Genomic DNA, 144,179 nt, shown 5'->3' with positions numbered 1-144,179 from the left:
ACATAGAAAAAAGTCTTAAACTGAAAGAAATATGGTATATACAATATTTGTTCTTATAATTGACTTCAACAACACTATGAATTGTGGGTAGAAGATATTCCTGAATCTGCTGGTGTGAGGGCCAATGCTCCTGTGCCATTAGCCAGAAGGGAGGAGCGATACAAACAACTAGGCAAGATGGTTGTGTTTAATTATACTTTTTGTCTTTCTAAGGAAGCAAGTGTTGCATAAGTACTGAAGAGAAAGCAGCTTGGTGCTGGGGATATTCTGTGCCACCTTCACCACCCTCTGCAGTGCTTTATGATCTTGTGCCGAGCAGGTGCCATACCAAGATGTAAGGGTGGACACCACAGTACACCTATAGAAGTTTGTGAGAGTTTGACAGGCCATGTCACAAATGAATTTCTGTTAAAAGATTTAATAACTGGTTATAGCATAATAATTAAAATGAAAATACAGATTGGCCCTTGCAATTTGTGGCTTTACAATTCATAGATTCGCCTATTCACAGGTTTGTCATCAATGGTTAAATGGAAATTACTTTGTGATGTATTGTGGAAAACCGCAGACGACACTGTAGCAGCTCTACTTCAATGAACTGCAAATTCCAGCAACCCCGGAAGTATTGCATCATTGAGCAGCTTTGCAGGTTGCCGTGAGGGCTGCTGGTTGAAGCCATAATTTTAAAAGCGAGCCATAAGAAGATTGCAATTGATGGTGTCCTTTGGTGTCAATGCTTCACAGCACAAATGAATTACAGCTTTTTCTGGATTTATGTTCTTGCCCTGTACCCGCTTGTTCATGTGATTTTGTCTGGGGTAGCATCTTTTTCTGAAGAGCACTCCTAACTTCTACAAATCTTCACTTGCATTGGCATCACAATAGGACAAATCTTTACATAACTTTCAGGAGGCTGTTCACAAGGGATTTAATTTCATAACTAAACCACCATCATCTGCATCTATGAAAATGGACTGTGTTGTGAGTGTAATTCATTTATTGTTTTGTGCTTAGTGTTTTGTTGTTATCTGTAATATTTATCATTTTTGTCATTTACTACTGTAAATATACACATTTTGCATGGCTATAATACTGAAATTCTACTGGGAACTTCAGGTTTACTGAACATAATTGTTGTTTTTTCAGTGGAAGTGACCCTAAAAGTTCCCTTTCCAATAAAATTATTTAAAGCTATAGAAAATTAAAAGGTCTAAAGATCTTGTTGTTTATGGTATCCTGCCATTTTACATTCACTGCTGAGAATGGATTTTGTGTTCTATGCGATTGTTACAATATGTTTCAAATGAAATAGGGTAGGGAAATATAAATATTTTCTGTTAGTGGTTTTCAAATTTCTTGACTGTTTATGAGCAATGGAAGAAATAAATGGTAATTCCATTGATGCGTGGATCAGTGATGTCTACTGAATTATTTTTTTATCCTTTGCTTAACAGAAGGTTTTCTATTTTGTGTGCCCCCCTTGAAGGTTTAGTTAGTTATGATCATCCATCCATTATCCAACCTGCTATATCCTAACACAGGGTCACGGGGGTCTGCTGGAGCCAATCCCAGCCAACACAGGGCGTAAGGCAGGAAACAAACCCCGGGCAGAGTGCCAGCCCACCGCAGTAGTTATGATCATCTTCATTTTATTTTTTTTTCTCTAAAATTAATTCCCAGCTTTCAAATATTCCTTAGTTCTTCTTGTCCTGTTAATATTGTACCTGATTTTTCAAATTTGATTGCCTTTGGTCCTTTCATGCATTTTTGCATTGATGCATCCCGTGTGTTAGCTGTTGCCTGGATCCTACTTTGAGATTACACCGCTGTTGTCCTACACTGGATAACACTTTCACTGTAAGTACCAATGGCGAAAATATTCGAAAAGCTCAGGCAATGGTGTTAGGTGGTATGTACAGACAGAAGGACTTATCTAAGGATGGTTACCTGTGTTATGGAATCAGCTTGGCTTGTTTACTCTGATGTCCTTGCCAAATTCAAACCTTTTTCAAAGCATTGCCACTTGGGTACAAAACTGTAAAGTTCAACACTCTAGAAATTCTCGCTTCATTACTTATTTTGTACATATATGCTACAAAGATAAGATATTTTCTGTACTATCCAAATTGCTCTTCCTCCCTCTGCTTTAGTGTGGCTGCCATCAGTGTCATTTTTGGGATGCAGTGGACTCAAACAGACTGAGGAGAGAGATGTCATCAGACAGTGCAGAGCCATCTTGAGAGCCATGCAGATGTGTGTGTGGGTTTGTTTTTGTGTGTGTATTGGAGAGAAACAGATGATCAAGCACTTAAAGAGCTCCACTTGCAAGGCCCACTCCATTGCTTAAATCTATTGGCTTTGGTATAATGTCGCTAATGAGTCTTGGAAAACTTCCTGGGTTGAACTGGCTTACATAGTTGGGAAAAGAGAGTGTAGATAGTGTTGCTGGCAGATGCGGAGTGTGAATGTGCAGGCAGTAGATGTGGCAGGGAGGAGTCACGGAAGACACAGACAGACGGACAGACAATGCATTTCAAAACATATTAGGCCAGGGTTTCTTAAACCTTTTTTTGTGACTGAATCTTTCATGTCTTAGTGTGTTCGAGACCAAGGCCATTAAAATTGTCAGATAGGCTGGAATTGCTGCCGACAGTCAAAAAAGGGGACTCCCCCTTAAAGAGTCGCCAACAGCAGTCGTGAGAGGGGTCCTCTTGAAGAACTGTTGTGGACAGCAGCAATCTAACATAAGACACTTTGCAAGCTGTATGTGATGCTTACACATTAAATACAACAGTGAGTTACTAGACTATGCAACCCAATGGTGGCAACCCTCAAACCAAAGTTTAAGAAACTGTGAATTAGGGTAACAGCACAAGAGATGATAAAATGTCATCTGAAGAAAGGCATAAAAATTGACATGTTCTATCAACATATTCTTTTTTCATACAATACAACCACCAAAGGACAGTACTAAAAGATATTGCAACATTAAAATGAACACCAAAGGCAAATATTCACAAATTTACAGTTTTTCTGCAAAGGGCTAAATCATATTCTACATTAATAATCGACTTACTTAAAAATGACGAGATGTGCAAGTTCACAGACTCTTTAAATTGTTGCTGCACTCCAGCAGAGTTGAGGGGTCTGCCTAACCAACCCAGAAACAAGCCTGGGGGTTCAGATACAAAGAAGATTTCACATACTCTAAAAAGAAATATTTTTCTACATAAGAAATTGCATTTATTATATCATTAAAAACTGAAACAATTGATTATGGTAGCTAAATAGAGTTTGCTATAAACATTTTAACAATATGTTAAATCTTTGAGCAAGTATACTATTTATTGTTTTTTTTTTTTTACACAATGGCGCCATCATTTCAGAGATGTGGGGAAAAGTCCCACCTGACCTCGATGCAGAGACACCACTGGCTGTCTTTATGTTCAAGTATACTTGTGCTATCTTATACTCAAAATTGTTACTATACCATTTAGAAACTCAATCAAATACTGTACTTAGATAACGCAGTCTTGCACCATACTGTTTGCTTACTTTGATTGTTAATAAAAATATTTCATTTATGTTAGGTAGAATGCCCAGAGGGGACTGGGCGGTCTCATGGTCTGGAATCCCTGCAGATTTTATTTTTTTCTCCAGCCGTCTGGAGTTTTTTTTGTTTTTTCTGTCCCCCCTGGCCATTGAACCTTACTCTTATTCGATGTTAATTAATGTTGATTTATTTTGTTTTATAATTGTGTCTTTCATTTTTCTATTCTTTAATATGTAAAGCACTTTGAGCTACTGTTTGTATGTAAATGTGCTATATAAATAAATGTTGTTGTTGTTGTTATTCAATTTTTTGTTTCAATTCCTGAGCAATTGTTAATATTGGCAACATGTGTTAGCCCTTCACATTCTCAGGCTCAGACCTACAAGTAAACCCTATTGTTACACAACAGCCTCGCTTATGATTTAAGATTGATTTTCATTGACTAAAATGAACTGTGTGGCCCATGGCAAGGGCTTAGAATTGACGTCATACATTTTCAAACACATCCTCTTCTCAACAGAAATTTTGAGGCTGAAAAATAAAATGGCCAAAGCCTGAGATGTCTTCTTAAATAAAATTTTTAAAAGTCATAAACCTCAGTAAACTAATAAAATAATTACACTTTGTTAAGTCAAAACTATACTGTGTCTCCATATTTAAATGCAGGTAGCCTGGTGATGTTAGATGTTGCAACTTTTGGTCATCACGTGGTTAGCAATGGGATGCCGTTGCCTACTGTAACATGGCCACAGCCTTCCAAAAATTTACAAAATAGCGAGCCCCTTACTCAAAAACAATAAACAAAATTGTGTCTCAATGACATTATGAAAACCTGTTGTTCAAGCTCCATGTTGTTTAAGAAAGCAAGTCCTGTTACTAGTCAGTCATGCGGTTTGGAAGCTTTGTTCGGCCAGTACTGTCATGGCTCACGTTTGTATGTTGTTTATCTAATCGTTTATTGTTAGGACAGCGTTTCTCAGCCTTTAAGTATTTGCGACTCGAGTTTTCATAACAGTTTTAATCGCGCCCCCCTAACATTTTTTTGAAATGTAGATGCATATTTTATTATACCTACTTAACTTTTATCAACATTTATCTAGCTCTATATTTATTGTTCTAGTATCAGAATGTAGTTTAAGTTAATTTGTTTTGGTTTCAACAGATGTTTTTTTCATATTTTTGATTCTTGTTTTCTTTTTTTCACATCTTCGCACCTCCCTTTTTGTTACTTCGTGCCCCCCTAGGGCACATAATTTTTCAAAATATCATCTTGCTACTTCTGTTTGTGGCTTTGTTTTGTCTTTGTATTTATGTAATACTATAATTTTTATTGAAACAATTGCAAGGCCAGATTAAGAGTCCCCCAGGCCCCCAGCAGAGAGGTGGTCATAATTGAAACACTGCAGCACGCAGACACTCTCCTGTTTCAGTCGAGACTGAGGTGGTGAAGAGGGGACACCTGATCATTTCAATTTAAAGGCCGGGTTAGGTGAAGTGGGGGGGGGGTTTCCATTTGGTAATTTTTCCACGTTTTGGGAGTATTGTGAGTGGTGAAAAGGGTCCTTGCCGTCTTGGGCCCCTGGGTGCGCACCCAGAATGCCATGATGGTAGAGCCACCCATGTATAGTTGTGATTCCCCATGCAATGATACCCAAGCACGGCCTACACGTTGGGCATGTTGTAGTTCATAGTTGACTGGACCAGTGAGTGAGAGACTGAGACACAGACACAAATTCTTTAGTACAAACATATTTTATATCTTTATCTGTGCCAGCAAATCCCAGTCCTGTTCATACAATTATCAAAACACAATTGCAAGCAATGACACAATTAAAAAATGTAAAAATCAGTAAGCCAGTGACAATTTATAATGTTTACAGTGACTCCAAAAATATGTGCATTGAAGAAAAGAAACACAAAAAATCTTCCTCTTCTTTAAATTGATTAGAGTTCAGGAAGGTTTTTCCACCAAGTAAATGAAAAAGAAAAAAATAAGTAAAAATCAAAAGTGAAGACAGATACAAACATTGGCACAGCACCAAATGCCAGACACCTCCACAGGCTCCAGCAACTCCAAGTTTATAACATCTATTTACAAATAAAGCACAAACTCTTTACTGCTAACTAATCTGATTGTAGAAGACTCTTTGTCCAAAAGCAATCCAAAGACAACCTCTTGTAGCTGGGCTCCTGTTTTATAGTAGAATGGGCTTTACCGACTGCTTTTGGCCAGTTGCTGAAAACACTGAGATGTTCCCCTTGCAATGTGCTCTAAGCTGGCAGTTGCTGTCTATATTTCCCTTTTCTACTCACATGCAAATGTAAACCAGCATACGTATGAGCAGATTCTCTCTCACGTGCAGGTTAAGTACCTCTACAACTAATACAGGATCTTTTTTTCCTATGCAATATCTGTAAATTCTGGGAACTGACCTAAATTCCTTTTCTTTACCATGGCAATAACGTTAAAACATCAGTCCTTTGAATTTCTAGGCAAGCGCCCCAGCTCTTAGGCCTGCCAGCTACACAAGAGTCGCAAGCTGACGCTCATCCCCGCACTGCTACAGTAAAGTCTCTTAATGATGCTGCTTCTTTTGTCTTCCTGTATGTGTAATGCTATTTGTAATAGAAAATGGGCCATAAACAGTTAATAGACTTTAAATTAAATTTAACTGTGGTGTGGCCTGTCACTATTGCGTTTATCAATGTTGCTGTTATGTTTTGTGTTAAATATATAACTTACTGTTTTTTGTTGCCTGCCCTGCATCCTGCTTGTAAAGCATAAGGTGGCATGGCCACTTAATTGGGTATTTTGGGTATTGGACCCAGTGCAATTTAAGCCAAAGCTGAAGTGTCATGATTAGGGCTAGAATTTGGGGTTCTACAGCCTTTTCTTTTTTTCTTTTTTTTTTAAATACTTTATTAATTTTATTGCAATCGCTGCTGGATTATGTGAATTTCCCCTTGGGATTAATAAAGTATCTATCTATCTATCTATCTATCCATCCATACAGAGCAATCACGTTTTTACAAAAAGAACAATTAAGTTAAAAACAGATCGATCCCCACCCCTTTTCTTGATAAGGAAGCCATTTTTACATACCATTATCAGGGTTACATGCCAAATCTCTAGGGGTGTAGTCTCTGGGGTTGTGACCATGAATTAATCAGCAAATGCGATAAAGGGCCAGCCTTTTATCTGACCTGCAGATGAATCCATCTAAATCTTCTGAATTCTCTTTGTGATTATTTTTCATGTCTTGCCTAGTTTTTGACTTTTTGCCTAATTATTGACTGTGATTTTTTTTGCCCCTTGTCTGGGTTTCGATTACTTAATTCTATTTTTATTTTAATTTGTTTTGCCTTTTGCATGCATCTTCCAGTTTGCTCAAGAAACTAGTTACCTGTTTTCCTGATGAGTTAGGACATGAAATGAGTCAACAGCATCAGCATTAGATTCTTGGTTTTGTTACATTTTCTTTGATTTTCTAACGCTTTCACTGGATTATTTAGTTCTGACACTGGCACTTGATAAAGTTACTGTTTTGTGGTTTGAGGAACTTTAGGATTTGTTTGCTTTAACAAAACCAATTTTGCTCTTATTTAAAAAGCCCTGATTCTGTTTGTTCTTTTTTACACTCTTCTTTAATAAATCTTTAAATATTAAAAGAACTTTGTATTGTCCTTTGACTAAAGGTATTTTACAGTCTTCTTCTCTTAATTTTTGTGGATGTTCACCCTGGAACTCTAATTCATGGACAATAGTCTAAACCCGAGGTTTCCTGGGAAAAGTGTAATAGCGACCAGAACATCGATCTTCTGGTCTCCATGGAATACCGCAGAGAGGAAGAGTTTCGGTGAGTGATTTTACTTCTCGTTTTAGTGATACATGTAAGTTCTGGGAATTATGTCTGGAACCCATTGATAAACTGGAAAAGATGGGACAGACAGGTCAAGATAAAGACTTCCCGGACTACACTTCACAAAATGCCCCTGGAAAACTGACTGAGCATGTGCCAGAACAGTGCAGGGCTTTTGACTCGCAGTTACAGGACAGAAAGGAATGAGGATTTGTCCGACAGCCAGCAGAACACTCCAAATGATCGTTTGACCTGAGCATGTTAAACAAACTGCTTCAGCTGATATGGACACTGATGTCAGTTTTAACACATTTGGAAACAGTGTTAGAGGGGATTGACAGAACAACAAGAACCCCATTGAAAGCAGTCAACAGGTACTTACATCACTGGGGAATAGGATTGCTTCCCACTGTCAGTTTTGCAACACAGATGAGTGATCTCGGCGTAGTAAATCATAAAGAAGCACAGTGCAAAGTAGTCCTGGACAAAAGTAAAGGGAACCCAGTAGCATTTGTTTCAACAGATCTAGCTGGAGATGCACCTGCGTCTGTACCTTGGGTAGACACAGTTGCATAGATTACTGCAGTCCCGGACTTAATGGGAGCAGAAGCAAGTCGCTGCAGTTCAGAAAATTGATAAATGTATGATGGTTGATCTCCTGTTACTTGGACCATCAGTCAGAAAAATAACACTTCAGACTAAGATACCTAAGTCGGGTAAGAAAAAAAGGAGTTTAGAGTAAAAAGGGCCAGTATATTAATGATAGTGTCCAAATTACTCAGACTCCTGAAAAATGTGTAGATGTAGCCCCTAAACAAGAGGAGCAAGGCGTACAGAAAGTCAGGAGTCCGTCTTCTACTCATAGGTTATCCCAGACTGTTCCAGCACTACAAAATGAAGAGAGGAATCATGCTAAATCAAGTCAAGTCAAGTCAAGTCAAGTTGGGAGCATGCACTGGTACAGTGTGTTGCCGCACCCACTACACAACAAAACAGCTCAGGATCGCGGGTGGCAACCCCCCAGGCAGACATGCGGTCCAGTCCCACCCTCCGAAAATGACCCTCTGCCGCAGCCAGGTGTTACGTGGGTGACCCCTTGTCACTAGGTCATTAAAGGCCTGAATCTTGGTTTTTTCCAGGACACTCGTAAGCCCAGACACTCAGACTCCTCAATCAGTCTCTCAAGCGCCCCGATCAGAGCCTCCATTGACTCTGCGAAGATCGCAACATCGTCAGCAAAGTCAAGATCCGTGAATCTTTCTTCACCAACAGATGCCCCACAGCCTCTGGACCCCACAACCTTGCCCAGTCCATACAAGCATTGAACAGAGTATGAGCAACAACACACCCCTGATGAACGCCAGAATCAACTGGGAAAAACGCAGAGGTTCTGCCTCCACTCTTCACAGCACTCACAGTACCGGTGTAAAGGCCAGCCATGATATCCAGCAACCTCAAGGGATCCCGCAAACCTTCAGGATGCCCCACAGGGCCGCTCAATCAACTGAGTTGAACGACTTACGAAAATCAAAAAAAGGCTGCAAAGAAACTCTGCCAATATTCGCATTTGCGCTCCATGAGAACCCTCAGTGCTAGGATGCGGTTGATGGTAGACTTCTTAGGCGTAAAGCCAGACTGTTCTGGTTGCTGGTAGGTGAGCAAGTGATTACGGATCCTATTGAGGAAGACCCTAGCAAGGACTTTACCTGGCACCGACAGCAGTGTTATCCCCCTGTAGTTGCTGCAATCCAGGCGATCACCCTTCCCTTTCCAGATAGGGATGACAAGTCCCATTTTCCAGTCAGTTGGGATGATGCCAGTCTCCCAGATGGAAGCAAAGATTGCTTGCAATGCCAGGAGGACAGCCTTACCACCTGCCTGGAGAAGTTCACCCTGAATACCACAGATTCCTGCAGCCTTTCCTCCCCTCAGCTGGTTTACCACCTGTGCATTCTCAATGAGATTGGGTGGTTCCCAGCTAATTGGAGGATCATCCTCAAGGACCCAGAGATATCCAATGTCCTAGTTGGAGGATTAGCTTTGAACAACTGCTCAAAATAGAGAGCCCAGTAGGTCACAACTGCAGTGTCATCCGGAAGGACTGTTCCATCACCTACCCTGACTGCAACTCTCCGAGGAACAGATTTGGATATGCGTAATGCTTTGATTTCTCTGTAAGCAGGACGTGGGTCGCTAGACCACAGATGGTGTGTCACTTGCTCACAGATTCCTCTAACAAATGCCTCTTTATCTGTCCTCAGAACCCTCGCAGCCATCCTTCTCAGTTCCCGGTAGAGACCAGAGTTGCCATTGAGCCATGCGCTGTGACTCCTCTCGATGATATCCAGAGTGCCCTGCGAGATAAAACACCTCCTTCTGGGAACACCGGTAACACCAACACATGCTAAATCATGCTAAATGTCATGTTCAAATAACATTCAAGAGAAAGAACCCATAGGGCCACGTGGTCCTGTTGTTCCTGCCCTGATGGGCCCGCAGAATACAACAGGAGAGTCAAAATCCACAAAACAGAGGGTCGAGCCTGTTTTTTTCCGAACATGTAGGACAAGATATTCGAAGCTTCGAATGTCATGAGATGGGTGATAGTTGAAGGCACCGTTCATATAAGACGAGAGGAGCAGCAAAAGATTGCTACAGGCAGGATAGAGCAGCCTTGTTGTGTCCCATGGATGCCACCTGGGATGCTTCAGAGATATGTCATCCCTACTCTCAGGAACTTCAGATTGACCTAGAAGTACTTTCATCGAGCTATTGCCGAGCACCAGAAGAACTGCCGGGTCCAAGATAAAAGGCAAGGCTTGACTAGGCATTGTCATCCAGTCACCAGGTAATCTCTTGTGAGCATGTCTCCCAGATATGGTTCAAAAAATAGGTAATTTTCCTGACTAGTATCTCAGTTTTTCTAATGTAAGCTTTATGGTAAATTTTTGTAGTCTACTCTTTGTCTGACAGTTTTCCTTATAACAGTTATCTGAAAGAAACTGAGTTCTAAAGATTAATGTGGCAAACAAGACCCACCACCCTTAAACTACAGTGACCAGACGTCCCGGTTTACCTGGGACAGTCCCTATTTTTGGATCACCCACCCCGGCATCCCCAAAAGATCAGGAAATGTCCCGGCCTGTGGCGTTTTCCGACAAAATTCGTACTTTTCCCTAGAGGCCTAGACCCCATTCAGTCTATCTGATTCCAAATCATACTTTCTACCCATCATGACGTCAGATGGTTAGTCAAACTTCTTCTGAGTCTGACGCCTGCTGGTGGCCATTGTTTGCAGTATGGAAATGCACGGAAGGCGAGAAGGCAGAAGCGGACGCATCGTCGGATGGTATCGGCTGTGCCTTGTGATACGACACGTTTTGGCTATGCTACGTTCTGAGCCAGGAATTATCTTATTATTCCTGCTCTGAGCCTAATATAAGAGCTGATGCCTGATTCAGTCATTCACTCGTCAATACGGCGTTCAGGGTGAGCCGTTTTCACTGAAGTTAAAGCTTAAACTTAAAAGAGTTAAACTTGCCAATTTATTTTGTACGACAAAATTGAAAGTGCTGACAAAGTTTATTTTTTTTAACTTTAATTTTAGCACTTTATTCTTTAAGTAAGTACTGCTGTACACACTTTACTGTATAGTCTCAAGTCTGCAGACTGTACTCTGTAGATTTCATCGTAGTTGTGAATCTGATAATATTAATTTCTATATTAATAATGAATGAATATTTGACACAAGTCACAACAACATTTGCGGATGCTTGCCTGTTGCTTACACTTACAGCTGTATTTTACTTTGTTTTCCTTTAGTTTAGAGTGCAGAGTGACATTGCTTCTTCCCTTGCCTCTTTGGAATTTGGTTTGCTGTTTCTTCTTTTGAAGTCGGGACGTGCACTAGCAGTAGCACATGTACATGGGATGCAATATTGTGAATGAAGCACGTTTATCCTGCAAGTGTAACTGACCTAATAATGTACACTAATGAGTTTATTTGCTCTTCAGGAAAGCGTGTCTTTCAGTCAATTTTCACGAACTGTTTTTGGCAAGATCTAGCTAGTAATTTCACAAAAAAATCGCATACAATGGTGTAGAACCCTACTTTGAAAATGGGTGTATGTTTGTGGTTCAATAATATGAGTGTTTCAAATGGAAGAAACTTGTACAGAATAAGATGCAGGAAACATGAAAATAGGCATTTCCATTATTAAAGTCTATCTGGCTTCTGGGGGGCTAATCCCCTAAGCCCCCGGCCCCCCGCCTGGTGTCCCAGGTTTCCCCCATAAAAATCTGGTCACTGTACTTAAACCTTTAAGAATATCAAGGACATTGTCCTAATGGAAATAAGTTGAAAACTGCATCTTGAGGATGCTGAAACCCCCATGCAACATTATTTGGATTAATTAGCTCCCTGGGAATCGACAATATATCTAAATTAACACAGTACATTGTATGTGCCATCATTTTTGTTATGTATTTGTCATATTTTTTATGTTCTTACATTATACTATAGTTGCTAGCAGCTAACAGCTATAAACATTCTTATTTGTCACAGAGTTTGATTTCAAGGAATCATATGCATCTGTAAAATGTTGCGTAATCAAGGTATGGCTTTGCTTGCTGCTTCTAAATGTTATTCAATGGCAAGTGGAGACAGCAGAACAATAATAACAACTCTTCTATCCTTTTGTCTTACAATCAAGTTACCAAAGTGAACATGTTGTGAAAGCAATGCAGTGACATCACCACCCCTCAACGGTGACAAACAATAGAAGCTTCCTAGGTTGGAAGGAATGTTCTTTTATTTTAGTAGGCAGCATTGCTTGTTTTTCCAGTTCTTGGGTGGGATGGTTAGCAGAAATTTCTAAGCTTGAGTCCTGGAGGGGAACAGACATGCAGTGAGTGTAGCACAAACCTATCACTATGGGCATAAAATTAGAAAATCTCAGACAACACAATCTCAGCCTTAAGGAAAGAAAAATATTCTGAGGAGTAATTTATGTATTTGCAATTTTCCAAGGTAGTATGAAAATTATTCTAGCGGAACCCCTGAAACCACACTCCGTGGCTGTTGAGAGGTTCAAACAAAATCAAAAACAGAGATTTTTTTCTCCACCTTCAAACTTTAAAGGGATCACATTTAGAGGTTTTTAAGGGATGCTGGGACTACCTAGTGAGTTGAGTGATTCAGTAATTGTGTTCATAGAAACTTATATTGGGACATGAGTTTGTCAGCCTCTGACAGCATCAGAAAAATGTGAACCTAACCTTTCGAAGGCACTTCCACACTTATGCCTACTTTAAAAGTCTCAAGTGTACAGGTTAGGTCAGGTCAGGTTGGGGAGCATGCACTGGTAAAGAGCATTGCCACACTCACGACACAACGGAATAGCTTAGGATCCTGTTTGGCAACCCCCCAGGCAGACACGCAGTCCACTCCCACCTGCTGCAGCCAGGTGTTATGTGGGCATCCCCTTGGCCTGGTCCAGCTGCTCGGAGGATGCACCCAAGTCTGCAAGCTCCTCACACAAACTGTCTGCAAACTCATTTGAAACAGCCTGATCTTGGAGTCTGGCCAGGTCTGCCCCATTCTCCTAGTAGGTGTTAGCCTACTGGACCTAAGCTGGATCTTCAGAGTAGCAACAAGTCTGTGCTCAGCATTCACAAACTGGGCACTTCTGTAGACCCTGTAGCTCTGTAGGAGCCTCCAGCATCTGCCCACGAGGATGTGATCAATCTCCTTTGCCGCACCACCATTATTGGAGTACCAAGTCCAACGATGTGGCTCAGGGCACTGGAGCCAGAATCCAGCAATCCACAGCTCCTGACCTTTTGCAGAATTAAGGAACATAAAGCCACTTTCACCATGGTCGCCAGACTCATGGGGATCAACATAATCCTCATTGCCAGCCCTGTCAGTGCCAGAGGTCACATTGAAGTCAGTGTCAGACCAGAGGAGTGTCACCTCTTGGGTACCCATCAACCACTAAGCAAAGTTGCAAATAAAATGTCTCCCTCACCAAGACATCACACACTACGGTCCAAAAAACTCACCGTAATCTTTATAATCATCATTTGATTTCTTAAATGTATTTGTTTGAAAAGGTACTGAAAATCTTTGCCACCACAGCTGTGCACTTTATTCTTCTATCCCCACCAGTTTAGTTTATTTTAATATGTTGCTGCTAAAGACAAATGTAAGGGTTATTAACCTACCAGAGTCTAAGGCTTGGAGGACTGCTTAAAAGAGAGAGTTTTCTTTGTCCTTAACAATGACAGCACTACAGCAAAGTCTATGGACCTTGCTCTCAGTTTAATTTTTATAAACGAATATCATTTTTTACTCTCCTGTAATTTAAGAACAGTACGGTAACTACCACTACTAGTCCTGAACAGGGTTGCAGTGGTCTGCTGGAGCCTATCCCAGCTAGCATAGGGTGCAAAACGCAAACAAACCCTGGACCGGGTGCCAGTCCATCACAGTGTAGACACACACATACACATACAACCCAACCACACACCAGTTTACTTAACCTGCATGTCTCTGGACTGTGGGAGGAAACTGGAGCACCGGGAGGGAACCCATGCAGACACCGGCGGGGAGAACATGCAAACTCCATGTAGGGATGACCTGAGATGCAAACCCTGGTCTCCTTACTGTGAAGCAGTAGCATTACCAGTACCATTGTGGCGCTCCACTTCCTTGGTATTAAACAATATTCAGAGTTTTGATAAGAGAAACACTGTGCTGTCACATTTATCCTTTTTATAAAAGATTTTCATGCACATAATTGTTCATTTTTAGTTAGCAGGTTGTTAACAGTGACGGCTTCAAATTCTCACTCATAATAATTTCTTGTGCACTCACTCAGGAATCTTTGTCTGGTACTATTTTGTTTTGTCCATTGATATTAACGTTACTTGAAATGCTAACACTTTTATACAAACGGCAAAATAAAAAAGACCTAAAAAATTCAATCAGTTCATACTGAACTACAAGAAGACCAAAGTGATGTGCTTCTCTAAATCACTCTTAGAAATGGTGTGGATTGTAATTACTAGTGTAATAATTTAATAAAAATTGAAAAAAAATAAAAACTTGCTTTATGCCTAGAAAATAAAATTAACATCAAGAGCTATAGTATACTGATTGTCTTGCTTTCAAAATTAAATTGCATTTTGTTCTCTAAATAAATAATGTTTTGCTTTACTGCATGAAAAACATTTGTTGTTGCTACTTTTTGCCCACCCTTGACTGTAATAACACCTTTACAAAGAATGACTCTTCTACTGTGAAATGTGCGTTCTGTTTGTTTTATCTGTTCACTGCATCTTATTTCTAAGGGTAAATCATAATTTCCTCCTAGACGATTCAGCAGGCTTGTCCTATTGATGAATATATTAGCATTTTTTTATTTTTCTGCTTTAATTGATACACTCTCAGATTTTTTGAAATACAGTGATCATTTTTGTTTACTGATCACCATCTTTCATTCATGTTCATAAAAATTCATTTTAGCCAGTCTGCTAATTGGACAAGATAGATAGATAGATAGATAGATAGATAGATAGATAGATAGATAGATAGATAGATAGATAGGAAAGGCACTATATGATAGATAGATAGATAGATAGATAGATAGATAGATAGATAGATAGATAGATAGGAAAGGCACTATAGATAGATAGATAGATAGATAGATAGATAGATAGATAGATAGATAGATAGATAGATAGATAGATAGATAGATAGATAGATAGATAGATAGATAGATAGATAGATATTTTATTAATCCCAAGGGGAAATTCACATAATCCAGCAGCAGTATACTGATACAAAGAAACAATATTAAATTAAATAGTAATAAAAATGAAAAAAATTAAAATAAAATTAATGTTAGCATTTACTCCCGGGTGGAATTGAAGAGTCGCATAGTGTGGGGAGGAACGATCTCAGTCTGTCAGTGGAGCAGGACAGTGACAAAAGTCTGTCACTGAAGCTACTCCTCTGTCTGGAGATGACACTGTTCAGTGGATGCAGTGGATTATTCATGATTGACAGGAGTTTGCTTAATGCCCGTCGCTCTGCCACAGATGTTAAACTGTCCAACTTTACTCCTATAATAGAGCCTGCCTTCTTAACAAGTTTGTCCAGACGTGAGGCGTCTTTCATCTTTATGCTGCCACCCCAGCACACCACCGCGTAGAAGAGGGCACTCGCCACAACTGTCTGGTAGAACATCTGCAGCATCTTACTGCAGATGTTGAAGGACACCAACCTTCTAAGAAAGTATAGTCGGCTCTGTCCTTTCTTAGACAGAGCATCAGTATTGGCAGTCCAGTCTAATTTATCATCCAGCTGCACTCCCAGATATTTAAAGGTCTGCACCCTCTGCACACAGTCACCTCTGATGATCACAGGGTCCAGACAAAAACGTCTATACAAACCATGGCTAAATTTTAGCATCTCATTGCTTTAAATTATTTATGAAACCATTAAACATTTAAGCATACATTGTACTTTATACTGATTATTTGACTACTGTACTCCTAATGGTTCACTTTTTAAATGTTTAATTTCTTTATATTTGTTATTATCTATCCACCCATCCATTTTTTGAAACTGTTTTTCTACTGCATGGAGCTGGAGGTTATCCTGGCAACATCAAAAATCAGATCTGGGTGGAAGGCCTGCCCATCTCTTAACACACACACACACACGCACACACACGCACACACACACACACACACGCACACACAAACACACACACACACGCACACACACACTCTCTCTCTCTTTCTCAAACATTTTCAGTCCGGACATCACTGCTCATCTCTGGGATATGAGAAGGAATCCAGAGTGTCTGGATAAACTGTGCTGACATGGTATTGATGCCAAACTGCGCTAGAAATCGAAACAGCTCTACACAGCAGTGTAACCCCCAAGTAAACTATTTAAATTTGACTTTAGTTTTACTCATTTTTTCTCTTATTTTTGTGTGGGTTGTCTTAGCTAGGGATTCCATATAAATAAGAATGTATTATTTAAGACACATTTTGTTTTCATGAATAAATAAAAATAAATAAAACGGATGACAGAAATTGAACAGCCACCTCTTAACATTCAAATTCTTTACATTATTTTTTTCTTTAATTGTTTATACCTACAGTATTTGTTGATTCAAATTAATTATTAGTTGTGAGTTGTGATCTATGAGGACAGAAAGAGTAAGTTTACTATTTTCAGACTGAGAGGTGACAAGACTGAAGTGACACAAATCATGAAGGGAAGTTGCACAGTGGGTCCCAGCTGTTAGCTTAAATGAGTTATTTAACAAGATCACACAGATATGGTTAGAAATGTGCTAAAGTAAACTTTGCACAAATATTAGAAAGTGTTTGTTCACACAAAGAACCACAGGCACATGACATAATTTACCAAGTGGTGCAGTGCAGAGTAGAACATATGAGACCTTTCATTCTCAGCTTGATGTTATCTTGGACCACTTAGTTGAAAAGGATGGACAAGCTTGTTGGACTGAATGGCCTGTTCTCATCACAATCGTTCTAATGATTTTAATGCACCTTTGTCACCATTAGTCAAATGGGAGGTAAGTTATCTTTGATTTACTATTCATATCATATTATTATTTTTATATGATATAATCCAAAGAGATCCCAAGGGGAAAAAGTCTAAGATGTTTAGTGATGTAACATCAGCATGTCAGAAGGGGACCTTGTTTTTCGATTTCCTGGATAATCCAGTTACTGATTGTGTCAGGGTTGTCTGCAGGATGTAGGTATTGCTGTCTGGCAAAGGAGTCACCGCTTCGAAGTCTGGCTGGTTGAGTATACAAACAATACAAAGATGTGATAATAGACCTGCTCCTCCCTTGGAGGATGTGTGCATTTACCTGACTTGGATATTACATGTCTGACGCTATTGCCTTCTAATCAGCATATCTGTGCATATTCATGATTGGTAACAATACATTTTGTTAACTTGTGTTTTCATTAATTGTTAAACCCAGGAAATGTAGATGTGCCATTGTTTAATCTGATTGTCCAGAATTGATAATGGCGGGGACTGAAAGAGATTTAAGCTTCTGGGCAGCAGAAGGCAAGGGGGGGCAGTCCACTGAGAACACTGCCAAGACACTCGGACAGAGCACAGGGGCTCGTAGGTAGACGAGGGTACCTGGCTGGCACGACGTGAGGCACAAAGACGGCAACACTTACTTCCAGGGAGGAAGAGACAGCTCCACAAGGAGACGCCAATTGTGGGTCCAGCGAGAGAGGGAAGCCGCATGAAAGGACCGAGCAAAGCTGGCAGATGAGAAGTAAGGCGTGCCTAGATCACAGCAACACAAGGAGCCCAGAATGGAGAAAAAGAACGACAAAGAGACGCTGACAGGGATTCCACGATTTTGATAAAACTTCTGTTGGGAAACGAGTGTCAAGTGAACAGAGTGCATCCGTGGACAGTTGAACGATTTAAGTGTTGGGGTAACTCAGAGAACAAACTGGACTCTGCACCACTAAAGGTTGTATCCTCCCATTTTTGTTTTTTTCATGGACTTTTAGAGTGTGGACTGTGTGCTTTCCTTTCTAAAAAAGTAATTTTCTTACTGATACTGTTAGATTTTGTTTATGTTCATTTATCTTTTTAATGTACTTATTATTGTCTGGTGTAATAGAAGTTACTGTTGCTTTTCCTGAAATTACTGTTGTGTCTTTCATTGTGTGTTTACTCACCGCCCAATTTAAAGAAACCTGTGTGCTATTATTGGTAAATTTCAGGAGTTCCCAGTCTCTTGATAAAACTGGGTGGCGTAGTCAGATATTTGGATGGTGTCTAAGTTCGATTACCTGTAAGGTGACCAGACACCTGTCACATCAGCATATAGTAAGTGAATGCCCTCCTTTGACAGGTAAAGGGAATTAGACCTCTTTAGAGTTGAACAACCAAGGCCACGTGAGAATCAAATCCAGGTTTTAAAAATTCTGTAGGACATTGCTACTGTTATAGCATACCTCTTTATATTATGACGCAAAGCATATATTCAAAGATACCTTTTGAAATTAGGGAAACTGTATCCAAGATAGAAGCCAGAAACCATTTCTTGGTGCAAAGCATCTGCAGGAATCTTGGCCAAACTACTGAGTAATCCAGTTGAAGCGGAAGCTTGGACACATTGGATACTAGCCAACCAAACAAGCATGCAGGACTCAATAGTCTCCTCTCATTTCTCAGACTTCCTACGTTCCTATGACTACTTGCTCTCAATGGCAGGGAGGAGACCATTGACTTTAAATCCATCTTACTGCAGAGTGTTACATACAGTCTGCCCTTGTCTTTGGCAAAGAGATGTACCCCATTACCATAAGTCGTCCAAATGGTTAAGACTTGAGTAACAGAATGAGATTGACAGGTCCTGGAAAAGCACACCGGTGACCCACTTTGTCAGGGAGGCAATGTGTTTTAAAGTGCAGTAACACCGATTTAGCAGAATAAAAGATATTACAGTAAAGGAAACTTTGCACGTACTTTATTTGTTTTACATTTTAATCAAGGAAACAATTTTGGTGCATTAGAGATTCCTAGGAGAAAGTCAACCTGAAATGTAATCTCCTTTTCTTTATTGTAAAATGTCTAAGTGGTGTGTTTAAGACTTCTGGAAATTACCTTTTTTGGAAAAATAGTCTCCCTCTCACTGATTGGAAGTGAGCCTTTGGAGAGGTACATTGTGCTGGAATTTCCAAATATTCTCTTTCAATAAAAAGTAATATGGATCCTTGGCTTTCTCCTGGAGTTAACAACACCAATTGCAGCTCCTGACTGGATTTGGCTTGGAACAGGAAGTTGAAATGCCTTTCTCATATGCAAAGAAAATGTAAAACGTGTCTTGCACATACATATGGAATAATATTTACCGTTGCTAGGTCTATTCCAGCGGACATGTCTTCCGATGTGTTTAAGCAACACATTCCAGACATCTGAATCCACACACCTCCCCTCATTGCTAATTTGATTTATTTGTATGAAGTAAAGTCTAATATGCATCTGTTCCAAAAGAAATAATCATAAGATGCATATGCTGTATGTGGATCAGTAAGGCCATTGAATAGGTTGAGGCACACTGGTTCCACATGTGCCTACATTTTGCTTCTGCTGATATGTACTTGTGTTTTATAAAATTTCAATCTGGGGGTTCCACTTGCAGGGCAGTATAGCGATGAGGTGCTGACATTTATGCATACCATCTACAGAGCTTATTAAATGACTAGTGAGTTTGGCAGTTGACCCCAGAGTATGTCATATCATATTTAAAAGATTATTCACTACAGCTCAACATGAAATGCCAAACCTGAGGTGAAAATAAAAAGTGTTTACAGACATGGATGTCACTTGGGTACTGTCCTTGTATTTCCTTAGGACAACTCAAAGCCCTCATGGCTCTGGTTTGTATCATGTAAACTTTTATCTTTATACGAAGCACGTTTCTCCATTTAGTTTCTTCTTCACCTGCTCCAATGATGGCTTTCAAAGAGCAAAAACATCTGGCCAATAGAAACTGAGTTGCCTGAAGTATACTTACTGTGACAGAAACAAGAACAGCTTGTAAAAATTCTTGGATGAGATATTGGGAAAATTATTAGTTAACCAAATGTCCATATAGACTTATTTTATTACAAATTACTGTATTCTTAGGCAAAGCTCTGCATGCAGTATCTGGATCATTTAAAAACATGAATGACTCTGGATTTCCCTAAAATATCTAATGCATCGTTTTCCTTATCCAGAACTTTAGAATAGTAGTTTTTCTAAGGACTAATCTGCTTATCCTGGAGAAAGGCAGTTTGTTATATGAAGAGAGAACAGAATAGGATGCATAACCAAGAAACAAGCCAGTTTTAGTAGTCAAAAATACATCGTATTGTCGTCCAAACCAAAATCATAACCCCAAAAATTGTTGTCAAAATGAACTATTACAGAGTTCCTTTAACTAGAATTTCCTATGAAGCAACAAACCTGATAAAACATAGTTTTGGTTCCATTTCGATACAATCTTGGATGATCTAGAAATCACAGTTGACGTCACAAGGTGTGCATCTTGAGCAGCTATCTGCCCAATGACTCGGAAAAGATTTGAAAAGTAATGAATGTCTTAAAAAAAGTGCTGAAATAAATTAAATGTGTAAGAACATGAACTAAACAAATGCAAAATAAGCATAAAATAATTTTATGATGAATCTAAACTATAACGTTTTGGGCAGTTATGCAGCGTGACAAGACTTTAAGAAATATTTTACTTGTACTTGTCAAATTTACATATATTGGGCTCCAATTGTTTATTTTTTTATTTTTATTGTTCTGGTGGTGATATCATCACACCACCATGTTGTCTTGATTCATGCATGGATGCAGTCATATTATTTACCACTGCTATTTCTTTTACTGGTCAAGTGGGAGAAAATCGTTCAGAGGTAACAGAAGTATTTTGGTTTCCAGTGCACACAGAAATATATAAGCATATGTTTTAAGAAATGTCATGGAAAGGAGCTACTGAAATACTTAAGTACACAAACGACAAGTACAGTATGTACCAGAGACAGGTTGATGTCATATACAGAATGTAGTCAGAAATCAGTAGATGTCCTGTAAACAACGATTGCACAGTTGTCACATAAACAGAAATTTCAAGAATAACAGCTAAACCTAAAGATATAAAAAGAACAAGAGTATAGTAAAAATCTGATGTGTACACCAGCAAACCAACCAAAGTAAAAGGTATGCATTGATTTACACTGTACTGTATTTTAATTCATTTGTTTATAAAATGGACCTCTACCCTTTGTTTATTGATCATTCTGTAACAGACTGCTGTGATGGATGCTCCCTCTTCAGCATGGTGCCTCATGAGTAAAAAATGATGCAGATGGACAACTTTACTCTTGCCTCAAAAGTGTTTTTTATCAAACTTGCCCTGGTAGAGGATATGTTTTTTGATTTCTATCACACATGTGATCACAAAGTTACTGTATGTGACACGATTGCTGTACCCATTACTCACGGTTCAGGATTTGTATTCTTTTCACTTAAAAAGACTTTTTATATTGACAAAACACGTTGGCATCAGGACTATTGACTTTGAGTTTAGGTTAACAGTTCTTGTTTTGGCAGTTTACTTCTTTCTTTTTCTAGCTTTCAAACCCCTGCCTGTTTAATGATTATGATTTTGCGGTTTCCTTTATTACTACCGCTCCCTGGTCTTGTATTCCATCCTATCTTCGGGCACTCACTCTCTTGGTTTCTAAGAAAATAACCTAAGGCATTTATTACTCACTTACTGCTATGCAACAGGATCTTAACAAAGGCTTTGTTTGTGTTACATAAAATAAGTGACTAATGGATGACCTAGCAATATCTTTGTTAAAGTCTTGTTATGTAGCAGTCAGAAACCAATAGGTATGCAATAGGTAGAATTTATGCTCAAGTTTTACCATCATTTCTAATGTGAAATTTCATTTTAGGCGCTTTATAAAAAGCACGACTTCTACAACGTTCCCTTAAAATTCATTCACACACTTCTAAACTGGCTTATTCCAGTAATGTTCAAAATGTCACCAGCTTCTTGGAAGCTTTTAATTTTATTGTCAGCCTAACCTACACTGCACTATTAAAATCACTTCCTCGTCAAACTGGTAAAATGTCTATGTACTGCCTCAAAAATTCATTGAATTACTAGGCAATAATTACCATTTCATTGTTATACATTTGAACATCGGAAAATCCTGATGAGCACATGCCATTCAGCCTAACAAAGCTCATCACTCCTATTTGCATAAATCCTTTTCAAACATTCATTTTAAAGCTGGTTCATAATGAGACAAAGTTAAGCAACAATATGGATCCTGTTGTCAAAGTACCTTTTCTCTAGCATTCAACAACTGAACCCTTAAACAAAATTTGTACAATACACCTCCAGAACATCCATACGCAGAGCGTTCTGAGGCCTCTTATTTGACAAAACTTAAAGGCATAAAGATACTCTTAATTCCTAATAACCACACAACCTAAGATATTGTCTTCACGCAAAGAATGTGTCCTCTTCCAAAACCACCTCAACCTACATGAGTGAATTTGGTGTGTTACTGGTGACCAAATGGTTAAGATATCAGGGGGCAAACCATTAAGACTCCAGCTCAATATGTGCCCTTGAGTAAGTCACATGACCAGTTAGTAGGAAGCATTTACAATGCATGTAAATAATGGTAATACAGTTCTGTATTTTAAAGTGCCTGAAGAAGGTGTTCACAATAGAAAGGTCCTAAACAAATTAAAACAACCTGACTGATGTTGTGATCGTTTATTTAATTATATTCCCTCATCCATTTTTTAGCCTTCCTTATACTACTTTTCAGTTCTCAGAACTGGGCACAGGTCAGAAAAAATGTGGGACGGGGTGCCAGTTTACCACTGGGTGCAATTATACACAGACCTACATATATATACATCTACAACATTTGTATTTGAATGTATATATATTGTAATAAATAAAGAGTCTTCAAAATAGAAAAAGGTTTGGGGTTTTATCCCCGTATATTGTCGTCCAGACAAAATGAAGTGAATGATCCAAATATGACCTTTTCAGTACACAAATGAATGAAATGCTATAACAAAATGGCGTTTATATAGAGGATGGGATGATGGGAGGAAGTGGTTGGCAGGAAGGGACGCTTGGAGGCGGACCACGGAACCAACGTCACCAGGAGCAGACTGAAGTAATCGAGTTGGAACCGAAGTGACGTCATCAGATGGAAACCGGAAGTGATGTCATCGCGCCATTTTGGATTTGTGAGTTTGACTGTTTTACTTGTCTTCCGGTTTTCTGTAGATAGAAAGAGAGTCAGGTAAGCACCACGTGATAAACCCTTGTCTCGCGAGATTTCACTCACCTTTAGGCTCTTTGACTGCCTCCAACTCGCACGCGTGTGACATGACCCCCCCCTCAGCCCAGACCCATCCGGTCGGGCGACCTGCACCGAGAGGTCGTGAACCCGGGAGAGAGCATCTGCGTTGGCCTGCAAGGAACCTCTACGATAAGTAACGCTAAAACGGTATGGTTGAAGATCCAAAAACCACCTAGTGACGCGAGGATTGACTCCGATGAAGGGACATCCACTGTAAAGCGGCATGGTCCGTCACCAGAGTAAACTCTCGCCCCAATAGGTAGTACCTCAATGATGTGATAGCCCACTTAATCGCCAAGGCCTCTCGCTCCACCGCAGCATACTTTGTCTCACGGTCCAGCAGTTTCCGCTCAGATACATAACGGGTGTTCAGCACCGTCGATACATTGACTCAACACGGCACCCAGTCCTGTGGCGATGCATCGGTCTGGAGAACAAAAGGAAGAGAAAAGTCAGGAGATTTTAAAACAGGTGCTGACGTAAGGGCCAATTTTAAGTCACTAAATGCTTTATCTACTATATCATCCCATACCACTTTTATAGGTGCCCGCTTTGTCAAATTAGATAAGGGCGAAGCAATTTCTGAGAAATGTGGCACAAAGCGGCGATAGTAACCAGCTAATCCCAAAATGCTTGTACTTGCCGCTTATTAATCGGACGGGCCAATTTATGATGGCATCAATTTTAAGACATTGTGGCTTCACGACACCTCCCCCCACCAGATAGCCCAAATATTTGGCTTCTCTCAATCCAAAGAAACATTTCTTTGGATTAATACGAAGCCCGCTGCTGCTAGTGTGGAAAGTACCATTTTCACCTGCCATACATGATCCTTCCATGTGCTGGAATAGATGACGACGTCATCTAGGTAGGCGGCACAATAGGAATTGTGGGGCCGTAGCAGTGTGTCTACCAGACGTTGGAAAGTAGCTGGCCCTGCAAACCAAATGGAAGGACTCTGTACTGCCAATGTCCACTGGGAGTGCTAAATGCGGTTTTTCTTTGCAGAATCCGCTAAGGGAATTTGCCAATACCCTTTGTCATGTCAAGGGTAGTTAGGAATTGAGCCTCCTAGCCGATCAAGCAGGTCATCCACTCGTGGCATTGGATAAGCATCAAACTTAGAGACCTGATTGAGTCGCCGGAAGTCATTACAAAACCTCCAAGACCCATCGGGCTTAGAAACTAAGACAATTGGACTAGACCAAGGGCTATAGCTTTCTCGATAACCCCTAAATCCAGCATTCGCCTAATTTCCAACTCTACTTCCGCTTTTGCCTCGGGAGTCTGTAAGGTCTCTCCCTGACAATCACTCCAGGGTCCGTAATAATATCATGCAATCAATGCAGTACGTCCAGGTAATTCATCTACCACCTTAGGTACAGACAAGATAGCCTTTTCGAGATCTTGTCTTTGTTCTGATGTTAAGTTGCAACCAAAATTAAGTTTGGCACAGGACATAAAAGTGAACTAGGCTGTCCGGAGGAGGGGTCGGGTTCCCTGTCCTTCCACGGTTTCAGCAAGTTAATATGATATATTCTTTCACTCGGTCGACGATTTGGTTGTTTAACTAAATAGTCGACAAGACCTTTTCTTTCTTTAATTTCATAAGGTCCTTGCCAATGGGCTAACAATTTATAATGGGATGTTGGGACTAATACCATAACACGATCACCGGGACAAATTCGAATGGTGGTGTTTCTATTATAATAACGTGACTGCGCTGCTTGCGCTTTTCTAAATTCTCTTTTAGGATAGGCCTAATTTTCTCTAGTCTATCGCGTAATTGCGCGATATATTCAAGAATATTTGAGGTAGGGAGTACCTCCTCCTCCCAACCCTCTTTTAGCATGTCCAAAATCCCCCTGGGTTGTCTTCCGTATAATAATTCAAAAGGAGAAAACCCTGTTGAGGTTTGTGGCACCTCCGGTAGGCAAACAAAACGAGAGGAAGCAACTGATCCCAGTTTCTCCGTCCTCGTTAACTACCTTGCAACATCTGTTTTAACGCCTGGTTAAAACGTTCAACCAATCCATCAGTTTGAGGATGATAAACCGATGTTTTTAGATGTTTTATCTTGAGTAATTTGGCCACTTCCTGAACGTTTCTGAAGTGAAAGGAGTCCCTTGATCTGTTAAGACTTCTTTGGGGATCCCAACACGCGAATATCCCTACTAATTCCCGTGCGATATTTTTGTATTAGCTGAGCGCAGGAACAGCTCTGGAAAGCGAGTGGCATAATCTACTAAAACTAAAATATATTTAAATCCTTTTAACGAGGGTTGTAATGGACCAACGAGATCGATACCTACTGCTCAAACGGGACATCAATGAGGGAAGGGGAATAAGAGGAGCTTTAGTCCTTCTAGGTATCTGGCAATTGACACTCCGGACATGAAGCAAAATCGCCTGACCTCCTCATTAATTCCCGCCAAAAAATCTGAGTTTTATTCTCTCTAAAGTCTTATCGAGCCGAGATGGGCTCCTAGAAGGTGGGCATGTGCTAATTCACATACTTTTCGCCGAAACGCACGTGGAATTAACAACAAAGCCCGCACTTCACCCTCGTGTTCTGCCACTCGATATAATAATTCATTTTAATTACAAAGAACGGCATCGGTGGCATGGGATCTAGGTTTGTATAACCGTCAGTAGATACTATTGCATTTCTAGCATTTTTTAATGAATCATCATTCCATTGTTCTCTTTTGAATGATGACGGGGTAATCTAAATTGTGCCGTTAAATTTTGAATAGGATCTTGTTCTAATTCAATGGGAGGAGCTATTGCCTCTACGTCTTCTCGCCGACTGTAGCAGCTCCCGCAGAGGACGATGGGACATCAAAACTTTCGCACTGGGTACCCGTATGGATCCGTGCTACTGAGGGACACGGCGTGGAGGCAGTCGGAGCAGTATTCTCCATTACTAAGCCCAAATTCTTATTAGATGCAGTTACGTTTTTACCGCTGTTAATTTTATTCCAATCTCTTCCTAATATGACTGGAAAAGGGGGATCGGGCAATACTGCCATAGCCATAGATATTATTTTATATTCTACGGATATGACACACCTGGCGGTTTTGTAATATTTAATATCCCCATGTATACACTTTAGACTAGATTTCTCCTTAGTCCACTGTTGCGGTAATACGTAACGGTAGCAACAATGGAAATGTTACTCCCGGAATCAAACATTGCCCTTACCTTTCTGCCATTTATAATAACTGCACCTGTATATGGAAGAGACAGAGGGTTATTCACTGTGGCACAGTACCTTTCTCCCCTTACTATCGAGCAATCCATCGGCTCGTAGGCACAGCTCGGGACAGATGTCCGATCTCCCGCACTTGAAACAGCGAGGGGCCGGCTGGTCTGTCCCTTCTACAACGGCAGGTTCGGGAGTTTGTCGGGGGCTCAGGGACTGCCCCACGTATCTGTTGGGTTCGGCGAAGTCCGTTCCGACCGCCCGATTTACCGCCCAATGACGCTCCGCTATCTGAATCAGGGTGTCCATATCCTCGTACGTTTGTTTTCTTATTTGGTGGGCGATGTGGTCAGGGAGGGCATGGACGAAGGTCTCACATGCAAGGAGCTCCGCTATTTTATGGGAGGAGTTAATGTCGGGCCGTAGCCAGCGACACACCTTTCCCCAAGCTTCAAAGCCCTGCGTTCTTATCGGCCTTTCGGGATCAAACTGCCACTCCCTCCACTCTCGCCTGTTGTTCGGATGAAACGCCGTAGCGCTTAAACACCTCAGTCTTCAGAGCGTCATAGTTGGCTGCCTGTTCCTCGGTTAAGTCGTAATAAGCCCTCTGCGCCGTTCCTTCAAATAGGGAGCCAGTAGGTACGCCCTCCGACCTCGCCAAGCATTCGCTTGCGTTCTTTCAAAGATCAAAAATAGGACTCTATGTCATCACTTTCAGTTAAAGGTGTTAACTGGATTGGCTGTGACCGAGCCACCTCCGTCCGTGCACCAGCACAGGAACGAGCCTCGGCTTCTGCCAACTGGGTTCGGGTCTCCCCCATCTGGATCTTCAGGGTTTGGAGATCTCCCATGATCGTATTCAGAACAGTATTCAGGTCTTGTTCCTCGCTCATGATGAACAATTGTATCCAGCCGACTACGCCAACTGTAATAAATAAAGAGTCTTCAAAATAGAAAAAGGTTTGGGGTTTTATCCCCGTATATTGTCGTCCAGACAAAAATGAAGTGAATGATCCAAATATGACCTTTTCAGTACACAAATGAATGAAATGCTATAACAAAATGGCGTTTATATAGAGGATGGGATGATGGGAGGAAGTGGTTGGCAGGAAGTGACGTTTGGAGGCGGACCACGGAACCAACGTCACCAGGAGCAGACTGAAGTAATCGAGTTGGAACCGGAAGTGGCGTCATCAGATGGAAACCGGAAGTGATGTCATCGCGGCCATTTTGGATTTGTGAGTTTGCGACTGTTTTACTTGTCTTCCGGTTTTCTGTAGATAGAAAGAGAGTCAGGTAAGCACCACGTGATAAACCCTTGTCTCGCGAGATTTCACTCACCTTTAGGCTCTTTGACTGCCTCCAACTCGCACGTGTGTGACAATATATATATATATATATAGTATATATATATATATATATATATATATATATATATATATATATATATATGTGTGTATGTACATATAAATATATAGGATATATGTACTCAGGTGGGTTGGCACCCTGCCTGGGATTTGTTTCCTGCCTTGCGCCCTGTGTTGGCTGGAATTGGCTTGAGCAGACCCCCATGACTCTGTAGTTAGGATATAGCGGGTTGGATAATGGATGGATGGATGAATATATGTTATCACGCACGTGCGAGTAGGGGGCTGCGGACGGACCTAAGTGAGATCATAAAATCATATGCCAGGAGGGAGTGGCGGGTACTAACCTTTCTCTCTTTGTTTCCTACAGAAAGAAAGACGCACCACCGCCATGAATCCACGGTCATCAGTTCCTGCACTACGTTACTTCCGCCCTTCCTCTGTCTTCTCCCTATGACGTCATCGATCCCACCATCCATCTCGGCTCCTACCCAGCATACACCTCTACTGCCGGTCCCTCCTTCATAAATTTCCCTCCGTCGCCATCTTTGGACTGTCAATGTGATAGTGTGAATACGTATTGACTAAAACTTGCAATTTTTGTGCATATTTTTGATTCTTTACAGTATACGGGGCCGGAAACCCCAAACCTTTGTGATTTCTGTCTATTTCTTTTACAATGTATATATAGTGGATTCAGAAAATGTTCAGACCCCTTAAGCTAAAATCAAGCAACACTCACTACCCCAGAATTACAAAGTAAGAACAGGACTTTAGAAATTTTTGCAAATTTATCAAAAATAAAAAAACTGACATCTCAAATTAACACAAGTAAGGTTTAAGGTTTAAGGTTTCTTCATTTAGTCATGTTTACACAACAAAACCTGAAATTTTCCTTCTCAGTTGCATCTAATAACAGACAGAATGAAATAAAACAGACAAATAGAAACAAGAAAGGTTAAGGTAAAGCAGTTAGATAATACATATTTACATCAAAAAACAAAAAAAAAGGTTACAGGATATATATCAAAACCTTAATCATTATCTTCGATATTTCTTATTGAAAAGTCGTATGGCACTAGGAAGAAAGGAGTTCCTGGAGTGATTTGTGTGGGTTTTCAAAGTGACTATCCTTCCTGATTTACTGAACTTTAGTTCTACATGTAATGGATGTTTGTCATCAGTTGACACGATTTCCAGTTTCTTTAACATTGTCCTCTGACACACACTAGTCAGATCATCTCCATCAGCCCCAATAACTTTAGCTGCATACGTCATAATCTGCTGGAGCTTCTTTGAGTTTTGGTCTGTCAGACTATTAAACCAGGCAATGAAACTGAAAGTGATCACAGACTGGATCAGACTGCGGTAAAAGGACAACATGAGGTCCTTATCTACTTTAAATAGTTTGAGTTTATGGAGGATAAATAAGCGCTGGTTGTATTTAGAGAATAATTTTTTTGTATTTGTATTCCAGTTAAGGTTTAAGATTTACATTCAGTCACTATTTCTATCTCCTCTCACAGAACTACAATAGGTGAATATAAGGATTTCTGTCTCTTAAAATCAAATACCATTTCTTTGGTCTTTTTTACATTCAGAGTGAGAGAGTTTTTATTGCACCAGTTTACCATATACAATACAATACAATACAATACAATTTATTTTTTTATAGCCCAAAATCACACAAGGAGTGCCACAATGGGCTTTAACAGGCCCTGCCTCTTGACAGCCCCCCAGCCTTGACTCTCTAAGAAGACAAGAAAAAAGTACCAAAAAAACCCTTGTAGGGAGAAAATGGAAGAAACCTCGGGAAAGGCAGTTCAAAGAGAGACCCCTTTCCAGGTAGGTTGGGCATGCAGTGGGTGTCAAGAAGAAGGGGGTCAATACAATACACTAGAATACACAGAACAGAACAAATTCTCAATACAGTATAAAAATTTTAGAAGTATGTAGCAGAATTTAACAGTGGATGACATCACATAATATGATTTGGATTTGTTTAGAGTCCTGGAGACCTCATCCATCAGACTGCCTCTTCCATTTGGCCATTCCATAGCTGAAACAGTGCTGAGCCAGCCAATCCGATGAAAGGACTGCTCTTTCCCATGATTCCAGCGATCCTCCATCAGGGATGACTTTACCTTAGGCAGGCACAACAACTTGGCAGGTGGGCTATGGCACCAAGTGCCACATTTGAGAAGAGAAACAGAATAGGTGAGGGTTAGTATCCAATTATAACTACCATGTTACTTATGTTTTAGTGATAATGACTGACAACAGAGATGCAGTCTGTACAGTTGATCAGCAGCTCTAGTCAGGATATGCTAAACTGAAGTAGTGAGTCTTCAGCCAGGATTTAAAAGCTGAGACTGAAGGGGCATCTCTTATAGTAGCAGGCAGACCATTCCACAATTTAGGGGCCCTGTAACTAAAAGCTCGACCTCCCACTGTTATTTTATTAATCCTTGGAATCATAAGCAGACCGGCATCTTGAGATCTTAATGTGCGCTCAGGTTTGTAAGTCATGATAAATTCAGACAAGTAACCTGGGGCCTCATGTATAACGCCGTGCGTAGAACTCGCACTATAACATGGCGTAAGCACAAAAGCCGAAATGTGCTTACGCACAGAAAAATCCAGATGCAGGAATCTGTGCGTACTCCAACTTCCACTTTCTTCCGTTACATAAATCCCGATCAGCGTGAAAACTAACACTCGTGCACGCGCATTTTGCAACGCCCCAAATCCTCCCAGAATTATGCCTATTTGAATATGCAAATCAATATAAATCGCCCTTAAGCGCAGCCTTCTCTGAAAAGACAATGGGAAAAGCACGGGGAAAATATAAGAATTTCAGCGAATACCAAGTGGAGGCAAAGGAAAAACATACTATTTGTTCAAATAAACCGTGGCATAATCAACAAAAGGAAGTTGATCAAGTGACATAGCGTGTTGGAGAAACATGAAAGCTCACATCCACAAAATCGCACAGTGCCGGAAATAAAAAAGAAGTCACATATCAAAGTTGCCGTGAAAAGAAGAGTTGTAGCCCACTGTCTGAGTGTCATATGAAAGCTTATTAGGGTACAGAGAAAAAAGGCACACGGTGGGGAAAAAGCACGAAATGTCCACTTTAATCTCGAATTTTCCACTTTAATCACGTAGTTTATTTTGTCATTTAGTAGAACATTATAAACTTCATCTTAAAATCGTTTAATTAACCAGTTTCTCAAAATTACATCGTAATTAAAGTAGCACGTTAAATGCTTTGTTTTGTATTTGATCTTCTACTCGTATGTGCTCTATGTGTGTGAATCACTACTTGCTTCTTAAACCATCTCTCTTCCTCCAACTGGACACAGAGTCCATTACATTTGTGATATTACAGCTCTCTGAATAACTAAAATACTGAGATGTATACGTGATGTAATTTTCATGATGATAGGAGCTAAAGCACATTATTAAACATGTGTTTCATGAGCCTCGTGCTCATGACAAGCATTTACCTTTTGTCGAAATTTGTCGCTGCGTTTTTAGCTGTGTTGTTATTTTCTCTTTCTGTTTTATATTCAATATATATTGGCGTGGCCGCCCCAAGACTCCTTGCTTTTCTTTCCCCAAGTAACCGATCGCCACACAATCAGCTCTGTAATAGACGTTAAGCCATCTGTAAGCTTAGCGCCGATTCTTCAAAACGTTTAAAGAACATTGAAATATCTTTGTAGTACATGTTTAATTATTCTATCCTTCACGACACTCCCAGTGAAGAATATAGATTATTTAAATGAAGTTAAAGTTTTATGTGTATAATTTAACAAACATATTTTGCTGCATTTCACCTTAAAAATGATATCGTCATCATATGTAAATACGCTTTATAAAGTGGCTCAGGTTGTGAGATATTATAACTGTAGTGCAAGTTTACAGTGGGGTGATTGTACTTATAAGTACAAACAGTTTTACAAGGTGCAATTGATTGAGTGCATTTAAAGTTCTTGGGATTAAACTGTTTCTGAACCGCGAGGTCTGTACAGGAAAGGCTTTAAAACATTTTGCAGTGGCTGAGACAGCGTGTCCTTAAAGCTGTAGCTGCTGTGATTCACACTCAGATACAGTGATATAAATACTCCAAGTCGTGCAGTGAGAGCAATATGGAGAAAGATGATCCGCTGTGGCAACTCCTAACGGGAGGAGCTGAAAGAAGAAGAAGAAGAAGAAGAAATGAGAGTAACAACGCTAAAGCAGTTATGGTATTTGGAATACTATGGCTGTTCCCTGGACCATTATATTGTTACGAGTTAATTACAATCAGATGCATTACACTAATAAACAATATGCGGTTAGTTTCGGTGTATTTATAAAGCCGCGTCATGAAAATAATGAGTAATCACACAAGAACAGTACCATTGCTTTGACGCTGGGTGCCGCCAGTTTGCAAAACCGAGCGGAGAACTTGCGTACGACAAGGCATGAGGTACCGTGGAAAAGTGCGTGGCTTTACGCCAAGTGTAGGTTTTATACATCGCGATTTGAACGTGGAAAAGTTCTTACGCAACATTTCTGTGCGTACGCACCGTTTATACATGAGGCCCCTGGACTTTGCCCATTTAATTCTTTATATGTTAAAAGGAGGATTTTGAAATCTACCCTAAACTTAACCAGGAGTCAGTGTAAGGATTTAAGAACTGGAGTTATGTGTTCGTATTTTCTTGCAGCAGCATTTTGGATTAACTGGAGGCTGCATAAACAACAGTTTGAACAGCCGGTGAACACCGCATTGCAGTAGTCAATCCTACTAGAAATAGATGCATGAATTAATTTCTCAGAATCCTGTTTATTTAGAAAGCGTCTTAATTTCCTAACATTTTTAAGATGGAAGAAACATGATTTGGACAACTTTGTAATATGCGCTTTAAATGACATGCTAGAGTCAAAGAGAACTCAGAGATTGTGGGCTGATTCAGTAAAATTAATGGCGATTCCAACTGAGTTAAATGATGACAGAATATTGTTGTGATCAGCGTCATTTCCTCCAACAATTAACATCTCTGTTTTATCTGTATTTAAAGACAAGTAGTTCTCATCCATCCACTCCTTTAATTCAGTAACACATCTAATTAAAGAAAACATCGGAGAAACTTCATTTGATTTAAATGAAAGGTATAACTGGGTGTCATCTGCATACGAGTGAAAATGAACATTATGTTTCCAAATGATAGATCCCAGTGGAAGCATGTAAAGTGAAAACAGTAAAGGTCCCAGTACTGAGCCCTGCGGGACACCATATTGAACTTCTGTGTATAATGATGGAGTACTGTCAGCACATTTCTGTACATATTGGAATCGATTTGATAAATAAAAACTAAACCAAGCGAGCACGGTGCCTGTAAGCCCAACATAATTTTCAAGCCTGTGCAGTAAAATAGAATGGGTCAATGGTGTCAAACGCTGCACTTAAGTCTAACAACATAATTATGGTGGAGTTTCCTTCATCAGAGGATATCTGAATGTCGTTTACAACCCGCGTTAGTGCCGTTTCTGTACTATGACCAGTGCAGAAACCAGACTGGAATTTCTCAAATAAATTGTAATGCGTAAGGTGTGACTGAAGCTAACTGGCGACTACTTTTTCTAGTATTTTAGAGAGAAAGTGTACATTTGAAATAGGCCTATAATTATTTATTATGTGTGGGTCTAGGTCTGACTTTTTAAGTAATGGTTTAATGACTGACACTTTTAGTGCATCAGGTATTGTGCCATGCAATAATGAATTACTGATAATGTTTAGAATAGGCGCTGCAATAACATCCATGGCACTTTTTACTAGTTTAGTTGGCAATGGATCTAGGGAGCAAGTAGTGGGCTTCATTTTAGAAATTAAAGTTAAGACTTCCTGCTCAGTTACAGGATTAAATGATTAAAGTGCTGAATGCAATGTGAGGCAGGGTCTGCTAAGCTAGTATTTGGTTTGTACTGTGATGCAGAGATCTGAGGTCTTATATTTTTAATTTTCTCATTGAAGAAGTTCATAAAGACTGTACTGCTAATATCTGTTGGTATTTTGCACTGTTGATCTGAATTCCCATTTGTTAATTTAGCCACAGTTCTAAACAGTACCTGAGGATTTTTATTATTATTGCTATCTATTATTGTAGAATAGTATTCGGAGCGAGCTTTAAAGTTCACTTATAGTCCACTTGATTTAGATAGTGGTTTTCATCCTCCCCAGATATATGTCCTATGAGCATGGTGTCATCTGCATACTTGATAATAGAGCAGTGGTCATTGTTCTGTCTCAAGTCACTTACAGAGTAAACAGAAATGGTGATAAGACACATCCCTTCAGATGTCCTGTGTTTGAATGAATGACTATTGAAAAAGTGTCCTGAACTTTAACTGTCTGTGAACAGTTTAAAAGAAAGTTCTGAATCCATACTGTCATTTTACTCAGTACTTAGTTAAAGTAACTTTGGAAACAATTACAGTCTGGAGTCTTCTTGGATATGAACTGGCAAGCTTCTCATTTTTGGATTTGGCTATTTTCTGCTATTCTTCCCTGCAGATCTTCTCAAGCTCTGTCAGGTTGGATGGAGACCATTAGTAAACAGCTACAGTATTTTCAGATCTCACTAGAGATATTCACCCATCCATCCATCCATTTTCCAACCTGCTGAATCCAAACACAGGGTCACGGGGGTCTGCTGGAGCCAATCCCAGCCATCACAGGGCACTAGGCAGGAACCAATCCTGAGCAGGGCGCCAACCCACCGGAGAACACACACCAAGCACACACTGGGGACAATTTAGAATCGTCAATGCACCTAACCTGCATGTCTTTGGACTGTGGGAGGAAACCGCAGCACCCAGAAGAAACCCACACAGACACGGGGGGAACAAAGCGAACCCATGTCTCCTTACTGCGAGGCAGCAGCGCTACCACTGTGTCACCGTGCCACCCCTTAGAGATATTCAATTGGGTTAAAGTCCGGACTCTGGCAGGGCAGCTTTAAGGACATTCCAAGAGTTTACCTTAAGCTACTACAGTTTGTCTCTGCTTACTGTCATTGTCCTGTTGGAAGGTTAAAAGTCGGCTCACTCTGGGTTTCCAGAGTGCTTTAAGGATATTTCTGTAACTCCTCTCTGTTTAGAACTCACTCAGCTTTGTCTATTCACTGCCAATAGAAAACAACTCAACTTCAAGATGCTGAAACCATTATACTTCATCATTGGAATGGTACTGCACAGGTGATAAGCAGTGCCTGGTTTCCTCCAGACATGACACCAATCTTGGTTTCATCAGGCCAGAAAATTTTTTCTCACAGTCTAAGAATCCTTTAGGTGTCTTTTTGCTAATTCCAAGCAACCTTCCATGTGTCGTTCACTGTGGAGAGGATTCAGTTTGCCCTCTCTGTCATAAAGGCCAGATCAGTGCAGTTGTTATAGTGATGGTTATCCTTCTGGAAATTTCTCCCATCTCCACACTTGTTCTGTGGAGCTCAGCCAGAGTGACCATTGGGTCCTTGGTCACCTTTCTTACTATGGTCCTTTTTCCATGATTACTACTGTAAGAATTATAAATGCAACTGTGCTTTTGGAAGCCTTCAGTCCCACAGGGATTCTTTTGGGGCTTTTCCCAGATCTGTGCCTTGACAATTCTTGACACAATTCTGTATTCTGTAATTATTTTGTCCTCATGGCTTGGTTTTTGCTCTGATACAAACTGTTAACTGAGCAACCTTATATAGAGAGATGTATGCCTTTCCCAGGCATGTCCAAACAATTGAATTGACCACAGGAGGGCCCCAAACAAGGTAGAGAAACATCTCAATGATGATCAATAGAATGGGATATGCCTGATATATACCCTGGTATATATTGTAAAAGGAATTGACTTGACACACTTAAAAAGGTTTGGGGCAGCCACCCGTATATTATTCCTGGTTGCAAAAGATTCTTGTTGAATACAGAGATATTCTCTATACCGAGTTCAAATCAGAACTGACAATGGTTTGTCAAGATGGCGGTTTTAAGGGATAAGACAGGAAGTGATGTAAGGGAACCGGAATTGATGTTCTTCATTAGTCAGAGTAGGTGCCGGAAGTGATAATCTTCTAGGCGCCGGAAACAGAAATGATATTCTTCCGGGTGCCCGAACCGGAAGTGACATCTGTTTTAAATCAGACAGGTTTTCCCGCGGCTGGTCTGTTGAGATAACAGGAGAAGGTTTAGTGCACCCCGCCACCCCCTGGCCTGGCGTGGAATTACCTTTGCTTGATCCATACAACATCTTTCTAGTTGCACATGTGTGACAATATACAGTATATAAATATATATATATATATATATATATATATATATATATATATATATATATATATATATATATATATATATATAGTTAGGGATGCCAGGGGCAACGACCCGGCCATGATGCCCTGAAGGACCGAAAGAGGGTCTTACGCCCGCCCTGGATCACGTGGGGGCCGCCACCCTGGTTGTTTTGGGGGCCACGGGTAGAGGGCTTGGAAGCCCAACCCTGTAGGGGCCCATGGTCACCGCCAGGGGGCGCCCAATGCCTTTGGAGACCTGGACCTCAGCACTTCCGCCACACCAGGAAGTGCTGGGGGAAGAGAAGAAGGGACACCCGGAGAGCTTCCGGGGATGCAGCCGGCACTTCTGCCACACAGGGGTGTGTCGGTGGGTGATTGCCGGAATTCACCTGGAGCACATCCGGGTGCTAATAAAAGGGGCCGCCTCCCTTCATTCGAGGCTGGAGTCGGGTGGAAGAAGGACAAAGTCAGAGACGAGAGAGAGTAGGAGGCGGCCCTTGGGGGACTTGAAGGGGTTTGTGTGCACTGAGCTTTATTGTAAATAGTGTAAATAAACGGGTGGTGGTGAATTTACAACATGTATGCCTGTCTGTGCCAGGGTTACGTTCACAATATATATATATATATATTGTGGACTTGAACCCGGACACAGACAGGAGGACATCTTAATTTCACCCAACACACTTTTATTTACAGTTATATTTACAATGATGACATCAGTGCACTTCCCAGTGCCTCCAGCACCGTTCCCCCAAATGTCCAGGCCTCACAGTCTTTGTGCCTCTCTCTTGGCTGCCTCCCGTCCTCTCTCTCAGCTCCGTCCTCTTCCACCATCGACTGAAGGGAGGCGGCCCCTTAAATAGGAACCCGGATGGGCTCCAGCTGCTTCCCAGCATTCCTCCATAGCCACGCCCCAGTGTGGCGGAAGTGCTGGCTGCACACCCGGAAGCCGTCCGGGTGTCCCCTGTCATCTTTCCCCCAGTACTTCCTGGTGTGGCGGAAGTGCTGGGCTCCAGGGATATTCAGGCACCGGGGTGGTGCCTGGCGGTGGCCACGGGTCCCTACAGGGCTGGGCTTCTAAGCCCTGTACCCGTGGCCCCCAACATAACCAGGGCGGATCCCCCCTCGCAGTCTGAAGGAGGCACAAGCCCTCCTCTGGTCCTCCTGGGCGTCCCGGCCGGATACTACAATATATATATATATATATATATATATATATATATATATATATATATATATACCCTTACTGCATATACCTAAAGGGTTTACTTCAACAGTTTAAGTGTTTTTCACTTAACACTGGAGCTTTTGCTGCATACCAGCTATCATGAGACTCATTAACAAATTAAAACAGTCCTTGGTGCCCTTCATGAGACTCTACTCAATAAAAAAATAATGCAAACAGAAACATTACTATGAATTTCAAATACAGACATGAATAATAATACTACTAATAATGTAACCCTGGTTTTCCATAAATTCTGAATCTATTCTGCTCGCGCTTCTATTAACATTTTTTTTAAATTCGTGTTAGAGGGATTTGACTATAATACCTTTGGTGGTTGTTTTGGAAAATTCCCACTACCAAAACAAAACTAAATGGAAATGTTTTTGTCACAGCTTAGAGGAATATGTCACAATAGGTGTGTGTTGCATACCTTTGAAATAAAGGCTATGATGGCCCTGAAGGGGTTTAAACATGAAGAAACCACTGCATCCTAGACACTCTACAATGTTAATATGACATTTGCAACAAGCATAACAGATACAGGGTAATAATCTTTAGGTCCTGAGTCTGTAGTTAATGCTATTCAAGAGATAATGGGCCCTGCTATTCATATAAGAGATATTCATATTGTTTGATTTTTTATGTGACCTTTCACAATAAATACACATTAGATGGAATCTATGCAAATTATGCAAATTACACCAGGTCAGACTCTGTGTTAGTGATTGTAATTGAACCAGCAACCACCTTCTTAAGATTCAGATCAAATGATACCATATAAAAAGATTATGTTATTGAACTAAATATCTTTCTGCTATAGTTGAAAGCTATGTATTTTTAAACAATCAGAATGGTTTCATTCACGGTATTCATCCTGATCCTTTGATTTTCCTGAATCATTAAAGTTTTTGACATTGAATGTTATCAACAATTTTTCAAACTTTTTCTGACTAAAAAGTGAGAGTGACAGAAAAAAAACAACAGCCATTTTTCATACTATTCTCACATTGTATAAGCATGATCATCCAACCCCCACTGCAACCGGGACAAAAAAACTCCTCTTTTTCAAAACTTAATCAATATATCTCTCTATTGTAATAAAGAAATCCTGGGATGAGACAAGACTTTTTAATAGACAAAGAGTAGATGACAAAGTAGAACGTCGTAAAGAATTAAAAAATGTTGGCGCAATACACATGCAGAGCAGGTTAGAGATAATGAAAGTACTCAAATTTGAAAGTCTCTAAAAAATGATAATAAAGATTGCATTAGCGCAAACAAACAGAATTTATTACTCAGTGAAATAACAGAACAGCGTAAAGAGATTGAATATATTGTTTGGATTTAAACTTTAAGTCGGAGACTTGTAGATTGTCTAATTTGTGTTGCCATCAGGGAGAAGTAGTGTTTCTTCCCAATGAAGAGGTGTATCTGTGAGAATTAAAAGATTTGTTGTTTGGTGAACGTGAAATCCACATACACGAGCGGCAGAGACGCCAAGTGGGTGGTGCATAGCGCAGGCTTGGGTTGGCGAGCAAAGCTGCCCAATATAAATCACAAACTTAGATCTTATTATCCATCCATCCATTTTCTAACCCGCTGAATCCGAATACAGGGTCACGGGGGTCTGCTGGAGCCAATCCCAGCCAACAAGGCAGGAACCAATCCTGGGCAGGGTGCCAACCCACCACAGGACACACACAAACACACACAGGTCAATTTAGAATCACCAATCCTACTAACCTGCATGTCTTTGGACTGTGGGAGGAAACCCACGCAGATACGGGGAGAACATGCAAACTCCATGCAGGGAGGGCCAGGGAAGTGAACCTAGGTCTCCTAACTGCAGAGGCAGCAGCACTACCACTGCCCCACCGTGCCGCCCTAGATTCTTATTATCACTGTGAATATCTCACAACACAGACTGTAGTATAGTATCAAGTCCTGATTAAAACAGATCATTGAAAAGACTTTAATGATGGATGGAAGGGGCTATACAACCAGGCAATCCAAAAAAGCAGAACCATCTTTAATTGAAAAATAAAGAATCCAGGCCCAAGTCTAAAACTAAATGACTGAATACACCAGTGGGCAAAATACTCCATGGTAATTGATTATCCAGTTAGTGTTTCAGCGTTAGCTGAAAACTGAAATCCTATTTTGTAAATGTGGAATGTATAGGAAATTAGCTATGGAGAATGCTCTCAATTAGGATATGCATATCTCAGTTAGATAAATTTCATTAATCTGCAAACAAAACATTTTCTTAGTGACTTTGCTCACCTTATGCTCATGCATACTCTCAATAACATTTACACCTCACTGTCAGTCCACAAAAAAACAAAGTTTTTCGTAATCACCATTGCTGTGCTTCATTTGTAAATGCAAGCTGTAAATTAATGTTCACCATTGAGGACACTTCTTCTTCCAATCAATTGTATGCCCAGTGTAGGCGAGCAGCTACATCATACCCATTTTAGTGTGGATGGAGAAATATTCGCAAACAATGTGAAAATGTTAGCATGGAGATTGTTTTTGCTTAAAATACCATTTTTACATGACAAGGTAGCCTTAGATATTGCGTTTAATTTAAAACTAATATTTCATTATCTGTGGTGGGTTGGCGCCCTGACCAGGGTTTGTTTCCTGCCTTGCGCCCTGTGCTGGCTGGGATTGGCTCCGGCGGACCCCCATGACCCTGTAGTTAGGACATAGCGAGTTGGATAATGGATGGATGGTTATTTCATTATGCAGATTAAGGCACTCCGAATTTTAAACTGTGAGCCAGTTCTCCACCCAGCTTTAGTCACGTAAGACCATGGAAGGCACCAATATAAAATGATGCATAAAATGGTTGCACCCTATTTAAAAAACACTAAACATAAATTCAGAACAATAACAGAAATAATGTTTAAAAAAACAACAAAAATGATGCAAAAAATGTACAGGATGTTATTTAAGTAGCTCCTGACACAGTGTGAACCTCTTGCTGGACATAGATATTTATACATCAGTCATTATTAGGTAAAACAAGTGTTTTACAAATGTAATTTCATTAAAATTTAATTCTGTTATTATGGAACCAACGTTGTTTTAATAAGCTTGAATATTCTTCTATACAATTAAAGGATGCATCCAACCCCAGTAGCATTAATTACAGTGGAACCTCGGTTTGCGAGCATAATTCGTTCCGGAAACGTCCGCAATCCAAAGCACTCGTATATCAAAGCGAATTTCCCCATAAGAAATAATGGAAACTCAAGATGATTCGTTCCACAACCCAAAACTATTCATATAAAAATGATTAATACAAAATATAAAGTAAAAATACATAAAACAAATTAACCTGCACTTTACCTTTAAAAAGAATCATGGCTGGTGTGAGTGAGTTTCTAAACTCATGTGGGATTTCACCCAACGGGACGCACGCGGAAGAGCGTCCCAAAGCAATCGCAGTCTCCCAACTCTGTAGCAGTTCGCCGTATAAGCACATTTAAAAAGATCACAGACATGCTATAAGCGCCTGCCGTCAATGGGCGATACAAGAAACATTATAAACATCCTGCTGCAATAAATAACAGCGCTGTTGCTGTTTCAAGCTGAAGGCGGCTGGTGTTGTTAAAGTAATGAGACTCAGCTTCGTGTTTTGGGGCGCAAGATGGGGACTCGCACTTCACAGCGCGCACACACACACACACACACAGTCACAATGCTGTAGTAAACAGTATACGCTCGTACAGATGATGACTATATGAGTGAGGCAAACAGACTCAGACGGAGAATAGGAGACAATTGCCCTCAAGAGAAGAGAGAGAGAGAGACTGCACTGTGAGCGAGCGAGCGAGATAAGGAGAAAAAAACGGGCTTTGCGAGCAAGAGAGATAAGGAGAGAGAGAGAAGAACCATCGGCTCAGTTGTGATCACATGACACTCAGCAGACAAAGTGTATCCATACTGCTCGTATTGCAAGACATCGCTCGTTTATCAAGTCAAAATTTATTAATACATTTTGCTCGTCTTGCAAAATACTCGTAAACCGAGGTTCCACTGTATAGGGCAAATCAGAGCATCAAATTAATTTAATACATGAATCTTTGGATGGAAGGAAAACTGGAGAACCCGCAAAACAACCGACACGCAATTAAAATAGGCAAACTCCATAGAGATCCCAGATGTGCAAAGTATTCACATTAAGGATACTGGATCTATGAAGCAACAGCCTCAACCACTGCATCAATATGCCATCCAGTCCAGAACTTTCCCAGGCGTTCCATATGTACCATTGCTTGCTCTCATTTAAAAATATTTCATTTGTCTTGTGCTGCTTTTACAAAATACCTTTACTGGGATTTGTTTTGTTAAGTAAGTTGGGGTGCTATAACATGTTATGTATGCAATTCCTTTAGAGGATGAGATCCTAATAAGAACAAAACTGGCAAATCTGCATTGCCAATGCCCAACCCTGACAAAAACACTAGCAGGACCTATTTTTGCCTGACAGTGTTGGCTGCCTCTGTGATTAAAAAGGCAATGGTGGACCCCGCTAGCATGTCTGTAGTCACACCAGGTGCTGCTGGCCATCACATTATAATCAGTGCACACTGAATGCCATTATTAGATGTTTCCTTGGAATCTTTCATCTTCGATTCCCCTCCTCCACATGTTTGGCTTTTCAGCCCTCAGGCCTCTTCTTCCAAGCTCCAGAAAGAGCAGCCAACTATGAAACCAAGTGTGTCTGCCACTTAAGTACATGTTACAGTTAAGAAGTTTTCCCACTATGAAATGCGTCTCAAGCCAGTCATAAAGTATGGAAGATTATACAGGCGTCATTGAACAAATATTTACTCTGCATTAGGACTCAAGCTGCAGCAGTACAGTAGATGAAGAAAGGCACACAGACCAGCTAACGTAGTAAAATAACAAATGTTCCAGGGGTGACGGATCTAAACCTTGGAGAAATGTGATGTCATTTATAACAGGGCACAGTGTGAGGCTGTCACAAGAGGTACAAAGATGTCACTCTACCCACTGTTAACAACAATATGAACCTTCAGTGCTGGGGGAAGTTCAGCAAACATTTTTGGCTCAGAATGCCGTTATGGAAAGCAAGCTGCCAGGTTTCCCACATTAATTGGGTGAGACCTGTTACCTACAGGTGGACTCTTTCAGGCTCTTCATGGGCTCACCTACAAATGATGGACAAGAAAAGATTGATTTTTGCCAAGAGAGGGAAGAGGTTATTATTATACTTTGTAGAGTTTGTGGTAAATTTGTAATTTCAACAATTAGACCTTTGGTGACCGAAAAAAGTGATTCACGGTCAAACCGGCAACTCAGTAAAAGATATCATTTATTGATGTTTGTTTTTGTTTAGTTATCTGAAAACTCAGATATCGATGCATGTAACATGCTGTTCTTTATAGGAGCAGTCCGATTATATTAATTGCATAACCTCCGAGACCAGGCTCGGTAGCAACCATTTTTGCATCCTGATGACAGCATTACAAAAATGGTAGTATAAATACCAGGAGAAGTAAAACAGCAATGAACACAAACTCCAAATTATAAATTAACACCAGATTATTTGCCACAACAAAACAATAATGGGGCTTCAAGATTGAGAAGGAGCTAAAGATAACCACATAAAAAACTGTTTACACACAAAATCATGATAGTTTGGGCAGTGGATCTGATAACATGAACTGCTGGGTGGAGATGTAACCTGGTGTTTCAAGACTGAATGGTGAGTAGAAGGAATTTCTAGTGGAACCAGAAGCCCATTGAACAAGTTGTGGTTTAACTGGTTCTTCCAGTCTTCCAGAGCTTTTAAGTCTCGAGTTAGGTGGACAAGTATTGGCAAGAGTTCAGCTACTGGAAAGTAGAAATGATAGAGTTTCTGAAAGATATATGAGAGGTGTAAAGGTTGGTTTGTTTTGTCTATGTTGTGGGTTGTGTTTTAGGCATCTCAAAGGTTGGCAAATATTCACCTTTTTTGGAAGGCCAATGGTGTATAGGTACTTGTTTTCTTCCTGTCCTTTGTAATTTGTGTCTGATCCTGAGTTTAACATATCCTTTTAAAAAATGTAAATTTTATAAAGTAAGACAAAGTTCCAGTGAACCAGTTTTGCTTAAAATGAATAGGGTTCTCGCTATCTTCAAATCAGGAACTTTGTTAAACAGAACCTTCCAGATTTTCTTCATCTTGCACCCTCAACCATGCTGGAAAAATTATTGCTCAATTTCAAGGAGTTAGACTCCATCTCTACAATATATAAAATCATTTTACAATCCCTTCCTTTCAAAGATCCAAGAGGACACTGGGAAAAAGATCTCTCAATTAATATATCAGAAAAGGAGTGGAAAGCAGCAATGCAGAGAATTCACTCGAGCTCCATATGCGCAAGGCATACAATTCTACAAATCAAAATTATATATCGAGCACATTTGTCTCAACTAAAACTCTCCAAAATGTTTCCAGGGCATGATCCGACCTGCAAATGTTGCAACCAAGCCCCAGCCTCACTGGGTCACATGTTCTGGGCCTGCTCCAAATTCACATTATTCTGGACAAACATTTTTAATTACCTGTCAGACAGCCTTGGACTCACAATCCCTCCTAACCCATTAACAGCTGTGTTTGGGGTTCTTCCAGAGGGGCTTAAAGTGGAGAAGGACAAACAAATTGTGATTGCATTCACTACACTCTTGGCATGCAGACTCATTCTGATAAACTGGAAGAACCCAAACTCTCCTCTTTTAAGTCAGTGGGAAACCGATGTGTTATACTATTTGAAATTGGAAAAAATCAAATACTCAGTTAGAGGATCTGTACAGACTTTTTTCAAAACATGGCAGGATCTAATCAGTATTATTTTAAAATAAGTTCATAAAGCACAGAGAATTTTTTTTAAATTAGGTATGTTTACAAGCCTTAAACTTAACGTCATTTGGCTTGCTCTCTCTCTCAGGGGTGGGGATCGATCTGTTCTTAACTCAATTTTTCTTTTTGTAAAATCTTGATTGCTTTGTATGGATTGTAATAAAATTAATAAAAATAAAAAAAAAAAAAAATGAATAGGGCTCTGCCATTTCAGTACTGCAGCAAGAATGTCATAGTTGTGTATGACTAGATGATCCATTCAGTGATTATAAGTGATACAAATGTACACACAAGCACACTCCGAAAAATGGATGAACACACACACACAAACAGACATCTTACTAGTGTTTAGGAAAGTCTAAAACATGTAGGTTCATTGCAAACTCAAGGCCATTATATTGATGCCATTATGATGCTGTCAACCAGTAAAAAAGTAAAAATAACTAAATGGCTTAGACATAAAAGAAAAAGCATGAATGGGCATTTAGAAATGCGGGAAATCATAACCCATCTGAAGAAACAGTGGTTCTAATATGAGGGCTCTATATTGTGTTACTGGTGACATGGCTGGTATTGCAATTCAGGGTCATAACTTGTTCAAAAGGTTAAAGACTGCCGTGTTGTGCCATCTCCCAGTTCAGCTCACTACATGGCGAGAATTAAGTAAGCCTAGCATTGACAGGAGAGAATTTATGAGGGTTAATATAACAGATCACTTTCAATATTTTGTAAAACAAGATTCTTACTAAACAATATGGACATCTGTGTCAAATACACAATTCAAAAGCTAACTTAAATAATACCTAAAGCTGACTAGAACTCCGGGTATAAAAGGATTCCTTGGCATATACTGGACATCATATATGCAATAGGTTTTTCCTTTCCATCCTACTCTATAATTATTTTGTAAAATGTTTGATTATATATACAGTATAAATAATTTTTATAGAAATTATTTACTTAGATTAATTGTTTAGTTTTTTTTTTTTTTTGAGGTAATTCTGTTTCTCTTCTTACCCCATGCCAGTCATTTTGCTGTTGCATGAAGGCTGGAAGACTACTGTTCTCCTGTGCTTAAGTACAGAGGCTTACATATCTATTAGAACCGCTTACTTCTCTCACTACACTCCCCTGTCTTACTGCACAGACCAAGACACAAATCATTTTAGGTTCAGGCCCTCATGAGTCGTCTTCAACAGGCAAAAGCTCTCTGTAGTGGCCTCCTGCATTTCAGAGCCCTTTGTAGCCCTTAAAAAGTCAGGTCTCCTTGATAGCATCCATGTTATCCACTCTCTAAGAAGAATAGATAGATAGATAGATAGATAGATAGATAGATAGATAGATAGATAGATAGATAGATAGATAGATAGATAGATAGATAGATAATTTAAAGGAACATTATCAACATTTCCGAGTAATGGACTATGTGCTATCGTCAATGGACAGTAATGTACATATCCTTCTATATAAAAGCGGTCGGGATTGTCCTTCTGTCCCGTGAGTGCTACGCAGGCGTGGAGTTTCACACACGCCCCGTCCATTTTGCAATGCACGATGGGATTTGTAGTTTTGTTTTTCCAAGTAAAAGATGATTTTCTACTCCAGACTGTGCGATATCTTCTTCTTCTTTCTTACTATATAAAAGCGGTCGGGATTGTCCTTCCATCCCGTGAGTGGATTGCGCTTATCACTGACTTACTACTTGCAGCTTGCGGTACGAAGCGACATGATGTGAGCAGAGTTCTGGAGCTCCCACCGTTCCCTTGCCTTTGTGCGCGATGCGCTGGAAAAATAGACAAAATTATGTCTCTGGAAATAATTAATGTTGATGGAGTACAAATGCCTCACCGCGTAGTAAATATCAGGGGGGTTCAAAAGGGCGACCCCAATATAGAAAAAAAGTTTAAATTTCATCACAAAAATAACAGAAACTACGAGTATTAAAGTAATACCGCTCAAATGCAATATAACCAAATTAATGAGTTTGTATAAAATATCAAATTGATCTACATATTGAATTGCCTTAAGAAGTGGTCAACTTAAAAGTCGGTCGCCTTAAAAGGCGGGTCAGCCTAGTATCTATAAATTGTTGATCTTGAAGATGGCACTTTCAGAGCTACCATGCCAATTTCCTTTTCTATCCAGCACTTTTCTCTGAGGCTAGGAACAGATGACAACACTTAAAATGCTACAGTACCATCACAAACACTCTCTACTCTTATGAGCCAGGGAAACACCAGTGTAATGAGCATTGGTGAACCGGATGTGGGTGTTTAACTTTTATTATTACCAGGATGCTTTTAACATCTTAGAAAATTACCTTGTTGATGGAAAATGAAAGGAGTAACAGATTCCTCGAATGCTTTCTTTTTCTCCACCTCTCCACCTACACATTCTAATACGCTGAGTGCATTGCTACTTGGCAGTCTTTCCTACTGTCACTCCTCAGAATTAGTGAAGCCACATCAATTACAGTTCAATTTAAATGCAGAACTGACATACAGTATACTAAAAAACAACTAGACGCCATCTATATGTTAATAACCTGCAAACCTTAGTTCCAATTTGGTGTCTGATTCCACCACCTTAGCAAAAGTAGTAATGACTTGTCTGGTATGGAGGCAGACTTCATAGATTAGCAGTGTTTGAAACAAAGTGAATGGTCAATATGGCATTTGGGGAAATAATTCTTTAGAAACAATTTTTGAAAAGTATATGTATAGGATTTGGGAAACTATAATACAGGGGTGCAGAACTCAGATCCTAGAGGGCTGTAGTATCTGCAGGTTTTTCTTCTAGCCAGTTTCTTTTTTGGTAACCGATTACTGCTGTTATTTTTATTGAATGTTCTTTTTAACATTCATATACCTTCTTTGTTTCTTTTTTACTTAACCAGCAACCAAATAATAATGGCATTTAAATTAAGCTAACAGATGAGTAGCTTATACTTAAGCTCATTTCCACCATTTTCACTCCAACCAATTTCTAAATTACAATCTATTTATTGTTCTTAATGAGACATGTAAATTCATTCAATAGCTTGCCAGTGTTCTGATTCTGCCATATCTGCTTTTTCCAGAATTGTTGATTTTCTTTTCTTGGTAGCAGCATCCAAATGTTTGTACATATTTTATTGAAACAGTTACTAAACGAGGACACAAATGTGCAAATAGGATCAAATTAGTTGATCATCTATTGACTTGCTATAGCATGTGACAGCAGATCCCAGATTTTGGTTGCTGAGTTAACCACGATTGCTCAACATTATGTCTATAGGGTTAGCATGATAATGCATGGCCACACAGTATTGCCATCACTATGTTAATTAACTTTACTGAACATCTCAACTACTGAGTGACCTGCCAGGTCCCCAGCCTGAATCCATCTGAACACATATGGGATGTTCTTGAAAGTGTTATGATGTTGTTACATTTTTCCTAATCCACAGGAATTCCTCTTTTGGAATGTTCTAAAAGCTGCTTAATTTGTTGTCAGTTTAATTTTTTTCTACTTTCTTTATAGACTTGTTGTTTAATTATTGTTATTTCAAAATGCTACTTTGTACCACTGTGTTATAGCCTTATAAGCATTGTCGGGCAACCGGTGCGCCACGCCATGGAATTTTCTAGGGGCGCCGCTGTGGACGAAAACTCAGACCCGACAGCAGGTGCGGTTATAAAGCAGCTTTATTTTTCAGAGTCACGGTGAGAAGAGTTCCAGAAAAGCAGACAATCAAATATACATGACCGCGTCAGGGCTCTTCTGAACCCCGTCTGTTGGGTGGGGTCCAGTTTTATACCCCTAGAATGCGTAATTTAATATCATTATAAAATGTAACAGTCAACACTTTATTATCCTTGAGCCCCTTCAATGTCCCTTATGCAACTTGATTTCTTGGCCCCTTTTGTTATGGCGTTCAGATGTAAGCTAAGGGAAAACGTGATAAGGCAGACTCATGTGTGGAATGCTCAAACCTTGAGTCCTTTGCACAAATATTTTTATGTTTGCTAAAACAAAGCATTCTATTACATGGTTTTGTAAAGCTTACTTCTCAGACATGAATTAGTACAAGGGAACGAAGAGAACATTCGTCTTCCACACCGCGAAAACTTTTGTAAAATATTTAAAATTGCTAGTGTTTTTGAACTTTTGGTTGATTAAAAAGATAATGTTTAAAAAATATATTTTATGTTGGAAAAACTGATAACAGAACACTTATAGAAATGAAGTCTAAGAAACGCGAGAGACTTCAAATGATGGACAAGGAAATGCGTGTCTGTCTTTCGAAAATTGATCCTCGTATCAATCTCATATGTGCTGAAAAACAATCTGAACGTTCACATTAATTAAATTTAAGATTTATCCTTTGATTCCTTTATTAATAAAATGTCTTTCAAACTTGTAAAATTAACTGTTTTTATTGGCGATTGTCCATAGATTGTGTCGTCACGACTTTATTTATGGGCAAGTCCCTCAGGTGCGCCGCGAAAGAACATTTTTGGTCTTAGTGCGCCGCAACTCGAAAAAGGTTGCCTTTCACTGCCCTATAGCAAAGGATATGTCCATTGCTAGGTTATGCCCCCAGATGTCACATCACTTGATGTCATAGACACAACACTGTTTATACATGCCTTACATTTTATCAGTTGTTCTTGTTTGTGAATACATTCTGGAAGTCTTGAACGTATCTTTGGTGGTAATTTCTGGCATACATTCTAAACACCTGTTTTCCTGGCTTTCATTTTTGATTTGCTATTTTGGGTCTGACAAAGACAGACAGGTTTTTCTGGTTTTAACCCATGCTCAGTATTTGATCTTACACTTAATTTCCTGGTCCATCCTCTCTATCATTCGTCAGCACCTCACCTTGTGGTGAAAGAACAAAAAGATGTATGGAGTCTACTCCTCACCCAGACAAGATATAGCTGATCTGATCAGAAACATCAGACAGGTGTGGAATAACATCCAACAGGGAATTATTCAGAAACCTCATTGCTTGAATGGCATGCAGTTTTCAAAAGTGACATTTGACCTATGGTGATCCTACTGACCTTTCTATAATAAGATTTTGAAAGCCGTTCCCAAAGCCTTGTGAAGTCAATCTTTTGCTTCTCACATCAGAGTCATCATTTTTTCCCTGATTTTGTGCTGTCATGCTGTTACAGTTTCCATTTTAGCTAGTATATTATGGCAGCAAGGGGACTATTGTGACCACATTATTACAACCAACATAACTGAATGATCAACAAATTAATGTTATTCAAAGCAGACAGATTTATATCAAAAGATTCTGTGTGTATAATTGTTAAGTGGGTGTGTGAAAAACGAAATGGAAAAAGATCTTTGATGAAAGAGGTTGATAGCAACTGTGCCGAGCAGAAGAGGTAAATCATTATGCACAATTCTTTTTCCTAATCATGGATAAGATTTTGCAAAAAAAGGGACAAGTCAGGCTTATTTCTGTCAGCAGAAAACAGAAAGGCTCAATGGGTTAAGGAGCAGAAACACTGGACATTTTAGAACTCAAAAAGAACAACCTAAAATCCTAATGAGAGGAGCACAATGTGACAAAAATCCCAGGAGTCCATGGATTTACTCTACGAGGTGTCAACAACAGTAGCATGTTTTGGTGTTGTCATGGTGTTTTTTATTTTACATCATTAAATATTGATCAACAAGCTAAGCAGACCAGACCTCTTGACCCCTAGCAATGAGCTCCAGCATCTCCTTTGGACTTTCCAATTGCTTCCTGGTCTCTAAAAATGGCTCTTTCAGGGTCCTATTCTGCTCCTTGTTGTGGGGGTTTATAGGATACATTTTTATAATAAGTGCAATACCTCTAATATATCATTTCTTCAACTGATTATACCTACAATCTAATTCGTTTTATCGCTACTCAAAGCACATGACCATATGTGATTATGAGAAGACTGATAGGCTTTGTAATCTTTCACTTGAGAATTTATCTGCTGCTTCACCATCACCTCTACACCAAAGACTGGAAACATCACCAAATATGACGAGCTATCGCACATTCTCATACACGCAGATGAAATGTCTAGAATATAGTGAAAAATGTATTGATTCAGGTGTAAGCAATGGTGTAGAACATGTTTTCCTGGCACAGTCTGTTTTCTTGATACAAGTAGAGTACTGCTTAAATGCAATGAAATATGTAAATGTAATGCCAAAAAGGTATATCAGGGTGCACATTTGCAAAATGGATTTTTCAGCATGATTAGGCTTCCTGCCACCAGGCTAGAATATCCTTTAAAAGGTCTGGAAACATTAAAGTGTTTTTGGCTTAATGCCATGTCCTCACTAATCACAAGGTCTCCAGCCAACTGTTTATTTGTGCTACACAATGGAATAAACTATTTATTATTGTTTTACCATTTCTTTGACAGAGGCATTTATCTAGAGTGACATATCCTATCAAACCCTGTAATACAATACAGAATAAGCTATCCTAAGTAGGGATCCATAAACAGCAAGGATGACAGAAAGAAAGAAAGAAAGAAAGAAAGAAAGAAAGAAAGAAAGAAAGAAAGAAAGAAAGAAAGAAAGAAATTGTCATAAAAAGAGAACAAGAACACCAACAAGAAAAACAATACTGTTATGAAGATGGTTGCAGAAACCACTAAGGCTCTGACAATATATGATGCCAGATGAAATTCTAGAGCAGTTTCGACAGTGTAGATGCATTTGATTTAACTGATAAGTTGATATTTCTGAAATTAAAGTTGTTTTCTCATAATAATGAGCTTGCCCCATATATTATGTTCTTAAGTGAAGTATTTGTAAATTATAAAAAAAATCTCCCCAGAAGATTTCAATGGTGGCCTATAGGGCACCTGACAAAAACAAATAGATAGATAGATAGATAGATAGATAGATAGATAGATAGATAGATAGATAGATAGATAGATAGATAGATAGACGTGAAAGGCACTATATGATAGATAGATAGATAGATAGATAGATAGATAGATAGATAGATAGATAGATAGATAGATAGATAGATACTTTATTAATCCCAAGGGGAAATTCACATACTCCAGCAGCAGTATACTGATACAAAAAAAAATTAAATTAAAGAGTAATAAAAATGCATGTAAAAACAGACATTAACTTTGAATAATGTTAGCGTTTACCTCCCTGGGTGGAATTGAAGAGTCGCATAGTATGGGGTCTCCTCAGTCTGTCAGTGGAGCAGGACAGTGACAACAGTCTGTCGCTGAAGCTGCTCCTCTGCCTGGAGATGACACTGTTCAGTTGATGCTGTGTATTCTTCATGATTGACAGAAGTTTGCTCAGCGCCCGTCACTCTGCCACAGATGTTAAACTGTCCAGCTTCATTCCTACAATACAGCCTGCCTTCCTCACCAGTTTGTCCAGACGTGAGGCGTCTTTCATCTTTATGCTGCCTCCCCAGCACACCACCACGTAGAAGAGGGCATTCGCCACAACTGTCTGGTAGAACATCTGCAGCATCTTATTGCACATGTTGAAGGATGCCAACCTTCTAACGAAGTATAGTCGGCTCTGGCCTTTCTTACACAGAGCATCAGTATTGGCAGTCCAGTCCAATTGCCTTACAATTTACCAAATATGTCTAACTGTGAAGGAAAAAAATATTCCTTAGAGGTGATTGCAAACATATTGAAAAAGTGCACAAAAAATAATGTCCACTCCATTCAAAAGAAGTCTACTTGTCTTCATCACTTCATTTCCTTTTGCATTTAGAAAAATAATCTTTAGTTTTATACCATTAATATGTCTGACAATGACAATAAATATATTGTAGCCTTGTTGCTGAAAAGTATTTGTATGAGCCATAATAGATAGATAAGGAGCTGCAAAAAAGTGATGATAAGAGAAGAAAGACAGATATACAATTAAATGACAGAGAGAGGAAAACTGAAGCTATGAGAAGGTTCAGCACAACTGGCAAATGGTGGTGCACATGTGGGAATGTAGAAGGATGTCTACAGAGGATGAATGCCTTTGCTGTAGTGCATGGGAGCTACTGACAATGATAAACACAGGCATAGCTGGACACCACCCAAATTTACCACACATGGTTGTGTTATTAAAAGTGTCTATTTTTCAACTTAAACTGGAAAAAGCAGTGATATCAGAAGAACTAAATGGAGCGGTTTCATTACAGCCAGCGTGTTTACTAATCTTGCGTTGCAGTGGTACATTACTTAGTGGTGATGTCTGAAGGAAGTTACTGAATGGACTTTGCACATTCTCCGTTGTTTCCATCATGGTTTTCACAGGTTTTCTGGTTTGACTTTCAAGCCTCAAAGACATGCATGTTGCTACATGACCACTTTATTTTTGAATTTGAATTTAAACCTCTGGGTATGCACATTTTCCAAATATTTTAGCTGAAAGAAGATGCTGTGTTTAACATCTACTCAGATGTGCTTTTTTCGTGGTATTTTTATTTCAGTGTCTCTGACTTTCAACTGTAACTTTCGTTACGCTGGCTGTTGATAACATGAAAACTCCACTAATGCCAGTGAGCCTGTATTATTTTCTCAGAAAAACTGACACCAAGAAAAAGTGATCAAAATGAATTAGTTACAACTTTGTTTTGTTGTCATAAACATGCTTAAGTAATGTAAAAGCCCCAGACTTCAAATTTGGGTTTTTAGGGCTTTAAAAGGTTTAAGGTTTCATGTTTCCTTGGGTGCCTCATAGACTGCATTTTTTAAAGTAGCTGTGGGAGATGCTGAATTTTAATAAGTAACACTTTACTTAAGTCCTAGTGTGTGGATATAAACACAGGGAACTCCAGTTTCTGTATTACATCCTGCCTGAAGAAGGGGCCTGAGTGGCCTCGAAAGCTTGCATATTGTAATCTTTTTAGTTAGCCAATAAAAGGTGTCATTTTCATAATGGCTAACACGGTACAACACCCTAGTACTACTTTACTTAAGAAAATTTTCCAGGGAAATTAAAAAATGCCATGATTGTGAAAATGTAACTTTGATATCAAAGCCTTTGTAAGTATGCACCTGCACATGTAGTTGGGATTAAGGAGGGAACGTGAGCTGCATACACTAGTTTTGGTGTCCTGATCCTTTTTGTTTACAGATAACCTTTGTCTTGAACACAGCCCTAAAAACAAAATGTTCTTGGCTTTCAAAATGAGCTGATCTGGATGGCCAGGAATTGTTGTGGCCAGTACGTTCCCACTCTTTTTTTTGTGTTTTTCATTTAGTTAATGGAGTTCTATTAAATGATTGCACAGGTGCAAGATTCAGTTACCTCCAAATCTTACTTTCCTGTGATTAAAGTTTTATTAGCTTAATGTTCAATAGACTGGTAAGGGAAAAATAGTGTGCAAATACAAGAAACTTGAAAAATAACACATACGCAGCAGAAACGTTATTTGTCACATGCCATAATTATACATTCAATCAGTTCCCTGTTTATTTTAATGACATGAAACATGGCCCCATTTTGGGGTCCATTGAGGAACTGACATAAACACGAAAGCAGTTTTGTACTTCATATGGTGGATAAGAAATTCAAAATAAATGCAGGTATGTTTTTCAGTTTGGGGTGAGGTTTTCTGGGTGTTCATGACTGTATAAAAATTTGTTGTAGACTACTAGTTGAATAATTCCAGTGTAGCTTTCAAAGCTACTGGAATAGTTGACAAAAACAAAGCATATAACATAATTTATCTAGACTTGCAAAAAGCATTTGATAAAGGAACACAATCTCTGCCCTGCCCTTTCTTATATAGTTCCTCTATGTTACTTGACAGCTTGTAAATGATGTGGACGGTTCACAGACAAAAGCGCGACGGACAAATGAGCGCCGACAAAGTCGCTAACTGGTTTTCGACAAATGTGCGCCGACAAAATCGTGAGAGAGGCCAAGAGAGTGGGACGTGTACGTGCGCATTATCTACACATTATGTGCTAGGTTATAACTGTATTCAAAGATGCTAATTGCATTGAGTTTCGTTCCTCCGGAAGATGTTGGGTCCGCTTTCGATGAACTGAGCGAGAGTAGGCCCGACAATCTCCAGAATGTTTATGATTACTGGGACGACAATTACGTTGGTTGATTGAGACGCAATCGGCGAGCCAACCTGTTGTTTCCTATCACCATGTGGAACATGCGAGAACGTGTTGCTGATCTGCGTGCCGTGTCTCATAATATTGACTTCTAAAATATACATTATTATATATGCTTTAAACTAGTAATTCATATCTAATGAAACTTTCGCGATTTTGTCAGCGATTTTGCCTGCGTTTTAATCGGCGCTATTTTGTCGGCGCCCATATGTCTATCACGCAAATGTTGGGTCACAGATGTGGACACCCAAGTATCCGTAGCAGAGCACCACCCTCAAACCTACTCCCTAAATAAAGACTGAGGGTAAAGTTCTCAGAGTTCTCTGTCTGAGTCTTATACTCTGCTTCATCGCCTTTGTCAATACACCCCATTAGTCCAGGATCATCACAGAATGTATGCAAGTGACCCGGTGGTCCGGTGTTAAATTTACAGTCTGAGGTGTACAGAGTGAACAGAAAAGGTCACAGAACTGCTCTTTGTGGTGCTCACATCCATATTAGAAGTACAGTCCTTGAACTTCTCACACAGCAGTCAGTAAGTGTCATCATCAAAGGGCATACACAACCACAGGGTGATTACACAATTTACAAGATTTAAGGGAAAGATTTGAAAAAAACATCACGGTGGTTGCATAGGCTGCTTAAGATTTATTTGAATGTCACAAAGATGACAGAGATGGGTAAGCCAGGTTAGTAGCTAATAGAAACTGAATATCCAGAGTATAATGATAAGTTTAGAGGAGAGAAAGAGACAATTTCTGTTTCTCTGAAACATACCATATAAGGGACAAGTATTTCAGCAAATATAAGCTATTATCTGTTTTTTTTTTTAGGAAAAGCTGGTGTAGACATGGAATTGGTGCCATAACAATGAGGAAGTTAAAATGAAATTATATTTATGCAGCTTGCAATAAGAAAAGCGAAGATCAGCTTTAAAAAATATATTTAAATCTCATAAAAATTTAAATCAGCAGGAAAAAACACAAATTAAGAAGTAAATATAATTGATAGATTGTGCAACCAAGGTAAAGTGAGAGGAGAAACCAAACGTCACAGTTCAAGAATTTAATAGAAATAAAATGGATACGGGTCAGTTAATTTTGTAATTTAGCCACTAATTAAAGCTCAGACTTACTGGCCCAATTATGTGATGCTTGGAAGAGTCATCTAATTTTGACTGATATTTCAGTGTTTTTTCATATTTAATATTACTCTGTTAATATTTTTCCAGAATTGTGCATTCATCAGTGTGTTGTCTGGGAACCCAGAGTACTACTCCTAGCAACCTGAGGAGAAAAAGGAACTCATAGGATTAAACGCTAAAAAACTATTCTTAATAATAATATTACTCAAGGGGTCATAAGACAGCTCTGGTGTTTCAGTCCTTCTAAACTTTTTACTGAGTAACTAGCTGATTATCAAATTACATTAAATAATTATTGATTACTTGCTCCCTGAAAGCACAGCATGCATCAATAGAATGGTTGAATTTGTGTAAGAGTTCTTAATAATACAATTAGCACATAGCTTCTTAAAATGGTTCTCAGGAACTTATTTTATACTAAACTATTTTCTACTGTAACCAGAGGCAAATTCTATAATTATACTGTTTTTTGAATCAAGTGACATTTTTCTGATCACACTAAGAGGAATCAGAAGAATTCAATTTATCACTGACAGGACTTTCAAGTCATCAAAGAGCTGAATCGTGAGAAGACTGACACTGAGTTTCAGGTTATGAGAGGAGGAAACCAGAATATTTGGAAAGTGCTTAAACATCATAAAGGCAGTGACCAAGCAGAATCTTGAACTTGATTTCTTGTAGCTCTATAACAGAAGCACTTCTCTATGTACCAGTATGCCAAAAATACTGAATTCAATTCAGTTGTTTTTATTTTATAAAGGTCTATGTGTATAGTTTCAACTGACAAGCTCAAATTTATAGTTAATAAAAAGCAAACAAAACATTGTGTGAAATGGGCATTGCATTGGAGCCATTTCTGAAACCAGAAATAATACCAAGTAAGCCAAAGTTTCAGAAAAACAAGTTTTTCTTCTCACAGATGAATATCAAGGAGGGCCAAACACTGGGATAATGAAAAGTATTCAAATAAACAACATAGAAACACAACCCTGATTATATATAAACCAGTATGGGTACTTGACTAGTATATAGATGGCTAGAGCACTTGTCTATAAAATGTACCACAGTGTATGGCTCCATTTACCTCCTGTTTCCATAACTGATATCTAGCCACACTATTTCTCCCACTTGTCCTGCTTCACTTCATAGCTTTTACTCAGGAAAAAAATGATAATAATGAGCTTTTATGACAGAGCCATTAATCACTTTTAGAAACAACGTATGATTAATTTTTGGGGATACGACGCCCATCCACAACCCCTGGGTCTCTCTCTCTGTGGCTCCATCCATGTGCCATCCATCTAGAGCTCTATTCTGTTGTCCTGAGTCCAAGGTTCTGCTTGAAGGGCTATGCAGCCCTCAAGTAACCTGACCAGGACTGAATATGTTAGGGGGCTAAACCTTCTGTGATGAGCTTACCTGCTGAATTCTACCAGACTGGGGGACTCCAACACTTCTTACCATTCTCCAATCATTATCACTCGCAAAAATTCTTGCCTACATGTTCCTCAGTGGTGATGAAAATTACAGTACAGTGTGGAGCCGACCCGGACACAGACAGGCGGACATGTTGTTAAATACCACCACACATTTATTTACACAATTGTTTACAATTAAATGGTCACTCAGACCCAGTTCAGTTAGTGCACAAACCCCAAACACAGTCCTGGCCACGCAATGCCTTCTTCTCGGTCCGCCTCCACCCTCCACCCTCCACCCTCCACTCTCCACTCTCCACTCTCCACTCTCCACTCTTACTTCTTCCTCTTCCACCCGACTCTAGCTCTGAATGAAGGGAGACGGCCTCTTTTATAGTCTCCCGGATGAGCTCCAGGTGGATCCCGGCATTCCCTTGTTGGCCACGCCCCAGCATGGCGGAAGTGCCGTCTGTTCTCCCGGCAGCTCTCAGGGTGTCCTTCCTAATCTTCCCCCCAGCACTTCCTGGTGTGGTGGAAGTGCTGAGGGAACAGGTCCTCAAGGCATTGGGGTGCCTCCTGGCGGTGACCACGGGCCCCTGCAGGGTGGGGCTTCCATGCCCTTAACCCGTGGGCCCCCAAAGCAACCAGGAAGGCAGCCCGCACATGATCCAGGGTGGGCGCAGACCCACATCAGGTCCCTCAGGGCGTCCCGGCCGGGTCGTTGCCCCTGGCATCCCTGACAACAGCTACAGTAGCACAGACACATAGGCTGCCATTGCCAGCATACTTTTAATAAAGCACCTTAAGGCCCCTTCCCTGTCATTGATTGTGGTAAACTGCATGCATTCCAAGGCCCAAATGGATCTCAGCTCTCTTCTCAATTTAACATAAGCTGCCGATATGTATTAACATACAGTATGGTGTATATATGTATGCATATATTTTCAAAATCTCCAATAATTCAGCTGCACATAAATAGGTATGTATGTTTTTTATATTCTTAAGTATTCTAACAGGCATAATACACTCACCTAAAGGATTATTAGGAACACCATACTAATACGGTGTTTGACCCCCTTTCGCCTTCAGAACTGCCTTAATTCTACGTGGCATTGATTCAGCAAGGTGCTGAAAGCATTCTTTAGAAATGTTGGCTCATATTGATAGGATAGAATCTTGCAGTTGATGGAGATTTGTGGGATGCACATCCAGGGCACGAAGCTCCCGTTCCACCACATCCCAAAGATGCCCTATTGGGTTGAGATCTGGTGACTGTGGGGGCCATTTTAGTACAGTGAACTCATTGTCATGTTCAAGAAACCAAGTTGAAATGAATCAAGCTTTGTGACATGGTGCATTATCCTGCTGGAAGTAGCCATCAGAGGATGGGTACATGGTGGTCATGAAGGGATGGACATGGTCAGAAACAATGCTCAGGTAGCCCGTGGCATTTAAACGATGCCCAATTGGCACTAAGGGGCCTAAAGTGTGCCAAGAAAACATCCCCCACACCATTACACCACCACCACCAGCCTGCACAGTGGTAACAATCCATGTCCTCATTCTGTTTACGCCAAATTCTGACTCTACCATTTGAATGTCTCAACAGAAATCGAGACTCATCAGACCAGGCAACATTTTTCCAGTCTTCAACTGTTCAATTTTGGTGAGCTCGTGCAAATTGTAGCCTCTTTTTCCTATTTGTAGTGGAGATGAGTGGTACCCGGTGGGGTCTTCTGCTGTTGTAGCCCATCCGCCTCAAGGTTGTGCGTGTTGTGGCTTCACAAATGCTTTGCTGCATACCTCGGTTGTAACGAGTGGTTATTTCAGTCAAAGTTGCTCTTCTATCAGCTTGAATCAGTCGGCCTATTCTCCTCTGACCTCTAGCATCAACAAGGCATTTTCGCCCACAGGACTGCTGCATACTGGATGTTTTTCCCTTTTCACACCATTCTTTGTAAACCCTAGAAATGGTTGTGCGTGAAAATCCCAGTAACTGAGCAGATTGTGAAATACTCAGACCGGCCCGTCTGGCACCAACAACCATGCCACACTCAAAATTGCTTAAATCACCTTTCTTTCCCATTCTGACATTCAGTTTGGAGTTCAGGAGATTGTCTTGACCAGGACCACACCCCTAAATGCATTGATGCAACTGCCATGTGATTGGTTGATTAGATAATTGCATTAATGAGAAATTGAACAGGTGTTCCTAATAATCCTCTAGGTGAGTGTATATGTATACTTTAAATAAATAGTGGTATAAAGTCTGTTAAGATAAGCCCTTAGACCATGGATTTTACTTTTCTAATAAAATACAAAAGGTATTTAGTGCATCCAAAGCATATATAGTACACCAGAGCCACTTTACTATCTAATTTTACTATTCGTTTTAATTGTATCCCATAACTTTTCTGTAACAGTCTGTATAGTTTTACAGTGGTAGTATCGCTGCCTGTCTGTATCAAGTTCCCACACTCTTAAGATTTGTCCTTTGGGGTTCTTCATATGATTCGTTTCCTTTCTCAGCCTAACGTCACACACTGCTAGTTTCTCTAAACTGACCCAATGCGAATGTGTGTGTGTGTGTGATTTTGGGGATGCACACTAAGTGAGCCATGTGACAGACAGACATGCTGTCTAAAGATTGTTCTGATGTTATAGCTGTGTTACAGGAATAAACTCCACTTCAATAACTCAACCAAACAACTGTGAGAAGTCAATAGAGAAAAAATGTATGTTATTAAATCGGAGAACCAGTTGAAGTGATGCGCTCATAGACACTCAGTGAGCCACATGTGAGGACTAAACTGGTAATCATTAAGTTTTAATTTAGTATACAGTTGCTTAATTAACAACATATGCAACACACCAGACTATAATGGCAAAAAAGCATGGCAATTCTCCTTCCCAGAAAAGCTATGAGGAATGCTGCCAACCACCCCTCTTCTGCTTCACAACTTCAGGACAGACCACAGTGTCCTTCTACATATTGTATTCTGAGAAAGGACACTGCTTATGCCACTTGACTGAAACATATCAGGACCTGCCACTCTTTGTGATACAAGAAAACTCATTCAATTTGGGTTGTGCAGGAGACGATAAATCAGCAATCAGGCTAGCACTTTTTTTAATGAGAGGTGCCAGGTGTCCCAAGGTGGTTGGGTGCTCATGAGGATGATTTTGATTGTTCATCCTTGAGTTTGTATCAAGATGGAATGGTGAAGCAGGAGTTTCTTTAGATTGTGTCTTTGATTTTTAAAATAATTAGTTAACATGCTTTGCTTGGCCATAATCATATCCAGGTGTAGACCTGTTCAGCTAACTAATATTTTCTGGACTGACAAGAAAAGATTGTCAGAGAGATGGAAAGAATTTTGCTAGTAATCATAGCTATGTGAGTAGCCTAAACAATCATATTAGTGTATTTCAAATTACATTCAAAGAATACACATTTCTGGATTGCATAATATATGTATATGAGTTATTTTTCATTTGCATTAATCAAAACTCAATTTTATGTATTTTGTTCTCCTCTTTTAAGTTCCACCTTTATACTTAGCTAATCCATAGAGCAGACTACCTCTGTGGTACAACTTATGACAATGATGAAGAGATCGAGCCAACACTTATTTCAGTGACAAAGAAGATCTTTGTGAATGCTTTAATATGTGTATTAGTATTCATGAGGATTATGTTGAAAAATAAAACTAATTTGGTTTTACTAGTGTTTCTTTTATTAGGTAAGTCTAAAAACATTGTTATCAATCTTATATAAATAGTAAATAGTTACGTGCAAAAGTAAGTACACTTTATTATGTTTTTTCTTTTTTAACATATGTGGACATATCAAGATTTGATCTTCATTTAAACAGTATCTATAGATACAGATGACATAATATTACAAACATCATGCCGCATTTACATTTTGTAGTCCATTGTATAATTTAAATAAACAAATTCAAATTTTGAATGTGAAAAAAGTGCGTACACTATACATATATCCACCCATTATCTAACCCGCAATATCCTAACTACAGGGTCATGGGGGTCTGCTGGAGCCAATCCCAGCCAACACAGGGCGCAAAGCAGGAAACAAACCCCGGGCAGGGTGTCAGACCACCGCAGGGCACAAACACACACACACCAAGCACACATCCATCCATCCATCCTCTTCCACTTATCCAAGATTGGGTCGCGGGGGCAGCAGCTTGAGAAGAGATGCCCAGACTTCCCTCTCCCCGGCCTCTTCTTACAGCTCTTCCAGGGAATCTCGAGGCTTTCCCAGGCCAACCGGGAAACAGAGTCCCTCCAGCGTGTCCTGGGTCTTCCCCGGGGCCTCCTCCCGGTTAGATGTGTCCGGGACACCTCACCAGGGAGTTGTCCAGGAGGCATCCTGATCAGATGCCCGAGCCACCTCATCTGACTCCTCTCAATGCGGAGGAACAGCGGCTCTACTCTGAGCCCCTCCCGGATGACTGAGCTTCTCACCCTATCTTTAAGGGAAAGCCCAGACACCCTGCAGAGTAGCCACTTGTATTCATGATCTCGTTCTTTTGGTCACTACCCATAGCTCATGACCATAGGTGAGGGTAGGAACATAGATCAAATGGTAAATTGAGAGCTTTGCCTTACGGCTCAGCTCCTTTTGCACCACAACAGACCGATGCAGAGCCTACATCACTGCGGACGCTGCACCGATCCGCCTGTCGATCTCACGGTCCATTCTTCCCTCACTCGTGAACAGGACCCTGAGATACTTGAACTCCTCCACTTGGGGCAGGATCTCACTCCTAACCCTGAGAGGGCACTCCACCCTTTTCTGGCTGAGGCCCATGGTCTCGGATTTTGAGGTGCTGATTCTCATCCCAGCCACTTCACACTCAGCTGCGAACCGATCCAGAGAGAGCTGAAGATCACGGCCTGATGAAGCAAACAGGACAACATCATCTGCAAAAAGCAGTGACCCAATCCTGAGTCCACCAAACTGGACGCCCTCAACGCCCTGGCTGCGCCTAGAAATTCTGTCCATAAAAGTTAGGAACAGAAACGGTGACAAAGGGCAGCCCTGGTGGAGTCCAACTCTCACTGGAAACGGGCTCGACTTACTGCCGGCAATGCGGACCAAGCTCTGACACTGATTGTACAGGGACCGAACAGCCCTTATCAAGGAGTCTGGTACCCCATACTCTCGGAGTACCCCCACAGGATTCCCTGAAGGGACACGGTCGAACGCCTTTTCCAAGTCCACAAAACACATGTAGACCAAGCACATACTAGGGCCAATTTAGAATCGCCAATGCACCTAACCTACATGTCTTTGGACTGTGGGAGGAAACCGGAGCACCCGGAGGAATCCCACGCAGACACGGGGAGAACATGCAGACTCCACACAGGGAGGACCCGAGAAGCGAACACTATACATATATCACTAACTCAAATGCCTAAAATTAGAATCAGGTGCTCCAGATCAGGTGCAGATGATAAGAACATGATTAGAAAGGATCTTGTCTGAACCTTCGTATTTAAAACTCAGATATTAAGATTGGTTTGTTTTTATTGTTGCAGTATGTGTTATCGCCATATAAGTAGATCAAAAGAGCTCCTGGGTCCTTCAGAAAGATGGTTACAGATGCCTATGAGTCTGGGAAGGGATATAAAAAGATCTCCGTATAATTAGAAGTCCACTGCCTGAAAGATCATTTAGAACTGGAGAGAATTTCAAACAACTGCCAACTTGTCCAGACCAGGCCACGCCAGCAAGTTCATCCCAAAAGCAAAATGCAAGATGCTGAAAGAAATCTAAAAGAACTCCAAAATTTAATCATGAGAACTACAGGCAGTTATTTTCACTGTGTATGTTAAAGTACATGAATCTGCCATTAGAAAGACTTACATCTATATAGAAAGTGCGTCAGGAGGAAACCTTTGCTGTACAGAAAGAACATCAGGGCAAAATGAAAGATTGCCCATTAACAAAGTGGAAAAGATCAAGACTTCAGGAACAAAGTGATCCGGAAAGATAATACAAATATTTGGCCACTGAACTATAACTAATGCCTAGTGAAAAGCAAAAACAGCATTTGACCAGAGCAACCTGATACCAACTGTAAAGCATGGTGGTGAAAATATTATAGTTTAGAGCTGCTTTACTGCATCAGGGCCTGGGCAGTTCACCTTCCACTATGAATTCTTCATTGTACCAGAGCATGCTGAATGATAATATGAAACCATCGGGCAGAAGACTGAAGCTCCACCAAAAGTGCCCTTGCAACATGAAAATGACACTAACCATACCAGTAATTCTACTAAGGAATCACCAAAAAGAAAGAAATGCAGGGTTCTGGAATGGCCCGGTCAAAGCCTGGAGCTAAATCCAATCAAGATGCTTGGTGGGGATTTGAAATGGGCATATCATTCAAGACACCCCCTCAAACACTGCATGGGTGAAAGAAATCTGCATAGTGGTTGGGGAAAACGTTGTTCCATTCAATGTCAAAGACTGGGAGACAGTCACAGGAAACACCTTTTGCTAAAGAGGCCCACACCATCTGTACTTATCTTTTCCACATGTGAAAATGGCATATGTGTTCATTTTCTACTGAATAAATTTAAATTTTCATTTTTTTTTTAGTACATCACCTTTAACTAAAGATACTTTTTAAATAAAGATCAAATCTTGGTATGTCTTTACAATATACTATATTAAAAACATTTATTTGACAAATGACTGCCTTAATGATGCTAGAGCAGGCTATAGCACCCGCGACACTAATTTGGATTAACCGGGTTTGAGAATACTGTACTGTATTACCTTGTTATGCGGAAAACAGGTTGGCACTAGGACCCGGAGATCGAGACCGTCTGCTTGCATTGATGTGTGTAAGAGTTGCCTAAGAGAAAACAAACCGGATTGGAGTTACGTGTGTTGATCAGATTAGATGTGCGGCATTGCCATAAGTAATGCGCTGCCGTGGTGGGGTGTTCTATCATAATGTGGGATTTGAGTCGCGTATATCCCGGTGATGATGTCTACAGAAAGCACTTGACTGCATAGAAGGTTGCCCTGGAGGACCCTAAGAACTCTGAATGAAGTAACCCTGCAGCAGTCAGGACGAGGTCTGACTCTCACTCACGCCGGAATGCCGTATTGAAAGAGTCATGTTTAGAATGGAAGAGAACACCACGGCTGGACCGGTCCGGATAACGCGTTCTCTTACCTGAGTGCCCCCTCACCTTTACAATGCCACGCCGGAAAAGATGCCGGCTCATGGTATGCAGGTTGCGGTGTGTGGCGCTGACTGCTCCCCTTGCGCTCTTCGTGATGTTGGTGACACTGCTGGACCCGTTGTCAACCAAGTACGAGGAGGACGAACATGAGTTTTACGAGCACGTCTCACCTCGGTTCGTGGACTTGGAGGAGATTCTGCAGGACGAAGTGCACATGGATAAGGACGGACTGTCGTCGTGGAGTTCCTTCAGAGAGGACCAGCTCCTTGTTGTTCATTCAGATGGCAAATTAAGCACGCAAGATGGTAAAAGGGGAAACTATAAGATGGTAAAAACGGCAGTCCAGAGGAAAGGGGACAGCAGGGTGTTGACGATCGGAAAGCCTACGACCCCAAAGCATGTTACAGTGCATGAACTCGGCGCCGAGTCGCCAGCGAGGAGGCTCCGGGTACGCGAGGTGCCCAACGATCGCCTTTCTTTTCGCAGAAAGCTTCCTGACCTGCGACACACACTGTGAGTATACGTTTGGGGGGCAATAACAGCTTCGTAGTTCACTTTCTTTTACTCTCATTCTCTTGCTCTCTTTGATAATCACCCGAACATGTAACTTCTCTTTAGCTTTTGATGGTTCGCATAACATTCCTGTACCCGAAATAACAGCTGATAACTCTTCTGAAGCCAAAGTTTCTGTCATCCCTACTTGGGAGAAAAAAAGTTTACCCTTTTGCAGCGTGCGTTTGAACCCCAAGCCGCCAGAGTCAAATCAAAGAAGCGAGAGCAGGGCGCGAAGCGGCCCGACGTGGAGTGAACGTGTTGCAGTGGTCAGCATTCTGGATGTTTATTACCTGACGTGAGGGCCAGTGATTTGTACACCTGTGCTATGTGTCCCCCATTTGTTCTTGTATTTGTCTTTAGCGCGGTCTCACTTTGAATTGATACCTTTCAAATTTGCTTAGCGCAGCCATTCACGCTTGCCAGCAATTCTATGGCATGTGAATGGTTCGCTTGTGCCCACTGACATCATCATAGGTCTGTTATGTTGCCACTGTCAGCATTCTTCCTTTTCTTAATCTTGAAGCATTGACGTAATTAATGCCTGAATTGAGCTATAACATATCATTAAAACAAGTTATTGAATAATACATCCTATCCACTACAGCTATCATGTCTGGTTATGCCCCCGAGCCCTCCAATGCCATTGTATAATTATCATAACATATTATTTGACTGACACTTTTATCCCAGATGACTTACAACATATGAGAGAATCAATTGATTTAATTTCTTTTGGATTTTTTTTGTTTGCCTTAACCTGGACCACAGGCAGGTGAAGTGACTTTCTCTTGATCACACAGCATCAGTAGCAGGATGTGAACCCACAACCACAGGTTTTGAAATCCAAAGCCTTAATCACCACTTTGCACTGCCTGACTACTTAAAATGATGGTAAAACATATTCAGAAATATGGGCATTTATTATGACATTTACTTATTGGCTGACCTTCAAACATTTGAGATTAAATGAGTTACATTTATTTTGTTTTTTTTAAATGGAGCATGGCAGGTGAACTGACTTGCTCATGGTTACACAGTGTTACCGGTGGGATATGAGCCCACAAGCTCGTTTGGGGTCCAAAATCTTAACCACCACACTTCCCTGCCTAATCATCACATAGGCATGACATTAATCTCTAGATCATGTTTATCAAAAGATAAGGAAATTAAACTTAATGCATGCTATGATGTGCCACCCTCTGTTGGTGTAACTGCAACTTTCAACTGTATTACTTACATTTAGTTAATCATTTAAAGGTCTGTTGAGCCATGTCAGTCAAATTTGACAGTTATTTTAGGTCATACTCAAGCTCTTATTTTAGGTTGTGATTATCAGCCATGTGTGTACACAGGCTGTTGAGGCCATGTAGTTCATGTCTATATCCAACTATTATACAGTTTGTAAATAATAATAAAATAATTATAATTCTTTGCATTTATATAGCGCTTTTCTCACTACTCAAAGCGCTCAGCAATTGCAGGCCTTGCTCAAGGGCCCAACAGAGCAGAGTCCCTTTTGGTATTTACGGGATTCGAACCAGCAACCTTCCGATTGCCAGTGCAGATCCTGAGGCTCAGAGCCACCACTCCGCCAAATAAAGTAAAGTGGGTAAGGCCCTTCCATTTGTTAACTTTATACGTAAACGTGGTGGTGCATTTGCCTAAACCTACCTTTTCTCAAGATTTTGAGTCTGTTATTATATAATCTAAATGATACTGATCTCAGGATTGTGCTGTAAAAATGTTCTTGCTTGCTACAGCCATTATTATAGCTTTCTTAAATTTGTCATCTTCAAGGATGCAGAAACTGGAGCTTATCCTGGAGAGATTTATTGGAACCAGCTCTGGATGGGATGCCAGTCTTGTGAAGTGCTCATTCAAACACACACCCACACTCCTCTACATCACACCAGTTTTGACTCACCAAATAACATAACATCTGAATCTTTAGAATATGCATGGAAAACTAGTAAGGGTTTTGGCCTTCTGTGCAGTCTATCAATCCAACACAATGTATATACCACCATTAACATAAGTATAACTTAAAATAATTAATTTCTAGTTTCAACAGTACAGCATGTATTTCTAAATACATTTGGGTACATAGCAGCTGACTTATAGGCCCAGATATATGTGCCGAGACACCGCCTGACCAGTCCTCAGACCTTGTTATCCACAACACTTCTACCGTCATTAGTGGAAATTCCCAGTGAGGTAAGGCAGTAAGTGCTTCAAGTTAAAAGACAGCTGATTGATTTTTCTCATATAGCAGATTACCCATGATTTAGCCCAGGTCTTTTTCTGGAGAAAATGGTCTCAAGCTTGGGGCATTGTTATAACACACTTACAGCCGAATGGTGTTGTGGATCAAGGCAGAAGTCTCTTCTATCAGTTAAGCTCTAAAAATCACACAGAATCGTAATGGTCTGACATTGAATTATTTTCACACATTATTTATAACGACTTCCCCCAACCAAGGTATAATTTGTCTGATTGGCCCGTGGCATTTACTTTGTATACTATACATTTAGCCCAAGTAAATACTGAGAGAAGCAAATTAATTAAATGTGTTAGGTAGACCATACCCACCCTAATAATTAAAATAAAGCACACAGTGTTTGAGATTTAAGATTCTATATCAGACTGTATATGGGGTTTACTTAAAGGCAGGAATTTCTCCTCTAGTTAAGAATTGGGCTGGTCCCTACCTGAAAATGTTTTGTTGGACAAATAAATAATATGTGATATTCATAACACCATAAAGTTACACATAAAAATAAATTACATTGTCATCTATTGTTACCCATATATATATATACATTAAGCACATTTTTCATCTATCGAGCCCTGCATCCATCCATTTCAGTTTAAGGTTATGGGGATACAGCACTTATTCAGGCAGCACCACATGCAAGTCTGTAGTTACATGATTTCTCCATTCATCCAATTACATTTTTAAACCTGCTTAATAAATTTTCAATTTTTATGATTTGGATCTTATTCATGTAATACAAGGGGCAAAGAAATGACATTAATGGGACACTAATTATATTTTTCAAAAGTAAAAGGGAAAAAGGTGGATTTTGAATTAAAATCAACACAGAACACTAAAAATAAAAAAAATGAAAACTAAAGCAAAAAAGTCAAAATGTTTAGAGGAGAGGAAATATTTAATAGAATAATCCATTAAAGAAAACCGCAAGCATGGGTCCATTTTGTTATTAAAGAGCTACAGTATATAAAAAATATTCATTTAGAAAATTGTAAAATGTACCAAGAAATATTATATTAAGTAGAGTGTTACTAGCAAAATATTATACTTTGTCAATCAGGTGTATGTTGCCACATTTGCAACAGTAAACATTTAATCATTTAAAATGTTTAATCATTTAAAATAAAGCTTTTAGATAATCACTACAGGTTAAATGACATAAGCTTCAGGTACAAAATAAACAAATTCTGTTTTTCTTCAGTTAGCCTGTTATCTTTCTGAATTGTTTTCAGAATGGACATCTGTTATATAGAAGAAATAGATACTTATTTATAAGACCTGAATGCATAGAACTTCTAGAGAAGTTGTACTCTATATTAAAATATTACAATTCAAGAAGACTGTCGAGAGAGAAGTGATAATTTGAAGGTCTATTTTACACTATTATTTAATATTTTAATTTTTTGCACTTCTTTTGCTGTTAGTTTCCTTTACTCACGTTCCTTTTCTCAATTTATTTTTAACCTTTTATTAAATAAGATATACATACTCTTATCATAATCATGTTAAGTGTGCCACATTTATTCTGTTCTTTCTTTAAAATTAATAATGTAAATTTAAAATTTGTTAGTTGTTGCATTTGAACCAATAAAGCTTAACTCAGTGCCCCTGTCTGGATAGCTTCAATCCCTCCTGTTCTCATTTTCTTCCTTTAGGTGCTATTGTCATAGTAAGGCCTATGGTACTACCAGGTTTAGCAAGTCAGTCCGGTCTTCCACCCCAAGGCATTCCTAGCCTATTTGAAAGAGATATGATCTCTTCTGGTGGTCCTGGTTTTGCAGTTGCTTGTCTTCTTTATGGTATTACTAAATTCTCATCTCATCGCAAACAACTTCTGTTGTTCAAAGGCAGCAGTAGCTAAAAGGACCACCTCTGGATTGTTGAGCACCTCACTCCATGGAAAAAAATGAGCCATTTAATCCTGAGAAGGAAGCTCATTTTATAAACCATAAGTATAGATACATATTGCCCTGTATGTTGAGAGGTTTTTCTGTGGGCTTTTCTGTTGCTTTTACCTCCACCACTAAATGTTACAACTGTGGGCAACAGCCCGGACACAGACAAACAGGCAGACACCGATGGTTTCAAACCACACACACATTTATTGTACATTATTTGCAGATGAATGTCCAACAGCACACAACCCAGTGCTCCTGCACCAGTCACCCTCAGTCCAGGTCTCTTTCTCCAATGCCTCTCTTTCTGACCGCCTCCACTGCTCTTCTCCGAGCTACGTCCACTTCCACCTGACTCCACCTGATGAATGGAGAGAGGCGGCCCCTTTTATGTTCACCTGGACGTGTTCCAGGTGCCTCCTGATGAACATCTGCTGGCATTTCCTGGTGTGGCGGAAGTGCTGGCTGAACACACACCGTCCAATCCCTTGCCTGCCTTGGGGAGGGACTTCCGGTTCTTAGCCATCCTCCCCTTCCAGCGCTGATGTGGTGGTGAGCCTCCGGGCAGCTTCGCAGCTGCTGCGGCTTTCCGAGCTGCAGCGACTCCTCCTGCACAGCTCTTCCTGGTGCCGCCGTGTTGACGAAGCCCCGCTGATCGGCAAGCGTCTGCTAACGACTCGGATCGGGGCAGTCCCTGCCTGCAATGCACAAACAAAGTCCGGCTCCTCAGGGCCAACTGCCGTTGGGCAGGGAACTTACCATCCAGATCCCGTCTGCCCGAGGGGATTTCCTCAGTGTGGCCTCGCTAGACACGATGCCACTCCGGGCATCCTCAGCGGCGGCACACTCATGGGAGTCCACTACACTCCTGCTATACCGGATGTTGTCTTCCCGCACCAGGTGGGGAAGGCGCTTCCACAAACCATCGGGGGTGTCTTGGGTGAGTCGCTCTCGTGGGGTTGTGCGAGTACCACTACCGCGGTACGTGTATGGGTTCTCTTGCTGTGCCGGGCTATCTACAAAATTATTTTTGTAGACGGGTCCCCACCTTGAAACAGGCGGATAGTCCCATCTGGGATGCCATTGTGGGAAACAGCCCGGACACAGACAGGCAGACACCAATGGTTTCAAACCACACACACGTTTATTGTACATTATTTACAGATGAATGTCCAACAACACACAACCCATGTGCCACCTGAAGAACTTCCGCCGATACTTCCTGGTGTGGTGAAAGTGCCGGTTGAGCACCCAGAAGCACTCCAGGTGTCCCTGGTTTTCTTTTCACCAGCACCTGCGGGTGTGGTGGAAGTGCTGACGTCCAGGGCTTTTCAGGCATCTAGGCACCCCCTGGCAATGACCACTGGCCCCTATAGGGTTGAGCTTCCATGCTCTGTTCCCGTGGTCCCCATACCAACCAGGACGGCTGCCCTCTCGTGGTCCGGAAGAGGTGTAGTCCCTCTTCTTGTCCTTCCAGGTGTCCCAACCTCTCAAAACACAACACACACAAGTACTGCTGCTAGTACAATAATCTATACCAGGGGTTCTCAAACTCGGTCCTGGGGGACCCCTGTGGCTGCAGGTTTTTGTTCCAACCAGATTCCTAATCAGTGACAACACCTGATAGCACTGATCTCATTTAATTAGCTGGTATTATTTATCTTTTATTCTACATTCAGAAAAGCACAACAGCATGAGTTTTACATTTATAAGAAACTTAGAAATATTTCTGTTTTTTCTATGGATTTAAATGCTTAACTCTCTTTTTATTATATTTCGCCCTTTCTCTGTGCAGTTTGCTCCCTTCATTGAATCTTAATAATGACAATTAAAAACAAGCAGAGCAGAAACCCAAGCAAACAACACTCAATCGTGAAAGGCTGCAACTACTTTAGTATCAGCCCCACAAAGTAATAAATAACGGATTAATTAAACAATTAGAACACATAGAAAAGTAGAATGACAATCAAATTGAAAATACTGTTAAAAAGAAAAAATATATATAACTGCTTAGTACATTTTAATACTTTTTTTTTACCAAACTTAGTTTTCTAATTTGTATATTGTTCCCAAAACAGGGAATCTGGGAAACAACAGTTCACTTAATTAGCCCAGGAGGCTGGTTGGAACAAAAACCTGCAGCCACAGGGGTCCCCCAGGACCGAGTTTGAGAACCCCTGATCTACACTGATTATCCATTTTGGATCCGTAATCCATTTTGATGGTGAACAAGAACTCACAGAAGCTTAACTCCTTTACAGTTCTGGCTGGGTGTTTTTTATTCTGTCTATAAATATCAACACTAGAAGAGGAAAAAACAGATCTTTGGCAGAATTCTGCTCCAAACTTACATAGATTTCACCTAATGCAAATAATCTGGACACAGCTCTTGTTGTACAAATAAATATACCAAAAGGCACATAGCAGTGGACTTGGAATCCCATAAGGATAAAGAATTATACACAAGGTACTCTGACGTTCAGTTTTTGGAAGCGTTCTGAAGGCACGTTAAACATTTGCGTTGAATTGGTTAACTTCCATGACACTTCAATAAATGTGTTTGAAAACAAAGGCTAGTGTCATTGTTTTAGGAGCATTGGGTAATACGTACACATTATTCCTTCTGAATAAACAAGGCAACTGATGCTGGGGGTTAATAATATGCCCACCCAGTCAAGGCCTTTTTCCATATTACTACTCAAAATAATCTAATTCACTGAGTGAAACCTCTTTGAGGGCTCCCAAAAGTATCTTACCATGGCTTCCCAGAACTCTTGTCATACATCATCTTTGTTCCAGTCCACGCCATAGTTGCTGCCGTCTTGAACTGAAGGTAGCTCTCAGCCAAACTGTAGATCTTATTACTTACATTGAATGGAAGACATCTTTCTTTAAATTGACAGCTTCTGTTGCAGTCTCTTCTACTGTGGCGATATTTTGAAGGGTGCCATTTAAAGTCAATGTCCCAGACGTCCCCTGAGGTGAAAATTGAACTTGGCCAAAATAGAAGTATTTACAGTGCAGGAATTCCATGACTCATTTGTCAGTTTGTCAATTTTCTACTTAGTCACTTGAGTTATCTTACTATCAAATGATAATCTGTATGCTAGAATCCAGAACACTTCCAGATTAGACTGGATCAGGCCCTCAGTTGTAAAATTAATTTCTGGCCCTCGATCTCTATTTCTAGGAATGATTAGAAGCAAACTTATATGTGTGAACAATCACCCAACAACAATGAATTAGTCTTGTCAATTTCAGACATAGGGTTGCACCCAATTATCCACATTCATGTGTCTCTACCATACTTCAGATAAGTGTTTAATTCTCCCTGAAGATTGCAGAATAATCAGGTGGTAAGTACCATTTCAAACACCACACACATCATTGTGAAAAAGGATGAATACTCTGAGAGTATTGTTCACAGCCTTCAGTCAAAAAGGCATGCTAAAAGGAAGTAGTACAAGTATATAAAAACAGTAAGTTCTTTAAGAATAAAAGTTACCTGAGTAGGCACAATGGTATGATAATGGTAGGGTGAAGTCACGGAAAATGATAGATATACAGCATCAGATTTTGTCATTTAATACTTTAATTTCTCTTATAATTTGTAAAATAATATGACTAGGAAGTGAAAATGTTTTTAAGAAACCCATATACTGCCATTATATATTAACCAAGTTTTATAAATTAGATCCAGACTTTTAAGACCTCAAGCCACTGTAATATTTTGAACAACACATACGTGTTTTGTAATATCCGCAAAAAATCTGTTGTCAGCAAGTTTGCAATTATTTGTCTCTTTCCTTGATAAATTGCATATAGTGCTTTAATGAAGAGTTGGTTTGGTGAATTAACCGACGGGAGCAGTGCCCAAAGTCATACCACCCCCACATTAACCTGGGTCCTTGCACTGACCACCTTCTCAGCATAGTGTAAGATGCAAGTTCTTATCCAGTACATCTAAAGTGACTTGTTAGACTTAGGTCTCCGAGGGCAGTAATGTCATTGTTACTTTGGAACAGATCATAATGAGTTGTGTTACATTCGTTTCGGTTTTTGTTTTCTCATTATAATTTGGGGTGCATCCCACACATATGCATGGTTGCCTTTTGATATGGCATATGTTTTGCATGGCATTGGCATTTTACATTTACATGATCTATATTAACTGCAAATTTGAATCCTAAAATTCATTGCTTGTTGTGGATGCCAATCCAATATGTACAGTTATTTTTTAATCATTATTTTTATATTTTGTGACTTATTCCATTTAATCATCTATTTTGTGTATTCTGTAAGTGGCATTTCCATCAAGGGCGATTTTGTGCAACGTCTGGTAGTTCAAACTTGTTGTTTATGAGTGAAAATGTATTCTTTTTTTATTAGCAGTCTGGAATTTTGCTGCAAGACATTGCCCTCACAGGCATATGATTTTTCATTGTCTGTTGTCATGGATATTTATATAAATTTTTAATTATTCATCTCTTTACTGAAATTACTTCATCGAGCTCAGAATAAGGATGGGCTTTGAAAGCAAACTGAAAATCAACCCTGGAAAGGGTGCCAAAAAATCACAGTGCACATTCATTCACGTATCAAGCCAATTTAGAGTTGCTAGTTAACCTAATATACACTTCTTTGAGGTGTGATGCAAAACCAGCATAACCGGGAAAAACCCATTTGAACAAGAACATTGACATGGCAAGGATTTAAATCCTCCTCAGTCTATGCAAAACACATCCTTATTCAACTGAAAATTTTAAATCTTTCCTAAATCACACTATCCAAAATGCACCTGCGTTAAGATCCTAACTGAGAGAGTATTTGACAGGCACCTGCCTTGTTGGGTTATACATTTTGGGAATATCTCATTCTTAGACCTTACTGGGAGAAAATATGTGTGTCCTATTATCAGACATTGTTGGATTCACAGTAATTCCCTACATACTAATAGCATGTATTTGGTTAGTAAGTGGTTGGTCACTATCGCTGAACAATCCATTGTGATAACTTCCTAACTCACAATGTGAAATGGAGGCTGTATTAAACTTAAAATTGGGGTCAAATTTAGGCTCTGAGCAGTACCCCAAAAGTTCTTCAGTATCTGAAGACATACGTTAATGTAGTCCTCAGTTAGTTAAGAATGCTGAGACTGCTTAACTTTTGAATGCATCAATACTTTACTATTTATTTTTGTATATCCCTGTTTTAAGTGTTAACTTTGGTTTTGGGCTCTAAGGAAACTTACATAACATAATGAAATAGCTGCTGGACAAATCAAGACGTCCGCATTTATTGAGGTCTTCTAATATATGCAATTTAAACTTTTTGCACAGTGAATCACTTTCATTATAAATATATTTCTTATGCCTCCACTTCTTTAATGGAGTAGAGAGGAGTATGTGGAGGAGAGGAGTATGTGTTCATGGGGGAAGAGTAACGGATAATATTAATGAGGGTGACGGATGCAGTCTTAGCACTCTGGCCCCACAGATGCAGTATCCTGGGTTCAAATCCTGTGCTTGGGTATTGTTTGTGTGTGGTTTGCATGTTCTCTCTGTGCCTGCAAGTATTATGTATACACTGTTATGTTACAATATATGCTCTTATAATTAACTGTACAACAATTTTACAACCTATTAGAAGAAACTGTCCCTAACCTTACTGGTTTAAACGCCAAAGGCCTTTTACCATTTGTAAGAATGGATGAGTGAGAAAAAATGCTGCATAGGATATCTGAGGTCTTTAGTAATGCTGTTTGCCTTTGCAAGGGAGCAAGTGCTACGGTATATATGTTCTGAACAGAAGACATTTCCATTAGACTCTTAATATAAGAAGAGTATGTTAACGTTCTGGTAGGGATAGAAGGACAGAAAGAAACTCTAGTAAGATTAGATAGATAGATAGATAGATAGATAGATAGATAGATAGATAGATAGATAGATAGATAGATAGATAGATAGATAGATAGATACTTTATTAATCCCAAGAGGGAATTCACATAATCCAGCAGCAGTATACTGATACAAAGAAACAATATTAAATTAAATAGTAATAAAAATGAAAAAAATTAAAATAAAATTAATGTTCGCATTTACTCCCCCGGGTGGAATTGAAGAGTCGCATAGTGTAGGGTAGGAACGATCTCCTCAGTCTGTCAGTGGAGCAGGACAGTGACAAAAGTCTGTCACTGAAGCTACTCCTCTGTCTGGAGATGACACTGTTCAGTGGATGCAGTGGATTCTTCATGATTGACAGGAGTTTGCTTAATGCCCGTCGCTCTGCCACAGATGTTAAACTGTCCAACTTTAATCCTACAATGGAGCCTGCCTTCTTAACAAGTTTGTCCAGGCGTGAGGCGTCTTTCATCTTTATGCTGCCACCCCAGCAGACCACCGCGTAGAAGAGGGCACTCGCCACAACTGTCTGGTAGAAAATCTGCAGCATCTTATTGTAGATGTTGAAGGATGCCAGCCTTCTCAGAAAGTATAGTCTGCTCTGACCTTTCTTACATAGAGCATCAGTATTGGCAAATTACTCATAGGCTTTCAGATGGGACTTCTCTAGAGCATCATATTTGATAGCTGACATTGTTTTTCATGTCTTTGCAATATATAAATACAGTACTTTAGAAAATAAAACACATGGAGATATAGTGGAAATGTGTAAGCTTCACATGAATAATTATTGGGCTCAGGAGTTAAGCTAATAACATTGGATAGCTGTGATGGCAGTAGTAGTTACTGCGCCCAGGGCTGGCTCTTCCATTTAGGTGAACTAGGCAACCATTTATCAGAATTTTTGGGGGTTACATTTTTGTTTTAACAATATTGACTCCGACTTGTAAACCCTCAGACTCAATACAACTGTCCCAGTTTTCCCAATAAACCTATGATGTTTGATGGGGACAAATATCATAGGCTACAAGATAAGTAAATAAAAATAATAATTCTCAAACTGGCATAGCATAGGACACACAAACAAAGCAAAATGAAATTAAACAAATCAGAGTAGCAACAAGACTGTAGCCCTTGAATGTGTAGCTAAAGACTGATTATTTTAAACTGTAATCATCTCCCAAATGGGTTAACATTAAAATTTGTGTTAAAACGTGGCAAATATCATTCTCCATTTTTCACCAACACATTTTTCACGGATGTTCATTATTGGCACAATAGGATTGGTAAAGTAGTTCTTTAATGTCTTCTTTTATTGGAAGAAATCTCTGAGGTCATGCATTGATTGGATATAAAGTATATTTGATTATTTACATTATTTATTAATTATCCTGGGTAAATGTTTAAGGCTAATCAGTATACTTCAGTTTCTTTGAAATGTGTCACTATATTAAGCTTGTCAGTTAATTTCAGTAACTTAAATTAAATATATACAGGTATGGAGCTACTTTGGGAAAGATTTTAAATAAAACTGTCACCATCTCTATAAGATAATTGGGAGACTGGTGATTTAACTAGAGAGATACAAAGCAAAATGATAGAAGCAAATTTTCTGTTTTTTAGAATAACCTTTAAATGTAAGTAAGAAACAAATAAACAAATTGAGTCTGCAAACTCTTAATGTGTTTTCTCAAATGTCACCTTTCAAGTGAGCATTCTTCTCAGATGGTCTTGTAAACAGGTGTTGCTTTAACAAATCAAACATCCTACTTGACATTCTCAAATTCTAAATTTACTGTTCTGTTCAAACTGTCTGTATTTCGTTCTCTTCAGTCCTGGCTTCTCTGTTGTGTCTCCAGTTCTGGCAGTGATGATTTTCCAGTCAAAGCAAAGGCGGTAGAAGCGCACCATTTGCAGCTTTGCCTAGAGCAGCAAAAAAGCTAAAGATAGTCCTGACTGCACCACTGTGCTCCCCAGCATATGTGTTTTATTTATTTGAAATTTTATGCATTTAAAATTACATTTTTTTTATTTGTTCATTTCTTGGCATAGGCTGCTGTTGGTTGTACAGTTCTAATTAGCTTACCACATCCTACTGTACATTGTCTTCTTTTATGCTTTGGCAAATATTTAAAGAATATGTTTCAAAGGGTATAAGAGCATTTATTTTACAAGATGGTGATTATCGAGTCCAATGCTAATGAGACTGCTTTTGAAGGTTTTGACAACCCAGGCTAACAGCAGCGTACACCCTGTCATTATCAGACACATTTATTGCTAGCTGAAGGAACTCTGCCAGTGTAGCAAAATGGGGTGCTTAACACAAAACTACTGGTTACTGTTTTTCAGAGAAGTGCCAAATTTCCCCCTGGGGACAAATAAAGTTCTATCTATCTATCTATCTATCTATCTATCTATCTATCTATCTATCTATCTATCTATCTATCTATCTATCTATCTATCTATCTATCTATCATATAGTGCCTTTCCTATCTATCTATCTATCTATCTATCTATCTATCTATCTATCTATCTATCTATCTATCTATCTATCATATAGTGCCTTTCACAAAGCTATCTATCTATCTATCTATCTATCTATCTATCTATCTATCTATCTATCTATCTATTTATCTATCTATCTATCATATAGTGCCTTTCCTATCTATCTATCTATCTATCTATCTATCTATCTATCTATCTGTCAGATATGTGTGGAAAATTGGTAATTTTAAATTGGACCAATATGTGGGAATGCATATATATTGTGATAGTCTGTTGTCATGTCCAAGGATAGTTTATGAGCGGCCTAATCAAAAGGCAGCCAGAAACGCAGAGAAAAACCGAACAAAACAAATTCCTGCATAAATTCCTAAAGTAGTGCAGACCATGAATGCAACACTCCGTGTAGCCTTGCAATATTCACCCCACAATGTCACATGTTGTTGTTGTGTGTGTAGTAGTCTATGATACATTGAGTTTAGTTTATTTTTTTTTTTTTTGTTAGGATACGCACCTCAGCCAAGACAGCTGCTCGTGGCTTCAACTACATATTAAATGATTCTATAATCAACCGTGTGTTGAGTCTTAGTTGTATTCCAGTTTCATCAAATGAGTGTGGATGTGGGTTTTTGCAAATGAATCTAACTGTTACTCTAGTGAGAGCCTTGTTACTAAGAAGCATTGTCTCCGCACCTCTCTTCATATAATTGTTTGGCCCTCCAATCACATGCTGGAAAAAAAGTATTGCTGTTAGCTCAATTCCGTTCAGTTATAGCTTTTTATTGTTTTTTATACACTTTTTGATGTGCTTGTGTCAGATGTGACCACATTAAAAAGGGAAACAATTAATAAATATTACTTGCTTTTTAATACATTCATTTGTGTTGGTTTAAAATTTGCTATTCCCTGCAGTTTAAAGGCTGCTGAAAATGTCTGGCCTAGCTAAATTTGTAATCATTAGCCCTGGATTATGACATAGGCTGCAGGAAAGACTCTAGCATTTTGCATCCCCAAACTCTCTTATGCATATTCAGTAAATATATGGATGGTTGGTAATATGTATATTAATGTAATTAGTTTCTAGTTTTCAGTATTAGAGTGATATCCTATTTAAAAAAAATCCTAGAGATTTCTTTTCTGTGTTTATAAGATTAGAAGATGATAGAACTTAAATACTGTATTTCTGTGTGTTTGAAAAAGTATCTTTAGTGCTTGAGCACTGTCCTGATATAATAAGTTGCAGTTTGGTTCTATTTTTTCTTTGATGTTACAGTAGAATATGGTTGAATCAAATTGAAAGCAACAGGGCACATGCCTCTTTTGAAAGTGTACTTGATGTTACAAGGATTGTCAGGCTGTTAGTCTTAATGGTAATTTACAGTAGCCTGTTTAGAAGCCTGTTAAAGAAGCATGTTGGTTGCCTTTGGTGCTATGCTGAAAAATGAGAAAGTAATTCCTGGTGACAGGCGTTTTAGTGCTGCTCTTTTGAATTTTATCAGTGTAACATCCATCCATTTTCCAACCTGGTGAATCCGAACACAGGGTCACGGGGGTCTGCTGGAGCCAATCCCAGCCAACACAGGGCACAAGGCAGGAACTAATCCCGGGCAGGGTGCCAACCCACCGCAGGACACACACAAACACACCCACACCCCAAGCAGACACTAGGGCCAATCCTTTGTAGAATATAAAGAAAAAGTTGCTAATTGAGTGGTAATGTTTAAAAAATAAAAGCTCCTGTTCTAAACAAGACTGTCAGCATTCCATCAGACCTGTTTTATTCAAATTGTTCTGTTGTGAAACATGCAGATCAAGGACAGAAAGAATGTAAACCACATGGAAACTAATGTAAGTAGTGCTACAAAGGAGGGAAGGCACCATTCAGGATGTCTGGCTGGCTGTTAGCTAATTGATGCAAGGATTGTTTTCATTTTGATTCTTCAGAAACTGTTCACTGTCTTCATCCACCAATGACGTGGCATTTTTATCAGTCACAATTTGTTTTAATTATATATCTGTCTAATGTCATCTACATTTTTCATAAGCATCCCCTTTTTATTCCAGGGAGGTTCATTAGATAGATAGATAGATAGATAGATAGATAGATAGATAGGCACTATATGATAGATAGATAGATAGATAGATAGATAGATAGATAGATAGATAGATAGATAGATAGATAGATAGATAGATAGATAGATACACACTCCAGCAGCAGCATACTGATAAAAACAATATTAAATTAAAGAGTGATAAAAATGCAGGTAAAACAGACAATAGTTTTAATTATTATATTGTCTTAACATGAGGATGATTGCCTTAAAGTGAAAAAGATGAAAAGAAGAAAACATTTGTTGATTAGCACATGCAAGTAAGAAATTCACTGTGCTCTGTACATGTTGAAATATCCACCCTATGAACTCTTCAAACTTACGTTTTTTGCAGTTAGTACAAATTATTTCATATCTCATTTCAGAATGGGGAAAGTGATAAGTTACTTTAAAGTTAAGTTGCCTAAATGTCACTTTAGAAACATTTGCTTTAACAATGCTGTTAAAGGAAAGATGATTTTTTTTCCCATCAGTCTGGCAACTTTAAAGCCCAGAGTTGGATTATACAGGTTTCATCCCATCCATCCATCTATCCATCCATCCAATTTCAAATCAGCTTATCCTGAGTACAGTAACGGGGAAGCTGCAGCCTGTCTCAGCAAGCATTGGGCACAAGGAAGGAACAACATCTGTAAACGGAGACAGTCCATCATAGGGTTTACACACTAACACTCACGCACACACACACTAGGGCCAATTTAGCAGTGCCAGTTCTCCTCACCTTCGTGTCTTTGAACTATGGGAGGAAGATGGAGCACCCAAAGCAAAACCCATGTAGAACATGCAGGCTTCAAAGTGACAATGACCGGATGCAGGATTTGAACCCAGGATGCAAGATCTTTGTGACAGCAGTGGCAAATACTGCTCCACCATGCCACATAAGTATAACTCTAATAACTATTATTAAACTTGGTCCTACATACTTATGTAAATGTAGGAGTAGCTTCAGTGACAGACTGAGGAGATCGTTTCTCCCCCACTCTATGCGACTCTTCAATTCCACCCGGGGGAGTAAATGCTAACATTATTCAAAGTTATTGTCTGTTTTTACCTGCATTTTTATCACTCTTTAATTTAATATTGTTTTTTGTATCAGTATACTGCTGCTGGATTATGTGAATGTGAATTAATAAAGTATCTATCCATCTATCTATCTATCTATCTATCTATCTATCTATCTATCTATCTATCTATCTATCTATCTATCTATCTATCTATCTATCTATTTTTCCTGTTTTATCCTGTTTTATTTGAAATCATCTTTCTATTGCGTTGGCTTCTTTCCAAAATAACCTATGGTTTAGCACAACACCATGGATCACCTGCAAAAGCTCGTATCTCTCCCAAAATAGTTTTGTCAAAACTAAATTCCTTTCCCATTTAAATAGTTATCATAAGCACTGCAAGTCTTTTCTCCTACTTCCAAGGAAAGTATCAATATGAAAAAAACATAGGTAACTGACTATAAACAGATGCTGCTCAGTGATACATTAATATAGTACATGTGATGCTCATTTAGGGCAGACTGTAGAACAAACTATTTATACCATGAAGAATTAAAAATAATTTCCAGTTCTCCCAATGAAGGCTTAGATGGTTTAAAAGTTCCAGTCCTGCCACCCTTCTTACTGTTAAAAGGACCGAGAAGCAGTTTCCAGGTACAACACAGTTGATCAGTCCAGTAAGAAGAACATGCAGTCACAAAATATATGCATTTCTACTTCCTCTAAGACTAATAATTTTATTATGGTGTTCATGGTATTATGTTCTTTTTTCATCTGTAGCATTGTACTGTTAGACTGTTAAAAGGACCGAGAAGCAGTTTCCAGGTACAACACAGTTTTTTGTATTTATTGCTTAACTTTGCATGTAAGGGGATTTATCCTAGCTGCAAGAAACCTGTAGATAGTTTTGGTTTCAATACCTGTTTTGTGAACAGCACCATGTCCCTATTGCCATCACGTGATGCCAGGAAGTTGCTTGTTGTAATGTCGCTTACAGGAAGAACATATGGACAATGTGTTCTCCTTCTAGTGTCCAAGATTATGAATTCTCAGAACTGTTTGTGGTGTTAGCAGCTATCTTAAGCTTAAAAAAGGGTATTCATAGAAAATGTTTTTTCGCATGTTCTTTATTGATTTATGTCTTGGACTTGGTTCACTAGCCCGCGACCCTGTGTTTGGATTCAGCGGGTTGGAAAATGGATGGATGGACTTGGTTCACTAGATGCTTTCTTTTGATTTAAAGTTTTGAACCCAAATATTTCTCTAACTACAATTTTAAAATTGCAATCTCCTGATCCTTCCCAAAAGAAACCAACATTTTTTTTACTGCTTTCCAGCTGTGCAGAACAGGTACTCAGCAGTAATAATGGTATGTTACTGTGCTGAACCAGTAGACCACAATACTTTTACATTTACTTATTTTGGCTGACATCTTCATCCAAGGTGACTTACAGCATTTATGATGCAAGTAGTTACATTTCTTTTTGGTTTTCCAGTTGAAGCACAAGCAGGTTAAGTGACTTGTTCATGGTCACACAGAGTCAGTAGTGGGATTTGAGCCTACAACCTCTGGGTTTTAAGTCCAAAGCCTTAACCACAATACTTGAGATCAGGATGAGATTTTAATACATATTTAAAACTATCTTGTAAGGAGTGTTCTTTTTAAATATTTGAGGAAATAAGGCTAAAGACAGTATTAGTTAAGCCCTGACAGAGGTCCATGGCCATACTGTTCATAAAAACACAAAAAAAGGCTTTTGAGTTGTGCATCTATTAGGGGTCACTCAAGCGAGCTAAGAGAAAATAAACATAATTCTTCTTTCATTTCAGTCACGATAGCTACTTTTATTTTCACAAATATATGACTTTCTTGGACTGCTTGGAGAAATTAGTGTCTATTTTGATCACTTTCCATAGCATACCGTACATTATGAATAGGGTGTGTTTTTAACATTCCAGACTACCTTCTTCAGCATGGCTACTGCAGTGTGAATTCCAGCATGTAGTTATGGAGTGCATACTGTATATAGTGCATTTTCATACATTAGTGTAGCACAAAGTGTTTTATGAGTACTAAAAGCAAAATTAAAGTTCTAGAAAATGTAAAATAAAAGAATCCATAGCGTGTAAGTTTCTGATGGTGAGAGTGATTAGATAACATGCTATAGTCAGATGGCCAGAGAGAAAAGGAGAAGAAAATAAAACCTCCATTTGGTGAAGAGGATGAAAAAAATAAAGCTATAAGAGTTCCAAGCCCAAAAGACCGTTCAGCCCAGTTTGGAAATTCTGTATTACTTAACTGTTACAAATTAATTCAGTGTTAACCATGTTTGATGAATATGAGAGAAGTCCCAGAGAATAGCACCAACCATGCCACCCTATTTCATGACAGGCTCCAGAAGATAAAACAAAAATGCGTGCTCGATGGCACAACCTGGCTCTGCAAATGCCTCACTAGCAAGTGTGGCTTCTTAACAGTCATAACACTCTTGAGTGGGTCAGTCTGAGGGCAGTCTGACCAAATGAAACTGCATCTTCCAGAGGCTTCTGGGTTATATTAAGGTCTCAACCGAAAGAGGCATGGCTTCTCATGACAATGTGTGAGGGGCTTAGCTACCCTTATTGGGCATCTTTTCAGTACTATGGAGGGAGAATTAGACAGTACTGTTAGTGCCAGCAACCCCTTTCGTCCTGGAGTGGTATTGCCTACCTTGGCAGAGTATGAAAGATGATCCTTAGATGCCCTTGTATGACAATATATAAATATTTAGAACTAATAATGGTAATCTAAACTGTCAAACCCGTTTTGAACAAATTCCATAACTTGGAGTACTTGATAATGCAGTATTAGATTTTATATTTTACACCAAGAGCATAATGAATAAAACATGAATTGGCCAATTAAAAAAAAAAAAAAAAAACAAAAAGACCAAGTTGTGGTATATTGTGCTTATAGAAATAAAAGTTGTCGTTCTGCAGGGTACTTATAGTACCTTGATAGATAGATGTGAATTTCCCCTTGGGATTAATAAAGTATCTATCTATCTATCTATCTATCTATCTATCTATCTATCTATCTATCTATCTATCTATCTATCTAGACAAAAAATCCTTGTATTTGCCCTAATGGGTACTGTCTTGAATATCAGCCTTACTCTTTGTCTTGTGATTCTGCAAAAAAAAACTACTGTTTTCCCAAAATTCACAACAGATGCACTCCAGAGGTTCCCATTCTTCTCTACAATATTATACTCAAAGGGAATGGTGAAATGCCCAACTGGTTTAATTATATGAAATATTTATTGTAGCGGCTGCTACAAATGCCAGATATAACATCTGCTAAGAAAACAAAGTGATAATCCAATATAAACAGTCACAGAGGATTACAATTTGCAATCAAGGAGTCAACCTGCCAATTTTAGGAAGCATAGTGTCTAGGAATCAGTGATTGATTAATGAGAAGTCTGGAAGTGACTGTAGATTGGTTTTAAGATGTTAATGGCATTCTTTTTACAAGAGAGAAAAATAATCTCTGCAGATGTTGTCTGGTAGCGTAATTGAGAGAGAAATCTACATCTACACTAGTTAATCCTCTTATTTTTGTCTGTTCTTCTCAGACATACTCAGTGCATTCACACTTTATGGCTTGTGGCAGCCATAGGTATGCACACTCTCGATGGACATATTGAAGCTAAAAAATATTACTTCCATCTGTGAAGTTCAAACCAGACTTATTCCTGTAATGAGTTGATTCTTCTGTACACTTGCAGCTAGCTCATTTGAAACATTCAACAAAATCTATACTATTCATTTCTATTTTTAAGGTGATGTTTTATTTAAAATTATTGAATGAAATAAACAGCAGAACAGTACTATTGTAGATTTTTATTTTAACTGTCAATTTCATCTCTCCTTCACAGGTGTCCTGTTAATCATGACATTTCAAAGTTACCCACTGCTAGTATCATCATTTGTTTTCACAACGAGGCTCTGTCTACCCTTCTGAGGACAGTATACAGCATCTTGGAAACAGTACCAAAGAGTCTTCTACAAGAAATAATTCTAGTGGATGACCTCAGCCAGCAAGGTATTGACTGCCTGGTGCAATATAATATATAGAAATAGTATTCCTTCAGTAGGACACCCTTGTGTCTCTTAGAACTGACATGGACAAAAAGGCATTCAAGTACTGTAACCAATACAATGTGAAGATAGTGAAATGGGCAGGATCACAGGTATCACTGTAAACTGATGCAATGCTTGCATAACAGAAGCACAGGCATTTCTTTTAATTCTTAAGATAGTGGCTTCCCCCCGAAGAAGAATTCATACAGCAAAACACGTTTGTTTCCCTTTTGTTAAATAGCCAGACAGCCTTGATATGCTCCCCTACCACCAAAGCTCAAAGACCTCTGCTAGTTTTTGGCACACATAACCAGAAAGTCAGGGTTTTCCGAGTTTTTTTTTTTTTTGTAACCATTCCAGAGATGGGCATTTAGAAGCCCTCACACCTGCTCACAGGGTCTGTGATGGCAGATTCATTCTGTATGCAGACCTAAGATCCCCACCCCACAAATCCCTGTACTTGTGCGGACTGTCATTCTGCCAGGCTAATTGCTTTGTGCTGGTTAATTTTAAAATTAACTTTCCTGTCTCATCAAATCCTGGCTCCAGCAACCCAGATATATTGTGATAATTAAATAAAGTTCATGGGTTTTCAAATAGAATATAAAAACAAGGAAAAAGCCCTTTTGTGACAACATATGAGGTCTGTCCAAAGTGTAACCAAACATTTAAAAGATCATTTATCAATATGAACCTAACAACCTAATCAAACTTGTTTTCTTCAATGTCCATCCATCCATCCATCCATTATCCAACCCGCTACATCCTAACTACAGGGTCACAGGGGTCTGCTGGAGCCAATCCTAGCCAACACAGGGCACAGGCAGGAAACAAACCCCGGCAGGGCGCCAGCCCACCGCAGTTCTTTAATGTCTACCTTTCCTTTATTTATACTCTGCTTCCAATAGTTTTTCCATTTCTGGAATGCGTCCTGGAATTTGTTTTGGGGAATGTTGCATTTGTCCTATGACAAATTTTATATCGTTTGAAGTCGACGACTTTTCAGGAAGGATTTCAACTTCGGGAACAAATAAAAAGTCTGCAGGGGCTGTAAACCCACATTCCTTCACTTACTGTATTATGATATGTTTCAAAAAGTTTCCATAAGCATTTGAATGATCTAACAAGTCCTAACTGTCTGTGACATGGTTCACTTTTGCTCGTCTATCAAGAGATGAGGCATAAATTTTGCTGCAGTTTTAACTCAACATTATGTGACACAAACTTTTACTGATGCCCACTTCTCCAGCAGCTTCATAGACAATTAGTCATTGGTTCTGAAGAATCAAAGCACCCTGTTTCTCACCGTGGTCATTGACCAGTTTTGAGATCATCTGCCCAATATGAATCAAATAGTCTGTCTGATTTGAAATATCAGTACCACATTGTATGCAGCTGAAACAATCTTCCCCATTAGCTTGCTGCAATATCTGTAAAGTCTTGGTAGAAAAAAAAATGCCAGTTTCATGCAGAGTTTCATGGAAACACATTGCTCTTCAAGATCCTTTATATGTCAGCTTGCAAAAAAAGCTCAAAAGTTCACTCTACTGCATGTACTCAATGACATGGTGTGATTAAACAAATAGGGATTTTAAAGATCAAAGTCACCGCTACACACCATTACTATCACGAGTCTACTTTGTTGGCTTGTTGGTACCCTAATTAAGAACTCAGTTTCTTTTTGGACAGACCTCATACTATCAAATAAAAATAGGAAAAAAAAAAACACCTAATAAGATATTACATTATGTAACCTACTGTCAGTCCTCTTCATTCAGTTGAGGGACATCAGTGGCTGAAGCCTATTTTGTTAGCAGTGGGTGCAAGGCAGAAAACATCCCTGAACAGGGAGCCAGTCCATTGCAGGGCCTACTTAGACACACATCCCTACACTGGGCCATTTTGGAATAGCCAATCAATTTAACATGTGTCATCTTTGAGTATGTGAAAGGAAAACCAGAGCGTCCATTGAGAGAAAGCCCGTGTAGTTGTGATGAGAATGTGCAAACTCAAAAAGGCCAGGCATGGGAATCTAAGCCAGAATCTTGAATCTCTATGACATGCCAGTTGTGACACTCCAACTAAAATGTAAATGTCCTCAATTACTGTACTTTGAATAATTGGCAAAGAAAACAATGAAATAATTTATCTTTCAGCATTATGTTTGGCTGGGTTTTTAAGACAATGGAAATTACATTTTTCCATCTCAAATGTAATAAATTCTTTCAGTAAATGTTTATGAGATTAAAATTCTGTTTTAGAATTATGTAGTGCATGTAGGTGTACTCTGCAGCCAGTTGGCCGATACTCTGAGTCTTTGATAGAGTCTGTGTCCAGCAGGGAGAGTTACCTCCATGGGTGGACTACGTTCAGTGCTAGGAAATGCACTGTGGAAACGTTGTTCCATTTAAAATAGCATTGCAAAGCAGTAATAGTAACAAAATAGCCACGACAACACAAAGCCATCTTGAACCAAGTAGTAATTTTATACTTAGCTTGTATTATATTATCTTTCAACATAAAAGTTTACTACAGTATGTGAATATTATGTTTGAATTCATAAGACTATATTTGCCCAAGAAGCCACGCCATTTATAGTACTTATTTTTAAATAACAGCTTGAATAGCATATTCTTTTTAGTAATTTATCACAATTTATCACTGGTGTCTGTCTATCTAAACTTAAACTGATTTAAAGGATAATGATAAAAATAAGTGCTCTGACTGAAGCCAAAAATACATAAGAGTCAATAGTTAGATAAAATAATGATGATATTTGTTAGATCAGGTACTTGGATTTATTTTTTTTTACTTTTGCATGTTTTGAGTTATTTATATGTGTCCAGCTGCTTTGTTCGTAGAAAAAATTCCCAAAGACTTGATGACATTTTGAATGCAGTCAGATGTCAAAACAATAGTAAAGACAGCAACAGGATGTTTTTATTTTCTTTTTTTATATTTCCTTTCTTAAATATGATTTAGAAAAATGAATCCAATAAACAATGTATTTAGTTTTAGTCTGCTATTTTTTTGTTCCTGTGTTTGTCTGTTACTAGTAATTTCTAGAGAGTTATTTGTTATCTAAAATAATCTTATGCCTTTTTTGTAGTCTTTTTCTTGTCTCCAAGTACTTAAAAATATGCAGTTCATCAAAATGTATAGTCTCGCAATACATAAAAATGTAGTACAATATAAAACTTTTGATTTGCATATAAATGCCAGTTAAATCTATATATAATTCCATAAATATAACCTAAAATTTCATATAATACCTCTCTGATTCACAGATCAGAGTCTGCTTGTAACTAAAGGAAATCTGTTTAAATAAACAGAATTGAATGTTTTAAGTGCTGAAATATTTAAAACTATAGGTACTGTACAGTATATACAGTATGTTAAATTTACTTTTTGTCTTTTGGATTTTTCAAATGTTAATCTCCATATGGAGAACTGTGTAAAACAATTTCATTTAACCGAGTGGGAATTTCCAGATGGAGAATGCTTAAAATTACACAATGCTGTCATGTCAACACTGGAGTAAAGATACATATAGGCATTACTTTCTTTAGACTCAAGAAATAACTTGCTTTTTCTGTTGTACATATTTTTTCAGTACAGAATGAGTATGACCAAGTCTATACCTGAAATAGAAATAAATTAAAGTCAGAGTAGGTATTGCAGTACAGTATATGAAAGTGGATTGTGAGCTTCCCCATGAATCTACTTTGGATAAGTGTGTTTGGAAGATGGATGGACGGATTGTCAGCAAATTACATGCATAGTTTGATTTAACATATTTACGCTATGAGCGGTATAGATTCAGATACAGTGAGCAAAGTTTCATTTTGACAACGACACCAACATACAAACTACAAGAAGTACTGAGGAATCAAGGAAAGTCATTCAAAGATTTTGTAGCATTTTTTTAAACTGAAGAAACACATCGCACAGGCAGTTCTGTAGGTATTGCGGATATCGTGAGTGCAAAGCACTGCAAGCTGTCTCTTTTCATGTTAATGAATTTTTTTGTTTGCAGTTTTATACTTACATATTTTACTTGGATTTTCTGGGTATCTAGGACTCTGCTCCCAATCCAGGTAGGACGGCATGTGTTCGGTGTGGCAACGCGTTATCAGCGCATGCTCCCGACCTAGGAGTACGAATCAGTAGCTTTTGAGACAAATCAAATGTTATCACTTTAGATTGATCTGAATTCAGTTTAATTTGTGAAAAGAAACATTGTGATTCAGATCACAAACATTCACACCACACTGTTGTCCACATCAACTGTAAAATGGTAACATTTTATGTAGAGTCAACATTTTATTCAGTGTATTGCATTTTTAGATTAGAAATTGAATGTAAAATGCCACACTGTATTGTAGTAACTGTACAATATAAATTGAAAGGGCTAATGCTAAAAAATTACCATACACTGATATTTGTTTTTTATCAGAGCTGCTTCTGTATTGTATGAAATTCCCGCCATTCTTGTTTTCCTTTAATAGCTTATCTCAAGACTACTTTGAGTGAGTACATTTCCAGACTAGAACGTGTCAAACTGATCAGGAGCAACAAAAGGGTTGGAGTTATTGGCGGCCGTCTGCTGGGAGCAGCACGAGCATCAGGAGATGTGTTAGTATTTATGGATTCCCACTGCGAATGTCCCAGGGGCTGGCTGGAACCTCTGCTTACACAAATAGCTGATGACAGGTAAACTCATTTGTTTCTTCATTTCTAGTAAATGTTTGTACTACACTACAGAATATATTTTGGATTTATACAAAACTGATGGCTATGCTTGAAAGTGTGATATAATATGTGCACATTGTTAACTCTAAAATATATTCCAAAACTGAGCTGGAGACACAGTGATAATGTTTTAGAGTTAACTGTTTTACATGTGCTCTAGTGTGTAGAATCGTCTTGTTGGAGTGAGCATTCTGTGGGTTACAACAGTGCAAGTTTTTAAAATAGATCAATATCCGTGCCACAGCATGTAACATTTTAATGTTTATAAGACAGGAAAGGAATTTTTTCAAACTGCTGTATTCCTGCAACCATGTTTGTGTATAACGCAGTGTTTCCCATTTGTAGAGTCATCAACATGCTTTCAGTCTTTCTCTGTAATTCATTTATAGTTTTTTATGTTTCCATTATTGTACCAGGTTGGTTTGTTCAAGATGCTAATAGTATCAGTAATTGCTGATATAAAATTAATCATGTGGGTTAAAAAGGCTACCCATAATCTTTTTATTCACTTTTTCACTTCTTCAATGCCACTCTCATATCCTCAGATAATGGCTGCAAAATGGAAACAAGTTCATAACAAAAGAATAGATTTATTGGAATAGTTATAAAGGTGCAAAAAAAGATGTAAATGATCAGTTTTAAATCATATTTTGTAACTTTAAGAATCTTGTTAATTTACAAGCAGTAAATTTGTATATCGAGTGTATATTATGGAAAATGTGACTGCATTTTGTGGTCTGATGAAGCTTGCTGTTTTTTCTCTTTTGCTTCCTTCTGTAATTGTTATTCCATGTTGTTAAGTCTGTTGAGTTTGCAGGTTAATGGTTGAGAGAAGCAGTTCTTGGCAGAAAGAAAAGCTAATTATATTTTATAGACAATATGAAATAAGAGAAATTCACAATCCCACATCTTGGATACCACCACTAAAGTTGGGCAGTGGGATTTCTTATTCTTTGGAACATTATTCAATTACCTGACAGAGCTTTAAAGGTTATTCATTAAAATGAATTGGCTAATAGGTGCAGTCATGTGATCCTTTCTATGAAATGTAATACTCTCAGTTAATAAATCACTTATCCACCTAATAGGGTTCCTCGTGCCTATTGATGGACAACAGACCGCCTGAGGCTTTTCAAGTATGGGCTACTAATTCATTCTGAGCTTTAACTAGAAACCGGATATTTTCTTGTTAACTATCATGTACTTGTGGCTTCTTTCTTAAACAAACATATTAATAAAAGTTAAAAAAAAACTGCAGTTTTTACTGCAGTATCCATTATTCATTATTGCAAAATATTGGTAATATAGGAAAAACAGTAATACTTAAAAGGCATCTTTAGTTAAAGGGGAACATTTTTTTGTGATTATGGATGATGATGGTAAGTGGCCATGCACATAAAATAGTTAAGGTATTTCCACGTGGCACAAAAAATATTTTTCTGAGTTTTAAGAAAAGATAGATAGATAGATAGATAGATAGATAGATAGATAGATAGATAGATAGATAGATAGATAGATAGATACTTTATTAATCCCAAGGGAAAATTCACATACTCCAGCAGCAGCATACTGATAAAAAACGATAAAAATCAATATTAAAGAGTGATAAAAATGCAGGTAAAACAGGCAATAACTTTGTATAATGTTAACGTTTAACCCCGGGTGGAATTGAAGAGTCGCATAGTGTGGGGGAGGAATGATCTCCTCAGTCCGTCAGTGGAGCAGGATGGTGACAGCAGTCTGTCTCTGAAGCTGCTCCTCTGTCTGGAGATGATCCTGTTCAGTGGATGCAGTGGATTCTCCATGACTGACAGGAGCCTGCTCAGCGCCCGTCGCTCTGCCACGGATATCAAATTGTCCAGCTCCGTGCCTACAGTAAAGCCTGCCTTCCTCACCAGTTTGTCCAGACGTGAGGCCCCAGTACTTTATTAAACCATCTTTAAAGTAAAACTATAAGTATTGCGTAGATTCTTGAGTAAGAAACTAATGATCTGCCATAGTACTGACTTTCTGCAGAAACCCCAGCCTAAAATTAGTTAAGTGAAACAATGTAACACTTCATGTCATGTACTTTTACATTCAGTTTACTGTCCAAACATTTTCCAAATATGTTTCAGGAATACTTATATGTGCCAACTGTGTGCTGTTGTTGTGGTACAATGATATATCTCTTTTTTTGCATCTAGATAGTTATGTAATTACAGTACACATGGTAGGTGGAGGGCTTTCACTAATCTGTAGATTAAGTAATATTAAAGATGGTGTGAATAAGGCGATATATTGCGCCCGACCCAGCACAGACTGACGCAGAGGCACATTTCAAATCAACAGACTTTTTTATTTTTGTTCAGCTGGAGGGCACGCCTTCCCCGTAATCCCTCCAGCCACAACACAGTCCCAAAGTACTTTACCACAAAACCAATCCTTCCTCTTACACCACCACTCCTCCCAGACAACCTCGTCCTCTTCCTCCCGATTCTGGCTCCTTTGGCAGGGAGGCAGTCCTTTTTTATAGCTCTCATGGAAGTTCTCCAGGTGTTGGTTCAGCTGGGGCTGATTGCACCTCCGGGCAGGGCTGTAGATGTGTCCAGGTTGGCTCCGGGATCCCTGCAGCCCCCCGTGGCAGCCACCCCAGATCCCCACAGGGTTGGGGAGAACTCCAACTCCCATGAAACCCTGCAGGAAGCTGAGGCACCATCATGAACCAGGGAGGCTGCCACCAAGCGTCCCGGGGGAGGTACTGAGGAGCCCCTAGCTGCTCCCCTGGAACATAAGTAGAAGGGACGTCCCGGCCAGGCATGGGATTCAGCCGTCCACCACAATGGCTACTTTGGTATCTGTCCCTGACTTTTGTTGCTCTTTTAATTGTTAATTTACTAGTTAAATAAAGTGTTTTGGGTGCATCAGAAGAGCAATAATAGCTTAAGTATATAATTTAAGAATAATGGCTGAATGTTCTTGATTTTTATCATTTTTAATTTAAACGTAAGATGCACACTTTCAGTTTGCTTTAATGCTCTTAAGATCCTTTAATATTTTATTATCATTAATTTTAATTATTTTTTTAATCATTTTAATATCTCTGCATCACTACCCACATGTTTTCCTGTACGGTACGTATACTTTCATGTGTTATATGTGTGATAAAGGAAAAGACAAACAGGAAAAGGTTTGGGGATTCACACCGTATATTGTGAAATAATGCAGCAAAATCAAAGTTCACTAGAGCAGTCACAATGGACTGAGTCCAAACAGAACTAAACTAGAGAGGAGAGGTGCTTCACTTTTATAAGCGGTGGGCAGGAAGAGGCAGGTCTGTGATGGGAATGGTGGCGGTAAGGTTAGTATAAGGGTGTGGTCTGGACAGGGATGCGGAAGTTGCTGTCGGTTTGGCTGGGTTTCCCTTCTGATGACATTAGTGCACTTCATCAACCCCTGACTCGACATCTTACCCTCAGTAAAGCCCTTTGACTGCCTCTTATGCACGAATGTGTGAGAGTGATGCTAAACACTTCCCAAAATTATTTCTTGTAGATATAATTCTTTCTTGCTTTGATACATGATTATTGTAAATGATGTATACATTTTTCCTTTAAGTAAACACTTTTCTGAATTCAACATTCAGTCCAGTTAATTTCCTAATCCAGTTCGGAGTTGCAGAGAGCAAGAACCTATGCCAGGAACACTCAGTGCAAGGCAGAAGCAAAATCTTAATGGGATTCCATTTCATTGCAGGGAACACTCATGCTTATTGCCACACACACTCACACCAGGCAAGTTCAGAGTCACTAATTATTGTAACCCACTTAAAGGCAAAATTTTCCAAATTAAAAGATTGATAATCAACATGCATAGGGCATAAAAAAATTTCAAACTCGTGGAACTTTTTACATTTATTATATTGAAATATGAGATGCCAATGTATTTCTCTGTGCTGTTTGCTGTTGTTTTAGCTGTCAATCTTCTCTTTTAAAAAATGTGTTCATTTGCTTTTTAGTACTGCTATTTGAAATAAAGCTTGAGCATGAGATTTGCGGTTTGTACCAGTTAAACAAAATAAGCAAAGTGGCAATCATAACACAAATTTAATACTATGTAACTTTAATGGAGTATAGTGTAAGTGTAAGACAGCCAGACGTTTACTTCCTCAAATAGCAGCTACAGTATCTCACAAAAGTGAGTACACCCTTCACATTTTTGGTAAATATTTTATTATATCTTTTCATGGGATAACACTGAAGATATGACACTTTGACACAATGTAAAGTAGTCAGTGTACAACTTGTATAACAGTGTGTATTTGCTGTCCCCTCAAAATAACTCAACACACAGCCATTAATGTCTAAACCACTGGCAACAAAAGTGAGTACAACCCTAAGTGAAAAATGTCACAATTGTGCCCAAAGTGTCAATATTTTGTGGGGCCACCATTATTTTCCAGCACTGCCTTAACTCTCTTGGGCATGGAGTTGACTAGAGCTTCACAGGTTGCCACTGGAATCTTCTTCCACTTCTCCATGACGACATCACGGAGCTGGTGGATGTTAGAGACCTTGCGCTCCTCCACTTTCCGTTTGAGGATGCCCCACAGAGGCTCAATAGGGTTTAGGTCTTGAGACATGCTTGGCCAGTCCAGCACCTTTACCCTCAGTTTCTTTAGCAAGGCAGTGGTTGTCTTGGAGGTGTTTTGGGGCTCGTTATCATGTTGGAATACTGCCCTGCGGCCCAGATTCCGAAAGGAGGGGCATTCATGGTTCCCTCAATGAACTGTAGCTCCCCAGTGCCGGCAGCACTCATGCAGCCCCAAACCACGACACTTCCACCACCATGCTTGACTGTAGGCAAGACATACTTGTCTTTGTACTCCTCACCTGGTTGCCGCCACACACACTTGACACCATCTGAACCAAATAAGTTTTTCTTGGTCTCATCAGACCACAGGACATGGTTCCAGTAATCCATGTCCTTAGTCTCCTTTTCTTCAGCAAACTGTTTGCAGGCTTTCTTGTGCATCATCTTTAGAAGAGACTTCCTTCTGGGACGACAGCCATGCAGACCAATTTGATGCAGTGTGTGGCGTATGGTCTGAGTACTGACAGGCTGACCCCCCACCCCTTCAACCTCTGCAGCAATGCTGGCAGCACTCATATGTCTATTTTCAAAAGACAACCTCTGACGTGCACTCAACTTCTTTGGTCGTCCATGGCGAGACCTGTTCTGAGTGGAACCTGTCCTGTTAAACCGCTGTATGGTCTTGGCCACCGTGCTGCAGCTCAGTTTCAGGGAGTTGGCAATCTTCTTTATGTAGAGCATCAATTCTTTTTTTCAGATCCTCAGAGAGTTCTTTGCCATGAGATGCCATGTTGAATTTCCAGTGACCAGTATGAGAGAGTGTGAGAGCGATAACACCAAATTTAACACACCTGAGACCTTGTAACACTAACAAGTCACATGGCACTGGGGAGGGAAAATGGCTAATTGGGCACAATTTGGACATTTTTCACTTAGGGGTGTACTCACTTTTGTTGCCAGTGGTTTAGACATTAATGGCTGTGTCTTGAGTTATTTTGAAGGGACAGCAAATTTACACTGTTATACAAGCTGTACCCTGACCACTTTACATTGTATCAAAGTGTCATATCTTCAGAGTTGTCCCATGAAAAGATATAATAAAAAATTTACAAAAATGTCAGGGGTGTACTCAGTTTTGTGAGATACTGTACCTAGTGGTTATTTCGATGCTTGGCTACAGAGGTACTGATCTGACTCTGGTCCAAAATGTTTGCAGCCCTCCATTTTAGATGATATCTATGCTTTATATGAAGTAAATATACAGTATTTGATTATTAGTGGAGAGAAGAGATAAGTAATGTAAATTTACCAATCAATTATTAGCAAAGACATACACAGCAAAACAAAATGTGTTTTAAATATACTTCTTTGTGGTATTCATTCTTGTTTCCATAGGAACATTTTCAAATATTCATTTTCATTCCCATGCTGGATTGACATTTGTCCTCTTCTTTTGAGATGCCAAAATTGTGGCCACAATTCTAACAGACTTGCTTGCATTCTTGCAGTTGTCTAACATCTGTGTCACACAGTTATACAATAATTTGAAAGAGTAACTATAGCAACCAAACCACCTCTGGGTGTTTCTTCATATGTCTCTTGTTTACTGGTGCCAACATATGTTTTGTGGAGAAAGTGTGAACTTTGACTTTTTTTTTTTTTTACGCACTATCCATTTTGGTATTTTCTCTCACAATTTACTGTTCAAATCTTGAACATGCTCTGAAGTTGTACTGGGAAATAAAGCACAAAAAATGTAATAAAGCAAGAAAACACTGAGCAAATTGTAATTAAGTAACATTCCTGGTTTGTATGTTGAAATTAAAGACAAAGGGTGCAAGTATAGTGTTAGGTTTCACAAATTGTTTAAATTAAATGATTAGCATAAGTGTACCCTATAGCTAAACAACATGACTGAAGAGATCTGAACAGAAGAGGTCTAATCTTAACATGGAAATATACTGTAGATACTTCTGGATTGTCTGTGGCATTCTCTTACCCTGGATAGCATTAATAGTCCTAAGCTTGGAGGCTGCATTTGGAAAATAATAGTGGACCAGGGGCCCAAAAGGCCTAACTTCTACTTAGTTTGTTACAGCAGTCATTTTTTTATCTTTTTGTCTACTTTATTTATCAAGTTCATATTTCATATGTGCTTTTTTAAAATATCTATTGTTAAGAAGGAATAAACAATGGCAATTATTGAATTTTAGATGTCTGCTTTGTTAGTGACATGGGTGATATTGCAGCTCCATGGTAAGTCTGTTGAAGCCTGCTTCTGGGAGTTTAGTGCACGGTGTGTGCAAGGGTTGAGAAGCTCATCTGTGAGCCTTTTGTGGCTCTGATTTGTAATGAGAATCATCATTAAAAATCCCAACTCACAGATTTAAGTATATCCAAAAAAGATCAAAATGTAAGTGGCAAGTATGTGGCAATTAGTGTACTGTTAAGTTCCCCCTAATTGGACTTAGCTTTGATCAGATTGTTGCTTTGTAACCTGATCATCTCTAGGTGAAACATTCTCTTATCGATACTGGGTAACACAGTTTTGGCTTTGACTGTCCATGTGCCAAGATTCTTGAAGTTTTCAAACCATGTACAGTATTTGGTAGTAGATTTTGTGCCGTGTTTGCCATTATGGATGCAATGAGGAGTCAAGCAAAATGACACCTTTTATTGGCTTAACGAACAGATTAAAAATATGCAACCTTTTGAAGCAGCTAAGGCCCCTTCTTCAGGCAAGATGCAATCAGATGTAATTTAGTCAGCTGCCTCGAAAGCTTGCATATTTTTAATCTGTTCATTAAGCCAATAAAAGGTATCATTTTGCTTGACTCCTGATTATAAGACCACTAGCAACTTGGCGCACGCTACGCTGCGTGTTGGATGACCACAGTTGAAGGACTCAATCGTAAGGACCTCTCGTCGGGTGTCTCATTGGCACTCTTTTGCCTCTTTCTCTCCCGATCATGGCGTAATCTGTCTTCTGTCTCTGTAGGGGTTTCAATTGCCTTTCGTTGTGCGGCAGAGAAGTGTTGTTGAGCTAATCTGTGTGAATGCTGAGTGTCCGTTTCTTGCGAGCGACTGTCACACCTTTGCCTCTTTGCTTCGTGATCACGCTGTAATGTGTCCTCTCGCAGCAGCAGGTTTAGTTGCGTTTCGTTTCGGCATTGTTCCGTAAGGTCTCCTCCGTACAAGTGCACATGGGTAGCTGAAGACGGACAGGCATAGTAGGCATAGTGGGCATAGTGAAACACACGAATTGGTGACCAGGGGAACCCTCCGACTCAGACGCGGGGCTCGAAATACTCAATTGCACATGTTATTTATAATTTATTTTATTTTTTTTGTTATGAACATCCCCAAAAGAGTTGATCCCTGTAAATAGTTAATAGAATATGAACAATATAATCTGTTGTAGTACGGGCGTTAATTAGCGTCACACCTCATAACCTGCATACACCACGTGTTTGGCTGTAACGCCAGAAGCGTGGTGGATGCTGTAAGGGTAGGTTGTGGTTTCTGTTTCTTTCGTGATTTTTTTATTTCATTTTATTGATTATTTAATAGGCAGAGGGGAGAAGACGTTAATGTGACGCTCTGTCTATTTCTTTACTTTTGTTTTGAAAAGATTTTTGGGAACAGGAAAAATAAAAGCAAAGGGGAAAGAACGGAGGGGGTTAAGCAGGAATTCTGAGAGGGGACGGACTGGAGCTTTTCTACGGGGCGGCTATACAGCCAAAAGGAACGCGGACCTGGACACGGACACCGCTCTGGGCTTTTATTATATAGATGTCTTGAAATACTCAATAAAAATGAAAAGCACTGCCACCGTTAGAGAAGGTGATGACTCATTCAGAGCATCACTGACATCACCCTTTAGATCACTCAGAAAAAAGTCCAAGTGGATGTGAAACAGGATCAGTTTTTCAAGTACATCTCCAGCACTTGTGCTACCCTCCTGCAGTTGGAGATTGAGTTTCTTAGGTTGCTAGTGATGTCAGAGAAATCTGAAATGGGCTCTGGATTCTGGATTTCCCATTAAGGAAGAGACCTCTTAGGCTTTGGCAGATGCCTGGCTTTGGAGAGATCTGGTAACTTCATTTTGTAGCACAAAGAATTGTTCCACAACCTGGTAACTATTCAGTTATCATATAATGAGCTGGAGGAGGCCTGAATATTTTCTTTTACTGTCCTTAAGCAGCATATAAAAAAGTTGGTGTTGCAGGCTTACAGTAGAGTAAAGGTGGTTAACAGTCATGTCCTTCATATAATTGAAGAACTTTGCACACAAAAAAGTTTGCATTATACAGTGAAGCAAGTTCACACTAGGGTGCTCCTATTGAACATAATACAAAGTGTATCTCTGCGTACCATTGACTGACTTCTGTCAGTAATCAAGAGATCTGTTTTATTTAGTCATGAAGAATTCTCTTTGAAAAACCCTTTCACATCATCGCTTCACCAGCTGTGCTAACCTTCAGTGGCAAATGGCATAACACCTACTCCTTTAAGATTTTGCCATTAAAGTATCCTATAAACATCTACAATTTGGTAGTATGTGTAGTATCCGTTCACTTGTCAACTGTGATAGACTAACTAACTGATTACTCTTTGCATTATTTGACAGTAAAACTATGCTATATATATATATATACACAGTGGTGTGAAAAACTATTTGCCCCCTTCCTGATTTCTTATTCTTTTGCATGTTTGTCACACAAAATGTTTCTGATCATCAAACACATTTAACCATTAGTCAAATATAACACAAGTAAACACAAAATGCAGTTTTTAAATGATGGTTTTATTATTTAGGAGAAAAAATCCAAACCTACATGGCCCTGTGTGAAAAAGTAATTGCCCCCTGAACCTAATAACTGGTTGGGCCACCCTTAGCAGCAATAACTGCAATCAAGCGTTTGCGATAACTTGCAATGAGTTTTTTACAGCTCTGGAGGAATTTTGGCCCACTCATCTTTGCAGAATTGTTGTAATTCAGCTTTATTTGAGGGTTTTCTAGCATGAACCGCCTTTTTAAGGTCATGCCATAGCATCTCAATCGGATTCAGGTCAGGACTTTGACTAGGCCACTCCAAAGTCTTCATTTTGTTTTTCTTCAGCCATTCAGAGGTGGATTTGCGGGTGTGTTTTGGGTCATTGTCCTGTTGCAGCACCCAAGATCACTTCAGCTTGAGTTGACGAACAGATGGCCGGACATTCTCCTTCAGGATTTTTGGTAGACAGTAGAATTCATGGTTCCATCTATCACAGCAAGCCTTCCAGGTCCTGAAGCAGCAAAACAACCCCAGACCATCACACTACCACCACCATATTTTACTGTTGGTATGATGTTCTTTTTCTGAAATGCTGTGTTCCTTTTACGCCAGATGTAACGGGACATTTGCCTTCCAAAAAGTTCAACTTTTGTCTCATCAGTCCACAAGGTATTTTCCCAAAAGTCTTGGCAATCATTGAGATGTTTCTTAGCAAAATTGAGACGAGCCCTAATGTTCTTTTTGCTTAACAGTGGTTTGCTTATTGGAAATCTGCCATGCAGGCCGTTTTTGCCCAGTCTCTTTCTTATGGTGGAGTCGTGAACACTGACCTTAATTGAGGCAAGTGAGGCCTGCAGTTCTTTAGACGTTGTCCTGGGGTCTTTTGTGACCTCTCGGATGAGTTGTCTCTGCGCTCTTGGGGTAATTTTGGTCGGCCGGCCACTCCTGGGAAGGTTCACCACTGTTCCATGTTTTTGCCATTTGTGGATAATGGCTCTCACTGTGGTTCGCTGGAGTCCCAAAGCTTTAGAAATGGCTTTATAACCTTTACCAGACTGATAGATCTCAATTACTTCTGTTCTCATTTGTTCCTGAATTTCTTTGGATCTTGGCATGATGTCTAGCTTTTGAGGTGCTTTTGGTCTACTTCTCTGTGTCAGGCAGCTCCTATTTAAGTGATTTCTTGATTGAAACAGGTGTGGCAGTAATCAGGCCTGGGGTGGCTACGGAAATTGAACTCAGGTGTGATACACCACAGTTAGGTTATTTTTTAACTTTTTCACACAGGGCCATGTAGGTTTGGATTTTTTTTCTCCCTAAATAATAAAAACCATCTTTTAAAAACTGCATTTTGTGTTTACTTGTGTTATATTTGACTAATGGTTAAATGTGTTTAATGATCAGAAACATTTTGTGTGACAAACATGCAAAAGAATAAGAAATCAGGAAGGGGGCAAATAGTTTTTCACACCACTGTATCTATATATATATACAGTATATATATATATATATACATATATACAGTATATATATATATATATGTATATATATATAATTTTTAATGTAGGTAGATCATTTCGACCTGGTCATTTTAAAAGTAGCTGGCAAGCCGAAAAAGTGTGGGCACCCCTGAACTAGATACATGTACTTATATGACAGCATGAACTGCTTGTAGATAAGGTTAGTCTTTTATTGGTGTCAACATATTGCAGTAGTGTTATTAAAAATAAGTGTCGGTCGTTCTAAAACCGTTCACATGTGAGATGCCCCTGCACTGTGTCATCCCCGGGCGCCCGGAATTCCCGGGAATGACATGCAGGATTCCCGAATTACCGGGAATGGATAAACCCGTCCGAGAATGGATTCCCTAGTACAAAGTTAACAGAGCAGCAGTCCTATCAGGTCTGGTTGTGCTACAAAGCAGGAAAACACTATGGAAGTTAGCATGTTTAGTTTCGTAGTGGCTCTTTACATTCTCAATCTTGTAAACCAAAGAGGTAGTTTGACTCATCAAACACACTGAAATAACTTTGGCATATGTTGATAAAAGAAAGGCAAATTCCTTTGTCCAATTAGGATTTAAACATTTTAACTGTTTACCCTCTCCGTGACCCTGTGTTAGGATATAGCGGGTTGGATAATGAGTGACTATTTACCCTAATGCACTTACTGATTCCCATAGCTGCTAACCCTGATGCATTAACTTATAGTTGGCTGGTAACCAAAGGACCACCAGAGTAACTACTGCAAAAATGATGTTTAAGGACTGTGTTCCATGTTAAAAGGAGACCTTTATGTGCCTGCTACTTAAAAGCAATTTAAATTATTCTATCTGCAATTTAAGATGAGTATTCATAAAAAATATTGGACATCGATTGCTCAGCTGTTTAAGATTAATTTGTGGGCCTAAAATGAACAGAGTTTGAGTAATAGTGCTGTATAGTATTAAGAAGGTTTGAGAATGTTGCGTTATTTTTATATGTATAATAAGTATACTGTACATCTGTGAGGAGATTTAACCTTAATTTACTTCAACAAACTTAGAAAAATGTATTGAAGTCACTGGGAAAAGATAAACTGACCTAGTTTTGAGTGGATTATAATGCTGCAGTGGTCTTTTTAAGTGTCCCTGATGGCTAGACAAACATCTGCCAACTATGCTGGACTGATTATTGTCGGCAAAACGTTGCCTGAACTGTGAGGCAGCAATGCCATATATTGCACCACTGTGCCTCTCTGAGATATAATTAATAGAATTAAATAGTAGAACAGTAATTTTTCTTGAATTGAGTGGCATATACAGCAAATCCAACTCAGCGCCAGTCACACAAGGAGTTCCTTAGGGCTCTGTCCTCGGCCCCGTTCTCTTCTGTATTTATATGCTTCCCCTTGGCCATATTATTCGTAGCTATAGACTGGGCTATCATTTTTATGCAGATGATACTCAACTCTTCTTCAATGTTCAAAGTGGAACTTCATCAGAGCTTTCTCAGCTCACAACCTGCCTTAGTGAAATTAAAACCTGGATGGAGCAGAACTCTTTAAAATTAAATTGCAACAAAACTGAACTCCTGCAAACTGGGACTAAAATGCAGCTTAATAAAATGAGCTCTTTCCCAGTCCATCTTGGCGGTGATCTCATCAGACCTGCCTCTACTGCAAAGAATCTTGGTGTCATTTTTGATTCGTCCCTCTCTTATTCCACCCACATAAATCACATTAAGAAACTTTCTTACTTTCACCTCCATAACATATCCGGTGTTCGCACCTTCCTCTCCTTCTATAATGCTAAGAAACTTGTCCATGCTTTTATCACATCCTGCATCGATTATTGTAACTCGCTGCTGGCAGATGCCCCTTCTAATCTTATATCACAGCTCCAGCTTATTCAAAACTCAGCAGCAAGAGTCTTTTCTCAAACCAGCAGCAGTGAGCACATCACACCCATCCTGCTCCGTCTTCACTGGCTCCCTGTGTCTTACAGAATCGAATATAAAATCCTACTGCAGTTGGCCCTTGTTTATCGCGGTTAATTAGTTCCAGACTCTACCGCAATAAATGAATTTTCGCAAAGTAGGATTCTTTATTTATAAATCGAATATTTTCGCAGTTAGAGCATAGAAAACCTGTTTACAACCTTCTAAATACATTTTTTTAACATTATTAGAGCCCCCTAGACATGAAATAACACCCTTTAGTCACCATTACACCTGTATTACCCAATATATTAGACAAAATAAGAGAAAATAAGACATATACTAGATGTTACAAATAACATATTATTATTATTGTACATTTAATTACACACACACACAGTTCTTACACACAACCACTAACCTATGAAAATAGTGCAACTTGCTCGATGATGAAGTGAAGAAGATAAAGAGATGTACTGCACAGCAAAGAAGAGCAAGGTTACTGCTCCTCTAAAGGCACGACCTCAGTAGGAGAGTCTTCAGGTGGTGCAGTATCTTCAGCAGGTGCGTCATCGTCTTCTTCCACTGAAGAAGTAGGCAGTGGGTGTCTGGGTGCACGGCTGAAAAACATCATGATGGGCAGTTGCTGGCACTGTCTTTTCATATGCATGAGGAGGCTTTTGTAGGGTTCTTTCCATCTTTGATCAAATCCAAGAGTTTCACCTTCTCCTGGATGGTAAGCATCTTCCTCCGGCGCTTAGTTTTATCATCAGTAGGCTTAGAAGAAGGAGCACATTTAGGAGCCATCGTGAGGCTTAGATAAAAGTTCTCAGAAATCGCAAACACAAGAGCAAAGATGCTTCCGATGCGTAGCGATATAGAAGCATGTATGAGAGAAACGAACTTGCATGAGGCTGAGCCAATCATTGGCCAGGATAGGAAGAGGATAGGATAGCCAATCAGTTAACAGCACGCTCTGATTGGCTTGGTTTCACCACACCCGATTTTTATGAAAAAAGTTATTTCCCACACACAAGGAGTGGTCGAAGGGTTGCACCTGGCGTTGAAGGATTTGCGGGGGTGCTTGAATACATAGGCCTACAGTCCATACGTACAGTAATTTTAATTTTAATTGTAATACTGGGGTGTATAATTGACTCAGACATCCAAGCGCACGCTGTATCATTTTCACTGTCTCGATCAACTTTTTAATGAATATATTTGAAAAAAACGCGATAGAGTGAAGCTGCGAAAGCCGAAGCGCGAAGTGGTGAGGGACTGACTGTAATAACCTACAAAGCCTTAAAAAACCTCGCGCCAAACTACCTCAGTGACCTTCTTCATCACTATGTGCCTGCCTGCCCGCCCACTAAGGTCCTTTGATTCTGGCAATCTTGTTGTGCCCCACACTAATGTACACTCCATGGGTGACAGGGCCTTCAGCTGTATAGCGCCCAGACTCTGGAATGACCTACTGAAATTAATCAGGTCAGCTGACTCCGTGAATTCTTTTAAAAAACAACTCAAAACTCATCTGTTCAGAAAGGCTTTTAGCTCTACTTGACTTTATTACCCTTCTCTCAGTTTACCTCTCTGTCAAGATGCTCATGTAACCTGTATGTGTGTGCGCTAGACCATCAACTATGTTGTCTGTTAGGCTTTTTTTCTCTGAATTCACTGTTGTTATCTTCTTTATTTATTTGTCTGGTTTGTACAAAGCTATATACTGTATACCCTGCTGTTCTTTCTTACAGTTAGGTCCATAAATATTTGGACAGAGACAACTTTATTTCTAAGTTTGGTTCTGTACATTACCACAATGAATTTTAAATGAAACAACTCAGATGCAGTTGAAGTGCAGACTTTCAGCTTTAATTCAGTGGGTTGAACAAAACGATTGCATAAAAATGTGAGACAACTAAAGCATTTTTTTAACACAATCCCTTCATTTCGGGGGCTCAAAAGTATTTGGACAAAGTAAATAACTGGAAATAAAATGTTCATTTCTAATACTTGGTTGAAAACCCTTTGCTGGCAATGACAGCCTGACGTCTTGAACTCATGGACATCACCAGATGCTGGGTTTCCTCCTTTTTAATGCTCTGCCAGGCCTTTACTGCAGCGGTTTTCAGTTGCTGTTTGTTTGTGGGCCTTTCTGTCTGAAGTTTAGTCTTCAACAAGTGAAATGCCTGCTCAGTTGGGTTAAGATCAGGTGACTGACTTGGCCATTGAAGAATTTTCCACTTCTTTGCTTTAATAAACTCCTGGGTTGCTTGGCTGTATGTTTTGGGTCATTGTCCATCTGTATCATGAAATACAGTCCAATCAATTTGACTGCAGTTAGCTGGATTTGAGCAGACAGTATGTCTCTGAACACCTCAGAATTCATTTTGCTGCTTCTGTCCTGTGTCACATCATCAATAAACACTAGTGTCCCAGTACCACTGGCAGCCATGCACGCCCAAGCCATTACACTGCCTCCACTGTGTTTTACAGATGATGTGGTATGCTTTGGATAATGAGCTGTTACACAACTTCTCCATACTTTTTTTTCTTGCCATCATTCTGGTAGAGGTTGATCTTGGTTTCATTTGTCCAAAGAATGTTTTTCCAGAACTGTGCTGGCTTTTTTAGATGTTCTTTAGCAAAGTCCAATCTAGCCTTTCTATTCTGGAGGCTTATGAGTGGCTTGCACCTTGCAGTGCACCCTCTGTATTTACTTTCATGCAGTCTTCTCTTTATGGTAGACTTGGATATCGATACGCCTACCCCTGGAGAGTGTTGTTCACTTGGTTGGCTGTTGTGAAGGGGTTTCTCTTCACCATGGAAATGATTCTGCGATCATCCACCACTGTTGTCTTCCGTGGATGTCCAGGGGCCTCATGTATAAACGGTGCGTATGCACAGAGTTGTTGCGTAAGGACTTTTCCATGTTCAAATCGCGATGTATAAAACCTACACTTGGCGTAAAGCCACACACTTTTCCATGGTACCTCATACCTTGTCGTACGCAAGTTCTCTGCTCGGTTTTGCAGACTGGCGGCACCCAGCGTCAAAGCAGTGCTACTGTTCCTGTGTGGTTACTCTTTATCTTCCTGACATGGCTTTATAAATACACTGAAACTAACCGCATATTGTTTATTAGTGTAATGCATCTGATTGTAATTAACTTGTAACAATATAATGGTCCAGGGAATAGCCACAGCATTCCAAATACCATAACTGCTTTAGCGTTGTTACTCTCACTTCTCCTTCTTCTTCTTCTTCTTTCAGCTCCTCCCGTTAGGAGTTGCCACAGCAGATCATCTTGGAGTATTTATATCACTGTATCTGAGTGTGAATCACAGCAGCAGCTGATCGGAAAGAGAATTATAGGTATACAGCTTCAAGGACACGCTGTCTCAGCCACTGCAAAACGTTTTAAAGCCTTTCCTGTACGGACCTCGCGGTTCAGAAACAGTTTCATCCCAAGAACTTTAAATGCACTCAATCAATTGCTCCTTGTAGAACTATTAGTACTTATAAGTACAATCACCCCACTGTAAACTTGCACTACAGTTATAATATCGCACAACCTGAGCCACTTTATAAAGCGCGTATTTACATATGATGACGATATCATTTTTAAGGTGAAATGCAGCAAAATGTTTATTATATTATACAGATAAAACTTTAACTTCATTTAAATAATTTATATTCTTCACTGGGAGTGTCGTGAAGGATAGAATAATTAAACATGTACCACGAAGATATTTCAATGTTCCTTTTGGTTTTGAAGAATCGGCGCTAAGCTTACAGATGGCTTAACTTCTATTACAGAGCTGATTGTGTGGCGATTGGTTACTTGGGGAAAGAAAAGCAAGGACTGCAGTGGCGGCTAAGCCAATATATATTGAATATAAAACAGAAAGAGAAAATAACAACACAGCTAAAAACGCAGCGACAAACTTCGGCAAAAGTTAAATGCTTGTGTCATGAGCACGAGGCTGCTATGCAGTGTATGCAACGGACGTGACCATCCACCGTGCATAAGATACCATATTGACATTGGCTGGTGAAGGAGCCACCGATTCTTCCTCTGCCCAGTGCCACCACAAGCTTAGAGCCGCCCCTGATTGTACTGCTGCAATAAATTATTTCATCGAAGTGCAACACATGTTTAATAACGTGCTTTAACTCCTATCATCATGAAAATTATATCACGTATACATCTCAGTATTTTAGTTATTCAGAGAGCTGTAATATCACGAATGTAATGGATTCTGTGTCCAGTTGGAGGAAGAGAGCCGGTTTAAAAGCAAGTAGTGATTCACACACATAGAGCACATAGAAGATCAAATACAAAACAAAGCATTTAACGTGCTACTTTAATTAAGATGTGATTTGAGAAACTGGTTAATTAAACGATTTTAAGATGAAGTTTATGATGTTCTACTTTAATGACAAAATAAACTACGTGATTAAAGTGGAAATGTCGAGATTGAAGTTGACATTTCATGCTTTTTCCCCATTGTGTGCCTTTTTTTCTCTGTACCCTAATAATCTTTCATATGACACTCAGACAGTGGGCTACAACTCGCCTTTTCACGGCGACTTTGACTGTGAGGTCTTTATTATTTCTGGCACTGTGCGATTTTGTGAACGTAAGCTTTCAAGTTTCTCCAACACGCTATGTCACTCGATCAACTTCCTTTTGTTGATTATACCACGGTTTATTTGAACAAATGGTATGTTTTTCCTTTGCCTCCACTTAGTATTCGCTGAAATTCTTATATTTTCCCCCATGCTTTTCCCATTGTCTTTTCACAGAAGGCTGAGCTTAAGAGCGATTTATATTGATTTGCATATTCAAAGAGGCGTAATTCTGGGAGGGGTGGGCGTTACATAAAGCGTGCACGAGCGGTATTTTTCACGCTGATCGGGATTTATGTAGCGGAAGAACGTGGAAGTTGGAGTACGCACAGATTCCTGCATCTGGATTTTTCTGTGCGTAAGCACATTTCGGCGAGTTCTACGCACGGCATTATACATGAGGCCCCAGGTCTTTTTGTGTTGCTGAGTTCACCAGTGCTTACTTTCTTTCTCAGGATGTACCAAACTGTAGATTTTGCCACTCGTAATATTGTAGCAAGATGGGTTTTTTCTGTTTTCACAGCTTAAGGATGGCTTCTTTCACCTGCACGGAGAGCTCCTTTGACCGCATGTTGTCTGTTCACAGCAAAATCTTCCACATGCAAGCACCACACCTCAAATCAGCTCCAGGCCTGCCCACACCCACCCATGAAATAGCCTTTGAGTCAATTGTCCAATTACTTTTGAGACCCTGAAATGAAGGGATTGTGTTAAAAAATACTTTAGTTTCCTCACATTTTTATGCAATCGTTTTGTTCAACCCACTGAATTAAAGCTGAAAGTCTGCACTTCAACTGCATCTGAGTTGTTTCATTTAAAATTCATTGTGATAATGTACAGAACCAAAATTGGAATAAAGTTGTCTCTGTCCAAATATTTATGGACCTAACTGTATATTCTATAAGTGCCTTGAGCATCGGAATGGCGCTATATAAATAAAATGTATTATTATTATTATTATTATTATTATTATTATTATTATTATTATAGGAAGCGTGAACTCAGTAAGGCTTGCCTCCCACAGATTCAATAGTAGGTACTCACTTTTCTCAAACTGAAAAGTTTGTTTTTTTTTCTCTGACGCTTTTGCTTGTCCACTGCCACTGCTATCTAATGCACAACATTCATGTGAACTCTTCACTCCTTCCTGTTTGCTTCAACTGCACAGCAGTCTGGGCAATACTATGAAAGGGGTAGGCTCAGTATTATAAGAGGTCACATACAAGTCCATACAAAAAGACATTACCTTTAGGACATGAATACACAGAATCATTTCCAGTTTCCTTCTGTGTGTGTGTTTTGTGCTTCACTAGTTTTCTGTTAGTATCAGTGTTATATACTCTGTTGGAGGGTGGGGTGGGGTGGTTTTGCCCCCTCCAACATTGGCTGCTACAGCTCTGTGTAACTTCGTAAAGCATTATAGAGTGCTGGGGAAAAACGTTTTCCTAAGCCAGCCTCTTGCTGAATTTCCAGGAAAATATTTTGTGAACAGGGACACCAGCGAACATAGCATATTCCCTGTGAAAAACATTTTGGTGAATTTTGCTGAGGAGCACTAGTGAAGAGCATAATGGAATTATATGTCACGGTATCAAGGTATCGAAACAGATCAATGTACAAGGATCTGAACTTGTCAGTGGAGATCAAGACATGTATTGGCTTCTACACGTGCAGTTTGAGGTCATTGAATAGCAGACATTCAGAAAGACACTATGGGAAGCCTGCAAGTTTACAAAGAAATTGATAGGTTGGGAACATGGTTCTGACATTAAATTCCTTACAAAGGAAAGGAAGAAGCCAAAGGAAATGCATGAGAGTTTGTAGGTTATGTATAGTGATGCTGCACCTTCGTACTATAAGGTGAAGTTTTAGCTTTATACAAGTATACATATTCAATAGACTCCATCTTGATAGACTTATGGTGTGACAGTGCAACAAAACAGTTATATTGGACTTGTAAGCATCTCATTTTTACCTTTCAAAAAAGACAAACATTTTGGAAACTTGATAAAGTTGTCCCATCCTTAAAATATCCTAAAATTCACTAGGCAATTTATATTTGTGGCTGCTGCATTTAATTTTAGTGTAATAAAGCAGAATGAAAATTGATTCTAATATATTGTAACGCATCCTATCCTGGGATACAAAGACAGATCGGTGTAAGTACTAGGTAATCAACAGAGCAAGTTGACTAATCTATCATGTATGTCTTGGTAATTATTTAAGTTTGTTAAGAACAATATGTTTGATTTTAAACTTGCTGTATTGTTTTAGCACATTTTTCTTACTGGAAATTTTATTTCTTCTGCTGTTATAACAGGCATCGAGTGGTAGCTCCTGTATTAGATGTCATTGACTTGAAGTCCTTTCAGTACTTGCAAATGATTGATCAGCAAAGAGGAGTAATTGATTGGAACCTGGATTTTCACTGGGAGCCATTACCTGTGTCTCAAATGGAGAAAGAACGATCCCCCATCAGCCCTATCAGGTAACTGGTGTATTGAGCAGACTGTACAAAAGTAAAGCATGGGCAAGGCTAAAGAGGCATTAGAACCAATGGAAACTTTTGTTTAATTAATTTTTTATTGAGCAGAAATGCTAGTGAAAAAATCTAATGTGCATTTGTTTAAAAAAACCCTTTATCTACTATTGAAACTTTGTTATAACCAAATACATTCAGTTGAGATCTTAGGAAGTAAGCAGATAAAATGTATCTTATTATGCAACCGTCACGAAAATAATATCAAAGTTACTCTTTCTTTATCTTCCTGAGAAATTAAACTTTAGAAACATTTTTATCCTAATGCATACATAACAATAGAGTATAGGTAAATTTAAAAAACAGATGAAATCCCTTTTAAGCAAATAAATAATAAATTGTGACCAACTGAGTCAAGTATTTATTAGGCTTTCTATCCTGTAAAATAAAACTGTAATGGAAATACGGTATGTTTTTGTCTATTATTGCAAAGCACTTGCCAAAAAATTGTCCTAATAGAAATGTATTTCTCTAAGCAGTGCATTTTTACATAATGGAGCACTGCTGCTCTAGTCTAGATTGCCCTGACACAAAAGACAAGTGTGCATTTTTAATACAAATACCAGGAAATCTCAGCATTAAGTGGAATTAAAGTGACTTGGTGTCATGAATGAATTATAAGAATACTTACACAAGAAACATAAATAATATTGTGATAAAGAGCCCAGCAAAGCAGCTAGATTAAAAATGAAAAAGGACAAAAATAATGTAGAGTTATCACTTGTACTAAAGTTGAATGGATTTATACCATTATAGTGAAAGAACTTATTGGCTTTAAAGTTTATAGTAGAAAATGAGCTAAATCTGTCTTAAATTAGTGGAAGTATATATTTATAGTATCTGTTGGGCCTTGTTAAATCCGATGGGTGACTGGCTAGCAAGATTATTATTATTATTGGCATAGGGAAATGCTGTTTAGTAAAAGGGGCACATTCATACAATGGTAATTCCATCTGTTTCTATCAGATTGTGCGTTTAGGAACCTTTGCTGCTAGGAACCCCATCCATAGACCCTGCCAGATTCTTGATCTGTTCACAATGAACTTTATATACTGTATATATATATATATATATATATATATATATAGTGGAAGCCAGCCCGGACACAGACAGACGGACACTTTGATTTCACCCAACACACATTTATTGAACATATTTACAAGTGTCAGTGCACCTCAAAACCCCCATAGTCCCCCAAAGTCCTGGCCACAACACCAATGCCTTTCTCTCTCTTCAGGCCACCTCCTCGTCTCCTCCCAGACCTTGTCCCCTTCTCCTCCTGACTCCAGGCATCATATGGAGGGAGGCGGCCCCTTTTATATGCACCAGGTGCTTCAAGGCAATCTTCCACCGGCACTCCCCAGTGTGGCGGAAGTGCTGGCTGCGTACCGGGAAGCACTCCTGGTGTCCCTGCTTGTCTTCCCCACGGCACTTCCATAGTAAGTGTACTGTAGTATATATATTATACAGTTGTGCTTGAAAGTTTGTTAACCCTTTAGAATTTTTTACATTTGATCAGATTTTCACTCAAGTCCTAAAAGTAAATAAAGAGAAACCAGTTAAACAAATGAGACAAAAATATTATACTTGGTCATTTATTTATTGAGGAAATTATCAAATATTACATATTTGTGAGTGGCAAAAGTATGTGAACCTTTGCTTTCAGTATCTGGTGTGACCCCCCTTTGCAGCACTAAATGCAACTAAACGTTTCCGGTAACTTTTGATCATTCCTGCACACCAGCTTGGAGGACTTTTAGCCCATTCCTCCGTACAGAACAGCTTCAACTCTGGGATGTTGGTGGGTTTCCTCACATTAACTGCTCTTTCAGGTCCTTCCACAACATTTCGATTGGATTAAGGTCAGGACTTTGACTTGGCCATTCCAAAACATTAACTATTCTTCTTTAACCATTGTTTGGTAGAACGACTTGTGTGGTTAGGGTTGTTGTCTTGCTGCATGACCCTCCTTCTCTTGAGATTCAGTTCATGGACAGATGTCCTGATATTTTCCTTTAGAATTTGCTGATATAATTCAGAATTCATTGTTCCATCAATGAAGGCAAGCCGTCCTGGCCCAGATGCAGCAAAACAGGCCCAAACCATGATACTACCACCACCATGTTTCACAGATGGGATAAGGTTCTTATGCTGGAATGCAGTGTTTTCCTTTCTCCAAACATAACGCTTTTCATTTAAACCAAAAAGTTCTATTTTGGTCTCATCCGTCCACAAATGTTCTCCATGTTCTCCTGATGGTGGACTCATGAACATGAACATTAGCCAATGTGAGAGAGGCCTTCAGTTGCTTAGAAGTTACCCTGGGGTCCTTTGTGACCTTGCCAACTATTACACGCCTTGCTCTTGGAGTGATCTTTTGTTAGTCGACCACTCCTAGGGAAGGTAACAGTGGTTTTGAATTTCCTCCATTTGTACACAATCTGTCTGACTGTGGATTGGTGGAGTTCAAACTCTTTAGAGATGGTTTTGTAACCTTTTCCAGCCTGATGAGCATCAACAACTCTTTTTCTGAGGTCCTCAGAAATCTTCTTTGTTCGTGCCATGATACACTTCCACAAACATGTGTTGTGAAGAGCAGACTTTGATAGATCCCTGTTCTTTAAATAACACAGGGTGCCCACTCACACCTGATTGACATCCCATTGATTGAAAACACCTGACTTGAATTTCACCTTCAAACTAACTGCTAATCCGTGAGGTTCACATACTTTTGCCACTCACAAATATGTAATATTCAATTATTTTCCTCAATAAATAAATGACCAAGTATAATATTTTTCTCTCATTTGTTTAACTGATTTCTCTTTATCTACTTTTAGGACTTGAGTGAAAATCTGATGATGTTATAGGTCATATTTATGCAGAAATATAGAAAATTCTAAAGGGTTCACAAACTTTCAAGCACAACTGTATATTATTATAAAATATATATTTATATATATATAATATATATATATATAGGCGGCACGGTGACGCAGTGGTAGCGCTGCTGCCTCGCAGTTAGGAGACCCGGGTTCGCTTCCCGGGTCCTCCCTGCGTGGAGTTTGCATGTTCTCCCCGTGTCTGCGTGGGTTTCCTCCGGGCACTCCGGTTTCCTCCCACAATCCAAAGACATGCAGGTTAGGTGGATTGGCGATTCTAAATTGGCCCTAGTGTGTGTTTGGTGTGGGGGTGTGTTTGTGTGTGTCCTGCGGTGGGTTGGCACCCTGCCCAGGATTGGTTCCTGCCTTGTGCCCTGTGTTGGCTGGGATTGGCTCCAGCAGACCCCCGTGACCCTGTATTCGGATTTAGAATGTTTTAGGAAATGGATGGATATATATATAGTAAATATCTATCACTCAATTAACCACCAATCTCCATTAACTGAAACAAAAAGAAAACAAAAAACATTGCCCATCTTACTACTGCTGCACAATACACTGCGTACTGTGCACATTGGATCAACTCTCCCTTGTGCTAACACGTAGTGTTTTTCCCCAGCACCACATGTCATGCCGCATTTTGAAATCACAGTGTCAGTTACATACCTTTAGTTTTAATAAGGTTTTGTAGCTTTTTTGTTTTGTTATAATTAAACTTCTTCAGGCAATGATCCTGAGTTGCCTCAAAAACTTACATATTGTAATCGGTTCAGTTAGCCAATAAAAGGTGTCATTTTGCTTGAACTCTCATTGCATCCATAATGGCTAACACAGTACAACACACTACTATAACAGTTCAACAAAGTCTTGAAGTTTTTCCGTACAATGTGGATCTGTAGTCAGGTTGTCTGGGTCAGTCAGAGAAATGTAAATAATCCTCATATCTGGTCATAAAACTCTGGTCACTATTTAAAACATGCCATAATATGTTAAATTTAAGCATTAGCTTAACTTCCCATTCCTTTTTCCCATGCTGTATCTTGAAGTTGCTCATGAGCACTGACTTCCACAGTATCTATAGCTGCTGAAGTGAGCTCTTACAGGAGGAACATTGCTATTGCCATTCTTAATGTGTTTAGTTAGCCAATAAAAGGTGTCATTTTGCTTGACTTCTCATTGCAATATATATTTGTAAAATGCATGTAACATGTTTTTTCCTTTATTTTTGAGAGTTAACCAAGCAGAATCCAAGTCTCATTTTATTTTTTTGGCACAGGAGCCCTATTTTGCCTGGAGGAGTACTAGCCATTGACAGACATTACTTCCAGAATATTGGTGCATATGATCCTGATTTGTCCATTTGGGGGTTAGAAAATGTGGAGTTGTCCATCAGGGTAAAAATTTTATATGGCAATTCTTTCATCAATATTTTTAATTGCTCATATGTTTTGTACATAAGTTGAAGAAAACTTTATTGAAAGGTAATTTTTGTATATGCCATGCAGAGAATCTAAATAGATTAGTCCTACTATAGTGTTATTCTTTTACTGCTGCCAGATACAACTACACTGCAGTTTTGGAGTTAGAATGCACTTTATAAACTGTGATCGTTGACTATTTGCATAAAAGTGCTCAACATTCACTTTTTAAGAAAGCCTTCAGCAATAAGTAGCATGTATAATAATAAACTGTTAACTGTGTATAAATATAAGTTGCCAATGTTTCAGGTTTGGCTGTGTGGAGGCTCCCTGGAGATCTTGCCTTGCTCTCGGGTTGGACGTTTGAATAATGAAAACGTCTTTGATGCTCTTCCTGATGAAAGAACTCTGCTGAGGAATAAAGTCCGAGTAGTAGAGACATGGTTGGACAGTTTCAAGCAAATTTTCTACATGCGTGACACTGCTGCCTACCTTGCTAGCAAAGTACGTTTTTTTTTAAATTAAGCAAGTATACATTATTAGCATGCCATGCCCTGTGGGTGTTATCAGAAGCTGAAGAGGTATTTTGCCTACTTATGGAGGGTGGGTCCAGCATGGTAAAAGAAGAGGGGTTTAGCCTGTGCTCACAGTGACTGGCATGACTGAAGTCCTACTCAGAAGGCAGTCACCCTACTGTGTTTCTATGTGGAGCACTAAAAATGAATGCATAAGTGCTGCCATCCCTTTAAAGTTGATAGTGGAGGTAATTTACCTAGGATCCACAAGAAGATAATGTTATATAGGAGCCACAGACTTTTTCGGGTGACATCTGGCCCTATAAACATTATGAAAGTTGTTAAAGTGTTTCCTTTTCTTAAATGAGTACGTTGATTTGCTTAAATGATTATGTTAGTTTGTTTTATTTGTCAACATATAGATATTGGAAAATATATTTGTAATTTGTATAAAAAAACAGGCTGAAGACACCAATAGCACTGAGAGGCTGAATCTACGCAGAAGATTAGAATGCAAGAACTTTGACTGGTTCCTGAAAAACATTTACCCAGAGCTTTATATCCCTCAAGACAGGCCTGGCTACTCTGGGCAAGTAAGTTGATTTCTAGAAGTGAAAAGCAAGCTGGTATCTTATCATGTTGTGTAATGGGAGATGGTCTCCATTGCAGTACTAATGACAGATCAATACAGGGGCAATCTAATGTATTAACATAAGAAACATAAAACTCTTTTGCCAATTAGTGTTGGTGTTATGGCATTCATCAGCCCAGTTTTTATTTTTCTTTATGCCTATACTTGCAAAGCCTTGGTTTTATTTTTGTTTTGTTTTGTTTTGTTTCATTTTGTTAAGTATCTTGTCTGCTGTGTTACAGCTCTCTGGTGCTGCAGTCATTAGTTGCAGAGCAGTTACTTGAGGGCTATGTATTTCATGTGTCTTCACAGCTTCTTTTCTGTGGCATTTGCATATACCAATCCACCGATGACATCACAGCCGGCACAGACCCAGTGCATCACAGGAGAATCCCCATGGAAACGTAAAAGTCAAAAGCCACAAAATTGGCAGCACCCATTATAAATCTGTTATTAAACAAATTATTATGGGTTTTGTCATTTCCAGAAAAGATGGTAAAAAGTAATCGATCTAAAAACAGAAGCTTGAAGTAGTATTCTGACTGCAGAATTGGATTTCTTCGGTGTTAAAATACGCAAAGAAACACCAAGATGATTTTTTTTCTGCTTAGCAATACCCAAAAATAAAAAGAAGCTCAAATTATAACTGTAAGCCTCAGAAAACAAAAGCCGGACCTGTCCATACAACAGGTCTTCAGCAAAGAAGCAGGCCTCAACTCCTCAGGCAGCCTAAACAAGGTCAAAAATGGGCTTTGAATGTTCAAAATTTCACAAAAGGAGGACAGGAAGAAAAGTTAAGCCTCTGATCCAAATACAAAACAAATGTGGGTGTCACCATATTCGGACAATTGTGTGGTTCATTGTCATGATGATGCTTCCCAGAATCCCCCAGTGCTGCACAATGCGTGATGAACCCCCCGCAATAGATGAAAATCCGCGAAGTAGAAACCATATGTTTGTATGGTTATTTTTATATATTTTAAGCCCTTATAAACTCTCCCACACTGTTAACATTATTAGAGCCCTCTAGACATGAAATAACACCCTTTAGTCAAACGTTTAAACTGTGATCCATGACAAGACAGAGATGACAGTTCTTTCTCACAATTAAAAAAATGCAAATATATCTTCTCTTCAAAGGAGTGTCTGCATCAGGAGCAGAGAATTTCAGAGAGAGAGAGAGCAAGAGAAAAGCAAACAATCAAAAAATCAATACGTGCTTTTGGGCTTTTAAGTATGCAGAAGCACTGCGGTAAAGCGTCCGTATCTTCTAAGCAAACAGCCCCTCTGCTCACACCCCCTCCGTTAGATGCAGAGAATGTCAGAGAGGGTGAGAGAGAGAGAAAAGCAAACAATCAAGCACCGCGCGGGAAGCACATCGTATATCATTGAGGAGTTTTATTTAATATGTAATACATGCTCCGATTGGGTAGCTTCTAAGCCATCTGCCAATAGCGTCCCTTGTATGAAATCAACTGGGCAAACCAACAGAGGAAGCATGTACTTTAAATTAAAAGACCCATTGTCCGCAGAAATCCGCAAAAATCTGTGATGTATATTTAGATATGCTTACATTTAAAATCTGCGATGGAGTGAAGCCGCAAAAGTCGAAGCACGATATAGCGAGGGATCACTGTATTGGTTAAAAGCCTACAAATTATTGCCAATCTTTTCTTTAGTGTTTTTTGATTAAAAGACCTTTCCTTTCTGAAAGTGTACTTTGATGTTTGATTTGTTCCTTGGCTAAATGAAAAAGGCTTGATTTCTGGTTAATGATCTTGGTACGGCTTTTGTTTTTATCTCCTCTCCTGGGGTCTCATGTATAAAATTTTGCATTGATTCCAGCTTGAAAATATGCATACGCCAAAAGACTTGAAAATGCATATTCACAAAAAAATCTGAATTATAAAACCAGCTGTATGCACATTTCACATTTTCTAAACAATTTACCTTTAGAAATCATAATTTAAATGTGTGTGCGTGAAAGTGTCTCAAACACTGAAACAACCATCTATGGAGAGTGCTAATCAACCTCAAACAAACACAGTCACTTCATTGGCTTGTAGGGCAGCCTCCCCGCTGAGTCTTATGCTACGCTGTGCAACTGTGCTCATGAGCATACGCAGCATTGTAATGTTCTAAGCAGCAAGGAAATGTGTGGATGAACAGACAGAACTTCAATATTACCTGCTGTACCTTAACCATTTATATAAATTATATTTCTGTATATACAAAAATAATACCTTAGTTGATATATATGTGAAAATACATTTTTCACTTTTGTCAGTCAGATACACTGTAACAAAACAAAATTTTTCTAAGAATAGCTTTCATTTTATAGAAAGATTTCGAAGTGTATTTCTTCACTAAAAAGGAAACAAATTTTTTTTTAACCAATAATGTGCGCTTTGGCTTGTATGGAGTTCAAATGTTAATATAAAATATATGACGAGAAGGCTGCATAGGACTGATTTTTTTAAACAAGGCAGCCTTCTAAAGGGTTTCTTACGACTTCCACACAGAACTAACATCAGTCTTGCTGACAGCACTAAAATTACTTCCTATGCCATATCATATATTAAGTGAGGTCCTGTGACTCCCGAGCACACCTTTACAGTAAGTAGGGTGATTAATTGTCCTTTATTTCCTGGGACAGTCCTAGATATCAATCCAAATTTAGGTACCCTGGTCCATTTCTAAAAACCTTGAGTGGTCTTCCATTTTAGACATGACTATTAGTAACATTTGTACACATTGCAGCAAGTATGCTGTGTTGTACATATTGCTGTGGTAGCAACATTATTGCAGTACATTTGATCACCAGTCACATTGGTTTTATTTAAATCAGGCAAGATCTGAAATATCAGATGTCCTGAGTTGATGAAGCTCACTTGCTGGGACCAGTGCTATTTCTAAGACTGCTTGATTAGAATAATGTGCACAATGTAGTAGTGACATGATCTCTGTAATCTGAGAGGCTCTTTCGGGTTTTCTTCTCGCCCATTGACATTGTTATAATGTATAAGCAGTCAATGTTAACACCTCTTACTAGTTCCTAGGAAAACCCTTCCTTTAAGTGTCAAGCATATACTACATAAGTGTAATAAAACCTTTTCAAGAGACCAAGTCACAATGTTAATATTCTGATAAATATCTCCACATTTTGCTAAATTGGTTATTTGTAATTTTTGTTTGTCACAAATGTTAGCACAGTTTGTGTTTTGACAATAGTATATGAGTTACACTTTTAGCCTGCAAGTGCCTGATTAAGACTATTCTATGCTTAAACCTTTAAACATACATCACAGCAGTCAAATGCCAGCTGAGTCCCCTTGTCTTCAATGAAAACTCACCACATGACTTGTTTTGCTTTAGTTATTGTGACATAAAAATATCATCATTTTAAGAGCATCAATTAACAGTATGATAGCATGGTTTGAGTATGGTGCAGTTATTAAGTAGTTTATATTATACTAGATTAGATTCACTTTATTGTCATTACACATGTATAAATACAGGGCAACGAGATTCAGTTTAGCATCTAATCAGAAGTGCAAAGAGCAGAAGTACAATAAATATAAAAGCGAAGCTGTTCTGAACGAACAGACCCGAGATGAGCAGGAATAACACTGCTATTTTGCAAAATCTGAAGAGACGCTGAGCCTCGCTGAAGAATTCTTCTTTTCATTCCAGCATTCTCTTTAGATCTCCTGACTTATTTTGATTACCACAACTATGCCAAGGTGACAGTATAGAAACTGCTCTGATTATTAGCATGTAGCAGGTTATTGCCTGAAACGTCTGGTCAGGCAATATCATAATTGTCCTGTGTGTAGACTCCTCAAACATAAACAGTGACTTAACTTTATAATATTATCTGCCCATCTTTGGCTTAAGACTACCAAAATATGCTAGTTCACGCACATTTCACGTTACAAATAATCATTTCAACAATGGAATGTTTGTTCTGGTATGTCTTAACTGTCAATCACTGTTATCTCCATCATTGTCATCATCTGATAAAATAATTTATTATGGTCCTCCTCAGTAGTGGGTGTAAGTCAAGATGTAGCATAATGTCTTGTGAATGATGTATTCCTGATGTTGAACTCCTTTTTTTAAAAATCACTATGGTTACTGTTAAGGGAGCAAATGGTATCCATTTGTATCTTTGCTTCAGGGCAAACACACATTAAAAAACACAATGGAAGGTCTTCGTTTTAATATGGGCAATGACCTTCTAGCCACATTGCTGAACTGGAAAGTTCATGCTGCACATGTGCACACACACACATACTGTACACCCCTGAGGGTATAGAAAACACTGCAGGGCCAATTGGTCCAACCTTTCAGTTGGAAACAGACTTGCAGCACCTGGCACAAAGACTATTTTACATACTAAAGATGTAATGTTTTTCTAGATAATTAATACATTGAACATATGATAGAAAATTGGAAAATATTGTTTAAGAAAAAAGTTAAATATCTTAATAAGTTAAATTACTGAGAGGAGCTTATTACTTACAGTATTTTGCACTACATCTGATCCAGTAGGGCAGTGCCCCACTTATTCCTAATACAGAAATATCACTTTGTCTTTGCTGCACAGACTCTGAGTATCTTAATAAGTACTGTATTTCACTGACTCGCCTTACTTTTGTTTTGTTCAACATATGATTTTGTTATAAAATAAAAACTAAAGAACAATTAAAGTAAACAGTTTAATCAGTTTTAACTTTTTTCTCTTTTAAAGCTATTCAATGTGGGCACTGGGTATTGTGCAGATGTCAAGACCACCTGGGACGCAACGGAATCTCTGGTTCAACTTTCTACATGCACTGGCAATGGCAGACAGGTACATTAAACACCTTTTATTAAATGGACTTCTTCTGTATTGTATCACAGAGCTCTTTAGGACATAGAGGTTGATCCCGTGGTAACAAAATTCATGGGACCGTATAAATATTTTGTTATAATGGAAATTTTATAATAACAAATATTGGGAAAATGCGTATACTATTGTGACTGCGATTACCAGTGAGTTGCCATCTCTTATGGCAGCGGTACAAGGACAGCGCTTTAGCTGCTCTGCTACGTCTGGTAAACAGTAAACCAAGGGCAAAGCAATTGATTGTTCTCTGCAGGATCAGACTTACCATGTAATGTGATTATCGCATGATGTTTATAACATTGAACACCAGGCTTTAACCTACTCTGCCATAGTGGTGATTACCTGGTGTTCTTCCAATCTGAAGATGATTTCCCCCAAGAGGATAATTTCCCCCATTTTGTGGCTCCTATCTCGTTTTCTGAAGTAACGGCTCCTATTTTGAATAAAGTCTTCAGACTGTACCTACCTTCTCTATACAGTAATAAAATACCCTTATTTTTCTTGGAAACCTGGACTCGCCTTCCTGTCTCTCGCTCAACTCCGTGACCAAGCCTGACAATACCTGGGCAAAAAAATATAGTGCTTCTTAAACTGCAAAAAATATTTTATTTGAAAATGAAACGTTAGATGTAAGTTTTTTTCAGCGTAAATTGATGCCATTTCTCACTTTTTTTGCTCGTCACAGGAAAAACTTTGTGAAGTGCTATGAAACTTGAACAGTACAGTATCTGCACACAACACAAATAACCAAGCAGGCACTTGGTGGAGCAGTGACTCAGAAATCGGCTATACCTGTATGAAGTCTTTCCTACACTCTTGCCTAGCTTTGGTGTGACTGGAAATTTTGCAACAGACTGTCAATTTCTTTTGGTGTAACAAGAAAGAGACGGCCTGTTGCAGGGTTCCCGAGATTTGCCAAAAGTGTAGGTGCAGCATTAAGTATTCTCGGTATCGCATTATTATCTTCAGTGGCCATTTTTTGTTGAAAAAAATGTTTGTTATGCTGAAATTTACATTTCATTAAAACAAAATCCATTAAACATTATGTTTTATGAATGTTTGTCAGGACCAACAAAAACTAGAGCCAAACATTATCAATGGAGTCAAACAGATATTATTCATCTGTTAAGAGGTCAGTTGAAATGAAAATCTATACACATACCATATGTTGGGCTATAAACTTTTACTTTATAAATTTTGAGTTGACTTTCATCTGTTTTAAAAAACAAACAAGAGTTTCACTGAGTTGGTAGAGTAGCACTAGTGATTCAAAGCGTAAGGCCGGGTTTATACTTCACATGACGCGAAGCATGCTGCAGCAGATGCTCCTGCTAATCAAGCGTTTTACTGTTTGTAATTGCGCGCATACTTTACGTAAATCTGGAGCAATACACCAGGTGGCAGTGTGAGATATTATCACGGTGAGAGCAGGTTCGGCTTTGCTGTGTTATGAATTGCCTGGAACACCCATTAAATTCCTATGACACCTTACTGCAATATCTCTGAAAAGTATGTTTAATGATTAAATCCATCAATCTAGGGATGTGTCCATTCCAGCTAGCATAGAGCACGAGGCAGAAACAATCCCATCGCAAGGTGAATACCAACACATAGTGTCATTTTAGCGTCCCCAAGTCTGCATATCTTTCGATTGAAACCGGAGCACACTGTGGAATCGCAGCAGGAAAACATGTAAACTCCAGGCAGGGAATACCAGTGACGTGACTCCCTGCAAGACAGCAGCACTACTTCTCCGCCACCTTGTCACCCCCATGTGTGTAATTATTAACTGTATTCATTATTTATTCATGATTATATTATTTCATCATGAAAGAGATATCAAGTATAAATCTAAGGATTCTAAATGTGCAGAGAGTTAGAATATCATACGTTTAATGTGTTCTGTGTGGTGATCTATTGCTGTTTGCCTCTGCTGTCAGGTCAGGAGGAAGTTCCAGAACCTGAAAAGATGGCACAAAAGATGGTACAGTATGTGAGACTTTTAAAATGTATTGTGTCATTACGATCGGGAATATGCAACGCTTGAATATAAAAGCACCACGAATGCATCTGTTTGTCAGCATTTTGCTTCACCACATCGAACCATCAAACATCGAAGCGCACACATCGATCCCGTAGGTAGTAACCAGAGACTCTGACATCACATTCCAACTTTTATCACACTGCGCCCCCCGACTTTTTGCTGGTACTGCATCTCGCACACATGTCACGTTAATTTCTGAGGACCTGCTCAGAGGACGCATCAAATGAACGCTGGGAACGCGTGGCAGCCATGATGCGTGTGCATATGCGTTCTGAGCATGAAATATAAACAAGCCCTAAGACCCCCCAGATGATTTCCTATCAAGAACACAGTCTCTGTGGAGTTTGCTCATTCTGTCTTTCTGTGTGTGTGTGTGTGTGTGTGTGAATTTCCCCCGGTACACTGATTTCCTACCATATTCCATATCTGTAATTGATGGATCTGAATTGACTGTAACATGAGTCAGTGTTCCTGCCAATGGACTGGCATTTCATACATGGTTATTTCCTTCCTTGTATCTTATGCTGCCAAGGTATATTGCAGCCCCTAGTGACTATGCTGTATACTAGAATAAGTAGATTTAGACAAATGAATGAATATTTTATGTAGTGTTTTATACATTTTTTCCTTGCATGTGTACTACAGACATGCCATTTCATTACTTCTCTTTCACCTGTTCATCGCCTGTTTGATTTCTCATTGATTGTTCTTAAAACATTCTTGCAGCACTGTGAATACAACAACATGAAAGAAATCCGTTGTGGATCATCTGGACAGAAATGTTTTGATGTCAAAGAGGAAAAGGTGATCTTAACTAATTGCACTTCAGAGGAGAAAACTCAGCAAAGACAGCAATGGGATGTGCAGAAGGTATGTATCAGCATAAATTTCAGGGAGACCAAGCAAATGTGTATATTGCTGTTTTTAATGTTCATCATTTTTGTATTGTTTTTATGGATTAAGTGTACTAAACAAATCCTTGGCTGCTTACAGAGTGAATTGCACTAGGAAAATGAAATAAATAATGTGCTTGAACTGATAATGTAGAACCTTTCATATAAATCAGTAGGTCTTAGTAATCAATTTCTTTTAGTCCACATGACCATAAAGCAGTTTTTGATTTCCAGCATTCCAGGATTCAGATGAAACCGTAAAAAGTTAATGAACCTCATGTATCATTCAGAGCTTTTTGGATGCCATCCTTTTTTTTTAAAAGCCTAAGTAACTATTCAATCAAAAGCTTTTCTTGTTGCAATCAATTTCTCCCGTTCCACAGGAAATTATTAAAAATTTTTGTGGTCACTGTAGGAGAAAGTGGCATTGCCCTTTTTGGTTTGAAATACCGTATGAGATTCCTACTGCAGTTCCAGAATTGAGCTGTAACTTTTAAAGAAGGTTGGAAAGTAGCAAAAAAAACTTTTTATTAAGCTGAAAGACTAGTTTCTCTATTAACTGCTATAGTGGGCATGTCCCCAGCATACACCATTTAGATCTTTCCATCTGATAAGGCAATCACAACCGAAGGACAACCTTCCAAGCATATCTCAGACACACGGGCACTATATTTGACTGTTCACCTCCACGGTTAGGGAGGAGAGGGATTATAATTCACCTCTCCCAACTTTGATAGACTGATCTTTTCACCATTTACCAACAAAAAAGTTGGATTTATTTGCACCTAAGACGCTACCAGCAAAATTTTCAGCCTTAGCTCCCTTCTCCTTCTGCATCAGCTAAGCCTGGGGTCAGCATGTGCTCTCCATAGCACACTCTCCACTATCCAGAGTGTGGCCTGCAACAAAGGCTTGAACCTTTTGAAAGATGTACTGATTTAATCAGCTAATAAATGTTATACAAGCATTTAAAAGAATTCAATCCTATGTTTCCTTGGACCAGTCTTTTGTAAGAAAAGGCGCTATATTGCGCCTGACCCGACACAGATTCACACGGTTAGGCATGTGTAAGATAAAACAAAGACTTTTATTTTTCTTCAGCTGGAGGGCACGTCCTCCCTGTAATCCCTCCAGCCCCAACACAGTCCCAAGCACAGTATAAAAGTCACCCCAAGCACTCTTCTTCTCTCTTCCACCACCACTCCTCCTCAGCAAACTCCTTCCACCCGACTCTGGCTGCTGAGTGGTGGTTGTTGGCTCCCTTTTATTGGGCACCTGGAATTGCTCCAGGTACTTGATTGGCGACATCCGGCTGCACCGGTGCAACCAGTGCCCAAAAGGGGCCAGCAGCTCCTGCTGCAGCACCCCCTGGCAGCGCCTGCGGAACCCCACAGAGTTGCACAGAAAACCAACCCCCATGAAGCCCTGGGGGAGTCTGAGGCAACACTGCAACCCAGGGAGGCTGCCATCTAGCATCCAGGGGGAGATACTGGGCTTCCCACCCTTTTCCCCCTGCAGATGTGGTGAAGGGGTGTCCCGGCCAGGCATGGGCCCCGGCCATCTGTCACACTTTGAAAAAATAACATAAAATATAATACAGTTATAATAGTTAGCGCCTGCTTTAAGAAGACAGTTGGAAAGAAAACCCAGTCAGCTCATATCTGTATTGCATTGTTTGTTTATTGTCCTGTGGCATTTTGTACATATATACTATATATCCACCTGTACCCACCCTTGTGTTATGAAAAAGTATATTATTTTACTTATTAAAATAAACATGTTTAGATTATATCTTAAAAAGTTGTCATCATGTGGCACCCTGCCTCAGTCAGCATATCAGTGTCTTTTATGCAGCACTTCTCTCCCATATTTCTTGTTGGTCATAGAGAAAAATAAAGCTCCATAGGTAGAGTCAAATGTTCTTGCATAAGGAAATATAAAACTGACGAATTTTAAAGATTACTGTTTAAAATATTTAATAATGAATTATTTACACTCTCTCCTTAAAGGCAGTTCAATAAATAGTTCAGGCGACATTTACTAGTTAATATTTGGCCCGTTGGTAAACAAATACCTGCTTGAGTTTTTGACAGTGAATTTTGCTTTCTTTACTAGATCTAATACTTCTTAACTTTTATTTGAACCTTTGGCTACCAGTCAGTCTGTTCTCATCAGAAACTGATGCTTGCACTGTACTCAGTGAAGAATGCAATACAAAAATAAAAAGAATTGATTAGAATATGCTGTAACTATTACATTGATTAAAAAACATAAATTGAACTGGGTGTGTGAATGAATAGATGAAGAGTTGATTCCTGCCTTGTGCCCAATGCTGTTGGGATAGGCTGTGGTCTCCACAACACAGAACTGGGCACAGCAGTGCTGATAAAGAACAGATGGGTGGAAGATATTGATTAGTAGTTACACACAGTGTATACATAGTGTCCCGGCCAAGCGGGGTCAGGGTACCTAGACAGGAGGGAGCCCTTCAGAAGCACAAGAAGGAAGGTGAGGAAGAGAAAACATAGGCAAGGATCATCTGGCCTCAGCAAATGGACAGGCCGGAGATGCCAGTGCAGAAGTGGCTACACTAGCATTCTAGCATGGTTGGACCAAGGACCAGTGTCATGAAAAGACAGCCTCTCAGGACTACATGCTCTCCCAATACGCTAGGTGGAAGCATCCCTAAAAAGCGTTACCTGTACAGACAACCACAAGGCCTGCTGGGAAATCTAGCCCCATGGGGCAGCCTTGTCGTGTTCCATGGGTGCCACCTGGGGGTGCTGCAGGGATCCATGAGCCCTACTTTGTGGGGTTTCTGTTTGACCCAGGTCCTAGATAAAAGAAGGCACTTGACCCCATCCAGGCGAGTTGGAGTCAGGTGTGGAAGATGGACAAAGCTCACCTGGGAGAGGTGGAGGAGAAGAAAGAGAGAGAGACAGAGAAAAAGAATTGTGTTTACAAAGAAACCGTTTGTAAGGTACTTGTATAATAATGCCTTGTATTTGCACTCGGTACTTGTGTCTGTGAGGTTGTGTCTGAGGTGCCGCAACGCCCCCTACTAGTCACAATGTATATTTGCAGGGATTTAGCATAATTTGAGTAGTTGTGTCAAAAACCCAGTGTAGTTCATGAAACAAATGATGTTTTAGATAATGGTCAGTCATTAACTGAAGGAGGTTGTCATGGTGGTCAAATATGCAAACATACTCTGTTCAGAGGTAGCAATCATCAGTTTGCATATTTTTATTGTTTTCAATCCATTCACTCCCATGTCTGAGCAAAGAGATAAGGGCTGTTTGAGTGTGAAACTGGGAAAGGAAAAAATAGATGTTAGAAACACAAAATCAGAACTGCCACACACGATGAAACATTTAATACACAGCCTGTAGACAGACTCATCTCCTAGTACTACTACTACTGCCACCTGTTGGCCATTCTTTAAGTGACGTTAACTGTTGAAACTCTGTAGGTCAAGGACAATGTGCAGATCATTCAGACTATAACAGTGCAAATACATTTCTGTTTACAGATTGCATGTTTACAATTCCAATAAGAACATATGAACAATTTTAGTGACTTTTAGCCAAACATAGCTTTTCAATTCTTAATCAACTGACATTTGTAAAATTCAAGATTGGAAGGCCCCAAAGTACTTCTGTGCACCACTGATTTTCTCCACATATCTGTGGTTCTCAGGTTTACAGGATTAACAACAAATGCACAAACAGTGTTTAACTATTAAACCTGTCACTCAGTTCCATAATGTTAAGGTTTTTTTTCTCTCTTTTTTTTCTTTATCTGTTTTTTTTAATCTTTTGTAGGATGGACACATTTTCCATATTGTTTCTGAGAAATGTCTTGAGGTGGTGGATAGCAGTGGTGTGAAAGGCCTGTTTCTACACCAGTGCAGTCAAGCTGCCAGCCAGCAGTGGCGATTTGAACAACTGGTGTTCACAACCAAAGGCTGATGTGCCCGTTTACTCTCCATGAGAGAGGAGATGAACCCATACATTTCTTCTGAGGAAGAACACCAAAACAAAGTAAAAAATGACTGCATTCTTAAAGGGGAAATTGTTCAAGAATAACTGCTAAGAGGACAATTATCAAGTTATTAAGAATGGAAGGGCTGAAGTATTCAGTGGTGGAGAAGTGTAACACTCTGGTTATGAGTGTGCTTTTTAGCATATAAGACTTGCTAACTGAATAGGAAAGCATTCTGTATTATTCATATAGTCACAGAAAGTAACAAAGAGCCTTTTGAAAACAGTTTTAAGTACTAAAAGATCTGCTGAACTTCTTTATATTTAATTACAGAGAATAATAGAGATAAATAAATGTTAATTTGATGTTGTTTTTTTTCTTTGTTCCCACATTTCATTGGGGCACAGTTATAGTAAATTAATGAGACAAGTTGCATTGCATTTGTGTTCAAAAGTCTGAATCCAGCAGAGAGAGTCTATAAAAAGCAGAGTCGGTAAAGTGCTGCCTAAGCATATGAATTGTACCAACGCTACTCAACAGTAATTATTTTGTCAATTTACAGCATCCTGCCAAAAACATAATTGTCATGCACCAGTGATCATATTGCAAAATTAGCAGAAGTATGCATTGCAGTGTCTTTACTAGCCAAAAATAAGAAAGCCTTTCTTTCACAGTTCTGCCTTGGCTCCATAATGACTTGAAATTAAATCTGATTATAATGCCATGGGACATGGAACCAGTCTGTCATTGTGGAGCATGTTAAACCAGCTTTCGCAGTCAGAAATTGACCTCTAAAAAATGCATGATAATATGGTGAATTATGACATTTTAAAAATTTGTAGTAATGCTTATGGAAGCGTTAAACTGATTTCCACACCCAATTAGCGTAACTCAGACACATTTTGTATTTAATACCAAGGTACATATACCAGACTAGAAAATTAACTAATATTTTCCATTTTTATTTAACGTGACTGCAGACCTTAAAAGGAAAGCCAGTATTGTGCAGAGCGAAAACATATAGAATTACCAGGAGTGACAAAGAAAATATGATGATTGGTTTTGTGAGAAGAGGTCATGTGTTTATTATGCTGCATGTTTATGAAGCAAATATGTGCAGCCTTTTACTTTTATTTTTGATACATAATGCATAAGTAATGGTGTAAAAATGTACTGTGTTTAGGATATAATAAAGACTGGAACAACAGCAATGGAGAAACTGAAGCAACTTACATTGAAGGAAGATACAAGCCGCTAATGAAGGCGAAGAAAAGCAAAGACCAGATTATTATTATTATTATTACTATTATTATTATTATTATTAGGTGCCATCAACTTGGGTTCGAGTCCTAGTGACTTGATGAATTAAAGATCTAAAAAGAAGTTGGTTTAGTGCCAGTCTGGCGAGGTCATCCTCATACTTACCGTTAACGTGCCCAGCCATCTGGTTGAAGGTCACCCTCTTTGCCTGGTTCCTTTCGATCTTCCCAAACATGATGTCCTTTTCCAGTCATCTCTCTCTTCTGACAATGTGACCAAAATAAGACAGTCGTAACTTCATCATTTGTGCTTCGAGCGACATAGCTGGTCTGATCTCTTCCAAAATCGATTTCTTAGTTGTACAGTATAAATCAAAACATATGCAGTTGTTTATAATGAATGGTGCGCATGTATTCAAAAGCCAATATAGCAATAGAGGAGGATGCTATGCTATCTCCAGCAGGAGTGTGGCTGTGTGCTGGAGTGCAGGCACCCACCCAAATCTTAAAGGAATACTCCATCCGCAAATGATATTTTATTTTAAATGTTACTTATAACCATGTAGTTTGTAATGGTGGCCAAGGAAAATTTGTAATTGTGGAGAAAAGAAAAAACATTTCTCATAGAATGGGACACTATGTTGGTCAATGCTTGACAATAGCAAACAAAGTGAAAAACATCCATTGAAAAAAGGAAAACAATTCTCACATAACTTGTGTTGCCTGATCCATATGCCTGGCATCTTTTTGTACAGTCAAAATGTGTGCATTTTTTGCAAACATATTATTAACAGTTACTCCCAGAAAACTCTACATTAAATAAAATCAGGAAAGATGTCAGTGCCAACAATGCTGTTAGTAATATGACGTGATCTTAGGGCACCCTTGTGTCTGTGGTGCCACCTGCCCTCTAGTGTTCTAGGGGAACATTGCAGGCTGCCTTCTCAATTTTTTTCGTATTTCATTTCCAGACACCATTTCTGCAACGGACAACTGACCCCCACCAGAGACCAACAAATAAAAATAAGTCAAGGAATCATTAATTATAAAAACTTTTATTCAAACTTTTGATTCATTAAAGTAGCCACCTTTTGCTGATATAACAGCTAAACTATGTTAACCCTTTAGATTCAGGATGTCAGTCACTCTGTGCAAGTCACCAACTCTGCCTCCAGCAGAAGAACCTCAGACCATCGCACTTCCTCCTCCATGTCTGACAGTTGGTGTCGCACACTGAGAAATCATCCTTTCACCAACTCAACAGCATACAAACACCCTGCATGATGAACCGAATTTTGATTCATTGGTCTGTAAGATTTTTCTTCCAGTCTGCAGTAGTCCACAGCTGGTATTTCAAGGCCCTATTTTGCCCTTTAAGGAATGCCTTTCTTACTGCCACTAACCCTGTCAAACCTGCAGCACAAAGTCTTCTCCTCACAGTACAAACTGAGACTTGGTTTTTCCTACCACAGTTAAGGTGTGCTTGAAGCTGTTGTGCTGCGAGGCGCCTATCACAGAAGCTGGTGACCTCAGAAACATGCCATCTGATTGAGTTGTGACTTTGGGTCTGCCAGATCTCTTCCTATCAGAGTTTCTTGCAGGTTCCAGTTCCCTTTGGATTGTGTAGGACACTGAACCTACTGACACTTTGATTTTTCTGCAAATTCTGTAAATGAAATGCCTACATTGCTAAGGGTAATAATGCTCTGTCTTATTTCACTTGTTAATTGACATTTTCTGGCCATTATCACTGGAACTTACAACTCTGTACAGTGTAATTTTGTCCAAGTAGTACTTTATATGGTGTAATAACACAGTCTGTTCCGCCTCTGATTTAAGACCGACAGAGGGTTTTTAAGTAATCAACAGAATTTGGGACATCTGTGCCAATTGTTTGGTTTAACTTGCAAGGCTTCATTTACTTTAATTGCTGCAGACCATCTGTAGGTTGTAACATATTAGTTGTTCACTGAAGAAGGCTCATTTATCCATCCATCCATCCATCCATTATCCAACCCGCTACATCCTAACTACAGGGTCATGGGGGTCTGCTAGAGCCAATCCCAGCCAGCACAGGGCGCAAGGCAGGAAACAAACCCCGGGCAGGGCGCCAGCCCATCACAGGGCACACACACCCACACACTAGGGACAATTTAGGATCACCAATGCACCTAACTTGCATGTCTTTAGACTGTGGGAGGAAACCCAGGCAGACACTGGGAGAGCATGCAAACTCCACACAGGGAGAACCCGGGAAGCAAACCCGGGTCTCCTAACTGCAAGGCAGCAGCGCTATCCACTGCGCCACTGTGCCGTCCCGGCTCATTTATAATATTCTGAAATTTCTTTTTTCAGTTTTTGCTAACCTAAACTTTAAAATTAAACCTCTGGCAGTTCACTGCTTACCTTTCCACCATTTAGGTCATTCCTTTTATTTCAATTGATTAAATTTGAAGGTGAAACTGTGGTGTTCTAAACCTTTTGACTGGTAGTGTACATGCTTAGATATGGACACCAAGAAGTCAATAGAAGGACACATAGCACACAATTTGAGCCAAAGAAATCATCAGCATCAGCTAGGGCTAGCAATAAACTTGAAAAGTTCACAGCAAGCACAATGAGCCAAAGTTGAAGAACAGACCTGCTTTTGGTTTTGGCTCCTGTCACTTTCTTTTATTTTATGCTCTGTTACTTTAAGCCATTGGGTGGTTGTGACATTAGAGAATGTCAAAGATGACAGCTTGTCTGCAGCGTCCTATTTGGCTGCTTGTCAGCAGTATTAACTGCCTCTTTAAAAATGCATTACTCTGCTGTCTTTCAAAAACGGGCGACTAACAGTTTCTAGGTGACATACTGCCAACATGGAAAGTGTAAACTGCCACTGAAATGATAAAAGGAAAGCCTTTTTTCTTCCTGTGCTTCTTGTTTTAAGATCACATCATTTACTTCTGCAGTGCTCCTTTCTGAGAATGTCAGATGAAGTCTTTATGGTCCTTAGTGCTTCAGGAGGTAAATGCACCAGAGGTAGGATAGGCTGAGCTTTATGATTTGAACATTGAGCTAAAGAAAGGATTCATTTTATTTTATCTTGTCATACCTTTGTGAGTGAGGAACCCACACTCATAGAAGGACAATTTAGAGTTGTTAATTGATGTAACTTTTGTGTCTATGGGATGCAGAAGGAAAACTAAAGTGTAGAAAAGCTTAAGTAGACAAAAGGAGAACTTGCAAACCGATCTTTACAAATCTGTTAATGTACTTTTTTTTCCATTACCAAGCTATATAGGATCACAAAATCTAAAACACATCAAGCAGAATTAAGGACACCAGCCCATCACTGAGCTCTCAAAATCGTGTTGGGTACATTTAGAGCCATGAAGGGCATCCTCAGGAGTTGTGAAGGTGGCTGGAGGCCCTGGAGGAAACGATACAGAGAGAACAGGAAGAATTCCATCTTCCCAAAGTGTAATTCCTTAAATTACAGTTAATAATTAACAAATAAAAAGAGTTACTAAATGTTTAAAAGCATTCATTTACACGGCTCCATAAGGTCAGCTAATGTTACTGCAGTAAATGTCATTTAGCACTGCCAGTCCCTTGATGACTGGTCAGAATAACTCCTAGCAAATGTCGGAAGCATTACACTTTATCGAGGTGTTCTTTGGTCGAATATTTCCATCCATTTTATGAATTTGTTTGTTCATTGCAAGGTCATGACATCCAAAAGCCTATCCTAGCAGCACTGGGTATAAAAGCAAACCAGACTTGGATGGGACACTCATGTAAAGAGTTACACAACCTCATGCAGGTGACTTTAGAGGTATCCTCCTATAACCGTCACTGGCATGTGAGAGGAGGCCAGGGTACCTGACGGAAAAAATAACACCGCAAACACAGAGCAAAGGTGTGAACTCCATAAATTCAGACAGGAGTCACAGCATTGTGTCTGGACGTGCTTGTGAAGTGGATGGGCTAATCACAGTATGTTCAGCCGACATACTACTGTCGCAGAAACACATGGACCCTCTTGGCATAGGCTAGAAAACTCTGCTTTTTCCTTTGCTAAAAGATATGGCGTTTATGAAGTACTAGCTGTGTTACCCCGCTTTACTTAGGTATATACATCCATGGTGCCTGGCCAGCACTTGCTAAGCATATCTTCTTCAGGCTTTGTTGAACCTTCCTCCTGTCACTTCGCTTCTACAGACAGCTTTCATGTGCTTAAACTAGCGCGCCCCATTTCTCTGTGACATCAGTGTCAGCACTGTGGTGAAATGGGCGAAGTCCCACTCGCTAGAGCGTTATTAATGACAATTATCAACAAAGAAAAATGTGTGTTGGCTAATTTTCTTTTTTCTACAACGTCATCAAATTTTTTTGAATCTGTTGAGGCATTTTTGAGATTTTAGGATATTTATTTCTTTTTATTCTGGGGGTGTATATATATATATATATAAACTGCTCAAAAAATTAAAGGAACACTTTGAAAACACATCAGATCTCAATGGGAAAAAGAAATCCTCCTGGATATATAACTGATATAGACTGGGGAATGTTAGGAACGAAAGGATGCCACATCGTTTGATGGAAATGAAAATGATCAACCTACAGAGCCCTGAATTCAAAGACGCCCCAAAAATCAGAGTGAAAAACGTATGTGGCAGGCTAGTCCATTTTGCCAAAATTTAATTGCAGCAACTCAAAATTGTACGCAGGGTCTGACAATGGGTCCAAGGATTTCATCCTGATACCTAATGGCAGCCAAGGTGCCTTTGTCAAGCCTGTAGCGGTCTGTGTGACCCTCCATGGATATGCCTCCCCAGACAATCATTAACCCACCACCAAACTGCTCATGCTTAATGATGTTACAGGCAGCATAATGTTCTCCATGGCTTCTCCAGACCCTTTCACTTCTGGTATTCTATGGCGAATGCCAATCGAGCTGCATGCTGCTGGGCAGTGAGCTCAGGGCCCATTAGAGGACATGGGGCCCTTGGGTCACCCTCATGAAGTCTTTCTGGTTGTTTGGTCAGAGACATTCACACCAGTGGCCTGCTGGAGGTCATTTTGTAGGGCTCTGGCAGTGCTCATCCTGTTCCTCCTTGCCCAAAGGAGCAGATACTGGTCCTGCTGATGGGTTATGGACCTTCTATGGCCCTCTCCAGCTCTCCTAGAGTAACTGCTTGTCTCCTAGAATCTCCTCCATGCCCTTGAGACTGTGCAGGGAGACACAGCAAACCTTCTGGCAATGACACATATTGATGTGCCATCCTGGAGAAGTTAGACTACCTGTGCAACCTCTGTAGGGTCCAGGTATCGCCTCATGCTACCAGTAGTGACACTGACTGTAGCCAAATGCAAAACTAGTGAAACAACAGTCAGAAAAGATGAGGAGGGAAAAATGTCAGTGGCCTCCACCTGTTAAACCATTCCTGTTTTGGGGGTCATCTCATTGTTGCCCCTCTAGTGCATCTGTTGTTAATTTCATTAACGCCACAGCAGCTGAAACTGATTAACAACCCCCTCTGCTACTTAACTGACCAGATTAATATCCCATAAGTTTCATTGACTTTATGCTATACTCTGATTAAAAAGTGTTCCTTTAATTCTTTTGAGCAGTATATATATATTATATTATATATATATATTGTCACAGACCGCCAGGGTCCTTGTCCGGCTGGAACGCCTCTTCACTGTATGGATCGGGAGAACAAGCCTGGTCAGAACAGTACCTCCCCAGGGACGCTAGATGGCAGCCCCCCCTGGTTGGCAGTGGTGCCTCGGATTCCCGTAGGGCTCCATGGGAGATGGAGTTCCCTACAAACCTGTTGGGATCTGGGGGTGCTGCAGTTGTTCCTGAGCCCATGTGGGCGGTTCTTCTGCCACACCAGGAAGTGCAGCCAGAAATATGTAATCAAACATCTGGAGCACTTCCGGGTGGGCTATAAAAGGAGCCAGCAGCCACCACTCTGGAAGCCAGAGTCGGGAGGAGAGTGACTAAGTTTGCCAGAGAGGAGCGGTGAAGATAGAGGGTGAAGAAAGGAAAGTATTGTGTGCAATGTTGTGCTTTGGACTGTGTTGTGGGCTCGTGGGGATGGGGAAGATGTTCCACACGAGGAAAAAAGAAAATAAAAGCACTTTATTTTAGTAGTGTGTCTGTTTGTGTCAGGTTAAGTGCTGGTATAGTGCCATCTACAGTCACAATATATAAATATAGATAGATAGATAGATAGATAGATAGATAGATAGATAGATAGATAGATAGATAGATAGATAGATAGATAGATAGATAGAAGAATATTCCACTTCTAGGCCTTGAAAGGCACTTGGTTTGCTGTCACAGTATGTTTTGGGTCATTGTCCATGTGTACTTTGAAACATTGTCCTATCAGTTTTGCAGCATTTGTCTGAATCTGAGCAAACAGTATAGCCTGTACACTTTAGAAATCATCCTGCAACTTTTAGTCATATCATCAGTAAACACCAGTGACCCACTTCCATTGGCAGTCACGCATGCCTATGCCATAACACTGCCTCCACCATGTTTCATAGATGACGTGCCATGCTACAGATCAAGAATATTTGGAAAGTGACTCAATTTTCATACTTTTGGCTCTGTACACCACCACAATGGATTTGTGAATATATATCCATCCATCCATTATCCAACCTGCCATATCCTAACTACAGGGGACGCACACACACCCCCACACACCAAGCACACACTAGGGACAATTTAGAATCGCCAATGCACCTAAGAATATATATATATATATATATATATATATATATATATATATATATATATATATATATATATATATATATATATATATATATATACTGTATTCCTGTCTTACACTGTTTTACAAATGCACAAAGTAAATAAAAGGAAACTTGTAACTCACTACAGGACAACCCCATCAAAGGTAAATCAGCCATATTTCTTTATTTGCAACAAAAGAAGCGTACATCATTCAGGGCTGTGTCATCCAAACCAACCTGATAAGGTTCCTGTTTGGTTTCGATTCCACAGATACCCCCTTCTTTGCATTCGTCACTCCATTTCCCATAATCACCAAATGTTTGACCAAATCCCTCAAGGACGGGAGAACTGCTGCAGCGGAACTTGATGTTGTTGGCTGCAGTATCATCAAGGATGCCTTGGTAAGGCTCGACTCTTAGCTGGAAAGACTTCAGAACACCACTGGGGCACCAAAGCGTCTGAGTCCAGTCACCAAACCTGTTAAAATTAAAATAAGGAATGAGAAAACCTGATTGATGATTCAACAGCAGATATTAATTTTGAAAGAAAAAAATGAAATAAGTACTGGGTAACAGTGTTTAGCTCTGCAACATCATGGCTTTAAGATTTGACTGCCGGTCTAATCAAATTCTCTCTGTATCTGTTTATGTTTTCTTTCCTTCAAAATACACACGTTAGCTTTACTGTTGATTCTAAATTGGCACAAACTGAATGAGGTTAGGTAGGCCCTGTGATAAGCTGGTGTGCTGATTGAGAGTTTGCTGACATGACACTAAAAGAAAAAATGGAAGGATAAAATAAGTGGATGTGAACATTATCAACATCATCTCCATCTTTCATGTAAGAAACTTCCCAATACTCTCTGCAGTAATACAGACCATCAATCACTGCATTCATTGTGTTGTGGTGTTGAGGGGTGTAGCGACTCTTAATTGATCAGATTAAAAGCAGGCCAGGCATAAGGCAGTTAGAACAGCTGGCACAGATACCTCCCTCCAACTGAAATTAACAACATTAAATATGCTATTAAATGTGCTATGTTGCCATTGCCTTCTAAATTTTTAATTTCCTTTGGCTTTGTTCGTTAGTACTTTCTCAGCTTCCAAGTACACAAGAAATATGATTCAGGTGGTCTTTCTCAGCACTGAATTAAAATTGACCTCATTTGTCCTTTTGCAGATGTTAAATCTTTTAAGACTGACTGATAATTTGCTACTGTTGCTGGCAAGACACTGAAGGAAAAAGTGTATATATCTACTCTATATGTATATAAAAGTCTAAGCCAAAAAGTGCAATGATTTTGTGCAACAATTTTATGCGATGTTTTTATGTCACATTTTTTGTCACGGTTTAAATTGGGCTTATTTTAAAACCTACATATATATGCTTGGTATCATTCTTTTCAGAATTTTTCAAACTTATTTTCAGATTTATTCCATTTTTAAATTATAAACTAAAAAATTTCAAGAACTCACGTCCCGCGAGACAAGACTGTGCCAAGAGATTTAACCACGCCTGGGGTCAGAAATAAAAGACAAAGACTAGGACAGCTGCTGTACAGGCTTTTAAATGTTCGAAGTGCTGCACAAGATCCAGATCATGTGGCACGGCAGCAGCAGCAAGCCAGCAGCTGATCGAGCAAAGAGGAGGTTAAAAAAAACTGTATTTGTTTCCCATTGTATCACCGTTTAAGAGGGGGTTTCGGAGGAGCGACTGCATCTCCTTGGGGTGCGTTCAGACCCCCCCTCTTCACAATGCAAGTGGCAGAGACGCAAAGTGGCTGGTGCATAGTGCAGGCCGGGAGGATTACCAAGCAGGGGGAGAACCCCCTAGTATATATATAGTCTTGACCCTGTTGAGTAAGTGAACCAGCCACCATGGCATGTCAGTGGCTTCCAGGCACTGACGTCCAAGGTTCAATCACCGTAAGGGGAAGCAAAGGTGCATTTGTGATGATGCGGGTTCATTCCAGAATCTCTCTTCACATATGGGAGTCTCTTGAACCCAACACCGTCAATAGTTATGACCAAACTGAGCTGACTAATGGGGACAAATCAAACATGGAGCAATGGGATGGTGGAAAAGTGCAAAGGTTCTTTTATTAAAAGAAGCAAAACAAAACAAAAAACAGTATCCACAGTGCAGTATTCCAAAAGTCCATAAATAGTCCATAAAAACCAAATGAAGAGTGGGGAAAAAAAAAAAAAAAATAAATCCAATAAAAGCAAGGGATAAAATGCAGTCACTGACTCCTAAGCCAACCTCCTTCTTCAGCTCCCCCAGCTCACTCATCACTAGCACTGCCTGCGGACACTCAGCAGTCATGAACGTCATCCTCCGACCCCTGTCTTGGCTGCCTTCTAACTGCACAGCCAGACCGTCCAAGGTCGGCCGTCCTCCCGTCTTCCTTCGTGCTCCTGCAGTCGTACCTCGGATGCATAGGAGATCCTTCACCATGCTCGCCCCACTCCATGTCATTAATTAGAGGGGTGAACCAGCCCCTAGAACATCAAAGCCTTATGTTCCTTGCATCACCTATTAACGACAGGCACTCATAGTGCAAATGTGGTCAGCTCAGATTTGCTTTCACTGCAAGCCGCTACAGCGCTGCGAGCCTGCGGTTGCCCCGGCAACTGATAGGCTGTCTTCCACAGACGTGCCAATTGCATTACGGGATGCCCTTCGGCATGTCATCCCGTTGGGGGGAGTCCCAAAAGAGTTTAGAAACCTTACATCTTCCCGATCAGCTTTGTCCATACCGGTGTGAACAAAGTGACCGTCCAAGCCGGGCTCAGCTAGGCAGGAGAGAACATCAACATTGCTGTGTGCAGCCCTGGGACAGGGGCGAACATCAAAAGCAAAATCTTCCAAACTAATAGACCACAGAGTGAGCCGGGCATTCGTATCCTTCTGTTTGTACAGCCATTGTAGCGGGGTGTGGTCAGTCACCAGAATAAACTGTCGTCCCCAGAGATAGTAACGGAGCGCCTCCACTGCCCACTTAATCACCAAGCACTCCTTTTCAGTTGTCAAATAATTACACTCCCTGGGTAGCAGCTTTCTGCTGAGAAATACAATGGCTCTTCCCCCTCAAAACATTGTGAGAGCACCGCTCCCAAACCAAAAGTGCTAGCATTTATTTGCAGAATAAATTCCTTCGAAAAGTCAAAATTGTGCAGAACCGGGAATGATGATAAAGTAGCTTTTAGGTCCATGAAAGCTCTCTCACAGACAACACTACGATTCTTTCTGCCCTTTGTCAAGTCAGTGAGGGGGGCGGCCCAATGTGTAATACTGGGAATGAACCGCCTGTTATACCCCGCAAGCCCAAGGAAGGCACAAACCTGCCTCTGTGTTTTGGGACGGGATATGCAAGCACCTCCCACACCTTGTCCATTTGAGGCTTGAGCAAACCCTTCCCTATGGAATATCCTAAATAATGGGTTTCCGGAATACCCAGCTTGCACTTCTTAGGGTTGGCTGTCAATCCTGCCAGCCGTAAACTGTCAAGCATCGTCTGAAAGCGGACAAGATGAGATTCCCAGTCATTACTGAAAATGACCACATCGTCAAGATAGGTACCCACAAACATGGAATGGGGACACAGGATCTGGTCCATCATTTGCTGAAAGGTCAGCGGTGCACCATGGAGATGATAAGGTAGTGCTGTATAGTCAACGGAGTAGCGAACGAGGTCTTCTCATAATTAGACTCCTCCAAGGGGATCTGCCAATAACCCTTCAAGACGTCAAGGGTGGAGATATATGAAGCCTGCCCAAGCTTTTCCAACAGCTCGTCCACACGCGGCATCAGGTATGCATCAAACTTGGAAATCTTATTTAAACGCCTAAAATCAATACAAAACCAAACTAAACAGTCGGACTCTGAGACGAGTACAATTGGAACATTTGTTCGACTTCCTCGTGTATAACTTTCCTTGTTGCTTCTGGTAGGCGATACGGGGACACCTGTATAATAACACCGGGTGGAGTGGCAATCTTGTGTTCTGCAATCATTGTCCGGCCAGGTCTTGCCGAAAGGACATCTGAGTTCCCCTCAATCAGCGATAGCAATTACACTTTCTGGGTGTGAGTTACATCATCCCCAATAGTGACCTCAGTCTAGAGGACTGCTGCAGCCATGACCAAGACTTCGTGATGGTCGTGCCACTCCTTTAAAAAATTAATATGCAAAATTTGTATGGGTTTCCACCGCCCGGGAATTCTGACGTTATAATTCACTGGGGACATATGCTCTTGTATCATTGCCGGCCCTTGCCTTTCAGCCTGACATTTATGTGGATCACACAGGATAAACACCAGCACATGATCCCCCTTCTTAAACTCGAGGAGTTTACTCGTCCTGTCATAATTACATTTTTGTGCCTCCTGCTCGTGCTGCCAATGTTCCGCCGCAATACAGGACAGTCTGGCAATCTGCTCTTGTAGCAAAATGACTCGGTTGACAAACCACCCCCCAGGAGGGGTTGTCTTGCAAGGCCTTGTCCATTCTTCCCGAAAAATGTCCAACACCCCACGCGATTGCTGGCCAAATAATAGTTCTAAAGGGTTCATCCCAATGGACACTTGCGGGGATTCCCGGACAGCAAACAGGAGGAAAGGTACTACAGTATCCCAGGAAGTTAGATCGTCATAGGCTACCTGCCAAATCATCTGTTTTAGTGTTTTATTAAATCTTTCAGTCAGGCCATTCGTCTGCGGATGATAAACCATGGAGTGTAACTGCTTAATTCTGACACTTTTGCATAGCTGCTTCATGGTGTGAGACATAAAGGGTGTGCCCTGATCAATGAGACTCTTCCGAGGGACACCAATACGTGTGAACATATCCGATAGTGCTTTTGCAATAGTTCAGGCGTCTGCCCATCGCAGCACTGCTACTTCTATGTATCTTGTGGTGTAATCGATTAACACAAGCATACACTGAAAGTCACTTTTACTCCTGGGAAGCAGGTCAACGATATCTAATCCCACCCTCTCAAAGGGGACGTTTAAAATAGGTATCAGTAGAAGGGATGTCCTGGCGGGTCTGTGCAGAAAATATTTGACACTTGGGACAGGCCTTACAAAATTGCCCCACATCCCGGCCCATATTCATCCAATAAAAGCATTTCAAAATATGTCCCCCCAAAACGTGACTGTGAGCAATTTTTAAACCTTCTCCCTATGCTCACTTGGTTCTACGAACTGCTCGATATGTCCATCACACATACAATCAGAAATCACCCGATACAGAAAACCATTCTTAAGTAAAAATGTTGTGTTTTAAAATTCGGATCCTCTCTCACCAGATAGTAAGAGTCATTTGCGATGTGGGCTTGTATGAATGCAAAAACCAAGCTGTTATCGGGTCGTTGTAGGCGAGCAAACTCTGCCTGGATGGCAGTCTCTGCTTCCTACGTGCTTGATGCAGAATTGTACTCGCCTCCCACTGCTACCATGTCCAATGCAGCATCACACTCACCTCCCACTGCTATTTCGTGTTTGTCCGGTCTGGGGAGGCTGTTGGTGTGCGTGACGGTGTGGAAAAATTTGCCAGCTGTCCCAGGTCTTCACTTGAGGATTTGTCCACCAGCTCACTGGACAACTCTGGTTCAATTTCAAACCCGTTTCATTGACTGGCATTGTCTGCAGTGAGCCCCTCTCTATCAACTACAGGGGTAGGCGCTCTGCAGGTGGCCAAGACCCGTGGAAAGAGGGCATTCCTTTTTCCTATTAGGAGTGGCCAGGGTGAGGTGTCTGATATGGCAGTCCAAACCTTAAAGTTCTTCCCTTTAAATTTCAGAGGGAGTAATATAGTCTTGAATGTTTTAATGTCCCCATGGACACAGCGGATGTTAACTTTGTCAGTGGTCTTATAAGGGGTATGCCAGAGAAAGTCACAGTGGACTACGCACAGGTTGCTACCAGAGTCCAACAGTGCTGAGAATTCTTATCTGGCCAACATAATAGAGACCTTAAAATTGTCCTCTTTTAACATCTTGGGGGAAACTTGTGAGTCACATACCTAGGCCAGACCTATAGCCATTGTTTGCACAGGTGGGAGATGACATTTCCAAGCCAGATGTCCCAGCTGATCACAGCGGAAGCAGCTGCGTTTAGTCCGCACTATGGTGTTCACACTCTGGCATCTTCTACCCGTGGTGCTGGCGACCCTGAAGGTCTGAGCTGGCTGGATTGAAATTGTTGTTTCCAGGTGGCTTATGTACCCTCTAGTCTGCGGGTCAGATCCAGCAGCGAATGGATGTCATTCTGCAGCATTTCATCCCAAAGGCTCTCGTCTATCCCTGACAAGACTGCATCAATAGTGAGCTTCTCCACAATGCGCTTGAAAAGGGTCTCTGTGGATCCAGCTTTGAATCAGGTCCACTAAGTCCTGGATCTGTCCTCATACAGGGCAATCCAGATCAATATGCCACAGCCGAAACTGGTGGCCCTAGATGGTCTGTTGCTTTAGGTAGTCATAATCATCAAGTCTTTTGGGAGGGATATTCCGTATGGCTTGGAGGGCTTCTCCAGTTTAAAATGGGGCCAAAATAGCTGCCCAGGCTCCCCTGTCCCAGCGCATCAATGTTACCATATGTTCAAAGCAGAATAGGAAACACTCAGGGTCGTCTAAAGGAGTCATCTTCGAGCAGCACATCTCGTGGCAGCGCCACGGCAGGGGTGGCCGCCAGAGCCTCATCTTGTTCCGGGGGTTGCCATACTTCTTGGGGATCCATTGGTGCAAGGACCCCACTTCTGGTACCATGTGACGTGTGAGTCCCCATCTTGTACCCCAAAACACGAGCCAGTTTCAGTACTTTAGCAAAAACAGCTTTATTCAGCTTGAAACAGGAACAGCACAGTTATTTATTGTAGTGGGATCTACCACTCTCTTGTACACAGACATAGCAATCAGCAATGGTCCTGGAGGGGCACAGAGGCTGCAGGTTTTTGTTTCAACTCAATTTCTTCAAGAGAAGTCATTTATTGTAGATGAAGCACTTATTGCTCAAGTGACACTTTTCTGCTTCATTTTAGTTGTCTCACTCATTAATATTTCAAACACTTAATTGCTTATTTTAGTCTTAAACAGCTGCATTCTTAATTTGAATTGTTCTTTTTTAGCAATAAGATGCAAATGACAAAGGATCTGACCGTTTTCCAACTAAATTGTCTCCATTTCCACCTGTGTAATATTCATTGTGAACTATTTGGTTTAATTAAATCCTCAAAAAGAAACTAAAAAGAAAAAATTACTTATCCAGTATAAATCATTTGAGTGACATCCTTAGAAAGGAAATAAACTTTGATATAAGAATGACCTCACATTGCAGAATTAAAACAATAACAAGCTTTGAAATTAAATAAGATCTGTTATTGGTAAGGACTGTTTTCTAATTAACCAAGCTGGTTAGAACAAACACCTGTAGCTACTGCGGCCCTCCCAGACCAACATTGCTCAGCCCTGCCACAGACAATGTCCCAGCCCAAATGTCTGTCCCTGGGGGTACCTTTGGGAATTTGTATCTTCTTTACTACACTTTGAATAACAGTGACACCTGGTGGTGGTTCAGAGCAAGTGAAACACTAGAACAGACTGAAGCCAGACTAGCAGACAACAGGACCGAGCTTAAAATTACTTACCTGTGCAATACCAGGTGCTGCTTCCAGTATAAATATATATGAAGGGTGATCAAAACAATGAGCCTGAACCTGAAAGGGGTATTGTATGATGCTAATTTTGCACAGGACTAAACATTAGCTCCCATGTACTAAAATATTTGAAAACATTTCTTGTATTTCTGGCTTATAGTGTATGTTTTTTATTTCAGAACCAGGTAAACAGCATCATTAAATATCATGCCATCTTTGAATTTGTTATAACAGAGAACAGCTATGTCTTTGATGATTTATTCTTGACTAGTCAATGTGTACCAGGAGCAGACCTCTTCATGTGCCACATACAAAATGTTCAGTTGAAGACTTTTATAATGACAGACTATCTCTCAAAAATAACCCTAGGGCTGGCTGGACTTCGACACCAGCAACAGAAGAAAATATTGCAACTAGGGAACAATTTATAACAGAAAAACACAGAATGATGGTGAGTGTGTGAGACGGTATAGGTACCAGCTGTGAGTCAGTTAAACCCATTCTGCATTAACGAATAAATATTAGCAAGGTCTTCCCCTGATGGAAGTCTCCTGTAATGGAGCATCACATCATCAAGTGTTTCAAGGAGAATCTCAAGTTAACAGATTTGGTCCAAGTGAAATTTTAAAAAATGCTTTATAACTGTAGTTGAAAGTTGGATACATCATTAAGACTGAGAGTCCAGACAAGAATTTAAACAATGGAAGTGTGTTGATTCTCCAGTACAAAAGTAACCAAAGTATGAAGACATATCACAGCTCTCATGTTCTTCAGACCTGACCCTGTACCACATCCACATTTTCCCCAGTCTGCTGGGTTAGTGGCAAGCGCTATACCAGTGATAAAGACAGCGATTTAGCTAAAGAATAGTGACTGCCTACGCAAGACCAAACATTTTTAGTGGTGAAGATAGGCTTCCTTAACTTTATAACATGTATATTTGTGTTCACAGTGATTATGTTGAAAAATAAAAACTCATTTGGATTTACTGGCATTTCTCAAAACATTTTGATCACCGTACATATACAAAACACAATTTAAACATTATATAACATTCTTAAACTTGAGTAATTCAATTCAGGGACATAGTGGGGGTGGGAGATCAGCCTGTCCTGGCACCACTGAGTGAAAAGCAGGAAACAGTCTTGGAGAGGGCATCAGTCCATAGCAGGGCCCAATAATGCACATATCCACATTCCTGACAAAGCCAAATTACAGTTTCCAGTTTACCTAACCTGCATGTCGTAGGGCATGTGGGAGAAAAACCATACACAAAGAAAAGCGATGCAGAAGTATGGAGAATGTACAAACTACACACATACAAGATCCAAGTGTGGGCTTTAAAACCACTATGCTGGATCTGTGAGGCAGAAACAATAACCACTACTCATGTTGCTGCCCTATACATAAATATACAGTGTATACATCTATGGTATACCATACCAGTTTACAAGCCCGTTTAATCCTGAGCAGGGTCACTGGGAGCTGAAGCATATCCCAGAATGCATATGCTGTATATATGAGTATATACTGTATATAGATACTGCATATATATATTCATAAGTCTGAATTGCAGTCTTATTACATGGATGGTTAACTACCATGTAGTTGGTCAGCCTCATCCTCTCAGTTGCGAGAAGCAGATCATAAATATGTGATCAAATACCTGCCAAGTAATATAGAGAGTACATGACATATGCTTTTCCCTAATTGTGGCTCATCAGGTGTACCTTTGCTTCCCCTTATGGGGATCAAACCTCAGACATCAGTGCCTGAGGCAAAGCATCTGACGTCACACCACAGTGGCTGGTTCGATTACTTAACAGGGTAACGACTGGAATATTACAATTATAGGTCTGAATCGCAGTCTGATTATATA

At 39.6% G+C, this 144,179-nt stretch overlaps 2 protein-coding genes across 2 annotated transcripts in view; one reads left to right on the top strand and one right to left on the bottom strand.

Annotated features, from left to right (window-relative positions):
• The first annotated feature begins 63,986 nt into the window (after positions 1–63,986).
• Positions 63,987–126,982, top strand: LOC120515837 (polypeptide N-acetylgalactosaminyltransferase 15-like). Its single transcript, XM_039737165.1, has 10 exons — positions 63,987–64,819; positions 84,466–84,632; positions 89,179–89,383; positions 109,141–109,308; positions 113,518–113,635; positions 113,969–114,163; positions 114,636–114,767; positions 119,559–119,660; positions 122,467–122,610; positions 126,458–126,982. Exons 1-10 carry the CDS (start codon positions 64,320–64,322, stop codon positions 126,602–126,604), a joined length of 1,878 nt encoding a protein of 625 aa, XP_039593099.1. The 5' UTR covers positions 63,987–64,319; the 3' UTR covers positions 126,605–126,982.
• Positions 126,983–134,799: 7,817 nt separating this feature from the next.
• The window catches only part of LOC120515776 (vitelline membrane outer layer protein 1 homolog), a 10,429-nt gene continuing 1,049 nt past the window's right edge, over positions 134,800–144,179 (bottom strand). The window contains exon 3 of the mRNA XM_039737074.1: positions 134,800–135,119. Coding sequence (XP_039593008.1) covers positions 134,825–135,119 — 295 coding nt within the window. The 3' untranslated portion in view covers positions 134,800–134,824. The remainder of the gene's footprint in view (positions 135,120–144,179) is intronic.

Source organism: Polypterus senegalus, chromosome 15, assembly GCF_016835505.1.
Source record: "Polypterus senegalus isolate Bchr_013 chromosome 15, ASM1683550v1, whole genome shotgun sequence".
NCBI lineage: Eukaryota > Metazoa > Chordata > Cladistia > Polypteriformes > Polypteridae > Polypterus > Polypterus senegalus.
Note: the sequence above shows the minus strand (reverse complement) of the source record. Positions and strands in the feature narration are given on the sequence as shown.

Excerpts from the sequence above, each read along its gene's own strand:
- LOC120515837 (XM_039737165.1), top strand. The coding sequence starts at position 64,320 with ATGCCACGCCGGAAAAGATGCCGGCTCATGGTATGCAGGTTGCGGTGT. Across the intron at positions 114,164-114,635 it reads CTGCCTACCTTGCTAGCAAA|GCTGAAGACACCAATAGCAC; the intron begins GTACGTTTTTTT and ends ATAAAAAAACAG. Across the intron at positions 122,611-126,457 it reads AGCAATGGGATGTGCAGAAG|GATGGACACATTTTCCATAT; the intron begins GTATGTATCAGC and ends AATCTTTTGTAG.